This window comes from Oncorhynchus nerka, linkage group LG14 (assembly GCF_034236695.1).
Source record: "Oncorhynchus nerka isolate Pitt River linkage group LG14, Oner_Uvic_2.0, whole genome shotgun sequence".
NCBI classification, from domain to species: domain Eukaryota; kingdom Metazoa; phylum Chordata; class Actinopteri; order Salmoniformes; family Salmonidae; genus Oncorhynchus; species Oncorhynchus nerka.
Genome location: NC_088409.1, coordinates 51,945,068 through 52,071,799, shown reverse-complemented (window position 1 = coordinate 52,071,799; position 126,732 = coordinate 51,945,068). Strand labels below are relative to the sequence as shown.

The 126,732-nt window shown below is 43.7% G+C and overlaps 2 protein-coding genes across 2 annotated transcripts; both read left to right on the top strand.

The window, feature by feature from the left end:
* Positions 1 to 14,128: 14,128 nt before the first annotated feature.
* Positions 14,129 to 83,684, top strand: LOC115141433 (transcription factor HIVEP3-like). Its single transcript, XM_029680293.2, has 7 exons — positions 14,129 to 14,381; positions 59,998 to 64,713; positions 64,998 to 65,137; positions 74,575 to 74,750; positions 79,076 to 79,177; positions 80,860 to 81,530; positions 81,944 to 83,684. Exons 2-7 carry the CDS (start codon positions 60,403 to 60,405, stop codon positions 82,484 to 82,486), a joined length of 5,943 nt encoding a protein of 1,980 aa, XP_029536153.2. The 5' UTR covers positions 14,129 to 14,381; positions 59,998 to 60,402; the 3' UTR covers positions 82,487 to 83,684.
* Positions 83,685 to 115,087: 31,403 nt separating this feature from the next.
* On the top strand, positions 115,088 to 122,101 carry LOC115141432 (endothelin-2-like). The gene is made up of 4 exons (XM_029680292.2): positions 115,088 to 115,321; positions 118,179 to 118,329; positions 119,200 to 119,313; positions 120,855 to 122,101. The coding sequence occupies exons 1-4, from the start codon at positions 115,264 to 115,266 to the stop codon at positions 120,943 to 120,945; spliced, it is 414 nt and encodes a 137-aa protein (XP_029536152.1). The 5' UTR covers positions 115,088 to 115,263; the 3' UTR covers positions 120,946 to 122,101.
* Positions 122,102 to 126,732: the final 4,631 nt, after the last annotated feature.

The following is a 126,732-nucleotide window of genomic DNA, read 5'->3' as shown; positions in this document are numbered from 1 at the left end:
GGCCCGAGAGTTGAACCCTGTGGTACACCATAGAGACTGCCAGAGGTCCGGACAACAGGCCCTCCGATTTGACATACTGAACTCTGTCTGAGAAGTAGTTGGTGAACCAGGCTAGGCAGTCATTTAAGAAACCAAGGCTGTTGAGTCTGCCGATATGAATACGGTGATTGACAGAGTCGAAAGCCATGGCCAGGTCGATGAAGACGGCTGCACATCTTTTATCGATGGCGGTTATGATATTTTTTAGTACCTTGAGCATGGCTGAGGTGCACCCGTGGCTAGCTCGGAAACCGGATTGCACAGAGAAGAAGGTACGGTGGGATTCGAAATGGTCAGGGATCTGTTAATTAACTTGGCTTTCGAAGACTTTAGAAAGGCAGGTCAGGATGGATATAGGTCTATAACAGTTTGGATCTAGAGTGTCACCCCCTTTGAAGAGGGGGATGACCACGGCAACTTTCCAATCTTTATGGATCTCGGACGATACGAAAGAGAGGTTGAAAAGACTGGTAATGGGGATTGCAATAATGGAGGGGGATAACTTTAGAAAGAGAGGGTCCAGATTGTCTAGCCCAGCTGTTTTGTATGGGTCCAGGTTTTGCTCTTTCAGAACATCTGCTATCTGTATTTAGGTGAAGGAGAGGCTGGGGATGCTTGGGCAAGTAGCTGCAAGGGGTGCGGAGCTGTTGGCCGTGGTTGGGGTAGCAAGGAGGAAAGCATGGCCAGCCGTAGAGAAATGCGAATTGAAATTCTTGATTTTCGTGGATTTATCGGTGTACTTCCGGCGCCGACAGAGATGGCCGCCTCGCTTCGCGTTCCTAGGAAACTATGCAGTTTTTTGTTTTTTTACGTGTTATTTCTTACATTGGTACCCCAGGTCATCTTAGGTTTCATTACATACAGTCGAGAAGAACTACTGAACATAAGAGCAGCGTCAACTCACCATCAGTACGACCAAGAATATGACTTTCGCGAAGCGGATCCTGTGTTCTGCCTTTCACCCAGGACAATGGAATGGATCCCAGCCGGCGACCCCTAAAAACGACTTCGTAAAAGGGGAAAACGAAGCGGTCTTCTGGTCAGACTCCGGAGACGGGCACATCGTGCACCACTCCCTAGCATTCTCCTCGCCAATGTCCAGTCTCTTGACAACAAGGTTGATGAAATCCGAGCAAGGGTAGCATTCCAGAGGGACATCAGAGACTGTAACGTTCTTTGCTTCACAGAAACATGGCTCACTGGAGAGACGCTTATCGGAGTCGGTGCAGCCAGCTGGTTTCTCCACGCATCGCGCCGACAGAAACAAACATCTTTCTGGTAAAAAGAGGGGCGGGGGCGTATGCTTCATGGTTAACGTGACGTGGTGTTACCACAACAACATACAGGAACTCAAGTCCTTCTGTTCACCTGATTTAGAATTCCTCACAATCAAATGTCGACCACATTATCTACCAAGGGAATTCTCTTCTATTATAATCACAGCCGTATATATTCCCCCCCAAGCAGACACATCGATGGCTCTGAACTAACTTTATTTGACTCTTTGCAAACTGGAATCCATATATCCGGAGGCTGCATTCATTGTAGCTGGGGATTTTAACCTCTTCAACCTATGGGGGCGCTATGTCATTATTGGATAAAAAAACGTGCCCGTTTTAAGTGCAATATTTTGTCACGAAAAGATACTCGACTATGCATATAATTGGCAGCTTTGGAAAGAAAACACTCTGACGTTTTCAAAACTGCAAAGATCTGTGAGTGCCCCAGAAATGATGCTACAGGCGAAACCAAGATGTAACCTCAAACAGGAAATGAGCTGAATTTTTGAAGCTCTGTTTTACTATCGTCTCCTTATATGGCTGTGAATGTGCTGTGAACGAGCTTATGCTCTCTGCCGTTCGTCCAAGATGTCTGCAGCATTGTGACGTATTTGTAGGCATATCATTGGAAGATTGGCCATAAGAGACTACATTTGCCAGGTGTCCGCCCGGTGTCCTTTGTCTAAATTGGTGCGCAATTGTCAGTGGCACTCATTTTACCATGCGATACAGAGGGAGAAGCACACTTCCAGGAACGATACATCGTTGAAGAGATGTGTAGAAAAACACCTTGAGGATTGATTCTAAACAACGTTTGCCATGTTTCAGTCAATATTATGGAGTTATTTTTGGTAGCCAAACATGACGCAGAAAACTGACCGATTTCTCCTGCACAAATAATCTTTCAGGAAAACTGAACATTTGCTATCTAACTGAGAGTCTCCTCATTGAAAACATCCGAAGTTCTTCAAAGGTAAATGATTTATTGAATGTTTTTGCTGGTTTTTGTGAAAATGTTGCCTGGTGATGCTAACGCTAAATGCTAATGCTAAATGCTAACGCTAAATGCTAAATGCTAGTTTTGCTATGGTAGAGAAGCATATTTTTGAAAATCTGAGATGACAGTGTTGTTAACAAAAGGCTAAGCATGAGAGCTAGCATATTGATTTCATTTCATTTGCGATTTTCATGAATAGTTAACGTTGCGTTATGGTAATGGAATTGAGGCTGTAGTCATGATCCCGGATCCGGGTTGGCTCGACGCAAGAAGTTAACAAGGCTAATCTGAAAACAAGACTCCCTAAATTTGATCAGCATATCGATTGCGCAACCAGGGCTGGAAAAAACCTTGGATCATTGCTATTCCAACTTCCGCGACGCATATAAGGCCCTGCCCCGCTCTCCTTTCGGAAAAGCTGACCACGACTCCATTTTGTTGCCTACAGACAGAAACTAAAACAAGAATCTCCCGCGCTGAGGTCTGTTCAACGCTGGTCCGACCAATCTGATTCCACACTCCAAGACTGCTTCCATCACGTGGACTGGGATATGTTCCGTATTGCGTCAGACAACAACATTGACGAATACGCTGATTCGGTGAGCGAGTTCATTAGAACGTGCATTGAAGATGTCGTTCCCATAGCAACGATTAAAACATTCCCAAACCAGAAACCGTGGATTGATGGCAGCATTCGCGTGAAACTGAAAGTGTGAACCACTGCTTTTAATCAGGGCAAGGTGACTGGAAACATGACCGAATACAAACAGTGTAACTATTCCCTCCGCAAGGCAATCAAACAAGCTAAGCATCAGTATAGAGACAAAGTAGAATCTCAATTCAACGGCTCAGACAGAAGATGTATGTGGCAGGGTCTACAGTCAATCACGGATTACAAAAAGAAAACCAGCCCCGTCACAGACCAGGATGTCTTGCTCCCAGGCAGACTAAATAACTTTTTTGCCCGCTTTGAGGACAATACAGTGCCACTGACACGGCCCGCAACTAAAACATGCGGACTCTCCTTCACTGCAGCCGAAGTGAGGAAAACATTTAAACGTGTCAACCCTCGCAAGGCTGCAGGCCCAGACAGCATCCCCAGCCGCGCCCTCAGAGCATGCGCAGACCAGCTGGCCGGTGTGTTTACGGACATATTCAATCAATCCCTATCCCAGTCTGTTGTTCCCACATGCTTCAAGAGGGCCACCATTGTTCCTGTTCCCAAGAAAGCTAAGGTAACTGAGCTAAACGACTACCGCCCCGTAGCACTCACTTCCGTCATCATGAAGTGCTTTGAGAGACTAGTCAAGGACCATATCACCTTCACCCTACCTGACACCCTAGACCCACCTCAATTTGCTTACCGCCCAAATAGGTCCACAGACGATGCAATCTCAACCACACTGCACACTGCCCTAACCCATCTGGACAAGAGGAATACCTATGTGAGAATGCTGTTCATCGACTACAGCTCGGCATTTAACACCATAGTTCCCTCCAAGCTCGTCATCAAGCTCGAGACCCTGGGTCTCGACCCCGCCCTGTGCAACTGGGTACTGGACTTCCTGACGGCCTGCCCCCAGGTGGTGAGGGTAGGCAAAAACATCTCCACCCCGCTGATCCTCAACACTGGGGCCCCACAAGGGTGCGTTCTGAGCCCTCTCCTGTACTCCCTGTTCCCCACGACTGCGTGGCCACGCACGCCTCCAACTCAATCATCAAGTTTGCGGACGACATAACAGTGGTAGGCTTGATTACCAACAACGACGAGACGGCCTACAGGGAGGAGGTGAGGGCTTTCGGAGTGTGGTGTCAGGAAAATAACCTCACACTCAACGTCAACAAAAGTAAGGAGATGATTGTGGACTTCAGGAAACAGCAGAGGGAACACCCCCTATCCACATCGATGGAACAGTAGTGGAGAGGGTAGTAAGTTTTAAGTTCCTCGGCGTACACATCACAGACAAACTGAATTGGTCCACCCACACAGACAGCATCGTGAAGAAGGCGCAGCAGCGCCTCTTCAACCTCAGGAGGCTGAAAAAATTCGGATTGTAACCAAAAGCACTCAAAACTTCTACAGATGCACAATCGAGAGCATCCTGTCGGGCTGTATCACCGCCTGGTACGGCAACTGCTCCGCCCACAACCGCAAGGCTCTCCAGAGGGTAGTGAGGTCTGCACAACGCATCACCGGGGGCAAACTACCTGCCCTCCAGGACACCTACACCACCCGATGTCACAGGAAGGCCATAAAGATCATCAAGGACAACAACCACCCGAGCCACTGCCTGTTCACCCCCGCTATCATCCAGAAGGCGAGGTCAGTACAGGTGCATCAAAGCCGGGACCGAGAGACTGAAAAACAGCTTCTATCTCAAGGCCATCAGACTGTTAAACAGCCACCACTAACATTGAGTGGCTGCTGCCAACACACTGACTCAACTCCAGCCACTTTAATAATGGGAATTGATGGGAAATGATGTAAAATATATCACTAGCCACTTTAAACAATGCTACCTAATATAATGTTTACATACCCTACATTATTCATCTCATATGTATACGTATATACTGTACTCTATATCATCTACTGCATCCTTATGTAATACATGTATCACTAGCCACTTTAACTATGCCACTTTGTTTACATACTCATCTCATATGTATACTGCACTCAATACCATCTACTGTATCTTGCCTATGCCGCTCTGTACCATTACTCATTCATATATCTTTATGTACATATTCTTTATCCCCTTACACTTGTGTCTATAAGGTAGACGTTTTGGAATTGTTAGCTAGATTACTTGTTGGTTATTACTGCATTGTCGGAACTCGCATTAACATCTGCTAACCATGTGTATGTGACAAATAAAATTTGATTTGATTTCATTTGATTTGGTGACAGTGTTACCTAGCCTCAGTGCAGTGGGCAGCTGGGAGGAGGTGCTCTTATTCTACATGGACTTTACAGTGTCCCAAAACTTTTTGGAGTTAGAGCTACAGGATGCAAATTTCTGTTTGAAAAAGCTAGCCTTTGCTGTCCAAACTGACTGCGTGTATTGATTCCTGACTTTCCTGAAAAGTTGCATATCGCGGAGACTATTCAATACTAGTGCAGTACGCCACAGGATGAGGGCAGTCCAGTCTGGAGTGAGCCAAGGTGTATATCTGTTCTTTGTTCTACATTTTTTGAAAGGGGCATGCTTTTTAAAGATGGTGAGGAAATTACTTTAAAAAAATTATCAGGCATCCTCGACTGATGGAATAAGGTCAATATCGGGCCAGGTCGATTAGAAAGGCCTGCTCGCAGAAGTGTTTTAGGGAGAGTTTTGAGGGGTGGTCGTTTGACCGTGGACCCATAGCGGATGCAAGCAAAGAGGCAGTGATCGCTGAGATCCTGATTGAAAACAAGTATATTTGGAGGGCAAGTTGGTCAGGATTATATCTATGAGGGTGCCTAGGTTTACGGATTTAGGGTTGTACCTGGTGGGTTCCTTGATCATTTGTTTGAGATTGAAATCAAGCTTAGATTGTAGGACTGCCGGGGTGTTAAGCATACCCCAGTTTATGTCACCTAACAGAACAAACTCTGAAGATAGATGGAGGGCAATCAATTCACATATGGTGTCCAGGGCACAGCTGGGAGCTGAGGGGGGGTCTATAACAGGCGGCAACAGTGATAGACTTATTTCTGGAGAGATTCATCATTAATATTTGAACCTCGAACTGTTTGGGCATAGACCTGGAAAGTATGACAGAACTTTGCAGGCTAACTCCTCCCCCTTTGGCAGTTCTATCTTGACGGAAAATGTTATCGTTGGGTATAGAAATCTCAGAATTTTTGGTGGCCTTCCTAAGCCAGGATTCAGACACAGCAAGGACGTCAAGGGTTCGTGGAGTGTGCTAAAGCAGTGAGTAAAACAAACTTAGGGAGGAGGCATCTGATGTTAACATGCATGAAACCAAGGCTTTTTTGGTTACAGAAGTCAACAAATGAGAGTGCCTGGGAACACGCAGGGCCTGGGTTAACCTCCACATCACCCAAGGAACAGAGGAGGAGTAGGAAGTACGGCTAAAGGCTATCAAAACTGGTCGTCTAGTGCATTGGGGACAGAGAATAAACGGAGCAGATTTCTGGTTGTGGTAGAATAGATTCAGGGCATAATGTACAGGTGGGGGGGTGAGGGTACAGTGGAGGTAAACCCAGGCACTGACTGATGATAAAAGAGGTTGCATCTCTGGACAGGTTAGTTATGCTGTGTGAGGTCACCGCATGTGTGGGAAGTGGGACAAAGGAGGTATCTGAGGCATGTTGAGTGGGACTAGGGGCTCCCCAGTAAACTAAAACAATAATAACTATCTTAAACAACTGTGTACAAGACATTTGAGAGAGACATAAAGCGAGGCATAAAGCAATCACAGGTGTTGATTGGGAGAGCTAGCTAAGACAAGAACGGGTAAGACAACAACAGCTAATCAGCTAAGATAACGACAACAGGTAAAATGGCAATGAATGGGTAGAGAGGGTCGGTTAACTACACACAGGGCCTGAGTTCGAGGGTGGGGCCGACAGATAAACAAAAAATAAACAAAGTACCGTGATTAATGAACAGTCCAGCAGGCATCAGCTATGTAGCCAAGTGATCATACGGTCCAATGAACAGAAACAGATGGAACAGGGAAGCCGCGGGGTAGTCATTACTACGCTAGCACGCGGGAGACACAGCATTTAAAGTTAGCAGGCCGGGGTAAGAAGAAGCGTCTGCTCCGACGTCCGGCAAATGCCAGTTGAGGGTACAGCGGATAGAGTTACGTTGGCGGACCAGTCGTGGTGGTATGGCGGGTGCCGTGTCGACAAAGGGTCCGGTCCATATGGCGAAAAAAGTATTGTAGTTGTAGTAATTTAGTTTGCTAGCCGGGAGATGTGCTTGGCTCGCGGCTAACTGGTGCTAGCTTCAGGGCAGGGGCGTTAGCCACTATAGCCACTCGGTAGCAGCGATGATCCAGAGCTTATGGCAAGGATCTGTTAGAGTAGTGGATTCTAGTCGTGTTGGGGTAGAGTCCGGGATCAACGAGTGATCAAAGAGTAGGCCGGGAGGTGGGCTGACTCAGGGCTATATTGTAATATTCGCCTACCTCCTCATGCCTTTTGCACACATTGTATATAGACTCCCCTTTTTTTTCTCTACTGTGTTATTGACTTGTTAATTGTTTACTCCATGTGTAACTCTGTGTTGTCTGTTCACTCTGCTATGCTTTATCTTGGCCAGGTCGCAGTTGCAAATGAGAACCTGTTCTCAACTAGCCTACCTGGTTAAATAAAGGTGAAATAAAAATAAATAAAAAGGGCTAGCTTCGGGGCTGGGTCACTCGGTGGCAGCTAGTTGTGATGATCAGGAGTAATGGTCCAGGGTTTACGGCAGGAATCCTGCGATGTAGTGGAGAAAACAGTCCGATACTGGCAGGCTGGCAAATATTATCCAGGCAAAAAAAAAAACGTCTGGTGTCTGTGCAGAAAGTAAAGGCCGCTAGCAGTGGCTAAAAATGACTAAATAGCTAGTAGCTGTAATGCTCCGGGTGTCGTGGGTGTGGAGTCAAACGCAGGAGACAGAGTGCAATGCTGTGCTCTTTAATTGCACCAACGCACCACAGGGTGCTCACACACGTTCCTCTACTACAGAGCCGAAGGTTACAATAATTAATCCCGCACAACAAACAGGCGGGCCGGCTGTCTAAAGAAGCCCAACTAATCATCACCAACAGGTGCTACCAATAAACATACAAGGAGGGGGAGGAAAGACAATCAGTGGCAGCTAATAGGCCGGTGACGACGACCGCTGAGCGCCACCCGACCGGGAAGGGAAGCCACCCTCGGTCGGACTCGTGACAGTAGCTATTTAGCTGGTTAGCTCCTGATGGCTAGCTTCTGATGGAGGTTCTGGTTAAAGAGATTGGTTAAAGTTCTGGTTAAAGAATTTTAAATATACACAAAAAAGACGAAAAATACAAAAAGTAAACGAGAGAACAACAAAACACATCTGCACTGCTATGCCATCTTGGATTAGGACACAGTAGAGCACTGAATAATAATAATAATAAGTATGACGATGATTTAAAGTCGTGACTTTTGCTTCTCAAGTCCAACCTAATGAGAAATACGACAAAGATTTAAGAGGTGTGACTCCTACTGACAAATGATTAATTTAAAACTTGAAAGAGTCATGCACAAACCGCTCGTTCACATTGTCCTTTACCATAGTGCGCTTATTGGAGCTGTCATTTGTGACTGAGACTGGTAAAAGTGTACTTTAAACAATGTACATGATAGCTAGGCATACAAATAAAAATATTTCTTGATACATTTGAAGGAGGTCTAGTTGTGGCCGCAACCAGACTAGATTGTGAACAGCTCTTGGCGGAATGCATGGCTTGACTGCCGTGAGCGTGATTCCCCGTTTACATTGTTACGTATTTCATTTACACCAGTACTTCATCTTCAGATTCTTACCCCACTCCTGAATGGACAAGTGTACTGTTTGTAGCGTAAAATGGAGGAGAAACTGTTTCTCGTCAGTAATCACATTTATTTTGGGAAATTGCAAAATATGACCTTTTCACTCAAGATAATAAAACTTGTTTTGTTGAGTTACTTTTTCCTCACCTTGTTTCTCTAACTTTATAGAAAGTCAAGCTAGCTTGCAATTCTGAGCAGGTTGAAGAGTTATTTTATTTAACCTTTATTTAGATAACATTGTGCCTAGCGAACATTGTGGCTAGCGACCACCATCTAATAATTATCATCAAAAACAAACATCATTACCATCACAAACTTAAATGGGAGAAAACAGTCATATCATATAATTGGCTTAACAGACAATTTGTGTATTTAACATTACTATTAAAATAGTACTCACTAATAGGAACGGGTAATTGTTTACAAGTTGCTTGCTATCCCATAAGCCATCACCAAAAACCACATATTTTCATCTTCTTCTGTGGTTTGGGTGGACTGAAGACGATGCAAAGTTTGACAAATGTATGCGGCGTCCGTCTAGCAGCGGAACCTTCTCTATCAAGGGGGCGTTGTATTTCCACTCTGTTAACTTCGCCATTTGAAATGCATGACATCCAGCGCAACCTAATGGAGTGTTTATTGGTAAGATGAACAAGGCTAGATATGCAGAATATTGTTTGCAAACTGCAGCTCCCCCAAAGAATTCGTTCTCGAGTTCTACAAAGCTGTGTCCATCATAACATACAATAATCAATTAATTGCATTCATTATTGCACCATGCGATCAATTATCAATTCTAAACATGCATGTTCTTCCCTATGAACACATGATAGGCAGTAGCTGGTCGGAGCACGTCTCCGGAGCCGGAAGAGCATGTATTAATCCTGCTGTAGAAATCACACTGTGGGGGATAGGATGATGAATTTGAGCACATCAGATTGACCATGCAGCCTTTTAAATGATCGAGTCACACATAGCCACTATAGCAGCGTGAGCAACTAGTGCTATCAATTCAGTGAACAACTATCCCAAAATGGAAATATCTGACATGAATAACAAATAAACAAGTACAATCAATCTATTGAGTACCTGTTAATGAGTGAAGTTGACACTGACCACAATAACTATCCTACGGTATAGAGTCCTCCTCTGGCATATTGCCTGGTCTGCTGCTCCATCGTTATGGACATGACAGGTAAACTTGCATGCATATCATACAGGCCATGATTTTTTAAAATAGCTAAATAACCTATTTTACTGACTGTTAACAATGACTAAAAGCTAGAATAGTGGTGTTTAAATGTGAAGCTAATATTGCATTAGAGCTGCTGATGTTTTTTTCTAATGAGTAGGCATGCATTGTGATTCATTTATACAACTATCACACCCGTGCATATTATTAAATGACACTGATGTTCATGATAACTAATATTGAAAGGTGATATGATGCAATCTTAGATTGGAAGCCTACTTCATCCTAATGTAAACTACATGCAGATGAACTCGCTCACAAAACTAGCCAAGTTAGCTGCATTGTTGCTTGCATGCGTTTGGCTGTGGTCTTGCGGGTGGCACACAGCCTGGGAGACAGTGTTGCCTGTCAGGCATTGTTCAGGACCTAAATGTCCCAATAAAGCTTAATTGGCCCATGAGCTCTTAGCTCAAGGTAAGGGACATTTAGCTTGCTAACATTCTAACTTAATTGATATTAAAGCTCCAAACACAAATGAAAGCATAATGCTAGCATGGAATGTATCGTCCCTTAGTGTAGCAATCAATAAAGACGTATGCGCTGATCCACCATCCTCAGCCACACTGTCAAGCTATCATCAATACATCCACTCCTATTTACAGACTTTATCTTGTAATCTTGACAAAACCACTTTTTGTTATGTCATGATCATGAGAAAATTATTGTGATTGACAAAAAACAAATGTATGTCGTGTTCATGAGACATACATAAATTGTGATCGACATGACGAGGGAGTAATTTTTTTATTCATATGTTCTCTCTGGACTTCCATACTAAACAGCTGATAAGCAGGATAATATCGCCTGCGAGCTAGCTATCGTGTCCTACATGTCACCTAGCTAGGTTGGCAACAGCTGATCAGTTACTCAACATTTGACTTAAAAATTCATAGCCAAAGTTTTGCCTGTGCTGCAGATGGCTACATCAGTCAGCTAATAAAATACTATTAAAACTTCTTACGGCTAGGGGTTCCACTAGCGGCACCCCTCGACAACATTCCGCTGAAAAGGCAGCACGCAAAATTCAAAAATATTTTTGGGAAATATCTAACTACATTAACAAGTGCAAAACACCAAATGAAAGATAAACTTCTTGTTAATCTACCCATCGTGTCCGATTTCAAAAAGGCTTTACAGCGAAAGCACAACATATGATTATATTAGGACAGAGCCCAGAAACAAAAATACACACAGCCATTTTTCCAGCCAAAGTGAGGATTCATAAAAAGCAGAAATATAGATAAAATAAATCACTAACCTTTGATGATCTTCATCAGATGACACTCATAGGACATCATGTTACACAATACATGTATGTTTTGTTCGATAAAGTGCATATTTATATCCAAATATCTCAGTTTACATTGGCGCGTTATGTTTAGTAATGTTTTGCTTCCAAAACATCTGGGGATTTTGCAGATAGCCACATCAATTTACAGAAATACTCATAATAAACATTGATAAAAGATACAAGTGTTATTCACAGAATTAAAGATATACTTCTCCTTAATGCAACCGCTGTGTCAGATTTCAAAAACACTTTACAGAGTAAAGGATAAGCAGCCAACAAATGCTCAGCATATGTGGGAACTCCTTCAAGACTGTTGGAAAAGCACTCCAGGTGAAGTTGGTTGAGAGACTGCCAAGAGTGTGCAAAGCTGTCAATTAAAAATGATCCTTGGTATGACCTTAAAACAATTCCATGTAGCTTAGTCGAACATAGACAGGGCTTTTACTGTAATGGGTTAAGCTATATAAAACAACGATTGTTTATGTGTACGGCTGCATTTCAGATACATTTTTGTACATTTCAATGTTGCAGTAATAGGACCTAGGCCTAGCATTTGAGCGAGCAAGAGAGAACATTATTTTGATAGCCCTGATCTCAAAGACTCGAATGCCCCCGCATGGAGAGAAAGAGTGCTGCGACAGATTTGTACAGGGGTTTGAACTTGCAACCTTGCGGTCACTAGTCCAATGCTCTAACCACTAGGCTACCCTGCCACCCCATTTAGAAAACGGAAATATCACATATACATAAGTATTCAGACCCTTTACTCAGTACTTTGTTGAAGCACCTTTGGCAGCGATTACAGCCTCGAGTCTTCTTGGGTATGACGCTACAAGCTTGGCACACCTGTATTTGGGGAGTTTCTCCCATTCTTCTCCGCAGATCCTCTCAAGCTCTGTCAGGTTGGATAGAGAGCGTCACTGCACAGCTATTTTCAGGTCTATCCAGAGATGTTCGATAGGGTTTACGTCCGGACTCTGGCTGGGCAACTCAAGGACATTCAGAGACTTGTCCCGAAGCCACTTCTGCATTGTCTTGGCTGTGCGCTTAGTGTTGTTGTGCTGTTGGAAGGTGAATCTTCGCTTCAGTTTGAGGTCCTGACCACTCTGGAGCCGATTTTCATCAAGAATCTCTCTGTACTTTGCTCCGTTCATCTCTCCCTCAATCCTGACTAGTCTCCCAGTCCCTGCCGTTGAAAAACATCCCCTTAGCTTGATGCTTCACAGTAGGGATGGTGTCAGGCTTCCTCCAGATGTGATGCACAAAGAGTTCAATCTTGATTTCATCAGACCTTTCTAAAAACCTGTTTTGTCATTATGGGGTATTGTGTGTAGATTGATGAGGATTTTTAAAATATTTAATCCATTTTAGAATAATAATAACAAAAACACTTTCCAAAAGTACTGTAAATGTCATAGTTGAACTAAATGCAGTATATTAGCTTCCAAAATGTAAGTTGTTATATCTAGCTTTCCAATAACGCATTCTGATTGAATGGTTTGTCCTGCACTTTGTAAAAACCCAGATTGCATGTAGGAAAAAGATATTGGTTCCTTTCTAAACATTTGGACTTGGTACAAAAAATTGTTGACGTAAACTGGCAAAAGAGTTGAGTCCTCACTCAATGGAAAGGGCAGTGTGAATACAAAGTGAACTGAATTATTTAGCTTTTTTTTTTACAGAGGACTGAGATTGGTTCTTTTGAAGATAACTATATGTGAAAACACCCTTAAATAGCTGAGAAGTATACCAATATGTTATACCCTCTAAGTTTTTGTCTAAAGTGGTAAAAATGTCAGTTTCTAAAAGTTGAGACAAAAAGTTGTTAATGTGGTAACTTAGCTGTCTTTTTTATTGGTATCAGCTAACTTTGTTCTGATTCCTGATTTGAATAGCAGAGAAGTAGACCAATATGTCGTACCCTCTAAGTTTTTGTCTAAAGTTGTAAAAATGTAAATTGTTTGGAAATAGAGGAAGATTTCATATGCTTTAACTTTTTGTTAAAATTGATGGGAAAGGGGTCAGAGTAGCGTATCTTTGTTCAAATTTGCATTGTTCACTGTGAATGGAATGTTGGGAGTCAGAGAGTTGATGTCACAATGGGAACTTAAGAATGTTAAAGAAATTACGTGAAAGTGAATGAAGATGGACAAAAAAGGTAATAGTTTTAAAAGTATAAAAGATACAGTATCAAAAAGTTGTATGCACACACTGGTCCTGACCGCTCTGCACATTTTAAAGTTTGAATGAGGTGTCTAGCATAAAGCTGCAATATGTAACTTTTTTGGGTGATCCAATTCACATAGAAATGTGAATTATGGATATGTCATTCTCATTGAAAGCAAGTCTAAGAAGTGATATATATGTTATATGTGCGCTATTTCTATGATTCCTTGATTAAGTTTCCTTTTTGCATCTTTTACTTTTGGTTTTGTACACCAGCTCCAAACAGATAAATGCAATATTTTTAATTATGGAACATATATTTCACAGCGGTTTAGATGGTACAATGATTTTCTACAATATACATGCTTTTTTGTAACAAATTGAATTAGGTGAACTATTAGAATTTTAGCACCCAAGAAATGGTGGAGCGATTTCTGTGTAGTGCATTTTAAACGGTGTAAATGGATTCGTTTTCCAGATAGTAGTATATTTAAAATTGGGACTTTTGCGCCACAAGTTCCATCTATGTAAAATGTCCTGTTAAGCCAGGCCAATGAGAGATCACGAAAGGGGGCGGGATCCTCTTGATGTCTGGTGCGCAGGCGCGGATGTTTGTGTAGCGCGAGTTGATGTTTTTGTTGTTCTAATCTTCTGAATATGGCTTCGTAGTTCTTTTGACAAGGCGTAGGGAAAGCCCCCCCAATTTATTTCAGCTTGCCTTCAAGCATCGCTGCAAGATCTGCGCTACACACACCGTGACACAGCCGAGGAAATGCGGACTTCTAGCCCTTTCGCTACGGGTTAAATGGCTGCAGCACCCACACCGTAGCAAGCTGGTAAGTAGTGCTAAACGGTGTAACTTCACGCTATGTATTTTTAGTCGTTCGAATGACCGGGTTAGTGAATAATTTGATGGCATTATGTCCAAGCTCTAGGAACTATTAAGAAATATGGCAGTTGTAAGCTGATGATGTGAAGTGGCGGACTTTGGCACTCACTCTGTTTATTTTTTTTTTTACAATAGTTGAGGTGCTCAACATTGAAGTTGCCCAATCTCAGTATAAAGTAGACAGTATAATATTGCTACTGTAACGGTATTGAAACTGTTGTACATGCCGTGAATTGAATTGCACTTCCTGACTGCCAAATCACAGAGTTTCTAAACCCAGAGGCACAACATCGTAAGACTTTCGGGAACGCTTGCGAAACAGACCAAGCAGTCCAGGTTTGAGAAGTCAGTGGAGAGTAATTGTTACTCAGTTAATTTTCAGAAATCTAAAGGCACAGCCTTGATTCGAGCCTATGTCTTAAGTAGTTGAACACTCCAGCCTCTGGAAGATGACAAACGGACACGTTTTCATTTCATTCAGAAACAACTTCATATCGAAGGAGGGCCTTTATCTTACGGCCTGCACATGCGCAGTTTGGCTCGAGACGACCGTTTGACCCATTTAAGTGTTTCTGCGCATCAGTTTCGCAAGCTAACATTGCCATGACATCGCAAAGTGCGATAGGCAGAAACTGCTTCTTCAGTAGACATCCCCATCTTCATACTGTACTATCTTTGATCAAATTCTGAAAATGCTATGCTATTATTAAGAATTTTTAATGTGTTTTTTGACATAGGCTAAAATAAGAATATGCTATATATTTGACATACGTGCAGCTGTCTGTTTAAAATATTTTTGTTGTTGTAATATAGCCTAATATCGTGCATGTCTAGTGTCAATTGTGTGCGTAAAATAACCGTGCTTAAAATATTTGTGTGCATAAACTCCAGCCAGGCAAAAGTTTCATTTTTCATTTTTCTTGGTTACATTCTTGTGCAATGGGGAAAAGAGAGGATGGCAAAAATCGTTAGGTCTACCTGCCTTCATTCACCAACGTCAAGTCTGACCATTTATATGAATTCATGTGATAACTTGCTCAAGATATTCTTGATTGCAGTTGATCATATCATACAGTGAAATAATAGCTTAGAATAGAACTTCATAGGCCAACATCTGCCAAGATGCGATTTCTAGAAATATCATCTTGAAATGTGAAAGCAAAGCATGCATTCATCCAGTTTTGGCTTACCTATATGCCAGTCATCTGTTGATTATGAATTCTGGAGAGCGTCCACTGCCCAGAATGAAATTACGCATAGCCTAGTGATGGGTTGCTTTGTTGGGAAAGCTTGAGTCAGTGCACTGTAGTGGGTCGCCTGTCAGAAAACACACATTACAGTAATGTTGATCGTATTTGATCTCCTCCTTAATATGGTGGTATGACATTTTCTGTGCATTTGTCATAGGACATGGTCAATATTTTTATTTTTTATTGTCCGCGTTTGACGCGATGCGTTCTTGGTTCTTTTTTTACACACGTTAAAAGATACTGCCGTCAAGGGCATTTTAGGCCAATCAGTTAGACTATACCGTAGGCCTACATGACATGCCCATGATGTAAAAATATGATTTGCATGGAATCCTGAAGCATTTGCTTTGCATCTATTCCTTATTTCCTTCATATTTTCTATTACCCCATATATGAATTACTCATTAGTGTGGATAACTTTAAAATCTGCATACATTTCTTTCATTTTTTTTTATAGTGTCCTTCATTCAGAGAGAAGTAGCTTGCTCTTTTGGAAGTTTAGAAGTTTCCCTGTGCACATTCCTAATAATCTCATTCACAACCCATCACCGTTTCATTAGCAAATACATCTACTCATTTCAATCAGGTCAGTGATCGGTCCAGTGGTTTCAAAAACCTGCCCTTTTATGTCATCTCTGTTGCCTGCGTCTTTTATTATTTTCCCTGTACAAGTGTGATTACAGCTTAAGTGTAATACTAACTAGCACCACCAAGACATTTTCTGACGGAATGTGTCCAAGATGCTCTCTGATCGCCCTCTGCAATTGGTTGGTCGCTTCGTTTTGTTGTTCGATTAGATTTGTAATTTATTTCTGCCTCCTCTCCTAACGGCTAAGTAGAGAATGTCACTTCAATAATGTGTTGAAATATATTATTTTACTTACAATGTGTACTGCATTGAAACATAAACATGGTATTTTAAAACAAAAATCTTGTTCCTCTTGTAACTAAAATCAAAGAATGTCATTGGTCTCATACACTTACTATATTTAGTAGATGTTATGGCGGCGGATGTAGCGAAATGCTTGTCTTCCTAGCTCCAACAGTGCAGTAATATATATAAACAATGCACAGAAAAAAAAAGAAGTAAAATAATTGATTTTTGAAATTTTAGAAGGAGAAATGTCAGAGGCTGGAGTGCGTGTACAGTGCATTCGGAAAGTATTCAGACCCTTTGACTTTTTCCACGTTTTGTTACGTTATAGCCATGTTCTAACATTTATGAAATTATCTACACACATTACCCCATAATGACAAAGCAAAAACGGGTATTTAGACATTTTAGAAAATGTATAATCTCTTAAGGATCGGACCCCTTTTTTTTCTTCCTATTTTTGCCTAAAATGACATACCCAAATCTATATGCCTGAAGCAAGGATATGCATTTTCTTGGTACCACTTGAAAGAACACTTTGAAGTTTGGGGAAATGTGAAAGGAATGTAGGAGAATATAACACATTAGATCTGGTAAATGATAATACATTTCATCTTTGAAATGCAAGAGAAAGGCCATAATGTATTATTCCAGCCCAGGTGCAATTTAGATGTTGGCTGCTAGATGGCTAGATGTGCAAAGTTTTAGACTGATCTAATGAAAGATTGCATTTCTGTTATTTAAAAAAAATCAAGACTGCCCAAATGTGCCTCATTTGTTTATTCATAACTTTTCATGTTCAAAACTGTGCACTCTCCTCAAACAGTAGCATGGCATTCTTTCACTGTAATAGCTACTGTTAATTAGACAGTGTAGTTAGATTAAAAATAATTTAAACTTTGCCAATATTATATATGTATATGTCCTGGGAAATGTTCTTGTTACTTGCAACCTCATGCTAATAGCATTGGCCTATGTTAGCTCAACCGTCCTGCAGGGGACCCACCAATCCTGAAGATCAAATACAAAAAAAACACATCACATTTACGTAAGTATTCAGACCCTTTACTCAGTACTTTATCTTGGGTATGATGCTACAAGCTTGGCATGCCTGTATTTGGGGAGTTTCTCCCATTTGTCTCTGCAGATCCTATCAAGCTCTGTCAGGATGGATGGGGAGTGTAGCTGCACAGCTATTTTCAGGCTTCTCCACAGATGTTCGATTGGGTTCTTGTCCGTGCTCTGGCTGGGCCAGTCAAGGACATTCAGAGACTTGTCCCGAAGCCACTCCTGTCTTGGCTGTGTGCTTAGGGTCGTTGTCTTGCTGGAAGGTGAACTTTCCCCCCAGTCTGAGGCCCTGAGCTCTCTGGGTCAGGTTTTCATCAAGGATCTCTCAGTACTTTGCTCTGTTAATCTTTCCCTCAATCTTGCTGCTGAAAAACATCCCCACAGCATGATGCTGCCACCACCACGCTTCACCGTAGGAATGGTGCTAGGTTTCTGCCAGATGTGAATCTTGGCATTCAGGCCAAAGAGTTCCAATCTTGGTTTCATCAGACCAGAGAATCCTGTTTCCTTTAGGTGCCTTTTGGCAACTCCAAGTGGGCTGTCATGTGCCTTTTACTGAGGAGTGGCTTCCATCTGGGCACTCTACCATAAAGGCCTGATTGGTGGAGTACTGCATGGTTGTTCTGGAAGGTTCTTCCATCTCCACAGAGGAACTCTAGAGCTCTGTCAGAGTGATGATCGGGTTCTTGGTCACCTCCCTGACCAAGGCCCTTCTCTCCCGATTGCTCAGTTTGGCCAATCGGCCAGCTCTAGGAATAGTCTAGGTGGTTCCAAGCTTCTTCCATTTTAAGAATGATGGAGATCACTGTGTTCTTAGGGACCTTCAATGCTACAGAAATGTTTTAGTACCCTTACCCAGATCTGTGCGTCGACACAATCTTGTCTTCAAGCTCCACAGACCATTCCTTTGACCTCATGGCTTGGTTTTTGCTCTGACATGCACGGTCAACTGTGGGACCTTATATAGACAGTGGTTTTTCTTTCCAAATCATGTCCAATCATTTTATTTTATCACAGGTGACTCCAATCAAGTTGTGGAAACATCTTAAGGGTGATCAATGGAAACAGGATGCACCTGAGCTCAATTTCGAGTCTCTGAGCAAAGGGTCTGAATACATATTTAAACAAGGTATTTCTGTTAATGTTTAACCTCTTTCAGCTAGGGGGCACTATTTTTATGTTTTGAAAAATAACGTTCCCAAAGTGAACGGCCTATTTCTCAGGCCCATATGCTAGAATATGCATATAATTGACAGATTAGGATAGAAAATACTCCAAAGTTTCCAAAACTGTCAAAATATTGTCTGTGAGTATAACAGAACTGATATTGCAGGCGAAAACCTGAGGAAAATCAAACCAGGAAGTGGCTTCTATTTTGAAAACTCCATGTTCCATAGCCTCCCATTGCTCCATTTAAAGGGATATCAACCAGATTCCTTTTCCTATCACTTCCTCAAGGTGTCAACAGCCTTTAGACATAGTTTCATGCTTTTATTTGGAAAAATTAGCGAGAAAGACAACATCGCGTCATGGGTGTTTGCATGAGTTTTGCTTGCGCAACACAGTGGGGCAGCCATTGACTCTCCCTCTCCCACTGAAAAAGAGACAGTGCCGGTTGATATATTATCGATTCATATATTTTAAAAACAACCTGAGGATTGATTATAAAAAACGTTTGACATGTTTCTGTGGACATTACGGATACTATTTGGAATTTGTCTGCGTTCCTTGCCACCCATTCTGAAACGAACTGCAGCTCTTTATTAAGTGTTGCAGTCATTTCAGTCGCTGTAGTAGTTAACATGTATAGTGTTGAGTCATCTGTATACATATACACACTGGCTTTACTCATTTAAGGAAGTAAGGGGCCTAAGCACACTTTCTAGTGGGCTTAAATTGAAAATGTGGAAAATAGGAGTGGCAATATTGTCTGCTATTATCCTCAGTAGTTTTCCATCCAACTTTTCAGACCCTGGTTGCTTGTCATTGTTGCTATATAACAATATTTTTTCACCTCTTCCACACTCACATTATGGAATTCAAAATTACAATGCTTGTCTTTCATAATTTGGTCAGATATACATTACCAGTCAAAAGTTTGGACACAGCTACAAATTTTTTTCTTTATTTGTACTATTTTCTACATTTTAGAAAGTAGTGAAGCCATCAAAACCATGAAATAACACATGGAATCATGTAGTAACCAAGAAAGTGTTAAACAAATAAAAATACATTTTATATTCAAGATTCTTCAAAGTAGCCACCCTTTTGGGAGCCCCGAGTTCCTTCAATCTGCAGTCCAAACCATCTCAATTTGGTTGAGGTCGGATGATTGTGGAGGCCAGGTCATCTGATGCAGCACTTAATCACTGTCCTTCTTGGTCAAATAGCCCTTACACAGCCTGGAGGTGTGTAGGGTCATTGTCCTGTTGAAAAAGAAGAAGAAGCGCAAACCAGATGGGATGGCGTATCGCTGCAGAATGCTGTGGTAGCCCTGCTGGTTAAGTGTGCCTTGAATTCTAAATAAATCAGACAGTGTCACCAACAAAGCACCCCCATGCCATAATACCACCTCCTCCGTGCTTTATGGTGGGGAATACACATGCGGAGATCATCCGTTCACCCACATCGCGTCTCACAAAGACACAGCGGTTGGAACCAGAAATGTCCAATTTGGACTCCAGACCAATGGAGAAATTTTCACCGGTCTAATGTCCATTGCTCGTATTTCTTGGCCCATGCAAGTCTCTTCTTATTATTGGTGTCCTTTAGTAGTGGTTTCTTTGCAGAAATTCGACCATGAAGGCCTGATTCACACAGTCTCATCTGAACAGTTGATGTTGAGATGTGTCTGTTATTTGAACTCTGTGAAGCATTTATTTGTGCTGATATTTCTGAGGCTGGTAACTCGAATGAATTTATCCTCTGCAGCAGAGGTAACTCTGGGTCTTATTTTCATGTGGTGGTACTCATGAGAGCCAGTTTCTTCAGAGCGCTTGATGGTTTTTGTGACTGCAATTGAAGAAACTTTCAAAGTTCATGTCTGAGCCAATCAGTTACTTTAAAATGCATTAAGAAGGAAAGAAATTCCACAAATTAACTTTTAACAAGGCGCACCTGTTAATTGAAATGCATTCCCAGGTGACTACCTCATTAAGCAAGTTGAGAGAATGCAAAGAGTGTGCAAAGCTGTCATCAAGGCAAAGGGTGGCTATTTGAAGAATCTCAAATATAAAATAAATTTTGATTTGTTAAAAAAAAATTGGTTACTGCATGATTCCATATTTGTTATTTCATAGTTTTGATGTCTTCAGTTTTATTCTACAATGTAGAAAATAGTAAAAATAAAGAACAACCCTTGAATGAGTAGGTGTTCTAAGACTTTTAACCGGAAGTGTATGTTTCACAAGTTTGGACATCAAAGTAGAGTATAGTACCTTTATTGTGTATTCAACTCTAGTACTGTATTGCACTATACTCTACTTTTATTTTCTTTACTATACTTTAACATAGTGTGCTGTCCAAAGTTGAGAACCAAACTGTGGTTTGTGATGACTATGATTTCCCATTGATTGTAGCCAATTCTATTGACTCTTCCCTAAGTCCCGTCCCAGAATTTTTGGCAACCAATCGCAGCGCGCCAATGGATAGCAACTGTCGCCGAGTCCAACACCTCAGACAAGCACACGTTTGAAACGCACTACCAGTCAAAAGTTTAGAAATGTCCTTGTTTTTTTGTCCATTAAAATAACATCAAATTGATCAGAAATACAGTGTCAGCATTGTTAATGTTGTAAATGACTATTGTAGCTGGAAATTGCTGATTTTATAAAAAAAATTTTTTTAAATCATAAAATATCTACCTAGGCGAACAGAGGCCCATTATCAGCAACCATCACTCCTGTGTTCCAATGACACGTCGTGTTAGCTAATCCAAGTTTATCATTTTAAAAGGCTAATTGATCATTAGAAAACCCTTTTGCAATTATGTTAGCACAGCTGAAAACTGTATTGCTTCTTTAATTAGCACAACTTCTTTAGACTAGTTGAGCATCGGCATTTGTGGGTTCGATTACAGGCTCAAAATGTCCAGAAACAAAGAACTTTCTTCTGAAACTCGTCAGTCTATTCTTGTTCTGAGAAATGAAGGCTATTCCATGCAAGAAGTCGCCAAGAAATTGAAGATCTCGTACAATGCTGTGTAGTACTCCCTTCACAGAACAGTGCAAACTGTCTCAAACCAGAATAGAAAGGCACGTGCACCCTAGAAAAACAGCTTGCAGATATACCGGGTAGGCAAGTAAGTCTACATTATGAGACTATTGTGGATAAGAGCAATAATATTTTTCTGTCAAATGGCAGTTAAGCATTGATTGTCATATCACCAGAAAAGACAATCAATATTTATTGGAACGGAGCATCAAACTCATCACCATGCACTTTCACCACCCTATGAAACATAACTTATTTAATCCGTAACTTAATAAACTGCATGGTGTCTCGAGTTGTAGTGGGAGGACCACACACCATATTGTCGCGTGACATGATGGTTATGGTTTCAATATATGCGCACAAAGGAACTTCCACTGCCATTTCTCGCATAATTAAGTTTACAGACACAAAAACATCCCACCACGTCGAACAAAATAATTCTGTCTGAATTTTTTAAATTGCACCGAAACTTCCAGTTTCCATCACAGTTGTTGTTTTATACGATTTGACTTTTGTGGCTGCAAACGTGGTTATGAGTAAGACTTGGAATCTAAAGAAATAGTCAAATGCCACCAACGGATACTCCAATCCCAACCCAATAAGTATGCAGTATCAGTTCTCTATGTCTGACAAGTAGGTTGGAGCTGCAGCCTGGAGTGTTGTTTCTTTATCCAATGTAATGTATTCTCATCGAATTTGGGGATTGTTTTTTGTCCATGTTCAGAGTTGGGACATTAACCTATCATACATCCTGGTATTACCAGGTTCTGACCACTAGATGGTGGTGTTAAGGTCATAGAAGAGTTTCTCTCCCTACAGTACAACACTATTTTTGCATAATGGCATGCAGTGTACTGGCCTAGGCAGAGTGGGAACACGTGGGAGGCTTTTGTCAACTGTAAACCAACTCTGGGTCTGAATGGAGGTGTTTGTCACTGTGGGCAGAGAGTTATTACTTAGATTGGCTGGGCGGTGGTGTGGGTAAACTCCCTCCTCAGCAGGTTGCCTGCCGTGAGAGGTCTGTTTACCACTGGAAGACCCCCTGACATCCAGCAACCTGTTGCCCTTTTTTTTGAACACACTTAAACGGAGCTCCCACCTGTTGACTCTCCCTTGAGCCTGTGTTTGTGCAGGGGAGCGCCCAATGGGTTATACTTCATTAGCATAGTTTAGCATAGTCACAGAGGTTACAAATATCCGCTGAAATGCCGCCCGGTTACACTCAACGCACCAATAGTGATGGCAGCACTGGGATTCTGCTATACAGGGGAAGCTCTGTGGAGGGAATTTGAATTGGTCTTTCTCTGCCTTTCATGGTGTTGCTTCAGCTACTCAGTTCCAGATGTTTTGGATTTTAGTTGAAATTGATGGGATGTCTTTGCTCAGTTGTTGAGTCATTCCATTTTTCATACAACTCCCTCTCTCTTTTCAAATTGTCATTCACCTTATATTATAGTTACCTTAGAATGACTCTATGGGCGCTATGGGACTATAGGCTGAGTGAGAGTTTTCTCTAGACAGAGAGTGTAAGTAGAGGAGTGTGAAAGTGTAAAAATATTTGCATGCTGTCCTGAAGCCCACACAGCAGCAGCAGCGAAACGTGGGTGGAGGGAGGGGCCTCGCGTCTAAAAATGACACATCCTCTTTCTATTTTTGTCTTCGATCTTTCCCTCATGCCATTGTGCATCACATTTTTCTTTCCTTTGTGCATCTCTCTTGTCAGTTCTATGGCTCTGGGTTGGTTAAGGTTGGGTTCAGACAGCTACTTTCGCAGTTGAAAAGACTTACACCGACAGTGAGTGTTTGGTTTACTTCTGTTTGCTTTCTGTGTGGGCCTTCTTCTGACAGTTTAAAAAAATAAATATTATTTCATTTAACTAGGCAGACACAAAAAACATGTTCACAGATGGGTCGTTCCATCAATTCAGTGCCTTCTATTTTTTATTTTATTTTACTAGGCAAGTCAGTTAAGAACAAATTCTTATTTTCAATGACGGCCTAGGAACAGTGTGTTAACTGCCTGTTCAGTGGCTGAACGACAGATTTGTACCTTGTCAGCTCAGGGATTCGAACTTGCAACCTTTCAGTTACTAGTCCAACGCTCTAACCACTAGGCTACCCTGCCGCCACTTTTGACAAGTGTAACTTAAAATTTAACTGAAACTTAATTTTAACATGAAGAGCACTTCGTAAAAAAGCATGTTTTCCCAAATCAAGAGGTAAAAAAAAGTGATTATCAAGGTGCAAATAAAGTAAGAGTTGACAGTAAAGGGGTTGACGATTTCTTCTTAAATCAGACATAAATTCCCTTGTAACAGGGGGAATGGAAGCTTGTTGAGGTCACACAAGAAGTTTTGTCATGAATGTTATGTTGATGACGTAAAGAATATTTGCTGGTCTGTGGAGTGTATTGAGGAGCAACCAGACTTGACACATTTCTGAAATTGCTTATTCCAGTTACTAATAAGCATGCACCCATAAAGAATAAATGTAAATACTGTCAAATCCCCTTGGATCGATGAGGAATTGAAAATTGTGTGGTTGAGAGGGATGAGGCCAAAGGTATGGCAAATAAGTCTGGCAGCCCAACTGATTGGCAAACGTACTGCAAATCAAGAAATCATGTGACTAAACTAAATAAAAATCAACAATACTATGAAACAAAAATAAATTATATAAAGAATGATATTAAAACGCTTTAGAGTGCCTTATATGACATTTTGGGGAAAAAGCAAACTCGGCTCGATCATTCATTGAATAAGATGGCTCATTTATCATAAAACCCACTGATATTGCTACATTAATGACTTTTTCATTGGCAAGATTAGCAAATTTAGGCATGATATGCCAGCAACAAATGCTGACACTATACATCCAAGTATATCTGACAATTCTTTTTAAATGAGCATTGTATTTTTGAATTCTGTAAAGTGAGTGTGGAAGAGGTGAAAACATTATTGTTGTCTATCAACAATGACAAGCCACTGGGGTCTGACAATCTGGATTTAAAATGACTAATAGAGGATGATATTGCCACTCCTATTTGCCACATCTTCAATTTAAGCCTACTAGAAAGTGTGTACCCTCCGGCCTGGATGGAAGCAAAAGTCCGCTACCCAAGAATAGTAAATCCCCCTTTACTGGCTCAAATAGCCGACTAATCAGCCTGTTACCAACCCTTAATAAACTTCAGATTTTTTTGGGGGGGACCAGATACAATGTTATTTTACAGTAAACAAATTGACAGACTTTCAGCACGCTTATAGGGAAGGACATTCAACAAGCACAGCACTTACACAAATAACTGATGATTGGCTGAAAAAAATTGATAGGATTGTGGAGGCTGTTTTAAAAAAAACTTCAGTGCGGCTTTTGACATTAACGATCATAGTCTGCTGCTGGAAAAACGTATGTGTTATGGCTTTACACCTCCTGCTATATTGTGGATAGAGAGTTACTTGTCTAAGAGAACACAGAGGGTGTTCTTTAATGGAAGCCTCTCCAACATAATCCAGGTAGGATCAGGAATTCCACAGGGTAGCTGTTTAGGCCCCTTACATTTTTCAATCTTTACTAATGATCTTTACTAACTGGCTTTGAGTAAAGCGTATGTATGCAGATGACTAAAAGCATTGGATTTGGGACAAATATTTCACCTGAACTACATCTCGTAATGAACATTTTTGAAATTGAGCATGTTGAGGTGACTAAACTGCTTGGAGTAACCCTGGATTGTAAACTGTCATGGTCAAAACATATTGATACATCATTTACTAAGATGGGGAGAAGTCTGTCCATAATGAAGTGCTGCTTTGCCTTCTTAACAACGCTATCAACAAGGCAGGTCCTACAGGCCGTAGTTTTGTCGCACCTAGACTACTGGTCAGTTGTGTGGTCAGGTGAAAATTGCAGTTGGCTCAGAACAGGGCAGCACGGCTGGCCTTTAAAAGTACACGGAGAGCTAACACTAATGATATGCATGTCAATCTTTCATGGTTCAAAGTGGAAGAGAGATTGCCATCAACACTACTTGTTTTTGTAAGAAGTTTTGACATGCCGACTGTACCGAGCTGTCTTTTTTAAAAACTTCTTATGGCTGCAGGGGCAGTATTGAGTAGCTTGGATGAAAAGGTGCCCATTGTAAACGGCCAGCTCCTCAGTCTCAGTTGCTAATATATGCATATTATTATTAGTATTGGATAGAAAACACTCTAAAGTTTCCAAAACTGTCAAAATATTGTCTGTGAGTATATCAACTGATATTGCAGTTGAAACCCTGAGGAAAATCAAAACAGGAAGTGGCTTCTATTTTGAAAACTCCATGTTCCATAGCCTCCCTTTGCTGGATTAAAGGGATATGAACCAGATTCCTTTTCCTATCGCTTCCTCAAGGTGTCAAAAGTCTTCAGGCATAGTTTCAGGCTTTTATTTTGAAAAATGAGCCAGAACGATAACATCGCGTCAAGTGGTCACATGAGTTTTGCTTGCGCAACAGAGTTTGGGCAGTCATTGCCGTTCCCTCTCCTACTGAACAACACCGTTGCGGTTGATATATTATTGATGATATATTTTTTAAACAACCTGAGGATTGATTCTAAAAAACATTTGACATGTTTCTGTGGACATTACGGAAACTATTTGGAATTTGTCTGCGTTGTCGTGACTGCTCTTTCCTGTGGATTTCTGAACATAACGCGCCAAACAAACGGAGGTATTTTGGATATAAAAATAATCTTTATGGAACAAAAGGAACATTTATTGTGTAACTGGGAGTCTCGTGAGTGAAAACATCCGAAGATCATCAAAGGTAAACGATTAATTTGATTACTTTTCTGACTTTTCTGATCCGCTTGGAACATTATTGAAGTTTTATGTTAAAAACATCCTAAAAATTGATTCTATACATCGTTTGACATGTTTCTACGACCTGTAACGGAACTTTTCGAGTTTGTCTGGACGTTGTGCTCGCGCCTCATGAAGATGGATTACTGGGCTGAACACGCTAACAACAACTGGCTATTTGGACATAAATGAAGGACTTTATGGAACAAATCAGTCATTTATTGTCGAACTGGGATTCCTGGGAGTGCATTCTGATGGAGATCATCAAAGGTAAGTGAATATTTATAATGTTATTTCTAACTTCTGTTGACTCCATGGCGGATATTTCTTTGGCTGAATTGGGCTCTGAGCGCCGTACTCAGATTATGCTTTTTCCGTCAAGTTAAAAAAAAATCTGACACAGCAGTTGCATTAAGGAGAAGTATATCTTTAATTCTGTGAATAACACTTGTATCTTTTTATCAATGTTTTTTATGAGTATTTCTGGGTTTTGATGTGGCTATCTGCAAAATCACCGGATGTTTTGGAATCGAAACATTACTGCACGTAACGCGCCAATGTAAACTGATATTTTTGGATATAAATATGCACATTATGGAACAAAACATATATGTATTGTGTAACATGATGTCCTATGAGTGTCATCTGATGAAGATAAAATTAATTGTCTATATTTCTGCTTTTTGTGACTCCTATCTTTTGCTTGAAAAATGCCTGTGTGTTTTTGTGACTTGGCTCTGACCTAACATAATCATATGTTGTGCTTTCGCTGTAAAGCCTTTTTGAGATTGGACACGATGGGTAGATTAACAAGAAGTTTATCTTTCATTTGCTGTATTGGACTTAATGTGTGAAAGTTACATATTTCTGAAAAAAAAATGAATTTCGCGCGCTGCCTTTTAAGAGGAATGTTGTCGAGGGGTTCTGCTAGCAGAACGCCTGCGCTAGAAAGGTTAACCATTTTCAGCCGTGTAGCCAAAACTACAGTTGTATGGTCTCCGATGGCCTATAGAAATGAGCCATTCCAACATGGGAGCTCTGTCCCGGCGTTCTCTGACTTAATGTATATTTTGTAGGATGTTGTTTTATACTCTGAAAGCAGGGGCGGTTCTATGATGCCCAATGTGATGTCTGGCCTCACGGGGGTGTGGCCACTGACTAGTTAACCTTCTAAATGAGTATGGATTTTCTTATAAAGTTTAACATCACATTACATCTTTTCACAAATAGTTTCATGTTTAATTACATATGTTTCACAATATTTAGGTGTAAACCTGACAGCTGGGAAATGTACACTTTAAGAGATACAGTTGTGTGTTTCCTGTCCGTCATGGGATCACCAAATGAAATGCACTCGTCATGACTGTCCCTTAAGTGTCCACGGACCATTCTCACATTCTCAAAAATATAGTTTAGTTCTCCCATTTTGAGGATTAGGAGTTTTGAAGAAGTTGGGAGAAGTTGCTCTCAGAGGTTATGTTGGTACTATTCTTTATTCATGGCTGTGTTCTTAGGCAAAACTGAGTGAGCCCACTCCCTTGTGTGAGAAGCAACCTCACAAATGAATGGTCTCAGGATGCTTTACTGTTGACATGACACAGGACTGATGGTAGCGCTCACCTTGTCTTCTCCGGACAAGCTTTTTTCCGGATGCCCCAAACAATCGGAAAGGGGATTCATCAGAGAAAATGACTTTACCCCTGTCCTCAGCAGTCCAATTTTTTTTCCCTGATGTTTTTCCTGGAGAGAAGTGGCTTCTTTACTGCCCTTGACACCAGGCCATCCTCCAACAGTCCTCGCCTCACTGTGCGTGCAGATGCACTCACACCTGCCTGCTGCCATTCCTGAGCAAGCTCTGTACTGGTGGTGCCCTGAACATGCAGCTGAATCAACTTTAGGAGACGGTCCTGATGCTTGCTGGACTTTCTTGTGGGCGACCTGAAGCCTTCTTCACAACAATTGAACCGCTTTCCTTGAAGTTCTTGATGATCCGATAAATGGTTGATTTTAGGTGCAATCTTACTGGCAGGAATATCCTTGCCTGTGAAGCCCTTTTTGTGCAAAGCAATGATGACAGCACGTGTTTCCTTACAGGTAACCATGTTTGACAGAGGAAGAACAATGATTCCAAGCACCACCCTCCATCTGAAGCTTCCAGTCTGTTATTCGAACTCAATCAGCATGACAGAGTGATCTCCAGCCTTCTCCTCATCAACACTCACATCTGTGTTAACGAGAGAATCACTGACATGTCAGCTGGTCCTTTTGTGGCAGGGCTGAAATGCAGTGGAAACATTTTTGGGGATTCAGTTCATTTGCATGGCAAAGAAGGACTTTGCAATTAATTGCAATTCATCTGATCACTCTTCATAACATTCTGGAGTATATGCAAATTGCCATCATACAAACTGAGGCAGCAGACTTTATGAACATTTATATTTGTGTCATTCTCAAAACTTTTGGCCACGACTCTGTGAATCAAGGAGGCTTTGTTGCGAAATAGGAAGCCAATTCTAGATTTAAATTTGGATTGGAGATGTTTAATATGAGTCTGGAAGGAGAGTTTACAGTCTAGCCAGACACCTAGGTATTTGTAGTTGTCCACATATTCTACGTCAGAACCGTCCAGAGTAGTGATACTGGTCGGGGAGGCGGGTGCGGGTAGCAAACAGTTGAAAAGCATGCATTTGGTTTTACTAGCATTTAAGAGCAGATGGAGTGTTGTATGGCATTGAAGCTCATTTGGAGGTTTGTTAACAGTGTCCAAAGAAGGGCCAGATGTATACAGAATGGTGTCGTCTGCGTAGAGGTGGATCAGGGAGTCACCCGCAGCAAGAGCGACATCGTTGATATATACAGAGAAAAGAGACTGCCAGAGATCCGGACAACAGGCCCTCCGATTGGACACACTGAACTCTGTCTGAGAAGTAGTTGGTGAACCAGGCGAGGCAGTCATTTGAGAAACCAAGGCTATTGAGTCTGCCGAATAGAATACAGTGATTGACAGAGCCGATGAAGATGGCTGCACAGTACTGTTTTTTATCGATGGCAGTTATGATATCGTTTAGTACCTTGAGCTTGGCTGAGGTGCACCCGTGACCAGCTCGGAAACCGGATTGCACAGAGAAGAATTTGTGGGATTCGAAATGGTCAGTGATCTGTTTATTAACTTGGCTTTCGAAGACTTTAGAAAGGCAGGGCAGGATGGAAAAAGGTGGGTCTAGAGTTTTGGCTCAGTTTGGGTCTAGAGTGTCACCCCCTTTGAAGAGGGGGATGACCGCGGCAGCTTTCCAATCTTTAGGGATCTCAGGCAATACGAAAGAGAGGTTGAACAGACTGGTAATAGGGGTTGCAACAGTGGTGGCAGATAATCTTAGAAAGAGAGGGTCCAGATTGGCTAGCCCAGCTGATTTGTACGGGTCCAGGTTTTGCAGCTCTTTCAGAACATCTGCTATCTGGATTTGGGTGGTGGAGAAGCTGGGGAGGCTTGTGCAAGTAGCTGCGGGGGGTGCGGAGCAGCCAGGAGGAAAGCATGGCTAGCTGTAGAGAAATGCTTATTGAAATTCTTGATTATCGTGGATTTATCGGTGGTGACAGTGTTTCCTAGCCTCAGTGCAGGGGCAGCTGGGAGGAAGTGATAAACAGTAATGTGCAGTCACTTCCATCATGGAACTTTTATTCATTGTTTTATTCTGTTACAACATTCAACCCACAATTTGTAGTGCTTGTAATGTAAAAGAAAATATTTGAAACCGAAATAAGTTTAATAAAAAAAAATATGATTATTATTTATTTTTTACTGAACCAACCTCGAGCACTAATCAGCCAGCACGAATGAGTTAAAAAATATATTATTAGTCTGTTTCTCCCTATTTCTGTTTGCCATTCTGTCCTTGTTTGTCCAGTGTAGGTATCTTCTGCAGCATAGATCTGCCCCTGTGAGATGGAAAAGGAAGATGAGAGTGGGGTCCCCAGAGGGTGATAAGGGTAGCGAGAGAGGTGCAGGAGAGGGGGAGAGAGAGGCAGTGTGGTCAGTCTCAGTGTTTTACTGGATCAGATGTCAGATCTGGCTGAGAATAAGTATCGATCTGTATTAACAAAAGACTCGCATGCAGGACTCCATTAGTTGCCAGAGAGGCTAGTCGGCTTGAACCTCTCTTTCCTTCTGACTGGAGTGGAGATGTGTGTTTGAGCATTCATAGGTGTGTGTTGACCTTTTGTGCTTTCTATCTACTTAGTTAAGGACACATTTGGCCCTGTAGGCCTGTGTTACGAAAAAGCTATGGCATCCCTCAAAGGGGCAGTTCCTTGAGTGTAGTCTTTCTGCAGCAGTTGAGGTAGGCCTTCTTGTGGTATGTTTTTCACCCCCAGCCTACACAAATGCAGAAAATGGGACAGACCCACACAGTGGTCCTCTATGTAAATTTAAACAACTAGATGGGCACAATATAAATGGATCATGTTTCTATCATAACACCACAGTCTGTGCACAAAGAGGGTTGGCTTAATGTAACCGCCCACGTCTTAAATAGGCTCCCCCCGCTGCTATCTTTTGGCTCTTTTTGCGGGCTGTGTGTCCAGTTAATGGGGTATAAACAGTAACAACAGCATAAGTGATGAGTCAAACGAGTTAGTCCAGGAAGCTATTGGTTAACTATTTAACTATTTTGCAGTCTTGTGGTTTGGGTGTAGAAGCTGTTCATGGTCCTGTTGGTTCCAGACTTGGTGCATCGTTAGCAGAGGGAACAGTCTAACAACTGGAGTCTTTGATACAATGTTTTGGGGATCTGAGCCAAATCAAACCTCCTGAGAATAGGCGTTGTCCAGTGTTGGTGTAGGACTAATTCCATAGTGATGTGGACTATTTCCACTATTTTGTGGATGGGGGCATGCTCGGCCCTCTGCTTCCTGTTCAACCAGCTCCTTTCTCTTGCAGATGTTGAGGGAGTTGGCATGGCACCACACTGCTAGGTCTTTGACCTCCTACCTGTACGCTGTCTCATCATCATCAGTGATCAGGCCTACCACTGTTGTTGTCGGCAAACTTAATGATGGTAAAGGAGTTGTGTATCCGGCGCCGACAGAGATGGCCGCCTCGCTTCGCGTTCCTAGGAAACTATGCAGTTTTTTTTTTTTTTTTTATGTGTTATTTCTTACATTAGTACCCCAGGTCATCTTAGGTTTCATTACATACAGTCGAGAAGAACTACTGAATATAAGATCAGCGTCAACTCACCATCAGTACGACCAAGAATATGTTTTCCGCGACGCGGATCCTGTGTTCTGCCTTACAAACAGGACAACGGAATGGATCGCATGCAGTGACCCAAGGAAACGACTCCGATAAAGAGGGAAACGTAGCGGTCTTCTGGTCAGACTCAGGACAAGGGCACATCACGCACCACTCCCCAGCATTCTTCTTGCCAATGTCCAGTCTCTTGACAACAAGGTTGATGAAATCCGAGCAAGGGTAGCATTCCAGAGGGACATCAGAGACTGTAACGTTCTGTGCTTCACGGAAACATGGCTTACTGGGAAGACGCTATCCGATGCGGTGCAGCCAACGGGTTTCTCCACGCATCGCGCCGACAGAAACAAACATCTTTCTGGTAAGAAGAGGGGCGGGGGCGTATGCCTCATGACTAACGAGACATGGTGTGATGAAGGAAACATACAGGAACTCAAATCCTTCTGTTCACCTGATTTAGAATTCCTCACAATCAAATGTAGACCTTATCTTCCAAGAGAATTCTCTTCGATTATAATCACAGCCGTATATATCCCCCCCCAAGCAGACACATCGATGGCTCTGAACGAACTTTAATTAACTCTTTGCAAACTGGAAACCATTTATCCGGAGGCTGCATTCATTGTAGCTGGGGATTTTAACAAAGCTAATCTGAAAACAAGACTCCCTAAATTTTATCAGCATATCGATTGCGCAACCAGGGGTGGTAAAACCCTGGATCACTGTTACTCTAACTTCCGCGACGCATATAAGGCCCTGCCCCGCCCCCCTTTCGGAAAAGCTGACCACGACTCCATTTTGTTGATCCCTGCCTACAGGCAGAAACTGAAACAAGAGGCTCCCACGCTGAGGTCTGTCCAACGCTGGTCAGACCAAGCTGACTCCACACTCCAAGACTGCTTCCATCACGTGGACTGGGACATGTTTCGTATTGCGTCAGATAAAAATATTGACGAATACGCTGATTCGGTGTGCGAGTTCATTAGAACGTGCGTTGAAGATGCCGTTCCCATAGCAACGATAAAAACATTCCCTAACCAGAAACCGTGGATTGATGGCAGCATTCGCGTGAAACTGAAAGCGCGAACCACTGCTTTTAATCAGGGCAAGGTGTCTGGCAACATGACCGAATACAAACAGTGCAGCTATTCCCTCCGCAAGGCTATTAAACAAGCTAAGCGTCAGTACAGAGACAAAGTAGAATCTCAATTCAACGGCTCAGACAGAAGAGGCATGTGGCAGGGTCTACAGTCAATCACGGACTACAAGAAGAAACCCAGCCCAGTCACGGACCAGGATGTCTTGCTCCCAGGCAGACTAAATAACTTTTTTGCCCGCTTTGAGGACAATACAGTGCCACTGACACGGCCTGCAACGAAAACATGCGGTCTCTCCTTCACTGCAGCCGAGGTGAGTAAGACATTTAAACGTGTTAACCCTCGCAAGGCTGCAGGCCCAGACGGCATCCCCAGCCGCGCCCTCAGAGCATGCGCAGACCAGCTGGCCGGTGTGTTTATGGACATATTCAATCAATCCCTATACCAGTCTGCTGTCCCCACATGCTTCAAGAGGGCCACCATTGTTCCTTCCGGAGGGCAGGTAGTTTGCCCCCGGTGATGCGTTGTGCAGACCTCTCTACCCTCTGGAGAGCCTTACGGTTGTGGGCGGAGCAGTTGCTGTACCAGGCGGTGATAAGTTTGTGAGTGCTTTTGGTGACAAGCTGAATTTCTTCAGCCTCCTGAGTTTGAAGAGGCGCTGCTGCGCCTTCTTTACCACGCTGTCTGTGTGGACCAATTCAGTTTGTCCGTGATGTGTACGCCGAAGAACTTAATACTTACTACCATCTCCACTACTGTCTCGTCGATGTGGATAGGGGGTGTTCCCTCTGCTGTTTCCTTTTGAATTTTAACCTGTTTAAAGGTCTTACTAATATCGGCTACAGAGAGTGTTATCACATAGTCGTCCGGAACAGCTGGTGCTCTCATGCATGGTTCAACGTTGCTAGCCTCGAAGCGAGCATAGAAGGTATTTAGCTCATCTGGTAGGCTCACGTCACTGGACAGCTCACAGCTGGGTTTCCCTTTTGTAATCTGGGATAGATTGCAAGCCCTGCCACATCCGACTAGTGACAGAGCCGGTGTAGTACGATTCAATCTTGGTTCTGTATTGACACTTGGTCCATCGGAGGGCATAGCAGGATTTCTTATAAGCTTCCTGATTAGTGTCCCGCTTCTTGAGAGCGGTAGCTCTCTTTTGGTTGGGATATGTACGTACGGCCACTGTGAGGATGACCCCCTCGATGCACTTATTCATGAAGCCGATGACTGATGTGGTAAAATCCTGAATGCCATCAGATGAATCCCGGACATATACCAGTCTGTCTGTGCTAGCGAAATAGGGGCGAGGGAACGCTTTATATGCATCTCTGTTTGGAGTAAAGGTTTTTTCACCTCCTAGTTGCACAGGTGACATGCTGGTAGAAATTAAGTACAACAGATTTCAGTGTTCTTGCATTAAAGTCACCGGAGCGCCGCCTCTGGGTGAGCATTCTCTTGTTTGCTTATGGCCCTATACAGCTCATTGAGTGTGGTCTTAGTGCCAGCATCAGTTTGTGTTGGTAAATAGACAGATACAAAAAATATAGGCGAAAACTCTCTTGGTAAATATACTGAACAAAAATCTAAATGCAATGGAAGCAACTACTCCCCGATTGTTGACTAGAAATTACCTATAACTGGGCTAATAACTCGCTAACTAGCAAAGGATATAAACAAATGTGCACATGTGGTTACATGCAGCTCTCGCTTTGATCTCAAAACAAGCGCATCTACTCATGACCTCTCATACTGTATTCTAAACACAGTCCAGTTCTGTTGTATAGCACACTGTATTACTTATACAACTAATATAAGGACCGGACATGAGACGGGAGTAGAAATTAACGTGGGCGTTGTTTAATGCGCGTTTCACAGGACAAAACAATCCAAAAATTCTAATGTACGTAAGCAGGGCGGGTGTTACAGGTGCCCTAAAGGGACAAACTAGAATATCAATACACAAGTTCAAAGTAAATGGCACAGATCTATATATGGGAATGGCTATTTGCATATAGGCCTACTGCAACCCTGATTTGTTATGACACACCAGTCTGTGTAGAGTACAGGCCTGAGTCATGCCTGTCAATGCAATAGAATCCTACTCCAATGTGCTCTCCCTCAAGAAAATCTCTATGTTTTGCATAGTTTGTTTTGTTACGGTATGTTACATTGAAAGTGGCTAATATTTCGTAATTCGATCACAATTCCCACAGTAGAGCGCAACGTTGATAGTGTTAACTAAAGGGGAAAACTCTAGAAAGTTGAGTGATGTTCAATCTAGTGCTTCTTTGTGCTGGCTGATATTTCTGCAGTCTGCACGCCCCAGCACACACGCAGTTTAGAGGGAGCATTGGTCAGGAGACCATAAAAATGGACGCTATTCCCTCCAGCGCCGTTCTCAAACAATACTATCCAGGTCTGGTTTGCGGTCCAGTATCTCAATTTCAATCCATTTATTCAATAATTGAATTGTGCTCTTATGGAGTATTCCCATGATGTCCAATTGAACTGACAAGGATTGAAGTAATCCAAGCTCTTGTCCAGGAACTTACAACTTGAATCTATCTGATTCCTTTGTTATGTATGGAATTATTGAATTTCCTACTTGTTGTATCCTATTTTCCAGAGAGTAACTGAGCTTGCAGCCTGGTCCCCAGCCCTTCTTATCATGTCAATGTGTAGCAGCTTCTCTGTCAATCATGTCCACAGAGGCTGTATTGTCGCTACCTACCGCCCATCCACTAAGCCCCACTCCTCCCCCAGTTTGAAGAACAGAGGACAAAAGGATGACGGATGGGTGAAACTCCCTCTCTGGGGAGTACAGTATGGGAGGTGTGTGCTAGGGCTGCCATACGACGGCCACAAAGATCACATTCAACCCAAACACAATACAGTACAATACTATAGAGCCCCTTCGGCCAGGACAGGACCGGCCCCAGGCCAGCACAGCACCACAACGCCTGGCAGCTACACACAACTAAAAATAGAGAGTGGGACAGCAAAGGGGTTGAGGAAAAAGTGGATAAAAAGAGGAGAGTAAGAGAGAGGGTTGAGGAAAAAGTGGATAAAAAGAGGAGAGTAAGAGAGAGGGACCGAGATGGGTGAAGAGAAGGTGGATAAAGGAAAACTAGCTGGGGGACAAAGGATAGCAAATGATATAGAGAGAGAGAGAGGGAAAAGTTGTTTTTTGACCAAGGTTTAGAGACTGTAGAAACCCCCGTATTGACCCCCACTGTGTCTTCCACTGTATCTCATGCCTGCTGCCCAGTAAGGAGAATGGTAATTGTCCCACTGGGTAATAATTAGCAGACTGCACTCCCTCCCTTTGTCTGTATGTGTGCCGGTTGAGCTCGCTGTGTGCGACTGTTTATTTTTGAGTATGACTCACACTTCCTGTGCCCAACCAATGAGGCCTCAATGGAACAGTAGGGCCTCCTCTCATTCTCAATTCCACACAGCAATAATATTTTTCAAACTGTGCGGGGTACTTGAATGGATGAGGTGGCTCTGGAATTAATTTACTAGTGCACAGGGACTGCGGTAGATTTCTTTGGAAGGTAGATTTTTTTAAATGTAAAAAAACCGAGCACCACGACTGACATTTCGTTAGCAGGAAAAGGCCACCGTTAGACACAGTCATTGCATTCCAGTGTTTCTTGAGTGAAATCGTCTGGGAATTCATCACGCCATCATCACTACTTCTGCTTACTTAGTCAATAATGGTTGGCGATGATGACGGGTTGCTAGGTTTTTCCGCAGCATCTGTCTCCCTTCGGTGTCCTGCCTGCTCTCCGGGGGAAAGACCTGTTTGTAATGGAATCTACAGCCCACTGGGCCACTTTATTAACCTCTTGCAGCTCCCCCCCTACTTTGTGCAATTTCCACCTGAAGACATACCCAAATCTAACAGCCTGTAGCTCAGGCACAGAACCAAGGATATGCATATTCTTGGTACCATTTGAAAGAAAACACTCTGAAGTTTGTGTAAATGTGAATTGAATGTAGGAGAATAACACACAATAGATCTAGTTTAGATAAAAAATGGAAAAAAACATACATTTTTGTGTCATAATTAAAATGAACAAGATAAAACAAAAATTCAGATAGGATGATGGGGACAATTTAAGTGAAAAACATAAGAGGGCAACAGTATGATATGATAACTTCCAAAATGAGTGTTCTACATGACATTTATCATGAAGTCACCCAGGTGTCCCACACAAGTAGCCCAAATGTACCCAAGTGGCCAAATTGGTGAAGGTATACATTTATAACTATATACAAAATACTAAAATGGTATTAGAAAACACCCCCCCCCCAAAAAAAATTGAGTAAAATAAATGGGGAAAAAATGGAAAAAAATAATATTTATTGATTAGAAAATATATGAAAAAAAAAAATATATACATTTACAAAATAACATGGGTAACTATTTACACACTTTCAATATTTGGAAGACCCTCAGTCCTATCAAATCAAATCGAATCAATTTATATAGCCCCAGCCTAAAACCCCAAACCGCAAGCAATGCACGTGTAGAAGCACTGTGGCTAGGAAAAACTCCCTAAGAAAGGCAAAAACCTAGGAAGAAACCTAGAGGAACCAGGCTATGAGGGGTGGCCAGTCCTCTTCTGGCTGTGCCGGGTGGAGATCACAGTGGTTGTAGAGGGTGCAACAGGACAGCACCTCAAGAGTAAAAATGAACAGTTTAGGGTTCCATAGCCGAAGGCAGAACAGTTGAAACTGGAACAGCGGCAAGGCCAGGTGGACTGGGGACAGCAAGGAGTCATCATGCATGGTCCTAGGGCTCAGGTCCTCCGAGAGAGAGAAAGAGAGAATTAGAGAGAGCATATTTAAATTCACAGAGGACACCGGATAAGACTCTCATTCGGAGTCAGTGTCACTGTGAAAGACAATGTTCAGTTAGAATAGTTTCACATATGAGCCCTGTATCAACAGGTATAATAAACAGATATATATAGAGAGTTGAAGGTTGAATATATTAGGTTGAATTATATTATTACCTGCTAGATCTACTGTCTCTATTATATTATGACATTTCAGCTAGATCGACTGTCTCTATTATATTATGACAGACCAGCTAGATCTACTGTCTTTATTTTATTACAACAGACCAGCTGTATCAGACCAGCTGTGTCTCCATTTCAGTTTGGCCATTGATGTGGTCCTGCCCTCTCCTCAACAGCCTCAAATAGGCTATTTCATGTGGGTTGGGGTGGGGCGGCAGACACACGCATCTCACATTTCATGACATTACATGTTTTGCTTATATTGCTTCTAAATTAAATTTAAAAATCACTAATAATATTTTATATTATTAATTTCAAACAAGGGCATTAGCATGATAAGAACTTACCAGTCCAAAACGATGTCCTCTCCCGTTAAAAATATTCCTCCACAATCGCTAAATGAAGCGTCCTACAACAATCTGTCTCACCTTCCCAATCAATTTATTCTAAAATTGTGTGTACATCTGTATATTTAGACTTAGATTTAGCTTTCCCTGACTTAGTTGTGATGATTGATATATAAACAGCTGAATCTGCGCGTTCACCAAACACTGCAGTGCGTAATATGCGTAGCTTCTTCCGGTATGAAACTTCAATAGCGAATGACTCACTTTACGCTGAAGCTTACTACATGGGTTGGTCTTGCAACACATAAACATGGCGTATTGCCGTTTAGCTCAGCTCATTGGCTATCTACCCAGCTAGATTTCAAGACGATCAGTGGTCATTGGGTTAAAAGACAGTCAATCAACGAAACAACGGGCAAATCATTGGTGCACAATGATGTCATGACTTGTTGTCTTCAAATCGGTTTATTTCAGTCAATACGTCCCAATACGGCCCATCATGTTTGATTGTGTTACAAACAAACCAGTTGATTGCAGTGAAACCAAACATGACGTTCTGTGTGGGTTATTTACCTGGAATGTGTCGTCGAAAATGGAATGAGACGTAATTCACGACACAAGCGGTTCACAAAATGTTTCGTGTTAGGCTATAAAAACAGATTTTATCAAACAAAAGATCATGCATTGTGTAACAATGAGCATTGGAATTGCAAACAGACGAAGATCGTCAAAGGTAAATAATTTATTTTAATGCAGTTTGTGATTATGTTAGGCCTGTGCTGATTAAAGTTGTTTGTTTAATAATCGCATTGTATACTTTCGCAGTAAATCCTTTTAAAAAATCTGACAACGCAGTTGGATTAGCAAGATTCTAGGCTTTCGATACATGTAAGACACTTGTGTTTTCATGAATGTTTAATATGACTATTTATGTAGCGATCACCGTATGTTGTGGAATTTCAGCCCGCTAGCGGGTTCCGTGCGCAGAGTGGTTAAAGGTACACAGAGTAATTATGATGAAAAGTCTCAAAGCAAGGGGTTTTAGACCTGGTTTGAATGAGTGTGTTTTCATTCTTAGTCCTGGCACTGTGTTTATTCTGCTCTAAAGTCTGACCACAACCTTTAATATTAGGGATGCATGATATATCGGTAAGCACATCGGAATCGGCCGATATTAGCTAAAAATGCCAACACCGGCATTGGCCCGATGTCTAGTTTAACGACGATGTGCAAAAAGCTAACGTGCATACCTATATAATGTAGGTAGACAACGTAATGACGCCACGAAAAATACAGAGCTACACATGCAACACAGCAATTCCTAACCTAGCCCACAATGTCTGCTGCGTGGATCTATTTTGAAGTTTCAAAGGAAGATAACAAAATGGACATATGCAACGTTTGTGCTGCTATTGTTTCCCGAGGAGGGGAGAAGGGGAAATCATTCAATACCACAAACCTAATTACTAATTTGAAAGTGCATCACCCCCAAACGTTCAGCGACTACTTAGAACAAAAGCAGAAAAAAAGTAAGCGCACTTCTAAGAACTAAACAAGTTCAAGTCGAGGAGTCATTTGAAAGAATAAGAATATTTCAGCGAGACAACTCAAAGGCAGAATCCATTAACGCCAAGATAATGGAATTCATTGCCCTTAAAACTTCTTACGGCTGAAATCCTGTTAAAGGGATCGATTTGACAACAGCCAGTGACGGTGCATGGCGCCAAATTCAAACAACCGATATCTCATAATTAAATTCCTCAAACATCCAAGTATTATACACCATTGTAAAGATAAACTTGTTGTTAATCCCACCACAGTGTCCGATTTTCAAAAAGGCTTTACGATGAAAGCACACCATCTGATTATGTTAGGTCAGAGCCTAGTCACAGAAAAACACAGCCATTTTCCAGCCAAAGAGAGGAGTCACAAAAAGCAGAAATAGAGATAAAATTAATTACTAACCTTTGATGATCTACGTCAGATGGCACTCATAGGACTTCATGTTACACATGTATGTTTTGTTCGATAAAGTTTATATTTATATCCAAAAATCTCAGTTTACATTGGTGTGTTATATTCAGTAATGTTTTTTTCTCCAAAACATCTGGTGATTTTGCAGAGAGCCACATCAATTTACAGGAATACTCATCATAAACGTTGATTAAAAGATACCAGTATTATGCATAGAATTAAAGATATACTTCTCCTTAATGCAACCGCTGTGTCAGATTTCAAGAGCTTTATGGCAAAAGCACACTATGCGATAATCTGAGTACAGCGCTCAGCCACCATACAGATACCTGTTAGAAATTGGATATGAAGATGGGTGAGCCGGTCAAGGATCGATTCAGACAAAGTGGTAAATTTTATGACAAGTAACAGTTTATTCAGAGTGAAAATATCTAGTACAGCGTAATTACGTCTCTTCCGTTAGTTCGTGTGGAACAGCAGGCAGAGAGAGCGTAAACAGTCAGCACAGCCCTTATATACGTCACAGAAAGTAGGTTGACTCTAGGAAGATCGGATCTCCGGATTGGTTCAGCTGGTTGTAGTCTGTAGTCTTCCGCCATTGGCTCAGTTGTCTGTCCGTCATCGTAGAATCTTCTTCGGGCACACAGTGTTCGGTTAAAAGGGAGATTATGTGTGTAATGTGGGAGCTATCCTGTAGGGGACCCCACAGGCTTTACTGTGAAAATATGTTGCTATGTGTTGTCTCAGTTATAACAATGCAATAGCCATGTATTTAGCAGTAGGTTGGTCTCCTGCATAATAGCAATTCTTTACATACCCGCCATGTTGTGGAGTCAACAGAAGTCAGAAATAGCATTATAAATATTCACTTACCTTTGATCTTCATCGGAATGCACTCCCAGGAATCCCAGTTCCACAATAAATGTTTGTTTTGTTCGATATAAAGTCCATCATTTATGTACTAATACCTCCTTTTTGATTGCGCTTTTAGTCCAGTAATCCAAATGCACAACGCGCGAGCACTAAATCCAGACAAAAAGTCAAAGTTCTATTACAGTTCGTAGAAACATGTCAAACGATGTATAGAATCAATCTTTAGGATGTTTTTATCATAAATCTTCAATAATGTTTCAACCGGACAATTTCTTTGTCTTTAGAAATTAAAAGGAGCAGTGCTCGCTTTCACGGCCTCGTGCGAGACTTAACTCATTGCATTCTGCCAGACACCTGGTTCAAACAGCTCTTATTCGCTCCCCCTTCACAGTAGAAGCCTGAAACAAGGTTCTAAAGACTGTTGACATCTAGTGGAAGCCGTAGGAAGTGCAATTGAACTAAATTTACACTATCTTGGATAGGCAAAGACTTGAAAACCTACAAACTTCAGATTTCCCACTTCCTGGTTGGATGTTTTCTCAGGTTTTTGCCTGCCATATGAGTTATGTTATACTCAGACATCATTCAAACAGTTTTAGAAACTTCAGTGTTTTCTATCCAAATATACTAATAATATATCTTAGCTTCTGGGCCTGAGTAGCAGGCAGTTTACTCTGGGCACCTTATTCATCCAAGCTACTCAGTACTGCCCCACAACCATAAGAAGTTAGCAATCAACCGTTCTCTGTGGATGATGTTTGCTTTCGCCGACTGGTCGAGCACCTCGAGCCCCGGTACACACTACCAAGTAGGTGCTATTTTTTTTAGATGTTGCCCTACCGGAGTTACACAGTATTGTTGAAACGCACATCCGTGAGCTACTTGCTATGGGCATGACTGCTATTAGCTTCACGACTAACATTTGGACCAGCGATGTCAGCCCCATGAGCATGCGGAGTTTGACCGCACAGTGGGTCAACAAGGATTTAATCTGGAGGAAAGCCGTATTGCATGCTCAAGAATGTGCTGGTTCTCATACCGCTGCTGCCATGTCAATGGCATTTGAGAACATGTTTGAAACTTGGAAACATGAACACCTAGCTCCATTCGAACAACTGACTCGAGAAATGAGCTCAACTTCTGCAGCAGACGTGATACCATCTGTCATGGCATTGAAACGCCTACTCAACAAAACTGCCGACATAGACCGTAGGGTTAAAATAAAAGTACTCTACTAGAGGCTGTGAACAAGCGTTTCGGTGGGCATTCTCTCTGAGCCTCTTTACTGTGTCGCCACCATGATCAATGCTAAGTACAAGGACCGCTACTTCGATACAGACAAGAAACGTTAGACCTAGCTAGACAAGTTGGAAACGGACACAGTGACAGTGCATACTGAGGAAGAGAGGCCACAGACAGACAGAGCTGAAACTTCACTGCTTGACATGTATGATGAAATCCTGGTTGAATGAAATGACTAAACAAATGAACAACGAAATAGCACAGAAAGTAAGTGAAATAGATAGGTTTTGATTATGTTTTACTGGTAACGGGGACATACGTAAATGCCAACAAAATAACTTTTTGGGGTGTGTGTGTGTTTGAACTATTTAACTACTGGAATGCTTAAAAGGCTGTTTACATTTTTAAATATTGGTATCAGGTTTTTTGGCGAGGAAAATATTGGATATCGGTATCAGCCACAAATGTCATATTGGTGGATCTCTAGTTAATATGCTTCGATGTTACAGCGATGATGATGATGTTGATAATGTTTGTAATGATGATTGTTATTCTAAGGTGGCAACTTTGGAGGTCCCTCCTATCTCTCACTTTTTTTCCCCCATCCCTCTACTTTCCATTACAGGGCTAACACTTGTTAACGCTTTCTCTCCATCACTCTCTTTTCGCCTCACCCCCTCCCTCTCTAAGAAACACACCCTCCCAGGCACTCATCTGCTCGCTCTCTCCCCGCATGTCTCTGTGACTCTGAAGCTCCTCTGAGGGGTGAAACCAGGCTGCTCTCTCCCAGGTAAACTGTTCTCCATCCTCCCTCATTTTCTCTCTCTCTTTCTGTCCTTCATCAATCTCTCTGTCCTCATTCACTATCTCACTCTTTCGCCCACTCTCCGCTCTCCTCTCTCACAACTCTCTCTCTCTCTCATACACCCTGAGGCTAAATGGCCACTGTAATGGGATTAGTCTGTTAGATTGGGATTGATAGTCCTCATAACTGTCTGTTGTGTGATCTGCTGCTGTACCGTAGGTAGTGTTTCTATCTGTGTGTGCTTTCTCTGAATGGGTTGCCATTCCTGATTGTCTTCTTTACTCCAGTTTGCTTGAGTGTGTTATGTACTGGATGTGAGTGTAGCAGCTACCTGGATTCTAGGAGTTCTAGTTCTTTCATGGTTGAGTGCAGCTAAATGGGAGTGTTTTAAAGAGCATCGCTGAAAAGCAAAGTCGTCAATACTCTCCATTTGTTTTTGGAGGGTTAATGGTGGCTAGAGAGAGAATGACTAATCAGTGTATGTGAGTGTGTGTGGTCTACATATGCATGATTCAGTTATACAGGCATATTCCCTCCACTTCCTGGTGTGGGTGTGCTCTTTGCCTTTCTTGATATGTCGAAAAGGCAGTAAAATAAATATTGACAGCTTCTACGGGCTAATCAGCCTGGTCTTACTGGATTGGGTTGAATGAATCCCTAGACTTTGTGAAAATATGAGAACAGCACTTTGGTTAGAGCTCCTCTTCTTATAGTTTATAATGTTACCTGAATACATGATCAATGACCTTCATCCTAGCCCCTTGTTAATTTCTGTCAAATCCCTCTGGGTTCTTCTTGTGGTTCAGATTACTGTTGTGAACGTTTAAACATTTAAACGAAGTTGGGATTTTTAACATTAATTAAGAGAAATTATCACAACTCTCTCTCTCTCTCCCTTGCTCTGGCTCGCCTGCTCTTTCTCTTGGCTTATGATGAGTGTGTGTGTTCAGTCTTCGGTCTGTTGCGTGTTGAATATCCTAGCCTATTCATTGATGACAGGCCAGCTTTACTGGAGTTGCAAGACATTGCAAGCCACGAAATTCCAAGGTACAGCATTCCATTGTGATATACAGCTTTTGATTGCCGATTTAGAGTCAGGCCTAGTGCACAGTTCTGTCCTCCTGGTGGCGGACCTGCCTATACTGTGCCCCTCCCCTCTCGCTATTAAAGATGCGAGTGTTTGTGTTCTTCAAAGTATGGAAATGAATCAGTCTTCCTAATCTTGACCCTCAGAAATGGGAGTCGACATGCACGGAGTCGAGGAATAAACAATTTTGGAGTCTGCTCTCCGCCACTACGTCATCAGCAGCAAAGTCCTGTATGACAATTATTTTAAGATAAATGAGAACGAAATGCAAACTTTACGAGGTGGAATTGAGGTACAGAAATGGTAGTACAGGTGCAATGCATAACCATCTGAGAGACAAACTGTTGCTGGCAGCAGCGCAGCTGCATTGTGAATTTGCGTGGTTATTATAGTTTATCTTCTTAGGGCTGGGGGCAGTATTGAGTAGCTTGGATGAATAAGGTGCCCAGAGTAAACTGCCTGCTACTCAGGCCCAGTTTCTAATATATTCATATTATTAGTCGATTTGGATAGAAAACACTCTACAGTTTCTAAAACTGTTTGAATGATGTCTGTGATTATAACAGAACTCATATGGCAGGCAAAAACCAGAGAAAAAAATCCAACCAGGAAGTGGGAAATCTGAGGTTTGTAGTTTTTCAAGTCATTGCCTATCGAATATACAGTGTCTATGGGGCCATATAGCACTTCCTAAGGCTTCCACTAGATGCCAACAGTCTTTAGAACCTTGTTTGATGCTTCTACTGTAAAGGAGGGAGGAATGAGAGCTGATTGAGTCAGGGCTCTGCCAGAGTGGCATGAGCTGATCACGTGAGAGTTAGCTTGCGTTCCATTGCATTTCTACTGACTAAAGAATTCTCCAGTTGGAACATTATTGAAGATTTGTGATAAAAACATCCTAAAGATTGATTCTATACTTCGTTTGACATGTTTCTACGAACTGTAATATGACTTTCCGTCTGAACTTTCGCCTGGACTTTGTTGTCTTAGCGCTGTACTCAGATTATTGCATGGTGTGCTTTTTCGGTAAAGCTTTTTTGAAATCTGACACAGCGGTTGCATTCAGGAGAAGTTTATCTAAAGTTCCATGTCTAACACTTGTATTTTCATCAACATTTATGATGACTATTTCTGTAAATTGATGTGGCTCTCTGCAAAATCACCGGATGTTTTGGAGGCAAAACATTACTGAACATAACACACCAATGTAAACAGATTTTTTTATATAAATATGAACTTTATTGAACAAAACATGCATGTATTGTGTAACATGAAGTCCTATGAGTGCCATCTGATGTAGCTCATCAAAGTTTAGTGATTCATTTTATCTCTATTTCTGCTTTTTGTGACTCCTCTCTTTGGCTGGAAAAATGGCTGTATTTTTCTGTTTTTAGGTGCAGACCAAACATAATCGTTTGGTGTGCTTTCGTCGTAAAGCCTTTTTCAAATCGTACACTGTGGTGGGATTAACAATAGGTGTATCTTTAAAATGGTGTAAAATACTTGTATGTTTGAGGAATTTTAATTATGAGATTTCTGTTGTTTTGAATTTAGCGCCCTGCACTTTCACTGGCTGTTGTCATATCGATCCCGTTAGCGGGATCTAAGCCATAATTGAACATTACTGTTTTTTTCCCATTTGTCACATCCCTAGTTTAGATGTACATTTCGCTATGCCTTTGTGCTGCTTGTGTTTGATTTGGGGGGAATTGACCTTCAGGCCCAATCGGCTAGTGTTTAATCAAAGTGAGCATGGTGATCGCAGTGAACCGCCTGTCTTATCGAAGCTGTCTGAAATCCTGCTCTGCCTGTTCACGGCCTCAGAGGCAGACCTCAAAGCAGACCTCAAAGAGATGGTATGCAGTTTAAGAGAATTCCCTCTGAGTGTATACATCTCCTACTAGACACAGTGGGAGTAACCCTAGGTGGGTCTGGGGAACGTTGGTCTTAAATGCCATCTGGTTTTGAGAGCCCTCTGTCTTCTAGGTTTCGTTAATTGTAAGTTCTAGTAAAAAGAGTTATATTGTGTTTTTGCCCCTTGGTTACAATAACACCCTCAAGTCCAGGTTTGGGCATTCGATTGATCTGGTAAAAGTGCTTAAACTCTCTGAGAAAGGATACCAAGAACTGGGCGAATCCCTCCACAGGACATATGTATGACTATGGTTTGAGCTAATGTCACTTCCACAGACCTAAGTAATGAATGTAAACAAGTTTCCCCGAGACACTGATCTTACAGCAATGTTGCATTGTCACGGTCTGATGGTTATGGTGACAATTTGGTGAAGGTGAGCTGGACCTAGATCTGTAGGCTGCTTTCTACCTTCAGCGACCCTCAAGCCCAGGGGTTAGGGGCTGTTCTGCATGAGTGCAGAGGTCAGGCTGTTCCACCACTTTCTCCTGCCAGCTTGCGTCCGTGCCCAGAGAGGGGCATGCAGCCCTCCAGCTCTCTCTCCGTCTGCCGTACCTCTGAGTAGACCTGTTTCCATGGGAACCAGTGAACCAGCAGCACTAGGCTAAATCGAGGAAAGGACAGGCGGGAAAGAGGGTTTATCGGTTCTCCGGGCACAAGCTAATTTAATGTTTAGCTCATATTTTTATCCATCATTACCAGCTGTGGAAAGACCTTCCACAATGAGCACAAACTCATAACCCAGACTGCTCTTTGTTCTTGGTGTCTGTGCATATTAATATGGAGACAGTTCTGATATTGTACTGTTACAGCTTTTTACGTATTGAGTGACTGAATGGTGCTTGTAATGATGCCTCATGTTATGTGACCTCAACTTATCAAAGTTACAGTAGATCTTGATTTGTTGCTGTGTCTCAATCTTCAGATGTTAAGGTTAACATAGCAGGATTTCCAGCAGACCTGGTTGCTCAAAGAACTCTTTAACAACATTATCGCAATGTTTCTAGCTGTTATTGGCATGGTCAGGTTTCCTCTGTCTTTTACAAACATCCCACCAATGTCAGAATAATCTTGCTCCCTAAAGAAGTTAGAACATTAGACTGGAGCCTGGGTGAACATTTTGCTTAGCTACTCAGTGCTGTTCCTCATGTCGTCCACACATTACAACCACTTACAATCAACATGTTAATACCGTTTCAGCCAAGGTGCTTCAAGGTGCCATATTGATAAGGCTGATGCCCTACAAAGCTTATATCTTTTGTGTTGATGAAATCCAGGGGTAACCCCTCAAGTCTTTGTGAGGACATTTGAATGCATGACACATATCCAGAGTGAAGGGATATTTAACCTGTCCTGCATTTTTAAACATGTCTCTGCAGACTCACTGCAAGTGTTCCATGGAACAAGAAGAGCGGCATGAAGGAGAGAGACTGCTTCTTCCTGGGTACCGCCATCACTGTTTGTGTGTCTGCTGACAATGCACCGCACTCACACTCCCCCTCCTCCACCCACAACCCCCCTCCTCACTTACTGGTCTGAGCTAGGCAGGAGCTAGGCAATCCCTTTCACAGCATGATATGCACGGCTCACTCGCATGCACACAGAGACATAAAAATACACTCCGACCACACCCCAAGTCTACTTGGTACTGTTTCCAACTGATGACAGCAAAGGAATGTACTGTACAGGCAAAGGTTAAAGATAGACAGTAGAGAGGTGTGTCCCATTACAGGTTCCCATACTGAAGGACCTGATTCTGCAGAGTAAAGGATTCGCTGATACTGATATTAGCTCTGGAGTTTTGCTTGTGACAACTCCTCTCAAAGGAATGTGTCACTGTAAGAAAATGGAACACCGCTGCATCGTCGGCTTCACTAACAGTACATTTACACCCTATAGACTATAAATAGATCTTTGTGAATGAGTGAGTCAGCAACTTTTCCCCGTCTGCATTCATCCACAGTAGAATTCTAATTACTATCCTGAGATTCCAGCATTGAAGTTTTTGGACTGTCAGCCTTCAACTGCTGTGCATTTTCTGTCTCACTTCCTTCATATGGTTCCTTTCTACCTGGTTATTGTAAAGCATTAAGGTAAGGGGGTGAGTGGGAAGGAAAAGCCTTGAAACAACAGGAGGAAACATTGAGAGGAACCAGAGCCACTGGGGAATGGCAGGTCTGGTTTGCTTACCTGATCTGACTGTCAGAATGGATTTGAGACCGACAGGCTCAGAACGGTGTTCTGGGCAGTGTAACGTGTGAGAGAGTTGGTGCGTGCGTTTTCAAGAAAATAACATGACAGTCTTTGCCATATTTCCCCAACCCAAGGTGATTGCTCCCTGTGTAATACAACAATTATGAATTTGCCTATTATTTCTAAGCAGTGTAGTTCCTTATCCAATCTCAAATAATTGTGAAAGGAATACAATAATGACATTTACATTTTACATTTAAGTCATTTAGCAGACGCTCTTATCCAGAGCGACTTACAAATTGGTGCATTCACCTTATGACCTCCAGTGGAACAGTAGTGCATCTAAATCTTTTCAGGGGGAGGGGGGGTGAGAGGGATTACTTTATCCTATCCTAGGTATTCCTTAAAGAGGTGGGGTTTCAGGTGTCTCCGGAAGGTGGTGATTGACTCCGCTGTCCTGGCGTCGTGAGGGAGTTTGTTCCACCATTGGGGGCCAGAGCAGCGAACAGTTTTGACTGGGCTGAGCGGGAACTGTACTTCCTCAGTGGTAGGGAGGCGAGCAGGCCAGAGGTGGATGAACGCAGTGCCCTTGTTTGGGTGTAGGGCCTGATCAGAGCCTGGAGGTACTGAGGTGCCGTTCCCCTCACAGCTCCGTAGGCAAGCACCATGGTCTTGTAGCGGATGCGAGCTTCAACTGGAAGCCAGTGACAATGTAGCCAAGTGAAATGAACGTTATTAATACATTTAATTAATATGATGACAGTCTGTATAGGATTAAGTGTTTGATTCATGTCTCGTGTAGCAGCAAGAATCAACTCTGGAGTTCCAAGCTCTAAACAACCATATATTTGAGCCAGTTGAGATGAGTTTCCAGGTGATCCATTGTCTCTCCAAGGGTGTGCCTCCCTTCTAACTGGTAGCCATTGGCAGTATGGTTGTTGAGCTTATGCAGAATGCCTCATCACTGGACTCATCTTTTGAGTCAAAGTAAAAGTCACCAGACTCAGTCGGGCTGTGATGGCGCCGAAGAACATTATTTTGTAATATATATTTTTTTGTGTTTTGTGTAACTTTTTTTAGTGTAACATAATGTTGCTGCTACCTTCTCTTATGACAAAAACTAATTCTGGACATCAGAAAAGCGATTACTCACCGTGGACTGGAAGAAACTTTTTCCTTTAACGAATCCAACGAGAAGGATATCCTGCTTTCACTGGAACAGGCCCAGATCCACGCCTTTTGTGTGAAGAAAAGACGCCGGAAAAGGGGCCGCAGATCGGGCATTCTTCTGAGAATCCGGAGGCGAGCGAGTGAACTCCCACTGCCTTCCATTCTGCTGGCTAACGTGTAATCATTTGAAAATAAAATTGATTACCTATGATTAAGATGATCCTACCAACGGGACATTAACTTCTTGGATATAGGGGGCGCTCTTTTAATTTATGGATAAAAAAACGTTCCCGTTTTAAACAAGATATTTTGTCATGAAAAGATGCTTGACTATGCATATAATTGACAGCTTTGGAAAGAAAACACTCTGACGTTTCCAAAACTGCAAAGATATTGTCTGTGAATGCCACAGAACTAATGCTACAGGCGAAACCAAGATGAAATTTCATACAGGAAGTGCCCCAGATTTTGAATGTGCTGTGTTCCAATGTCTCCTGATATGGCTGTGTATGGGTCACGAATGAGCTTAGACTTTCTGTCGTTTCCCCAAGGTGTCGACAGCATTGTGACGTATTTGTAGGCAAATCATTGGAAGATTGACCTTAAGAGACTACATCTACCAGGTGGCCGCTTGGTGTCCTCCATTGCAATTATTGCGTAATCTCCAGCTGCGTGTATTTTTGTTTGCTTCGAGGAGAAACACAGCTGCCACGAATGATTTATCATCGAATAGATATGTGAAAAACACCTTGAGGATTGATTCTAAACAACGTTTGCCATGTTTCTGTCGATATTATGGAGTTAATTTGGTAAAAAGTTTGGCGTTGTAGAGACTGCATTTTCGGATTCTTTTCTTAGCCAAACGTGATGAACAAAACGGAGCGATTTCTCCTACACAAGTAATCTTTTTGGAAAAACTGAACATTTGCTATCTGAGTCTCCTCATTGAAAACATCCGAAGTTCTTCAAAGGTAAATTATTTTATTTGGATGCTTTTCTTGTTTTTGTGAAAATGTTGCCTGCTGAATGCTAGGCTTAACTAGTTGCTCCTACCCTCTACTTTTTTGAACATTTTGTTAAAAATCGCGCAACATTTCAGCGCCCTGCTACTCATGCCAGGAATATAGTACGTTCATATGGTTAGAATGTGTGGATAGGAAACCCTCGGACGTTTTTAAAACTGGTTAAATCACGACTGTGGCTATAACATAACGTGCGTTACATCGGAAAGCGCAGGAAAACCTGATCACAGAAAATGGAAATAAATATCCTTGCGCCACTTCCAGCAATTGTTAACAGTGAGCCGAATTAGATAAGACCGAGCATTCAACTCCCACAGCATCCCCATGTTGTCTAGAGTCTTGTGAATTGAATCATCTTTGATTCTTGGTTGAACCGAAACAGGGGCACCGCTTACCTCCGGTCTCCGCCCAGATCATTCCGGAAGAGCTCCCTCGTGAAATTTTTTCCAAGACGACAGCTAATGATTTTTACATCGCCTACGGATGATTTTTATCGCTTATTAACGTTTACTAATACCTAAAGTAGCATTACAAACGTATTTCGAAGTGTTTTGTGAAAGTTTATCGTCTACTTTTTGAATTTTAAAAAATGACGTTACGTTGTGAAATCGCTGTTTTTTTTTCGTTTATCACACAGTCTACATATAACGATATCTTGGCTTTATATGGCCCGATTTAATCGAAATAAAGACCCAATAGTGTTTATGGGACATCTAGGAGTGCCAACAAAGAAGATGGTGAAAGGTAATGACTGTTTTCTATTTTATTGTGCGGTTTGTGTAACGCCGAAATGCTAATTATTTTGTTTACGTCCCCTGCTGTGCTTTTGTGTTGTAGTGTATTGGTGCATGCTATCAGATAATAGCTTCTCATGCTGTCACCGAAAAGCGTTTTAAAAATCTGACTTGTTGCCTGGATTCACAACGAGTGTAGCTTTAATTTGATACCCTGCATGTGTATTTTAATGAACTTTTGAGTTTTAACTAATACTATTAGCATTTAGCGTAGCGCATTTGCATTTCCAGAGCTCTAGTTGGGACGCAAGCGTCCCAAGTAGAAGCAAGAGGTTAATGCTATGCTAGCTATCAATACTCTTACACAAATGCTTGTGTAGCTATGGTTGAAAAGCATATTTTGAAAATCTGAGATGACAGTGTTGTTAACAAAAGGCTAAGCTTGTGAGCCAATATATTTATTTCATTTCATTTGCGATTTTCATGAATAGTTAACGTTGCGTTATGGTAATGAGCCTGAGGCTATGATTACACTCCCGGATACGGGATTGCTCGACGCTAGAGGTTAACTGTAACATCTTATGTTTCACCGAGATGTGGCTGAACAAAGATACAGACAATATAGAGCTTGCGGAATTTTCCATGCACCGGCAGAAAAGAGACGCTACCTTTGGTAAGACGAGGGGTGGGGGTGTGTGTCTTTGTCAATAACAGCTGGTGCGCAATGTCTAATATTAAAGAAGTCTCGAGGTATTGCTCGCCTCTCTCTACCACGAGAGTTCTCATCTGTATTATTCATAGCCGTCTATTAACCACCACAAAACGAAGCTGGCACTAAGACCGCTCTCAACCAACTCTATAAGGCCATAAGCAAAGAAGAAAATGCTCATCCTGAAGCGGCGCTCCTAGTGGTACGGGACTTTAATACAGGGAAACCTAAATCAGTTTCTGCTAGAAACATGTACTCAAGGAAGCGAAAGTAAACTGCCTCAATTATTACCGCCCCGTGGCACTCACGTCAGTAGCCATGAAGTGCTTTGACCGCCCCAGCAGATCCACAGAAGATGCAATCTCAATTGCACTCCACTGCCCTTTCTCACCTGGACAAAAAACCTCAGACTTGTTCTTGATTAATGAAAATATTCTTGGGAAATGCCCAAGGGAAATTACCATGGCTGCTGGCACCAGACTTGCCCTTCAATGGATCCTTGTTAAAGGATTTAGTGTACTCATTCCAATTACAGGGCCTCGAAAGAGTCCTGTATTGTTGTTTTTTGTCACTACCTCCCCGAGTCGGGAACGGGGAATTTGCGCAACCTCCGGCCTTCCCTGGAGAACGGCCGGGGCGCGTTTCTACCCTGTGAGGTGAGAAGGTCCTGGTGCAATCAACCGCGTGCCCAGCAGGATGCCCTGCACTGTCCGTGGCCGACTCCACAGGAGCCGGGGCGCCGCTCGAGAGGTCTTTGTCAAGCTGGAGGTTTTAGTAGGAACCGCACAACCGAGCCAACACAGTTTGAGAAACACGTGTCTCTGGCGCCTGGTGCGTAGCAGGGTGGCCCCCTACCACAGGCATTGCTTCCTGGGCGTGCCACTGCCCGCATTGGAACACCAATGTAGGGCCACTGGGTCAGACAGGTCGGCTGGATCTCGCTCGGACGGGGCTCTGGCTGGAGCGTATCAGAGAAACGGGGTAAACCATCTCCGAAAGGGGCTCCACCAATAGAGGCAAATCCACGTGGGGCGGGAGGAACCATCCTGCCGACGGGGGACCTCCCAGGTGGATAACTGATGCCAATTGTTCAGAAGGAATGAAACTGGCTGGACAACAGAGCGGACCCATGCATGAACCATGCATGCAAGGTGAACGTTGGGATAGAGCAGCTGCCAAGGACAGAGCTCAATATCCTCCCGCAACCAAGCTGGGAACTGGGCTCAAGAGCAAACAACAACCAAACGGTCGCCGAAGGGAGGATCACCTTCGGAGCGTTAAAACCGTGGTCCAGAACCCTCGAAATAGCCCATTTCTACATAACCGCATGGGTCTTGAAGTTTGCCACCGTCCCCGGATCTCTAGGACATGGTTCCCAGGTTTCTGAAATCGCGCTGGTTCCTGTCTAGTCAACCTGGAGCTGAGTGAGGCTACTACCGGACAGGCCGCATTATCGACATAAGCCCTGCCACCCACAGGACTTCAGTGTTTCTCCGCCGTTAGGGGTCAAATCCCCCAACCCCTGTTTTCATCTTTAACCGTTAATAACTCAAGGTTCAAGTCCAACCAAACCGTTTTTCAATAACATTTTATAATAGAAAATCGCGTTTGAAGTTGGTGAAAAAATGTATAGGGGTCCGGGAGAGAGGCTTCCTGTGGGTCCAGTTCCGGTTTGACCACGGAACTGTAGCCCATCACCAAAGAGGGTACCAGTCAAAATGTGGGACCTCTAGCCCCTCAAAGTATTTTTAAAATAATTTATTTGATATTTGATAAATTGTCCACTTTTTTTTGTCCAGCCGTGCAACTGGTGATTGAACGGCTTACCAGGTGAACATTTTGTGATTGCTCTTAATGGCTTCAGGGGGGTGCTGGAGGTCCATGGGAGTACCCCCAACCCGGGATTGTCCACAAGGGGGCGCCACTGAGTATTTTAAGCTGTTTTTAACTACCAGCACCTGGGAACCCAGTGTAAGTCAATGACGGAGCGCTGCTGAAAAATGATTATATTCAGCTGTGGACCTGGTGATTGAACAGGTTACCAGGTGTTGATGGGGGGAAAAAATGTCCAGTAGGCCCCCCCAAAAAGGGGGACAGAGCAGCCAACCTCCACAGAGGCTGGCTGCTCTGCCCCCCTGAAGGACAGTGGAACTACGGGCCTCTGGGCCTACACTCCCTGCCCGGGTCAACAAGCCCTCTCTCTCTCTCTTTCACCCCCCCTCCGTAACCTCGCCCAACAGGCGAACCAGGGTACCCACACTTAAGCACCCCTCCTCAGACACTAAAGTATATAGCCCCACTGTCACGAACCACGTGCACCTGGTAACCTGAAACAGCATCTGTGCACCTGGTGACCCACCCGCTTTCTGCTCAGCGACTAAGTCCACACATATGGGTTACCAGGTGCTGGTGGAACTTTCAACCCGGGTCTCCTCCTTCGCTCGTCTGCTTGTCCTCTCTCTCTCTTTCCGTCCCCGACAAAAGCTTGGATCGAGGGCTGACTTTCAATAGATCACAGCGAGTGAGCTGCTCTGCAACATACGAAACCCTGACCCAGAATCAGGTAATCTACCAGTGATTTAGCACCATGTTCCCCACAAACATGTGGTGCGCATCAGGAGAGGAGCAGCAACTCATCTGGCCACACCCCAACCCCGTCACAAACGGCTCTACTCACCTGCCAAAAGAAGCAGGCTATCCCGGGCCAACTGAAGATCAACAGCGCTACGGTATCATTACTACCACAGATGGTAGCTTCACACCATTGGCTCCTCAGCCAAGCACATACACCAAATGTCTGAACCTGCGGTTCCTCTTGTACTGAGCAGGATTACTATTGCAACAACAAATCATCAGTAGGGTAGAACTAACTTGTCTCACGACTGTCTAAACCCAGCTCACGTTCCCTATTAGTGGGTGAACAATCCAAGGCTTGGTGAATTTTGCTTCACAATGATAGGAAGATCCTAAGGATCAAAAAGCGACGTCGCAATGAACACTTGGCTGCCACAAGCCTGTGGTAACTTTACTGACACCTCCTGCTTAAAACTCCAAAAATCAGAAGGATGGTCAGGCCCCGCTTTCCGGGTCTGTATTCATACTGAAAATCAAGATCAAGCGAGCTTTTGCCCTTCTGCCCACTTCGGGCATTCTCGATGCCTTGCTTTAATTACACAGTCGGATTCCCCTGGTCCGAACCAGTTCTAAATCAGCTGCTAGGCGAGCGTCGTAGCTGGGGAGATCAGCGAGAAGAGCCTGGCGCGCATCCAGAGTCGCTGCCGCCATCCACCGGACCCAATCCTTCACCGGTCCGCCTTTGGCCCACTGGCAGACACCACCCCGATGAACCCCCGCACGCAGCCCCTTGCGAGACCATGCAAGAGAGCCCCCGAGATGGGTCAAACTTCCAACGTTGGCGAGGGTGACTGAGCAACTGCTCCCCCAGCTGCGGCTCGAGATCTGACTTGCCGACATCCCTTACCTACATTGTTCTAACATGCCAGAGGCTGTTCACCTTGGAGATCCGGGGGGGGTTCGCCCATCTCTTAGGACCAACTGATCCATGTTCAACTGCTGTTCACATGAAACCCTTCTCCACTTCGGCCTTCAAAGTTCTCATTTGAATATTTGCTACTACCACCAAGATCTGCACCGGCGGAGGCTTCACCCGGGCCCGTGCCCTAGGCTTCCGTGCTCACCGCGGCAGCCCTCCTATTTGTCGCGGTGTAGCCCGGCTCCCGTGGCCGGTGACGGCCGGGTATGGGTCCGACGCTCCAGCGCCATCAATTTTCAGGGCTAGTTGTTTTGGCAGGTGAGCTGTTACAGTCCTTAGCGGATTCCGACTTCCATGGCCACAGTCCTGCTGTCTATATCGACGAACACCTTTTCTGGGGTCTGATGATCATCGGCATCTGGCTCCTTAACCCGGCATTAGGTACATCCCGCAGCGCCAGTTCTGCTTACAAAAGTGGCCCACTAAGCGGCTCACCTTCCACGGTCGGCTCCAAGCCAGCGAGCCGGGCTTCTTACCCATTTAAAGTTTGAGAATAGGTTGAGATCGTTTCGTTCCCAAAACATCTAATCAATCGCTTTCGGCCCCAAGACATCTAATCGACATCTAATCAGATAAAACTGCGAGACTTCGAGTGTCAGCTATCCTGAGGGAAACTTCGGAGGGAACCAGCTACTACATGGATTGTTTAGTCTTTCACCCCTATACCCAGGTCGGACGACCGATTTGCACGTCAGGACTGCTACGGACATCCACCAGAGTTTCCTCTGGCTTTGTCCTGCCCAGGCATAGTTCACTATCTTTACAGGTCCTATCGCACGCGCTCACGCTCCACCTCCCTGACGTAGCGGGTGAGACGGGTTCCCCACAGGGCCGGGATCCCACATCAGCCGGTGCGCACCGACCCTCACTTTCATTGCGCCACGGGGTGTGTTCAGAGAAAGCGCTCTGACTTGCGGGTTAGACTCCTTGGTCCATTTTTCAAGATTGGTCGGTGGGTTGCCGATATCGCCACTGACCCCTGGCGCCAGTTACGTGAGCCGATCCCCGTCCTGGTGACGCAATGCGGTCGGGTGCACACTGAGGACAGTCCGACCCAGTTGACAGCCGGGATCCTGGACTTCCAGACAGGCCGCCCCCAGTTGGTAAAAGTAGGCAGGAACACGTCTGCCATGCTGAGCTTTAACACTGGGGCCCCTCAGGGGTTTGTACTTTGTTTCTTCCTGTATTCCCTGTTCACCCACGACGGCGTGGCCAAACACGACTCCAACACCATTATTAAGTTTGCTGAAGACACAACAGTGGTAGGCCTGATCACCGACAACAATGAGACGACCTATAAGGAAGAGGTCAGAGAACTGGCAGTGTGGTGCCAGGACAACAACCTCTCTCTCAATGTGAGCAAGCCAAAGGAGCTGATCGTGGACCACAGGAAAAGGCGGGCCGAACAGGCCCCCATTAACATCGACTGGGCTGTAGTGGATCGGGTGGAGAGTTTCAAGTTCCTTGGCGTCCAAACGTAACAAGACAGTTGTGAAGAGGGCACCTCAACACCTTTTCCCCCTCAGGAAACTGAAAAGATTTGGCATGGATCCCCAGATCCTCAAAAGGTTCTACAGCTGCACCATCTGTGTGCGTCCTCGCACACTATTGAACTAGGTGATTGATTAGCAATGCATATGGAGCTGTCTGACAATCTACTGACAAATTTTCAAAGCTAATCAGTAGCCTACGTCAGCTAGCTGCCTAGGCAATGTTTTGTTGTTGTATAACTCCAGGATTTTTGGAGTAAACTCTGACTCTTGTGGTCAAGGAGTCGACTCCACTACTATTCATTAGTGTGTGTGTGTACACATGCTTGAGTGTGTACACATGCTTGAGTGTGTACACATGCTTGAGTGTGTACACATGCTTGAGTGTGTATATGTCTGTATGTGTGTGTGCACGTACGTACTGTATGCATACTTGTTTAAATGTGTGTGCTTGCATGAGCGATGATGATGATGTGCTTGCTCAGTCTAGCAGGCTTTCCCCTTGTCGTCCTGGCAAAGCCCTAATGTGTGTTTCCCTGCTCTGAGCTGGAGTCTAGACTACACTGCCATGCATAATTCAGACGGTGCTCTCCCCCACCCTAAAACCGTCTAATCATTCTGTTTAAAGGTTGCATCAATACTATGCCAGAGATTATTAAGCCTTACACTGTGATGGCCAACGTGTGCTCAGTTCAAACAACACAAGTAGGAAGGGGGAAGACGCTTTCCTTTCTTCTTTTTTCTTTCTCTCTCTCGATATTTCAAAATACAATATGTATCGCCCTCCTACGCACTCTGCCTTCATAGTGGGGTCTTTTTTCTCCCCATTCATCTTCCCACTCTTTACCTGTCTTTTCCTGTCTCTCCCACTCATGCCTTTTTTGTATTTCTCAGTCTCACACTCCTGTAGTATTCTCACACTCACTTTTCTTTCTTGGGAATTGTGTGTGAAGAGACCACATTGGTACATGACCTAGCTACAGTATAAAACAATCCCTTTTCTAACTATTCTAGCAAATTCCCAAGGCTTAACACCACAATGTAGCTGGACAGCTCAGAACATTTTCTTGTCTACCTCTCTTACTGTGAGGCATTTGAGTTCATTTTAATGCCGTCACACTACTGTTGATGGTACTCTGCTGTAAACAAACTTCTGTTTGGCGAAACAGACTAAATGGATGATCATATGTGGGGGGACGTGGAAATGTAGCTGATAATCTGTCAATTCACTTCCAAAAAGGAAGAGTGTTTCTGTTTTATTTTACATTGTAATGAAACCAGACTGTGCTGTGTTTTTCAGGAACATATGGAGAAAGAGAGAAACCCGGGCTCATTAAAAAAACTGTCACCGCTGCCCAAGCTGGAGTCTGTCAGACTAGTTTTCTGCTAGGCCTGTTTAGCCAGCCGCTGGAACACTGAATGACTCCACACAGCCTCTCAGAGTTATCTCTCTCTCTCGCACACTCACTCACCCTGTCAATTTGTCAGCCTCTTCCACTGCTTTTGCCTTACCCAGGGAAGGTGGGAGGAGACACTGTCTTACACACTGTCTTCTGAAATATTATTCAGACTAAATTATGATTAACTCCCGATTGATTTAAAATAAAACTTGTTGAAAAGTTGAAGTATTATATATTAAGATGTTATCATACTTTTATTGATTGTTATACTTATGCACCTGATTACCTAATAGTGTGGCCTATTATGAACACCAGAGATTATGGAGGGATATCTTTATATCCTGTTGCAGTAGGGAGGAGAACACAGTTTAAAATGCAAAGATCACTATGCAAATGAGCAGCGAGAGTAAGAGAGTAAGCTATCCTGAGAAGTGTGTGTTGATGGCTCTGCTCTGATTATGATGATGGATGTCAGTGGATGGGCCTCAGCTCGGACTGTCAGCAGTTGGCTACGGCAGCTCAGTGACATTTGCTCCCAGAATGTGTTTTGATTGGCTGCGGTACAAGATTTCTGTGTGTGGAGTTGAGACCTGGGTTTCTCCTAATGTGGGAAATATAACAGCAGATATGTGATAAAAGAGGGGAGCACTTCCTCATCTTCCTGCAGTCTTTTTTTTTCTCTCTTCAGCTACTTCACCCATTGCTGTCAACTCATTTTTACTCATTACAAGAAGATAGGGCTGAATTTCAAACGTTTGTTTAGACTTGGTGCCATGACATTGTGTCACACTTTTACCCCCTCTGTTGGCACTGCTGCCCTAGATGTTGACCTTGCTTGGCCATCTCAGAGCAGTGGTGTCTCGTGCAGACTGTGCTCTAGCCAGATGGTTTGGAGTCAGAGGTAGATTTTTCTCTCTCACTGTGTCTGATCTCTTTTTGGAACTAGGAGGTTTTATGTTGGATATTGCACAAAATGCATTGAGACCATTCGAGCACATTTCTGCATACCGAACCAATATTACAGGGTAGAGGTACACTGAAATAGACATGTTCTGTATGTGGCAGAGACCCTTCAGCATACAGGTAGGGCAAGAACAGATCAGAGCAATAACAGTATTACCGCAATTACGTCGCTAATGTGATCATTAGAACGCTTCCCCCACTCATCAGGCCAAGGAAATGTGGCCTTATTTGTCAGGGTATGATATGTGGCAGTAATATCAATGTGAGAGTCAGTGTTTGGTCACAGGGCTTTGACTAGGCCTTAACCCCATGACAAACAGTCTGTTTTTGGTGTCTGTAGGGACTGGCCACCTAGCCATTGATAGTGTCACGAGTCATAACCAATAATGATGAAACAAATGCCTAGGTGTATTTTGTCAGGTCTGCCTAAGCTCTGTGACTCACTTCTGCTTATTTCTGTTTCTGCAGATCCAGTGAGTTGCTTAGATTGACCAGTGATGGCCTAAGAGGAACAATAGAAGACCCAGAGGTTTCTACTCAGCAGAACCACAGTGTCAGAACGGTCCAGCAGTATGCTCGCAGTCCACGGTGAAGACCTGTCACAATGGCTCAGGCCGGATGGGAACAGGCTTACTCCGTGATGAGAGAGGATCTATGTTTACCTACATCCTCTATGCTGCTCTGGGGCACCTTTTAATTATGTCTTATTTGATCCTCTTGAATGACTTTTGGCCTGCTCATAAAAAAGGTACTCCATTAGATGTTCCCTTGTCCCAGGCATCTCTGCGGCACTGTGGCTAGCCTCATGAGGCTGTGTGGCACACTGCTCCCAGAGGCATTCCCTGTGTGTCTGTAAGGCCTCCTCCCCACTCTATGGAAGCGGAGCACAGCCATCCTGCTGATGGTGAGCGATCCGGAAGGAAACAGCAGCCTCTGTCTGCTGAGGCCGCTGAGTCCCCCACAGGGTCCCGTCCACCTCAGCCACAGCAGCCGCCATCCAACCCCTGCCCTGTCCACGTTGGCCAGGGACGCCTCCACCACCGCAAGCCCAAGCGTAGCGACCTGCTTCTCAGGCTTCAGCATCAGCACAAGACACAAGCAGCAGCATGGCAGCTCTCAACAGACACCCCAGGTCCTTCAGGAGGCAGCATCTCCTCCCCCTCCCCCTCCACCTCATCCCTACAATCCTCCTCTACCCAAGGCCACAAAACTCAGGGGGTCCAGTCCCAGCCCAGTCAGGAAGCCCCAGAGGACAGCCTGTCTAAAAGAGGTGAGAGGAAGCCCCAGAAACCGGGGAAGTATGTGTGCACTTACTGCGGCCGTCCATGTGCCAAACCCAGCGTTCTCCAGAAACACATCCGCTCTCACACAGGGGAGAGGCCTTACCCCTGCGTCCCCTGTGGCTTCGCCTTCAAGACCAAGAGTAACCTGTACAAGCACCGCAAGTCCCACGCCCACCGAATCAAGGCAGGCCTGGCGTCCAGCCAGGACGAGCTGAGCCTGAGCGGACCTGTGATGAGCGCCCCGGGAGAGGATCCCGAGGAGCCTACAGAGGGGGAGAGCACAGACTCTGAGGAGGAGTCGGGTCAGTACAGGAAGGAGAGGTTGAGCAAGCAGAAGAGTAGCAGCAGTTTGGCACTGTTAGAGCAAGCGGAGGGCCAGAGGTCTGACAACTCCCAGGCCGTGAAGCAGAGACTGGCCATGAGGCTGAGTGAGAGGAAGCGTGGCCCCATGGGCTCCCCAGAAGACCCTCCCTCCTCCTCCACCTCCTCCTCACTGGGCCCCAGCAGTAAAGGCAGCCAAGAGTCAGGCTACTTCTCCCTTTCGAGGAGCACTGAGATGAGCCGAGCTGACTCCCAGGTGAGCCCTCCCACCGCCAAAACGTATGCCGAGATCATCTTGGGCAAGTATGGACGGCTTGGAGGGCAGCGCGGTCCCCATCAGCAGCACGCCCACTCTTCTTCACCAGGGATGGAGGAGAAGAGCAGCATGCCCTTTAGCGTGCCCAAGACGCAGGTCATCGAGCACATCACCAAACTCATCACCATTAACGAGGCGGTAGTGGACACCAGCGAGATCGACAGCGTCAAGCCCAGGCGCTCCTCACTCTCCAGGAAGAGTAGTCTGGAGTTACCCAAGTTCTCCTGCCCCAAAGACCCCTATATGTTTGAGCCTAAGGGAGAAAGCCCAGGCCTCAGTATGGCAGGCCAATCATTCTTTCCCCATGTCCAAGACGTGGACCCATCTGGGGTCCAGAAGTCTTCCTCCTCAGTGCCTCTGCTGAGAAGCCACTCAATGCCCACCTCAGCAGGCCAGGGAAACCACTCCACCACCTCTCCCTGGGGCTTCTGTCGTCTGAGCCACTCCGTTGATGAACAGCAGGCCGTGGTGGCTGAGATGAGGGTGGGCGGGCAGCACCGTTTGCTGAGGCGCCAGCCCGCCATCGAGATGCCCGTCGGGGCTGAACTCAGCCTGGAGGAGGCTGGCCCCTCCTACACAGTAACAGAAAGTGGCCTAACCAGGAAGCATCAACAGCAGCAACGCAAATGTCCAAGGCTCTATGAGTGCAAGGCCTGCGGAGTCCGCTGTAAACAAAGAGAGAGTTACGAGGCCCACAAGGGTCTTTGCACAGGCCAGCCAATAAAGGAGCTGGAGAGAGGAAAGGTGGATGGGGCATGCCGGGATGACCGTCCCCAGATGATGCACTATAAATTCCGGGCACTGGCCATGGCAGTGAGGAAGAGGAGGAAAGAGGAGAGTCTGGAGGAGGATCCTCCTAGCCCCGGGCCTACAGCTGTTGTGACCTGCAGCCACGCATTCACCACTGCAGTGCCAAGCCTGGTGGAGCACAGTGAGGCCTTTTCAGGTGCTCTCTCACAGGCTGAGCAGCAGCAGCAAGACAGGAAGGGCATCTCTGTCATCCAGCACACCAGCTCCTTCGAGAAGCAGGAAAGTATGTCCATGGAGAGCCAGGAGTCTATGGGGCTCAGAGAGAGCCAGTCAACACTGCAAAAACAGCCACAGCCAAAATCATCACCCTCCATGTCCCGCCTGGTCCGTCAGCACAACATCCAAGTGCCAGAGATCCTAGTGACGGTGGAGCCTGACGCTGATATGGTGTCAGTGTCACCCACGGTGACGGCATCCTCGTCCAAGGAGCCAGAGAGAGTGGTGGAGGAGTTCCAGTGGCCTCAGCGTAGCCAGAGTATGGCTCAGCTCCCCGCCGAGAAGCTGCCACCAAAGAAGAAGCGTCTCCGTCTAGCCGAGGCTGCTGAACAGTCTTCCGGGGAGTCCAGCTTTGAGTCGGTATCGCTGGGGCCCCGGAGCCCCAGCCAGGAGAGCAACATTTCCCACTCACCCAGCCAATCTGCCTCCTTTGAAGACATGGGGGGAAAACCTGCTGAGCCTTTCCCCTGGGGCTCCAGCTGCACCCAGGGCTCCCACATGCTAGCCGTGCCCTCGGGCCCCCACCAACAATATCAACCCCTTAGAGAGATGCGGCGCTCAGCCTCAGAGCAGGCCCCTGCCAGCCCACAGCATACGGACAAGGTTGTGGAGACGAGGAGCAAATCCTTTGACTATGGGTCCCTATCGCCGCAGCAGTCTGCATCAGCCTGGAGGGAGAGGAGGAAGTGCCTACTGGTGAAGCATGCCACCCTGGGCGAGCCAGACCACGAGGAAGGGGCCGTGGCCAGCCACTCGGGCAGACCAGGGAGCCCCAAGCCGAGCCCGTCCTACACCAGCCACCTTGCCCTCCACCCAGCTGAAGCCAGCACCTCGAGGCTCAGCCCAGAGGCCATAGGGAAGACTGTGCAGCTGTTCCACCAGCCCCGGATACCCCCATTCCCCATGCAACCAACCGGGCATGATCGGTTCCCTCTTGGCCAGATAGCCCAGCTCCACCCTGTCACCACTGCCATCTCAGATGTCCTCTCCACCCACATCATTCACAGAACCTTCTTACACAAACACCCTTCTCCTCCAACCATACAAGTCCACCCAGGGCAGCTTCATGTGGCAGAATGCTTAGGCCTGCCCCTCCATCCTTTCTCAGCTCTGCTCTCCCTGCAGAACCCCACCGGGGCTGGCGAGACTGTGTACCTCCCTGTCTCCCCTGGGCTCACCATCCAAGTCCCCACACAGCCCCCCATACCCTCCACTGTGGTTCTCCCTTCCCCATCTCTTCAGTCCTTAGTCCCCCTACCCTGCCTCTATCCCCCGCCTGTCATCGCAACGTGCCTGGCGCAGCTGACGCCAGTCGTGTCACTGGTGGTTCCAGTGCGCCTCCAGACCCACATGACCACCTATGCCAGTGCCCTGTACACCACCCTATCCCAGATCTTGGCATCAGCCCGCTCCCAGGAGCCCATCTGCTGCATGGCCATGGTTATCATGGGCCAGCTGGAGCAGGACAAGCTGCAGAGGTCCTATCTGAAGATCCCCACCCCGGACTTCAAGAGCTACCTGCCCCTGTCTCTGCCCCTGGAGCTGGGCTCTGTGTCCAGGGAGGGCTACAGGCCACTGGGGCCTGGAGGGAGCAAACGCATGCTCTCCCCTGCAGCCAGTCTGGAGCTTAGCACAGAGGCCCAGCGCCAGCAGAAACGAGTGAAGGAGGAAGAGGAGGAGGAAGAGAAGGTGCGAGAGGAAGAGGAAAATAGGGGTACGGGGGGAGAACCTGAAGCAGGGGAGGATGAAGAGAAAGAGCCGGAGAGGGCACAGATAGGAGTAGTTACTGTGAAAGTCGAGGAGGAAGAGAAGGTACGAGACCCAGAGGGGCACAGGGAAGAGAGGGAGATGCAAGGGAAGGCTGAACCTAAGAAAGAAAAGGTGTGGGAGGAGAATGCGAGCCAGGGAGTGAGTGCTTCCTTTGTACCCCAGAGTCCAGAGCGAGCCAAAGCCCCCTCGTATACCAGCCTTCACACAACCACCTCAGTCAGCTGGTGCTACTTGAACTACGTGAAGCCCAACCCGTCTGCTCAGAGGGAGTCACAAACCTCCGTTTACACCTCCTGGAGCGTCAGCATGCACAACCCCAACCTGCCAGGCCTGTCCACCAAGCTGGCCCTGTCCCTGCTGAGCTCCAAGCAGAAGCACAGCTCAGAGACATACACCATGGCCACAGCTCTAACCCCTGCTACAGGCAAGGTGGTCTCTGCCAGCAGCAGAAAGACCTACATTTCAGAGGTAAATATAACTGCAATATTCAATATCTTGGAAAACACAGCATGGGCCAATTAGACCAAAACTACCAAAACCACTGATTTAGTTTTAGTTATGAATTATATAGTATAATGCATACCCCACAATTCCACAGCTGGAAATTACCAGACACTATGCTGTTAGATTATATACTACAACCAAAACATTAAATGTTTGACATTGTTGTTCCAATGTACTGTATATCATCATTGCCAACCACAATGTCAGGGTGCGTTGGTGAATTTGCCTGTGTCTGTCTTTGAGTGTAGGTACATGCTATCCCACCCAGCACCCCCGTCGAAGTGAAGGAGCCACCACAGCAGCCTGAGAAGAAGGGGAAGAGAGAAGAGCAAGGGCCCTCCACCTCCAAACAGAGCGAACCTCTCCGCGTCCAAATCTTCGAGGGCGGGTAAGAGAAAGAGGCCACAGGAGTACTGCATACTTCTCTGATCAGCTAATACTAGTGGATTTGTTCTATGAGCAGATAGATTTTTCTGCAAAAATCATCATGCAAATATTCAACTTTACTGACCGATAAAGGCAAAGGCAGTAGAGATGTAACAAAACAGTAGATGTGAGCCACTGTATTCAGATACGGTAGCCTTACCAGGCAGCACAGAGCTGCCACCAAATGCGGAGTCTCAAAATATAAATGCCACACTATGAAGGGAAAAAAGGCAGTGACAGTGGAGAATGTTTTACACTTCAGTCTCCCAGAATAACAGAGAAACAGGTGAGCTAGCCCCCAGGGACTTAATTTATACCGACAGCAGAGCCTTTCCCATTCACAGCTGGTAGAAAATGTAGATCTGAATGTGTTGAATGGGGTTGGTATTTGTGCAGTGCAGCAGACAAGCAGAAGGCATCCCTCCAGATTTTGTTTTGAGATTCTCATTTGCATCTGTATACCTTCCTCTCAATGACACGAGAGCAACTGAAGTTTAGCTGCTGTACTGTACATACATGTGTAGGAAAGAAGTCACTGTAAGTATCTTGAGTAAAGGCAATATTTGGGTGTGGGGATTGAACAAGGCTAATTGCTGCGAGTTGTGGGTGTCAGTCTTCCCACTGCAGTATCTGCTCTCACTGTTGCCTCTGAGCGCAGCTCACAAAGCTGTCTTTCCTGTGGCAGCTGCTACAGTCTAGCCAACAGATAGTTATCTGCCAAGAGCACAGTAAAAGACAGAGTGTGACAGAGATGGAATTGAAAGGGAAAGACAGAGGGGAAATGGTGGAGAGAGGGAAAAATAGAAGGAAGCCTTGGACATTTTTTGTTTCCTTATGACAGACAAGGACGTGTGTGAAAGAGATGGAGACAGAAATACAAACGGATAGGTGTTGATACAACGAATGACAGATGGACAACATAAGAAGTGCATGTGGGTGGGGGGGGTGATTAAGCTCACACAATGCTGTCTGTGGTCTAATTATTGACAGTATTTTAGGATATTAATAATGATTTCTCGTAAAATTGTTACTTATACATTGATTTATTATAACATTTGTGAAGAATGATAATTCCAGCTAAAATAATATACAGGAGTAGAGCTTTCCATAAATCACCATATATCATTTTCTAATTTAGAGAGCTTGCTTTGTCATAATTATCAAATCTGAAAAAGTATAATTCTATATAGTTGGCTCTGAGCACATCTACATTAATGTGGATGCTACCATGATTATGGATAATCATGAATAATGACGAGTGATAAAGTTAGAGGCAGGGTAGCCTAGTGGTTAGAGGCTACCCTACCGGGGCGGCAGGGTAGCCTAGTGGTTAGAGCATTGGACTAGTAACCGAAAGGTTGCAAGTTCAAATCCCCGAGCTGACAAGGTACAAAATCTTGAACAGGCAGTTAACCCACTGTTCCTAGGCCGTCATTGAAAATAAGAATTTGTTCTTAACTGACTTGCCTTGTAAAATAAAGGTAAAATAAAATAAAAAACATGCCACCCCCCCAAAGAAAATACTAAGAAAACACCTCCCTTGTTATTGGTAATGGTGAGAGGCTAGCATGTTTTTTACATTTACATTTAAGTCATTTAGCAGACGCTCTTATCCAGAGCGACTTACAAATTGGGTTTTTGGGGCATGATCACCGTTTTCCACTAATGGAATATAAAGGGAAGGAATCTGTTAAATATAATGAAAATAAGTTATTGTGTTTAATACATGCAGATATTATAAATCAGGGTTCCCCAACTGGCAGTTGTTTTACTTGGCTCCCCAATGAAACCTTTTTTATTTTGGGGGAGGGGGGGTGAAAGAATGTAAATCACAAGGAAGTCAGCTCCAGGTGATTTTAATTTTGGTAATCTGTTCCCTAGTATTCCCACGCATAATGGACGGGTAGGCTGTTTGGTTGGATTTAGGACCGTGTGGACACCACAAAGCGGCAAACAGGCTGTGTGAAGGCAAAGCTTCTGGAAGGCTGGCTGGACCAGCACAGGAGAGTTGAACATAGTGGTGCACGACTCCAGGTTTTTTGGAGTCGACTTCGACTCCTGTGATTGGAGTCGTAGGAGTCGACTCTTGCTCAACTCCCAAAACACGCTGAAACGGATGCGCACACACATAACACCTCATTGTTTCAGAGTCCTACTAGGAAGACTACATTTGCATTCTAGAGGACTGACATGAGCATGTTGCTGCCCATTTGCCAATGAAAAGGTTATTCTGTTTGAATATAAAAGGTGATGTGTAGGAACTCGAATATTTCAGTGATATTTCTGCTGTGTGCCTCCTTGACCGATCCCATGGGATGATGCGGTGCACTTTATGCTGATAAGGCTATTCTTTGCCATGTTCTAGCCCTATTTCGGACAGCTATTACTAGATATGTTGGTTTTGTAATTATTGTCCTAGCATGTGCCTTATTCCAGAGGAATTCACACAGGATTCGTTTTTCAAAACTGCCCCATGTAATTCTTAATTTTTCGAATTGAATCGACTCTTATGACGGAAGCCTGCAGATATTTCAACGTCATGTCCAGACGTTAGGCTACACATAGGCTACACTGATACCTCGTGCTTGGCTTCCAAATGTGTAGGTCTCCCCATAATATTTAAATGAATGAGTTGTGATCATAATCATTATTTTAGCAATCCATCCATGGTAGACGTCCTTCCTAATAGCAATCCCCCCATCCTGCTGATTTCAGCTGTTGAACCATATTTGCACTTGACCGTGTTATGGATGAGAAAGTGAACTTGCTATTTCCAAAAGGTTTAGCGGGGATCCTGCTTTGTGATCTATTTCCTAGGACAGGGCTCTCCAACCCTGTTCGTGACATCAACAGCCAGCCAGGGTTTCATTCCTATAGCCTACATATTTTGATTACCTGCACGCTTCTGACTGTCTGCCTGGTGGCCGACATGCCTAACTATGCCTGGCTGTGCCAATTCTCTCTCTCTCTCTCTCGCTCTCGCTCTCTTTTTCTTCTGTGAAAGATGCAAGAGTTTGTTCTCGAAGTAGACTACAAAAAATGGTGTCCTTCCTTGCAGAAATACTGAATCTTCTGAGTCTTTTCCTAGCGGAATCTAAGCTTGAAACCCAGAAATGGGAGTCGATGGACAAGGAGTCGTCTCCCCACCACTAGCTGAACATTGGCAGCTGCTGTCGGTGTGTACAGTGCCTTCGGAAAGTATTCAGACACTTTTTCCACATTTTTGTTAGGTTACATCCTTATTCTTAAAGAAATTCCCCCTCATCAATCTACAGACAATACCCCATAATGACTAAGCCAAAACAGGTTTTTATAAATGTTAGCTCATTTATAAAAAATTCAAAAACTAAATATCACATTTACATAAGTATTCAGACACTTTACTCAGTACTTTGTTGAAGCACCTTTGGCAGCAATTACAGCCTTGAGTCTTCTTGGGTATGACGCTAAAAAATTGGCACACCTGTATTTGTTTCTCCCATTCTTCTCTGCAGATCCTCTCAAGCTCTCTGGTTGGATGGGGAGCATTGCTTCACAGATATTTTCAGGTCTATCCAGAGATGTTAGATCGGGTTCAAGTTCGGGCTCTAGCTGGGCCATGCAGGGACATTGAGACTTGTCCCAAAGCCACTCCTGCATTGGCTTGGCTGTGTGCTTAGGGTTGTTTTCCTGTTGGAAGGTGAACTTTCAACCCAGTCTGAGGTCCTGAGCGCTCTGGAGCAGGTTTTCATCAAGGATATATCTGTACTTTGCTCCATTCATCTTTGCCTCGATCCTGACTAGTCTCCCAGTCCCTGCCTCTGAAAACACCCCCACAGCATGATGCTGTCACTACCAATCTTCACCGTAGAGATGTGCCAGGTTTCGCTTGGCATTCAGGCCAAAATGTTCAATATTGGTTTCATCAGACCAGAGAATCTTGTTTCTCATTATCTGAGAGTTTTAGGTGCCTTTTGGCAAACTCCAAGCAGGCTGTCGTGTTCCTTTTACTGAGGAGTAGCTTCCCTCTGGCCACTCTACCATGAAGGCCTGATTTGGTGGGGTGCTGCAGAGATGGTTGTCCTTCTGGAAGGTTCTCCCATCTCCACAGAGGAACTCTAGACCTATGTCAGACTGACCATTGGGTTCTTGGTCACCTCCCTGACCAAGGTGCTTCTCCCCTGATTGCTCAGTTTAGCCGGGCAGTCGGCTCTAGGAAGATTCTTTTTGGTTCTAAACTTTTTCCATTTAAGAAAGATGGAGGCCACTGTGTTCTTGTACCTTCAATGCTGCAGACCATTTTTGGTACCCTTCCCAAGATCTGTGCCTCGATGCAATCCTGTCTCAGAGCTCTACGGACAATTCCTTCGACCTCATGGCATGGTTTTTGTTCTGACATGCACTGTCAACTCTGGGACCTTATATAGACAGGTGTGTGCCTTTCCAAATCATGTCCAATCGATTTAATTTACCACAGGTGGACTCCAATCAAGTTGTAGAAACTTCTCAAGGATGATCAATGGAAACAGGATGCTCCTGAGCTCAATTTTGAGTCTCAAAGCAAAGGGTCTGAATACTTATAAGGTATTTCTCTTTTTTATATCTTATAAGTTTGCACCAAAAAAATCAACATGTTTTGCTTTGTCATTATGGGGTATTATGTGTAGATTGCTGAGGATTTTTGGTAATTTAATCAATTTTAGAATAATGTTGTAATGTAGCAAAATGTGGAAAAGGTCAAGGGATCTCAATACTTTCCGAAGGCACTGTATGTGGTGTTCTCTTTTCTCCGAATTGTAAAAGCAAGCAGAGCAGAAACAGGCTAATATTTTGTTGACTAATGTAGCTGCCAAGGTAACTTTTGTTTAATTTAACAGAAAAAATACTACATTTGTGAATATTCCCAGTGCTAAGCTAGTAGCGCTAGTGTAACTGATATATATAACGTTAGCTAATGTTTCATCACCCATCAACTGAGGTGAATTAATTAAATCTCTAGTAGCTAGCTACCACAGCCAGTTCAGCCCTAGAGTCTAGCCATCTATCAGATAGCAATATGAGGTGGCTATTATTACTATATTTCTAACAGCTGTTGTGGTTTGTGTGGAAAGGTTTTGTAGTCTTTGTTTTGTCTCGTTTCAACAGAAGTACATGAACAGGGCTAGCTTTCGCCAGTTGGTGTACCATTAGAGCGAGAGCTGGTCAAAAGTTGGTTAATGTTAGCTATTATTTTTTGCCTCAATCACGCTAGACCTGGATCAAACGATGAAACCATGATTCTATTCTTGGATAATATCATTTATAAGCGTACACCAAGGTATTTCTTCGTCATGCCTCATCCTACGAGAATCAGATTGTGACAGGGGTCTCAGCAGGGTCAGGCAGCCAGGGAAGACCCAGTCTGTGACAGAGCTGAGATACATTTTTAGAGATGCAAGACTTCTTTATTCTCTCTGTGCAGCAACCACTGGACAAGCCAGATACTTCAAAGATTGAAACTATTTTAAGGCAGTCTGAAAAACCTCAAGTTTATTTCCAAACTATACCAAGGGTTGATAGAGGCTTTTCCCAATGACACAAAACATGTCAAACAAAAATATTAGGAAGACCTAGTGGAAGCTATTGATGATGATTCATGGATTCAGATATGTTTAAATGCCCAGTCATGTTCATATAATCTCAGACATAAATTACTGCAGTTTTAAGACAGTCCATAGTACTATATGCCAGTGAAACTTAATTACATGCCCTCAGAAGTGTAATTCCTCTGCTGGAGGTGTAAAACTCAAAAGGGGACATATTTGCATAAGTTATGGTCTTGTGAAGGCTGGCTGAATTCTGGCAAAGAGTATGTTATTTTACCTCAGCATGTCTACAGATTCCCTTCTCCCTGTTTTTGATTGCTTGGAAATGTTGATACTGGAGACTTATCCGAAGAAACTGTTTAACCAAGTATTTATAGGCATTGCCATTAATTGGAAGGTTGGTTATCCTCCCTCAATGTCACAATGGATGGCAGAAATATCAAGTTATGTATCACCAGAATTTATTTATTAAGGGTATACAGGGCCATTTCATAAGGTCTGGATGCCTTATATGTAATGTAGTACTACAAAAGGAGTCTATTGAAAACATGCCCAAGTCAGGGGAGATGCCTTTTTTGTCAATCCCTAGCTGCTGGACAGCTCAAACCTGGCCCTAGGGGTCTTCCATCTTGTGGGTTGTCACTCTGGCCTTGGCCTAACACACCCAAAACCGATCATTTATGTTTCTCTACGATCCTAAAGCTGATTGGGGTGTGTTGGGTTGGGGCGCTGCAGGGTGTTGGACCCCTAGGAACAAGATGGGGTTGACCCAGCTATTTTGTGTGCATGTAAAAGGAGCTCTACAGTACTATTAGGCCTATGAGATTAATTATATGGAGGATTTGCTGTTTCTATGTGTTAATGTATATTGTGTTGAGAAAAAGTTTCGTTATGTACTAGACTGGTGGTGGTCGGGGTTGCAGGCGGCTCGGGCTGGCTGGGCAGTCTGGCGGAAATGTTATATAGATGATGTCTTAATAAAGACAATCAAGTCTTTGTATTTTTGTTCATTTGTTATGTTATTGGTTAAAGGTGCAACATTGATTATTGCATTTCCTTTGATCTAGTTCAGTCTTATCAATGACTTAAACATATTTAATAATGATCTCTTACCAAGCTTGAAGACTGGGGGCATTTTTGTTTACTTTTTGTTGTTCTAAATAGAGATGGCATATTGGATTGTGTAGAAATGCAGGAAATTAGCTATAGATGGACCACCGACAGGTTATGTCCCCCCACATCTATAACTATCATCAGTGGTTGCTAACAGGGGTTTACAATTTACAAGCCATAAAGTTTTGACCTTAAATGGATAGTTTAGTGATTTTACATATGTAAATATTTGTTTAAATTGAAAGTAGTCTATGGAAAAGGAGTAACTGCAATCCACACTTTGGCTTTCTGAAACTAGCCATTGCAAAGATTTGGCAACATTAGCATTTTGGGAGACCTTTTTTTCCATGCCCAAATCTAAAAAATATATATATATAATTCATTGAGTAACGCTATCAATTTAAAAGGTGATTTTAGCATGAAATGTGACACATGCTAAACAGGGAAGATTGACTTGGGGAATGGGGAACAGCTGCTGCTCATCAGGAAACAACACAATGACCTAAACAGAATTTAGATATCTGGGAGATTTTTCTAGAAGCACTGTGCTCAAATCCAATTTCCAGGTTGCACAGCAAAAAATACAATATGCTACAGCTGACTTCTCTCTCGGTTCCCTAGCGAACAGATTAACCTAACATAGCGGGCGTAAAATAAACGCCTGAATCTAGATCCCTTACAATGGCCTACATACTGGTCTTGAGGAGAAGGGGAAAAAACTGTTGGGAGGTGCTCTTCTGCACTGTTCAACCAGTCCAGTAAATGTGGAGGAAGAGTTAAGATGGAGCAGAAGTCCAATCACAGGCTCTCTTTCCATTTTCCCTGAAAACTGGAACTACCGTTTGTTGGGGACTCGGCAGAGGTACTTGACATGCGTTTCTACGGGTTAGTGCTGCTGTTCGTACGGGTGTCCCCTCTTAACACATCTCAGACTACAGCAAAAATATCAAACATGTCTGAACATTTTTGTGATGTCCCAGTCTTAATCTGGAGAATTTAACATCCATCAGGGCTCGTTGACCATCTCGCACTATGAGCAGAAGAATGCGCAAATTAGTTTCTCGTGCGTGCATATTTCACTCTTCTCTTTAAAACTTGTCTGGGACACTTAAATCTTGCAAATATTGGGGAGCACACAAACACACACACAATGCATGTAGCACTCCAGAAGCAGTGTGCCATTCATTCTACCTCTCTTCTCTGTGTTCTCAACCACGACTGCTGTCATCAGAACACAACACACATCACTACTTTCTATAAATACACGGCATGCAGGCAGCTCAGCTCTGTTTTTGTGGTTTTAATGACCTGTATGTTTCCATCCTGATCCAATTAAGTCACGTCTGTGAGAGAGGAGGGACTGACGGGGGGCTCTCTGGAGCACATTAACATTATTCAGTTGGAGAAACAGATGCTGTAACATGGCAGGCTTTTTCCTCGCTGTCGCTTTTCTCATAAACTAAAGGAGCCGTGGGCGTCCTCTGTGACAGCAGAACATTGGATTTAATCTCCTTAATCTGCATTTAGTGCAGCTGCAACTGTCTAGTTGCTCACAGCCACACACATTTTTATGGAGTAAATACATTGTCACATTTTCTCATTGGCTTGGTGACATAGTCAGCTTTGGCTCATTCTACTGTTATCCTATGAGGTCATGATCAGTGTGTTTATCATATTGTATTGTATGAAGTTCAACAGGATGCAGGCTTTACCATAATTCACAGTCACATTCATGACAACCAGAAACAGATTGAAATTGTCCGTTATAAGGTCATTTTTCACTTATTTTGTCCTGTTTCTCCTGCTGGGTGTATGCCGTTTGCCTGCACTCACAGTAGTGACTGAAAACACTGTTGCATTCCATCAATGGCATTATCACCATCCGTTGTTGCTGCTTTGAAATTCACAGTCCCCATCTAAAAGAGCTATAGGAAGAGTTGTGCTTCGTCACATCTGTTTACTCTATCAGTTATGCCATTGTACAACTGGGAATGATTTGTCAGCTTCCTTGCAGGAACACCGTGAGTGCCCCCGATTGAAAGGCAGATGTGTGCAGCTTGAGTCTCACTCTGCTGGAAATGTGAGGCAATATTTTTAGCCATGCCACGAAATGTGTCAGTGTGCAGACACAGGCTGTACTGAGTGAATGCAATAGAATGGCACTCTGGAGACTGTTTCTCAGTTGAGTAATAATGTGTTCAAAGTACTGTTGTTGCCTCATTGGAAAGCTCAATGCGAATACTGATCTTTATTCATGTTGATCTAGTATACTGTATGACAAATTCTCTATTTAAAGATGTGTACATCGAGTTGGGTACTGCATAGTATTTCCGTAAGCATTAAAAACAACATAAAAACTAGTCTTTTATAGAGTAGGGCTAAATGTAGAGTTGGATTTTGTAAGTATTGTAGTTTTGGGGCAGTTGGCTAAAGCCAGGCTTCCCTCTGTATAGCTGCTGCTGTTGTTGGCCGAGCCAACAAAACTGAGGAAAAAGGTTGGGTTCTCTGTCTACCTGCCTGCCTGCCTGCTATGGGCGTAGACAGGCTGGAGAGAGCGAACTATACAGGGGGACTTAGTGGGGCTAACCCGTTCTGATGTGAAGAGTGCCTTGTGTAGAGTAGGCCCAGGGAGCTATCTTTACCTGCTTTTAACTTACTATGTATTTTGTTTTAATTTCTCACTCTCTCTCCCCCCACTTCCTCCCCCCCTCTTTCCCATCAGGTATAAGTCTAATGAGGAGTATGTGTATGTGCGGGGTCGCGGAAGAGGAAAGTACGTGTGCGGAGAGTGTGGGATCCGCTGTAAGAAGCCCAGCATGCTAAGGAAGCACATTCGGACACACACGGATCTCCGGCCCTACATCTGCAAACACTGCAACTTCGCCTTCAAAACCAAAGGTGAGAAAGAGACGGTGTGACCTTTCTACAAACAAATTACCGACCATTTCGAATCCCACCGCACCTTCTCTGCTATGCAATCTGGTTTTAGAGCTGGTCATGGGTGCACCTCAGCCACGCTCAAGGTCCATAACGATATCTTAACCGCCATCGATAAGAAACAATACTGTGCAGCCGTATTCATTGACCTGGCCAAGGCTTTCGACTCTGTCAATCACCACAACCTCATCAGCAGACTCGATAGCCTTGGTTTCTCAAATGATTGCCTCGCCTGGTTCACAAACTACTTCTCTGATAGAGTTCAGTGTGTCAAATCGGAGGGCCTGTTGTCCGGGCCTCTGGCAGTCTCTATGGGGGTGCCACAAGGTTCAATTCTTGGGCCGACTCTCATCTCTGTATACATCAATGATGTCGCTCTTGCTGCTGGTGAGTCTCTGTTCCACCTCTACGCAGACGACACCATTCTGTATACTTCTGGCCCTTCGTTGGACACTGTTAACAACCCTCCAGACGAGCTTCAATGCCATACAACTCTCCTTCCGTGGCCTCCAACTGCTCTTAAATACAAGTAAAACTAAATGCATGCTTTTCAAACGATCGCTGCCTGCACCTGCCCGCCTGTCCAGCATCACTACTCTGGATGGTTCTGACTTAGAATATGTGGACAACTACAAATACCTAGGTGTCTGGTTAGACTGTAAACTCTCCTTCCAGACTCACATCAAACATCTCCAATCCAAAGTTAAATCTAGAATTGGCTTCCTATTTCGCAACAAAGCATCCTTCACTCATGCTGCCACATACCCTCGTAAAACTGACCATCCTACCGATCCTCGAGTTTGGCGAGGTCATTTACAAAATAGCCTCCAATACCCTACTCAATAAAGTGGATGCAGTCTATCACAGTGCCATCCGTTTTGTCACCAAAGCCCCATATACTACCCACCGCTGCGACCTGTACGCTCTCGTTGGCTGGCCCTCGCTTCATACTCGTCGCCAAACCCACTGGCTCCAGGTCATCTACAAGACCCTGCTAGGTAAAGTCCCCCCTTATCTCAGCTCGCTGGTCACCATAGCAGCACTCACCTGTAGCACGCGCTCCAGCAGGTATATCTCTCTGGTCACCCCCAAAACCAATTCCTCCTTTGGCTGCCTCTCCTTCCAGTTCTCTGCTGCCAATGACTGGAACGAACTACAAAAATCTCTGAAATTGGAAACACTTATCTCCCTTCTAGCTTAAAGCACCAGCTGTCAGAGCAGCTCACAGATTACGGCACCTGTACATAGCCCATCTATAATTTAGCCCAAGCAACTACCTCTTCCCCTACTGTATTTATTTATTTAGCTCCTTTGCACCCCATTATTTCTATTTCTACTTTGCACATTCTTCCACTGCAAATCTACCATTCCAGTGTTTTACTTGCTATATTGTATTTACTTTGCCACCATGGCCTTTTTTGCCTTTACCTCCCTTATCTCACCTCATTTGCTCACATTGTATATAGACTTATTTTTCTTTATCTTGGCCAGGTCGCAATTGTAAATGAGAACTTGTTCTCAACTTGCCTTCCTGGTTAAATAAAGGTGAAATAAAAAATAAATTTAAAAAAACTGCTGTGTTGTTCTATGAACATATAACCAGGTAAAAACAACATAAGGAAATAGAGCCTGCGAGAAGAGCCATGTGGCTTCAGGCTATTCGACATGGAAAATATGGGATCCGGTTCCCAAGTAGGCTACACGTAAAGTGCATTCAGAAAGTATTTGACTTTTTACACATTTTGTTACATTAGTCTTATTCTAAAATTATTTCTAAAATGGATCAAAAAAAATTAAAAAATCCCCTCAATCTACACACAATACCCCATTATGACAAAGCAAAAACAGGTTTTTAGAAATTGTTGCGAATTAATAAAATAAAAATAAAAACGGACATCACATTTACATACGTATTCAGACCCTTTACTCAGTACTTGGTACTCGCACCTTTGGCAGCGATAATAGCCTTAAGTCTTCTTTGGTATGACGCTACAAACTTGGCACACTTGTATTTGTGTAGGCCCTACACCCAAACAAGGGCACTGCGTTCATCCACCTCTGGCCTGCTCGCCTCCCTACCACTGAGGAAGTACAGTTCCCGCGCAGCCCAGTCAAAACTGTTCGCTGCTCTGGCCCCCCAATGGTGGAACAAACTCCCTCACGACGCCAGGACAGCGGAGTCAATCACCACCTTCCGGAGACACCTGAAACCCCACCTCTTTCAGGAATACCTAGGATAGGATAAAGTAATCCTTCTCACCCCCCCCCCCCTTAAAAGATTTAGATGCACTATTGTAAAGTGGCTGTTCCACTGGATGTCTTAAGGTGAACGCACCAATTTGTAAGTCGCTCTGGATAAGAGCGTCTGCTAAATGACTTAAATGTAAATGTATTTGGGGAGTTTCTCCCATTCTTCTCTGCAGATCCTCTCAAGCTCTGTCAGGTTGGATGGGGAGCATCGCTGCACAGCAATTTTCAGGTCTCTCCAGAGATGTTCGATTGGGTTCAAGTCCGGGCTTTGGCTGGGCCACTCAAGGACATTCAAAGACTTGTCTGAAATCTACTCCTGCGTTGTCTGCTGAACAACATCCCCACAGCATGATGCTGCCACCACCATACTTTACTGTAGGGATGGTGTCAGGTTTCCTCCAGATGTGACACTTGGCATTCAGGCTAAATAGTTCATTATTGGTTTCATCAGCCCAGAGAATCTTGTTTCTCATGGTCTGAGAGTCTTTAGGTGCCTTTTGACTAACTCCAAGCGGGCTGTAATGTGCCTTTTACTGAGGAGTGTCTTCTGTCTGGCCACTCTTATCATTAAGGCCTGATTGGTGGAGTGCTGCATGGTTGTCCTTCTGGAAGATTCTCCCATCTCAACAGAGGAACTCAGGAGCTCTGTCAGAGTGACCATCGGGTTTTTGGTCACCTCCCTGACCAAAGCCCTTCTCTCCCGATTGCTCAGTTTGGCTGGGTGGCCAGCTCTAGAAAGAGTCTTGGTGGTTCCAAACTTCTTCCATTTAAGAATGGAGGCCACTGTGTTCTTGGAGATCTTCAATGCTGCAGAAATGTTTTTGTACCCTTCCCCAGATCTGTGCCTCGAAACAATCCTGTCTCGGAGCTCTACGGACAATTCGTTCGACCTTCGTGGCTTGGTTTTTCTCTGACATGCACTGTCAACTGTAGGACCTTATATAGACAGTTGTGTGCCTTTCAAAACCATGTCCAATCAATTGAATTAGTTCAAGTTGTAGAAACATCTCAAGGATGATGAACGTAAACAGAATGCACCTGAGCTCAGTTTCAAGTCTCGTAGCTAATGGTCTTTAACTGACTTGCCTAGTTAAAAAAAAAAAAAAAAAAAAATGATGGTGCTAGCAGCCACGTGAGTGCTAGCTACCTAACGACTGGAACATTAGCCAAAACCAACAACATAAACAAACAGACTATACCAGTAGTGAGTGGAGTTATAAACGGTCTACACTAAACATGTTAAATGTCTTACCTGTGATGAAAAGTTTAACACACACATAGCTACAGTGCATTCGGAAACTATTCAGACTCTTTGCCTTTTTCCACATTTTATTACATTACAGCCATATTCTAAAATGGTTTGTTTTTATTTTTATCCCTCATCAATCTACACACAATACCCAATAATGACAAAGCGAAAATAGTTTTTTTGTTTGTTGCAAATGTATAAAAACATATGAACCTTATTGAAGAACAAATTCTTATTTACAATGATGGCCTACCAGAAGACAGAAGGCCTCATGCGTCATGAAAAGGGGCATGAGGGAAGCCCTACAATATTACTTTTAGTAATGAGAATGTTGAAAAGTAATCTTTAGACATGTTGTACTTAAGTGTAATTTTGTAGTTGACTAAAACAAGCAGACAAGAAAATTCAGTTTTAAAAAGGTCACGTTTTTGCTGTGAGCCAATGGGGTAACCTAGATAACAAGAGGTGGTTTTCCTCACGGGATCTAAAAATTACTGGGAAATGGCTTAGGGTTGCAAAATTCAGGGAACTTTCAATGAATTCCCTGGTATTACAGAAATTTTGGTTGGAGGTTTCTGGATTCTCTCCTGATTCCAGGAATCTTCCAACTGGGATTCTGGAAAAAACAGGAAATTTATTGAAAGTTCCCAGAATTTTGCAAACCTAGCTATGCTCGACTATTTGGTTGTACTCTGGTCTCTCCCCGCACCATCAATTATTCCTCATCTACCCTGCTCCGGTTCAGTCTAATGTGGCTTTGCTGTACTTGTTTTCCTTGTCTTGATAGGGAACCTTACCAAGCACATGAAGTCCAAGGCTCATGGGAAGAAGTGCCAGTCAATGGAAACGTCTGGGTCTTCACTGGACGAGCCAGAGACCGAGGAAGCAGGTACAATAACATAGGGAGGAAACTTCACCCATCAAACATCTTTCCTCAAACCTGACTCGATAGCTAGCCTTGTAGCTATATCTGCTCCTCTAAAGAAACTGGAACTGGGCATGACATGTATGTTGGATATGTAAGGCAATATGTTGCTATTCTCGTTCCTCTGTCGTGCTAAAGAGAAATTAAAAATATTAAATTAATACATAAAAAATACATGGCCAAATACATTCCATAGAGTCTGTTTCTGGTGCAGGATGGGAGAGATGTACAGTGTTGTTTTCAAGACTGCAGTCCTTTAAAGAACAGCATTCCAGACATTCACATCCACCCCCTCTCTGTGCAGGCTCAATGCCACCCATCCCTCTCTCAATCCCTCCCGGTAGCAGACTGCAGTCAACACTGAGCCGAGGACAGCCCATTCAAATAACCCTTCCATTCAAAAGCCAGCTGTTAGACTTCATGAATGGAAACGGCAGCACGATTCCATTAAATCAAACCTTGTCCGCCTGCTTGCTATTTATAACATCAGGTTGATAGAATGTTATGTTGGATAGGAAGCCAGCCTGTCCTGCTCCTTGTGCCCATTTCATGTGTTTGTGTGTATGAATGTGTGTTTATATACAGTGAGCTCCAAGTATTGTGGTAGTGCCCAATTGTTTTTATGTTTTGGTTCTGCACTCCACCAATTTGGGTTTGAAATGATATAATGACTATGAGGTTAAAGTGCAGACTGTCAGCTTTAATTTGAGGGTAATTTCATCCAAATCTGGGGAACCGTTTAGAAATTACAGCACATTTTGTACGTAGTCCCCTCATTTTCAGGGACCAAAAGTATTGGGACACATTTAGTTATGTGTTTTAAAGTAGTCAAAGTTTTAGAATTTGGTCCCATATTCCTAGCATGCAATGATTACATCACTCTACAAACTTGTTGAATGCATTTTAAGTTTTTGATTGTGTTAAGAAATGTTTTTGCCCAATAGTAATGAATGGTAAATAATGTATTGTCATTTTGATGTCACTTTTATTGTAAATAAGAATATAATTTTCTAAACACTTCTACGTAAATGTGGATTCTACCATGATTATGGATATTCCTGAATGAATCGTGAATAATGATGAGTGCGAAAGTTAGACACAAGAATTATGCCCCCAAGACATGCTAACCTCTCACCATTACAATAGAAGGGGAGGTTAGCGTATTTGTGCGTCTAACTTTCTCACTCATCATTTTTCACGATTCATTCAGTACTATCTGTAATCATGGTAGCGTCCACATTAATGTAGAAGAGTTTAGAAACATTCTATTTTTATTGAAGCTCATAGTCAAATCCAAAGTGCTGGAGTACAGAGCCAAAACAACAACAAATGTCAGTGTCCCAATACTTTTAGAGCTCACTGTAAGTCCAGAGTGACTTAGATGAACTCCGCATCTGGAGAGCTGAATTGTCTGCTGGTTTTCAGTCTTGCCATTCAATCTGGAACTAGTTTAGACCAAGTGTTTCGTATTGGACAAGTGTTTCGTATTGGACAAGTTCTGATAGTACCTTCCCGTTTCACTCTGTTTCTGACTGCTTTCTTCCATTTCGTGACTACTGAACACAACTATGTTAATTTAGGTGTAGCCTAGAGGACTGAAGTTTGGAGAATTGGGCTTTGTGTAAGTTTCCCCCTCTTCTCATCAGGAGGTATTGAAGAGCATTTGTCTGGCTCCGAGGACCAGGATGAGCACCAGTTCTCTGACGTGGATGATTCAGAGGAGGACGATGATGAGGAAGAAGAAGAGTCCTCATCTCACGATGAGCCGCCCTCAACCTGCTCCTCCAACTGCAGTCTGTCTGCAAGTGGGCACTCCAGCAGCAAAAGACAGTCCCAGCAGGGCACGCCTGACCCCTCAGCCCCAGAACCCCAGCCAGATTCCAGCCCCTGTCCCAGCCAGGAGCTCTCTCCCACCCGCAGACTGTGGCCCAGCGGGCATGCTTCCTCTCCAAAAAGCCGGAGAGCACTGTTCTCCCGCCGGGGCTGGGATGCCTCCCTCAGGGCTTTCTCCCCTAGCAGTGAAAGCTGCTCTCCCATCCGAAGCCTTTCCCCCAGACGGGAGCTGGCCTCCCACAACCGACACCTCTCGCCTTCCCCCAAGAGAGGACCATCCCCCATCAGAGCTCTATCCCCCCTGAACCCTATGCGGCCTCAGTCCCCTCTCCGGCCAATGTCCCCTAGCCAGTATCGGGTGTTGTGGGCCCGGGCCTCTCCCTCGCCCCTGGGGCTTCAGCATAGACCTCGATGCTCACCCAGTCGTTTGCCATGGGACATCCCCAGTATGATGGCCAGCGATCGCAGACAGGTGGGTTCAATGGTAAGTTATGTATTTAATTCACTTTCTGATCCTGTAGTTTTTCATGTTATTTTAATCCACAGTTATTCTTGTTAGTTACAAAATGAGATGTAATTAGCCATCCCTCCACATAACTACATTGTCAGTAATGGTCAGTAGTAAACGTAAATCTTATTGCAGACTAATTTCCCTTTTGGTACTAAGCTAACACTCACTATATGAAAATAGCAGAGGCCTAAATACATAACTATGCTATACTTTGTACTTTTGATGGCTGATGGTGTTTAATGCCTGTGGTTGCGTCTTGTTGCTTCCCTCCCCTGCATTTTAAAACCTGCATTGGAAGCCCAGTTTAGCCAAAGGCAATGTGAAAACAAGTTCAGTGTTTTGTTCTACTGTGTGAAGTAATGATGTGGTCCTTGCTCCCCCAACAGGAGAGGATAGGAACACCAAGTGAAGGGCAGATTGGTCCAGAGCCCTGCCTGTCATTCCCCCCAGCTTTCCGTCTGTCCCCCAGTGACAGCCCTAAAGCCCGGTCCATGGACCGCATCTTCAGCCACCTGCCACTGCACTCACAGCAGGCCAGGGTGCCCTACCTGATGATCCCCATTGGGGGCATTCAGATGGTGCAGGCTCGTCCCCGCTCCCACCCCACTACCCCCACCTCGGCCTCCTCTCCCCCGATGGAGGGGCTTCTACTGGGCCGGACCCCCAGTACTCAAGGGCTCAGAACTCCTGAGGACCACTGGTCAGACAGCCAGGAAGTAGTAGGAGCCAGCCAATCAGGGCTGTGCATTCCCAGTTTAACCCCACCCATACGTTCCAAACCCTCCACCTCGCAGCAAGGTAGGATGGACCCAAGGATGATAAACACAAAGCAATATGACAGCTCACACAGCTCCTCCCACTCACACAGGTCTGAGGCAGAGACCAGAGAACGATGGCCCTCACATGGCCAGGCAGGACCATCCCCCTAGTCAGCCAGTCCCCCTCCCACACACAGGATTGGACAGCTGTTTGAGAGGCAGGAGCCACCAGGGTTGGGGTCCAGAGCGACTGGTTCAGAATTGGTAGAGGGAGGAGCTAAAGGCGGAGACTCAACCAATCAAGGCCAGAGCACTTAGTCTCCACCCTTTGATACGTCATGCGTCCTTTACGCTTTTTGTTGCTACTCTTGTTTTTGGGTTTTGTATTGCTTTGTTTTTATACAGTTTTCAATACAATTGTTAACTTAAATGTTAGTTCTGCAATATTCAGGTTTGGTATAAAATGCACTTTTTACTTTTTGACGATTTCTTTAAATCTCTCGATCTTACCTTCTGTATCTCTATTGATACTGCTATCTTAATATATATTTGAATATATGTAAAATAAATATGAATACATTTGTAAATGACCAAAATCTTTAATCAACAATAAATGCACATGTTGTTTTGTCTCTTTGTCCAGTATTACTCAAACTGTAGTTACTTGTGCCTTTTCTGTCTGGGTTTGTGTCTTGAGATGACGACAAAGATAAAAGGCTGTGATATGCACTCTGTGTTTCCAGGAAGGGTGTTCCTGTGTGGCGTGATGACTGTTTGTATCCTTATTAAAGGGATAGTTAAGGGTTAGAGGTAGTTTCGCGAGCCAATGCTAACTAGCTGTACCCGAAGACTTCCAGTCTTTGCACTAAGCTAGTTAGCATTGGCTTGCGAAACTACAGCACCTCTACCTTCATTCATACTGGATGCAGAGACATGAAAATGAATTGCCAAAACCCCAAACTATCCCTTTAAGGCCATTGCATTGATGTCAGGGTATTTTAAAATATGGTATACGGGGTGGTATATAGAAGGAACAGTGAGCGCTTTGCAAAGAAAATGCACTGAAGTCATCATATTTTTTTATAAAACAAGATTTGTCAATGTAATGCCTATGAACAGAGAAGTGCTCCATATTTATTATTTTGTTTAACTATGAAAGTGATCCTTGTTTAAGTTCTTTTACTTTGTAATTTTGGAGGGAAAAAAACATGTCTGTCTTTTTCATGTTCTCACAACTTGAAATGGAGATGGACAGGAAGGTCTCTTTAAGATTGGATATGGTACAAGGAGGAACAAGTGCCCTAAAGATTTTCACACACAGCAAATGTTTTGTCTCTGAACCAATAAAAAGTGCACCATACTTCTTTGAGGCTGTTTTACTGGTTCTTGTTTTTGAAAAATGTTTTTTTTTAAATAGATAAACTAATATAACAATTGATTAATACATATAGAATGCTTCTGTTTGAATTCTACAAAATAACAATTGGAGTTAAAATCAACAAAAACAAATACATTTGTTACTTGCTTTGTAAACTAACAGTGAAATGCTTAGTTAACAATGCAGAGAACAACAATCCCAACAATGCAGAGAAAATGTTTAAAATAATATAATAAAATTCTAACACAAGGAATAAATACACAATGAGTAACGATTACTTGATTACAGTGCCTTGCAGAAGTATTCATTACCCTTGGCGTTTTTCCTATTTTGTTGCGTTACAACCTGTAATATAAATATATTTTTATTTGGGTTTCTTGTAATGGACATACACAAAATAGTCAATTGGTGAAGTGAAATGAAAAAAATTACTTGTTTCAAAAAATAAATACAAAATTGAAAAGTGGTGCATGCATATGTATTCACCCCTTTTGCTAGGAAGCCCCTAAATCAGATCTGGTGCAAACAATTACCTTCGGAAGTCACACAATTAGTTAAATAAAGTCCACCTGTGTGCAAGTGTCACATGAACATGACCTCAGTATATATACACCTGTTCTGAATTTGTTTTTTTGTTGTTTTTTTCACCTTTATTTAACCAGGTAGGCTAGTTGAGAACAAGTTCTCATTTGCAACTGCAACTGCGACCTGGCCAAGATAAAGCATAGCAGTGTGAACACAGAGTTACACATGGAGTAAACAATTAACAAGTCAATAACACAGTAGAAAAAAAAGGGGAATCCATATACATTGTGTGCAAAAGGCATGAGGCATGAGGAGGTAGGCGAATAATTACAATTTTGCAGATTAACACTGGAGTGATAAATGATCAGATGGTCATGTACAGTTAGAGATATTGGTGTGCAAAAGAGCAGAAAAGTAAATAAATAAAAACAGTATGGGGATGAGGTAGGTAAAAATGGGTGGGCTATTTACCGATCGACTATGTACAGCTGCAGCGATCGGTTAGCTGCTCAGGTAGCAGATGTTTGAAGTTGGTGAGGGAGATAAAAGTCTCCAACTTTAGCGATTTTTGCAATTCGTTCCAGTCACAGGCAGCAGAGAACTGGAATGAAAGGCGGCCAAAACTCAGGGACCAGGCAAGGAGGGCATTAAAGCATGTGGGAGACTCCCCCAAACATATGGTAGAAGGTACTCTGGTCAGATGAGACTAAAATTGAGTGTTTTGGCCATCAAGGAAAACACTGTCTGGCGCAAACCCAACACCTCACATCACCCCGAGAATTACCATGGGGATGTTTTTCTGTGGGGATGTTTTTCATCGGCAGGGACTGAGATACTGGTCAGAATTGAAGGAATGTTGGATGGTGCTAAATACAAGGATATTCTTGAGGGAAACCTGTTTGTCTTCCAGAGATTTGAGACTGGGACGTAGGTTCACCTTCCAGCAGGACAATGACTCTAAGCATACTGCTAAAGAAACACTTGAGTGGTTTAAAGAGGAAAAAAAATGTCTTGGAATGGCCTAAATCAAAGCCCAGACCTCAATTCAATTGAGAATCTGTGGTATGACTTAGATTGCTGTACACCAGTGGAACCCATCCAACTTGAAGGAGCTGGAGCAGTTTTGCCTTGAAGAATAGGCAAAAATCCCAGTGGCTACCTGTGCAAAGTGTATAGAGACATACCCAAAGAGACTTGCAGCTATAATTGCTGCAAAAGGTGGCTCTACAAAGTATTGACTTTGGGGGGGGGGGGTTTATTTCTTGTTACACAAGAGAAAATATTTCTTCAATGTGGTAGGTATGTTGTGTAAATCAAATGATACTAACCCCCCCAAAAAATTATTTCAGGTTGCAATGCAACAAAATTGGAAAAAATGCGAAGGAGGGTGAATACTTTCGCAAGCACTGTATATACACGGGGTACCAATACTGAGTCAATGTACCTAATAAACAGAGGCCAGTTTATTAGGTACACCACCCTGTTCACAAATGGGGAGTCACGTGACTGTGGCTTGCTATATAAAGCAGGCAGACAGGCATTGAGGTATTCAGTTACTGTTCGGTTGAACATTAGAATGGGCAAAATGAGCTTTTCATGCACGACAGTGTCTAGGGTTCACCAAGAATGGCGCGACAAACAAAAGTCTGTGGGCGCTAACAGCTCGTTGATGAGAGGTCAGAGGAAAATGGCAAGAATCTTGCAAGCTAACAGATTGAAACAAATAGGGAAATAACGGCGCAGTCCAACTGCAGTGTGCAGAACGCCATTTTGGAATGCGCAACTCGTCGGCCCTTGTCACGTATGTATGGGCTATTGCAGCAGATGACCACACCTGGTTCCACTCCTATCAGCTAAAAACAAGAATAATTAGTCTCCAGTAGGTTGCGCGATTACGCCGGCTCCATTCTCCGGTATCCCTCTTCGCACTGCTCAATTGAATCCCAGACAGGCTCTGGCACTCTCCCTGAATCGACCGACCACCTCTCTACCTCCTCCCAGGTTGTCTCATACTCCTCCTTGGGACGGTGATGTTCCCCAGCCTGCCTCCAGGGTCCTTTACCGTCCAGGATTTCCTCCCCAGTCCATGAGTCCCCCTTACCACGCTGCTTGGTCCTTTGGTGGTGGGTAGTTCTGTCACGGCCGTCGAATGAAGAGGACCAAGGTTCAGCGTGGTGAGTGTACATATTCCTTTATTTATATGATGCCGACAAAAACAATAAACAATCCAAAACAAGCTAAAGGCTATAGTGCCAACAAACAAAGTTAACTACCCACAATCACAGATGGGGAAAAAGGGCTGCCTAAGTATGGTTCCCAATCAAAGACATCAATAGGCAGCTGTCCCAGATTGAGAACCATACCTGGCCAAAACATAGAAATACAAAGTCATAGAAAAACAAAACATAGAATGCCCACCCCACATCACACCCTGACCTAACCAAATAGAGAAATAAAATGGCTCTCTTAAGGTCAGGGCGTGACACTCGGTGTCTAATTTGATTTTAGCTCCTGGTGATGGGCAGGAGGTATGTTTTGCAAATTAATTTGATTAAGCTATTAAGCCTATTCATTCCTTCTTGATGAAGAAATGTGAACAATGTTTTGTTTCTCTATAAAACGAGTCACCTAGCAATTTTATAAAGTTGGCTTTTAGGTATCCAGCTAGATAAATTCCCAATCAATCAACCTCATGACTAGCAAGTCATTTCAGGCTATCAATCAAGTTAGAGTAGCTTGTCTAACTATCATAGCTGCCAAGCCTGCTGGCAATGTTGCTAGACTTTAGAAAAGCAGGCAATAACTACATGTTTTGAATAAGACTTGCATTCCTTTAAATCTTTTACCCAGATTTTAGCAGAGAAACACCATTTACTTTATAAAAAAACACTGGTCAGGAGGGTACAGACATCTCAAGCAGTATGATCGATATGCAGAAAAGCTGTTTCAGGTGCTTGCCATTCTTAAGTTTTGTTTTTATTTTCGGTTTTGTGCACTAGTTTACAACAGCTGAAAAATACAATATTTTTGCATATTAAAAATATACACTGCTCAAAAAAATAAAGTGAACACTAAAATAACACATCCTAGATCTGAATGAATGAAATATTCTTATTAAATACTTTTTTCTTTACATAGTTGAATGTGCTGACAACAAAATCACACAAAATTATCAATGGAAATCAAATGTATCAACCCATGGAGGTCTGGATTTGGAGTCACACTCAAAATAAAAGTGGAAAACTACACTACAGGCTGATCCAACTTTGATGTAATGTCCTTAACCTCTAGTGACACCCCATCCCATGAACGGGACCGTTATCATCATCTGACACTAATTAGCATAACGCAACGGACATAAATCTTCCTAGAAAATATTCCTATTCAAGAAAATCACAAGTGAAATATATTGGAACACAGCTAGTCATCTCAGATTTTCATAATATGCTTTACAGCCAAAGCTACACAAGCATTTGTGTAAGTTTATCGATAGCCTAGCATAGCATTATGCCTTGCTAGCAGCAGGCAACCTTGTCACAAATCAGAAAAGCAATCAAATTAGATTGTTTACCTTTGATGAACTTCAGATGTTTTCACTCACGAGACTCCCAGGTAGATAGCCAAAGTTCCTTTTTTCCCAAAATATTATTTTTGTAGGCAAAATAGCTCCGTTTGTTCTTCACGTTTGGCTGAGAAATCGACCGGAAATTGCGGTCACGACAGCTCCAAAAAATATTCAAAATTAGCTCCATAATATCGACAGAAACATGGCAAACGTTGTTTATAATCAATCCTCAATGTGTTTTTCAAATATCTATTCGATAATATATCAACCGGGACAATTGGTTTCTCAGTAGAAGCGATTGGAATAATGGCTATCTCTGTATTTTACCCGAGAATTTCAGGTGACAACTTGCACAATGAAGCCGCCTACGGGTATTCTTCAACATAAATGCGTAAAACTACGTCACAATGCTGTAGACACCTTGGGGAATATGTAGAAAGCGTAATCTGGTTGATAGGGCATTCACAGCTCAATAGGGATGCATCGGAACGCAGGGCTTTCAAAAGATTAGTTTTCTCAGGCTTTCGCCTGTAACATCAGTTCTGTTATACTCACAGACAATATTTTTACAGTTTTGGAAACTTTAGATTGTTTTCTATCCTAAGCTGCCAATTATATGCATATTCTAGCATCTTGTCCTGACACAATATCCCGTTTAATTTGGGAACGTTATTTTTCCAAAAATGAAAATACTGCCCCCTAGTACCAACAGGTTTTAAAAGTCCAAATGAGGCTCAGTAGTGTGTGTGGCCTCCATGTGCCTGTATGACCTCCCTACAACGCCTGGGCATGCTCCTGATGAGGTGGCGGATGGTCTCCTGAGGGATCTCCTCCCAGACCTGGACTAAAGCATCCGCCAACTCCTGGACAGTCTGTGGTGCAAATTGATGGATGGAGCGAGACATGATGTCCCAGATGTGCTCAATTGGATTCAGGTCTGGCGAATGGGCGGGCCAGTCTATAGCATCAATGCCTTCCTCTTGCAGGAACTGCTGACACACTCCAGCCACATGAGGTCTAGCATTGTCTTGCATTAGGAGGAACCCAGGGCCAACCGCACCAGCATATGGTCTCACAAGGGTTCTGAGGATCTCATCTCGGTACCTAATGGCAGTCAGGCTACCTCTGGCGAGCACATGGAGGGCTGTGCGGCCCCCCCGAAGAAATGCCACCCCACACCATGACTGACCCACCGCCAAACCGGTCATGCTGGAGGATGTTGCAGACAGCAGAACGTTCTCCACAGCGTCTCCAGACTGTCACGTCTGTCACGTGCTCAGTGTGAACCTGCTTTCATCTATGAAGAGCACAGGGCGCCAGTGGCGAATTTGCCAATCTTGGTGTTCTCTGGCAAATGCCAAACGTCCTGCACGGTGTTGGACTGTAAGCACAACCCCCAACTGTGGACGTCGGGCCCTCATACCACCCTCATGGAGTCTGTTTCTGACCGTTTGAGCAGACACGTGCATATTTGTGGCCTGCTGGAGGTTATTTTGCAGGGCTCTGACAGTGCTCCTCCTTGCACAAAGGCGGAGGTAGCGGTCCTGCTGCTGGGTTGTTGCCCTCCTACGGCCTCCTCCACGTCTCCTGATGTACTGGCCTGTCTCCTGGTAGCGCCTCCACATCTCGCATTGATGTGCCATCCTGGATGAGCTGCACTACCTGAGCCAGTTGTGTGGGTTGTAGACTCCGTCTCATGCTACCACTAGAGTGAAAGCACAGCCAGCATTCAAAAGTGACCAAAACATCAGCCAGGAAGCATAGGAACTGAGAAGTGGTCTGTGGTCCCCACCTGCAGAACCACTCCTTTATTGGGGGTGTTTTGCTAAATGCCTGTAATTTCCACCTGTTGTCTATTCCATTTGCACAACAGTATGTGAAATGTATTGTGAATCAGTGTTGCTTCCTAAGTGGACAGTTTGATTTCACAGAAGTGTGATTGACTTGGAGATACATTGTGTTGTTTAAGTGTTCCCTTTATTTTTTTGAGCAGCGTATTTCACATTGGTTTAGATAGTACAATGATTATCTACACTTGTTGCTTGTTTTGTCACACACTGAAATTAGGCGAACTATTCGAATTTTAGCAACCAGGAAATGGCGACGCGATTTCTTCATATAGCACCTTCAATATTAATATTATACTCCCCTACTTCTTACTACATTTTAACACCACATTATTTTCTTACGTCTGGAGTGACTGCTTGTTCTTTGATAGAGCAGTACCACTAGATGTCACTACTGATTCACAAAGAGATAAGGGATGTTTGCACTTCTCATTTCTAGCTGCCTTGCTTGCAGTTTGTACTTCAGCATGGGTCTGTTCCCCTGCTCCTGCCTGTTTCTTGCTCCTGTTTTTCTAGTCCTTCTCGGTTTTGACCGTTCTGCCTGCCCTGAGACTGCCTGCCGTTCTGGACCCTTTGCACCCTCACTGGATTATTGACCCCTGCCTGCCCTGACCCTGAGACTGCCTACCGTTCTGGACCCTTTGCAGCCTCACTGGATTATTGACCCCTGCCTGCCCTGACCCTGAGACTGCCTACCGTTCTGGACCCTTTGCACCCTCACTGGATTATTGACCCCTGCCTGCCCTGACCCTGAGACTGCCTACCGTTCTGGACCCTTTGCACCCTCACTGGATTATTGACCCCTGCCTGCCCTGACCCTGAGACTGCCTACCGTTCTGGACCCTTTGCACCCTCACTGGATTATTGACCCCTGCCTGCCCTGACCCTGAGACTGCCTACCGTTATGGACCCTTTGCACCCTCACTGGATTATTGACCCCTGCCTGCCCTGACCCTGAGACTGCCTACCGTTCTGGACCCTTTGCACCCTCACTGGATTATTGGCCCCTGCCTGCCCTGACCCTGAGACTGCCTGCCGTTCTGGACCCTTTGCACCCTCTCTGGATTATTGACCCCTGCCTGCCCTGACCCTGAGACTGCCTGCCGTTCTGGACCCTTTGCACCCTCACTGGATTATTGACCCCTGCCTGCCCTGACCCTGAGACTGCCTACCGTTCTGGACCCTTTGCACCCTCACTGGATTATTGACCCCTGCCTGCCCTGACCCTGAGACTGCCTACCGTTCTGGACCCTTTGCACCCTCTCTGGATTATTGACCCCTGCCTGCCCTGACCCTGAGACTGCCTGCCGTTCTGGACCCTTTGCACCCTCACTGGATTATTGACCCCTGCCTGCCCTGACCCTGAGACTGCCTACCGTTCTGGACCCTTTGCACCCTCACTGGATTATTGACCCCTGCCTGCCCTGACCCTGAGACTGCCTACCGTTCTGGACCCTTTGCACCCTCTCTGGATTATTGACCCCTTCCTGCCTTTGACCTGTCGTTTGCCTGCCCCTGTATTAGAAATAAACCTTTGTTTCCTTGACACTGTCTGCACCTGGGTCATACCTGAAACGTGACCGTATCTTTGTTAGAGATAATTTAGTACTGGTGTATTGTACAGCTGTGCTGTGCTCAGGGCACATTTGAAAATGGGTTTCCCCTGACTAAATAAAAGTTAAATAAAAAATACATCCGAATTAATACAAAAATCTCATGATATTATATCATAAAGTATTTTTGGGCATATTCAAACATACCTCTTGAGCTGTCTGTATCCTCCTGACTGGTGGTTCTTTTTAGCAGCTCTGCTAAAATCTGGGTAAAAGATTGAAAATAATTTTAATCTTATTCAGTACATTTAGTAATTTCTTGGTTTTCTAGCAACCTTACCAGTAGGCATGCTAGCTAAGATCGTTAGACAATCTACTTTAACTTAATTGATTGTGCTGTTGTCTGTGGCCAGTAATGTTTGTACCATGTTTTGTGCTGCTGCCATATTGTGTTGCTACTATGCTGTGTTTTCATGTGTTCCTGCCATGCTATGTTGTCTTAGGCCTCTCTTTATGTAGTGTCTCTCTTGTCGTGATGTGTTTTGTCCTGTATTTTTATTTGATTTTTAATCCCAGCCCCCGTCCCCCCAGGAGGCCTTTTGGTAGGCCATCATTGTAAATAAGAATTTGTTCTTAACTGACTTGTCTAGTTAAAGGTTCAATAAAAACTCAAATAGCCTGAAATGGCATGAAGTCTAATCAGATCCAATTGTATGCGCCGAATACAACAGGTATAGATAGACCTTATAGTGAAATGCTTACTTACAAGCCATTAACCTACAATGCAGTTTTAAGAAAAAAAGAAATAGAAATATATCACAGAATTAGTAGCAACAATAAAATAACAGTAGTGAGGCCATATACAGGGGGTTCCGGTACAGAGTCAATGTGCGGGAGCACCGGTTAGTCGAGGTAATATGTACTGCACATGTAGGTAGAGGGAAAGTGACTATGCCTGGATAATAAACAGAGAGTAGCAGCAGTGTAAAAATGGGGGGTGGGGACAATACAAATAGTCAGGGTAGCCATTTGATTAACTGTTCAAGAGTCTCATGGCTTGAGGGTAGAAGCTCTTAAGAAGCCTTTTGGACCCAGACTTGGCCCTCCGGTACCACTTGCCATGCGGTGGCAGAGAGAACAGTCTATGACTAGTGTGGCTGGAGTCTTTGGCAACTTTTTGGGGCCTTCATCTGATTTTGCCTGGTATAGCGGTCCTGGATCGCAGGAAGCTTGGCCCCAATGATGTACTGGGCCGTACGCACTACCCTCTGTAGTGCCTTGCGGTCGGAGGCCAAGCAGATGCCATACCAGGCGGTGATGCAACCTGTCAGGATGCTCTAGATAGTTCAGCTCTAGAACTTTTAGAGGATCTGAGGACCCATGCCAAATCTTTTCTGTCTCCTGAGGGGGAATAGGCATCGTCGTGCCCTCTTCACGACTATCTTGGTGTGTTTGGACCATGATAGTTTGTTGGTGATGTGGACACAAAGGAACTTGAAGCTCTCACCCTGCTACACTACTGCCCCGTCTATGAGAATGGGGGTGTGCTCGGTCATCCCTTTCCTTTGTCCACAATCATCTCCTTTGTCTTGATCACGTTGCGGCAGAGGTTGTAGCTAGTGATAAGTTTGGGAAATAGGGAACCTAAAGTCAACTTCATAAAATGGCTAGGTGGCCAGTATGACAGAGAAACAACAGAACATTTTCGTCCAGCCCATCACCGGCAGCTAAAATCAAATCAAACGATGTGTGTTTGTTCCTTTGTGCACCTTGGAAGGATCCACTTACTATGGAGAAGAGGGGATGGGTCCGCTGCCTGGTCCAGTCAGTGTGCCCCCTCCGCAAAATACAGCTGACAGATATTTTATATAAATAATTATGATAAAGCGTGGCCTTAAGTTGAGTAATTGAAGTAATGAGTTTAAAATGAAAAATCTGAGGGGGCATGATGCCTCTGCAGACAGAGGTTATGAGTTCATCCCATAAGGCGCACAACCATTCTCAGTCTCTTCAGCAGCAACACACCACAACACATCAAAAAAAGCCGGCAGCTGCCGACTTCAAATCAATAACAATGGAGTGTCTGCAAGTCAGGGAAAAGCAAGATAAGCAGTTTATACACTTAGCCCTCTGCTCTACCTTCTAGACAGAAGGGGGTGAGTCTGAATAGTCTTCAGTCCTTGCTGTTGGTATTTTGTCTTTAATTAGCTACCACACCCCCATGCACAATTACTCATCTTTAATAAACTCCCCAGCCCAACATCCCCTGCTTCCCTATCGGTCTCTGAACTTTGACCTCCTCTGCACAGTGCCGTGGAGGAGGTAGCGGGTAATTCATAATCACTTCTTCCCTTCTATTTGGGACATGAAACCTACAAAATAGGGTGTCTCCAGATGTTTTGTGTGCAAGTCACTAAAGTATTCCCCTTTTTTCCCCTTTGATGTGCTCTGTCTGTCCGCAGTCTGTTTGAAGTGTAGATAATCCTACTGAAGTCTCTATGTAGATTTGTGAACGACCAAGAGTGGATGGTTACAGTTGGGGACAACAGGGGTTGGGTGGGCAAGCAGTGGTGTAAAGTACTTAAGTAAAAACACTTTCAAGTACTACTTAAGAAGTTTTTTGGGGTATCTGTACTTTACTTTGCTATTTTATATTTTTGACATCTTTTACTTCACTACATTCCTAAAGAAAATGTATGTACTTTTTTACTCCATATATTTTGCCTTGACACGCAATAGTACTCGTTAGATTTTGAATACTTAGCAGAACAGGAAAATTGTCTAATTCACACACTTATCTCTAGTCATCCCTACTGCCTCTGTTCTGGTGGAATCACAAACATGCTTTGTTTGTAAATTATGTCTGAGTATTGGCTTGAGCCTCTGACTGTCTGTAAATAAATAAAAACTAGAGAATGTGGCCATCTGCTTTGCTTAATATAAGGAATGAAAAGTTATTGTTTACTTGTACTTTTACTTTTGATACTTAAGAATATTTAAAACCAAATACTTTTAGACTTTTACTCAAGTAGTATTTTACTGGGTGACTTAATTTTACTTGAGTCAATTTCTATGAAGGTATCTTTACTCAAGTAGGACTATTGGGTACTTTTTCCACCACTGTTGGCAAATCAGTCCAGTCACTGCATTTAGAAATGTATTTATAAATGATTGTCATATCAGATAATTGCTACAGTGATGGATGTGTTAATTTTTTACAGAGTGATAAAGTATGATGCAGTATGAATGTGTTGACATAATAAAAACATAACTGGAGATGGCACCCAGCTCTTTACCCATAAACTAACAGAGATACTGAGATTTATTATTCTGTTCCTTAAATCTTGAAGGCTCTTTATGGCTCTGGGATGACAAGCATAATCTCCTTCTGACAAGGCAGATGAGGAGCACTAGTGACCTCTGCTCTACTGTGCCTCTGCACTTAGAAGACAAGCCATGAGGTTTCTCTTCTCGAAGTCAAACAGCCAAGCTCAGACAGACACTTGCCGCTGTACAAATTGCAAACAAGGCAGCTAGGAATGTGAAGTGCACACATCCTGTATCTCTGTGTGAATCAGTAGGGACAACTTGTGGTACTGCTCTATCCGAGAACAAGCAGTCACCCAGAGGTTGTAGGTAAATGAAGTGTTCAAATGTATTAAGAAGTAGGGGAGCCGAATAATAATAATTCAGATAAAATATTAACATACCCTACCTCTAAACATAAACTGGCCGCATGCACAGATGATGGTTAGAAAATAGGAGCAGGGTTTATTGGGAGCGTGACTGTGTCTCTAACCAGAGCCAAACGAGACACCATGGACTGGTGAAGTTATGTAATCCCTTTACCACCGACAATGCTTCTGTTTAGTGAGCTTGTATGGCAGTACTGATATTGAGACTGTGTTATTGGTTCAAATCACATGGTAAGCCTATCAGTGCTTATAGGACCAGTACCACATCCTCTTCATGCACAACTTAATGAACCTCCAGATGAGCTTCAATGCCATACAACTCTCCTTCCGTGGCCTCTCAACTGCTCTTAAATGCAAGTAAAACTAAACGCATGCTCGTCAACCGATCGCTGCTCACACCTGCCCGCCCGTCCATCATCACTACTCTGGACGGTTCGGACTTAGAATATGTGGACAACTACAAATACCTAGGTGTCTGGTTAGACTGTAAACTCTCCTTCCAGAATCACATTAAACATCTCCAATCCAAAATTAAATCTAGAATTGGCTTCCTATTTCGCAACAAAGCATCCTTCACTCATGCTGCCAAACATACCCTCGTAAAACTGACCATCCTACCGATCCTCGACTTTGGCGATGTCATAAAATAGCCTCCAACACTCTACTCAACAAATATGATGCAGTCTATCACAGTGCCATCCATTTTGTCACCAAAGCCCCATATACTACCCACCACTGCGACCTGTATGCTCTCGTTGGCTGGCCCTCACTTCATACTCGTCGCCAAACCCACTGGCCAATGACTGGAACGAACTGCAAAAATCACTAAAGTTGGAGACTCTTACCTCCTTCACTAGCTTTAAGCACCAGCTGTCGGAGCAGCTCACAGATCACTGCACCTGTACATAGCTCATCTGTAAATAGCTCCTTTGCACCCCTGTATCTCTACTTGCACATTCATCTACTGCACCTTTTACCATTCTAGTGTTTAATTTTTATTTTGTAATTACTTCGCCACCATGGCCTATTTATTGCCTTTACCTCTCTTATCCTACCTCATTTGCACATGCTGTATATAGATTTTTCTACTGTATTATTGATTGTATGTTTGTGTATTCTATGTGTAACTCTGTGTTGTTGTGTCAAACTGCTTTGCTTTATCTTGGCCAGGTCGCAGTTGCAAATGAGAACTTGTTCTCAACTGGCCTACCTGGTTAAATAAAGGTGAAATAAATAAAACATAAAAAATTTAACAGAGGCGTGGCCCTAGGACCAAGTTTGGGAAACCCTGCACTAGAGTATCTCATGTCCTGTCTAGTCATCTCTGGTAACACTTTACTTGACACCCAGTGTCATAACACGTTAACACTGCATAACCATGTCATAATATGTAATAACAGCTGACATAAAACTGTCATGATCCATATATTTACTCCTGTTGTTATTTTATGGCTGGTTATGAGGCCCACATAAGAGTGTCAAAACCCACATTTATTTATATTAGTTTTTTCCCTGCCAAGAAGTTTCCTTTTGTTTGAAAGTGTGTTTCTTAAATCATTTGTTGTTGTAATGAATTCTTCACTGTCCTGTTTTTTTTCATCATATTTTAAATACCTTTTAGAAAATACACTTCATGACACAGTCAAGAAGCATTATGACCATCCTGTTTCACTTTACTTTGACTAAGAAAATACAAGTTTAGTAAAAGATGTAACAAATCTAGGATCATGTGACCCTTGAACGAGATGGCCGCATGAACTAAGAGCTTCGCACAAGTAGTTTCCAATTCTTAATCTTACCTCCAATTCAAGTTAACTCATTTAGCTTTAGTCAAAAAGTCATGGCGGCTACAAAAGGCGACCATTACAGGTGACATTTTTACCCGGACTGAAGCATTAGCCGCGGAAAAAGCCTCTAAGAAATAGCTAGCTTCAGAAAAAGCTAGCACCAGGAGCAAGAGGACCCGTCCCCCAAAAAATGTCAACCTCTAACTCTGTTGAAGACATCCTTTCTGAGCTGAGATCCCAACGTACAGAACTCACATCAAATTAGATGACATTAACTCTCTGCTCAGTGCAATAGGGGGCAAGGTGACAAACCTGGAATCCTATCCATGGAATACTCACTGACAGACGCCATGGAAACAATAGCTATGCTAAAAAGAAATAGAGCATCTTGAAGAGAAAAGAGAGGACCTGGAAAACAGGGGGCGAAGGAATAATTGTGTTCTATTAAATCTGGGCGAAAAATAAGAGGGGAACATGCCATTGTTCCGCTACCTGCAAGACAAACTTCCCGAGTGGCTCCACCTGTAACGCTCGTCGTTGCATGAAGAAGGAGTGGACCAAAGCGCAGCGTGGTACGTGTTCATGATTATTTATTTAAACTGAACACTGAGACAAAATCCTGGTCACTGAGAAATGGACCAATGACTAAAAGCGGTTACTGTTATTACTAATGGAGTAAAACAACATAAAGCCGCCATAAAAAGACACACCCGCCCCGCTAAATGTCGTTATAGCCAATCGATTAGCCCTACGTCCTTTGGGGGAGGTATGTGTAGGCTGGGCTATTGATTTTATTTAATATATATACAGTATATCATTTAAAAAAAATTATTGTTAGTTTTATTGTTTATTGTTTTATTGTATTTATAGTTTTATTATTTATTTATTTTATTATTGTTTTGTTGGTTGATTGAAAAACAAGAAAACTTAATAAAACTTTAAGTTGAATTGTTTTTCTTTTACAATTCTGAGGGGGCGTGTGACTTGGTGCCCCCTATGGGCATGACACCACGGTCTGTCTGATCCAGGAATGTGTGTAGGAATCTGAGCTATAGTGCAGCAGTATGGGAATTTCATCACCGTGTCAAACATTCCACTTATCTGTTGGTGGGGGAAATGGAGGAGGAAGTGTTTTTTTAACTTCTTTCCTCTGGTAGATATGGCAGATTAGCTCTGACAGTTGATACTATGAGATCCTGATAGATAAATCTGTTAATCTCTCATTCCCAACAGTCTAGCATTTGGATCCCATGATTCACCCCATGATTCTCCCATGATTGTAAACTCTACATTTTGAATAGTACCAAATATTGTTTGTCTCATTAATGTTATTGTCATAATTGATTTATGTGTGTTTAGTTTACCCAGGAAATGTTGTCTGTTGTGGTGTAATCCATGTTGTGGCGTACAGCAGGTGAGCCACCACGGGGAGACTCGTCATGGTCTGGTGACAGACGGAGTATATATCACGAGGCGATGGCTCCATATGCTGGACGTGCCAGGTCTAGACCGGCTCTCCGCCCAGGACTAATTGGGGCTGATTGGGGAGTTGGTGAGTAATCAAGGGCTGATTGCTCACCAGCTGTACAAGCCCCATACAACTGCCAGAAGGGCAGCACACAGGAGAGGACTGGGGGAAGAAAGGTGACTTCTGTGTAGTTGAAGACGGTGCCCGAGCTAAGACGTTTGTGTGGAGAATGCGGGCCTTCTGATAACGTGGTCAGATCAGGGTTGACGTGTATGCAGCATCAGCATGGACGAGTTGATAGCTCAGTTCGTCCAGGCCCAACAAGCACAACAGGCGGTTCAGGAACGAACGCTGGAGGAACAGCGATTACAAAACGCCCACCTCATTGAGGAAATCAGGAAGCTGCAAGGAGGAGCGTCTCCTAAATCACATCCCAACCAGTTTTTACTCAAACTCACGGAAGACGATGACATCGAAACCTACCTCTGTATGTTTGAACGGACAGCTCTACGGGAAGGATGGCCAAGGCCGAATTGGGCCAGTCTGCTGGCCCCGTTCCTCTTTGGAAATGCCCAAAAGGCATATTGGGACCTGAACGACGAACAGGTGGCTAATTACGACGGACTCAAATGGGAGATACTCAGCCGCTACGGGTACAGCCTGGCCCATCAGGCTCAACGGTTCCATGACTGGAGGTTCGTAGCCGACGCATAACCCCGAGCACAGATGAGCGACCTACTGTGCGTCACCAGGGCATGGCTCCTAACCGACGTATCCATCCTCAACAAAGTGGTCCTGGATCGCTTCTTACGGGCGCTACCCTACGACATGAAGAGGGCAGCGAGTCTATGCGCACCCCGGACCTTGGAGGGCCTCCTGGAAGCAGTGGAGACGCATCATAACACGCAGGCCCTGCTGAGTGGGAGCCGGGATGAGTCGGCGACCCGTCCGAGGGGACGGAAGGACAGCCCCACCACGGTGTACCCCGTCTGGGGTAGGGCCGACCCATCCCTACGACCCCAGGTAGATGGAGACCAAAGGAGGTGTTTTGAGTGTGGCGCCCGGAGGCACATTGCCTGGAATTGTCAGGCTCGGGAGGAGTCGATGCCATCAGCTAGCCCTGGTGGCGAGGTGGGTCACGCTGTGAACTATGTCACCTCCTGTTGGACGCACTCCGAATCAACTGCACCCATGGTCCTGGTGAAGGTTGACGGGACACAACACGGAAGCGCTATTGGACTCCGGAAGTATGGTTATGCTCGTAACCACGAGCCTGCTTAACCAGGACAACGAAAGGGGTAGGGAGATGTCCATTTCCTGGCTTCACGGTGACATAAAGCGGTATCCAACAGTATGGACCACCATCGTGACGCCACAAGGGAGCTGCCAGATGGTGGTGGGTGCCGTGCCAGAGTTGTCGGTACCTCTCCTAGTGGGACGCGATTGTTCGCTGTTCACGGCCCTATGGGGGCACGAGTTGAGGAAGAAGGTACGAGCCGGCCGAAGAAGAGAGCGGGGACGACCAATAGCCTGTCCGGCCCGGAAGCAACCAGTTAACCAGCATGGGTCTATGGCTCTAGAGTCGGAGGGAGCGCCGGAACCCGAACCCCCTGGGGAACCCCTGAAGGAGGAGCCCATCCTCCCCCTCCTCGATTTTGAGGGGCCAGTCGAGACCCCCGCTGAGGGCCAACTGAAGGGACAATTTGGGACGGCCCAGTGGGAGGTTCCGAACTTGAAAGCCGCCACAGCCCAAGTGATAGCGGTGGATGGACAGCTACTTCCGGGGGTGAGTGACTGGCGATACCCCCATTTCCAAATCAAGAATAACCTTTTGTGTCAGGTGTCATGCCAACAGGGGGAACTTCGAGAGGTATTGTTGCTGCCCCGACGGTACGTGAGAACCGTTCTTCAGCTGGCCCACACCCACCTGTTGGGGGAGCACCTGGGAATGGAGAAGACCCAGGAACGGATCGCCGCCCGGTTCCACTGGCCCGGGATGAGGATGGCTGTGGAAGACTACTGTCGCAGCTGCCGGGAGTGTCAACTCACGGCCCCGAAAGCCCACTTCCGAAGCCCATTGGTCCCCCTACCAATCATCGGGGTGCCCTTTGAATGCATCGCCATGGACCCCTGGTAGTGGGACCCCTGGTAAAAACAGCACGAGGACACCTGTACATCCTGGTGATAGTAGATTATGCCACCCGGTATCCCGAGGCCAATCCACTACTTACGGCGGTATCCAAGGGTATCGCCCGGGAGCTGTTCCACCTATTTAGCTTGGTGGGCATCCCAAACGAGATCTTGACAGACCAAGGTACGGAGTTTATGTCCCGCCTCATGAAAGAGTTGTGTGCCCTCCTGCAGATCAAGCAGATCCGTACCTCCGTTTTTCACCAGCAGACGGATGGGCTCATCGAGCTTTAATAAAACGCTCAAACAGATGCTGCGGAAGGTCATCAAGCAGGACAGGAAGAACTGGGACCAGCTACTACCCCACCTAATGTTCTCAATCTGAGAAGTAACCCATTCCTCCACTGGGTTTTCCCCGTTCGAACTCCTCTATGGGAGGAGGTAAAGCGGCCTACTGGACCTCGCAAAGGAGGTGTGGTAAGCCCAACCGACCCGATTACGCAGCGTGGTAGAGCACGTGGAGACGATAAGGGAGCGGATGACAGCCATATAGCCCTTCATGAGGGAACATATGGAGAAGGCCCAAGGCGCCCTAGCCCAGGTCTACAATCGGGAAGCCCAGCCCCGAGAATTCCAGATGCGAGACAGGGTGCTGGTCTTAATCCCCACGGCCGAAAGTAAGTTCCTGGCAACATGGCACGGACCATACGAGGTCGTCGAGAAGATGGGGCCTGTCAATTATCGCGAACGCCAACCAGGAAGATGGAAACCTCAACAGATTTAACACGTGAACCTGTTGAAGAAGTGGCACGAGAGGACAGCCTTGGCTGTGTTATGGTCGGGATCCAGGACGCCAACCGGACCAGTGGTGGTCCCAAGCAATGAGGACCTCGACCCGGCCCAGAAGCAAGAGCTCAGGGAGCTTGTCGATCGGAACACGGCGGTGTTCTCCGAGAAGCTGGGCTGCGCGACCTTCATTGAACACCACATCCATGCCCGGCCCGGCGAAACGGTAAGAAAGAGGCCATATCGGATTCCGGAGGCCCGAAGGAAGGCCGTGAAGCAGGAAGTGGAGGCTATGCTGAGGATGGGGGTTGTTGAAGAGTCCCACAGTGCATGGTGCAGCCCCATCATATTGGTGCCCAAACTGGACAGTAGCCTCCGCTTCTGTAACGATTTCCAGAAGGTGAACGGTATCAGCTTGTTCAGCGCATCGACCGAGGAAAAGGCCCAGTACATCAGCACCCTTGACCTGACCAAAGGATATTGGCAGGTACCGTTGGCAGCCTCCTCCCGGGAGAAGACAGCGTTTTCGACACCAGACGGGTTGTATCAGTACCGGGTGCTCCCGTTCGGTATCCACGGAGCTCCGCCCACATTCCAACGGCTGATGAACGAAGTACTTCGACCCCACCAGCAGTACGCAGCGGCCTATTTGGATGACATCATCATCCACAGCCAAGGTTGGGAAGAGCACTTGAAGCGCATCCAGGCGGGGCTGGACACGCTCAGACAAGCCGGGTTGAACGCGAACCCCAAGAAGTGCAAACTAGGTTTCGACGAGGTGGAGTACCTGAGGTATTTGATCTGACGGGGGAACGTCAAGCCCCAGGAGAGGAAGGTTCATGCGGTTCGTGACTGACCCGTTCCACCCACCAAGACACAGGTCAAGTCCTTCCTGGGACTGGGAGTATACTGTAGCAGATTTATCCCCAACTTTGCGGCTATAGCTTCCCCCCTCACCGATCTAACCAGGGCCCGCCTCCCAAAAACAGTGAAATGGATGAACGAGACAGAAGCGGCATTCAGCCGTCTGAAGGAAGCGCTGTGCTCCCAAGGGTGAAGCATGGAAACGCGGATGCCCTATCGAGAAGGGAGACGTACGTCACACTGACGACTGTACCCTCCCCGACAGAGCTCTGGAGGGGAGGGGAGGGGTGGGTGGGTGTACAGCAGGTCACCATGTTGGTCTACAATGTCGTCATGGACAATTAGTCTAATACAAAAGATTTGTGTAGGAAAAGTACCAGTTTAAAGAACTTGTACTCTGTTAGATTCCATTTTAAGGTGTAAAGTCTCACAGAAGTAATTTCCCAGCAGGCACACACCAATTTCTCCAAAATATAGTACATGTAGTACTCACAGAGTTGCCATCCCTTTGACTCAGGGAACAAATCAAGGAATATTTGCACAAATATTAATAGAGGCAGAGGGTTGCGGGTTCAACACTCTGTGCTATACTGGGGCTGACCATGTGCTCATGTGTGTCTGTGTGTGTGTCTGTGTGTGTGTGTGTGTTATATTTGTCAACAGACTGCATACTAGATGCAGTACTGGTAAAGAATAGACTAGTTCGTTAGAACTAGAGCGAGTTCATTAGAACTTGCGTTGAAGATGTTGTTCCCATAGCAACGATTAAAACATTCCCAAACCAGAAACCGTGGATTGATGGCAGCATTCGCGTGAAACTGAAAGCGGGAACCACTGCTTTTAATCAGGGCAAGGTGACCGGAAACATGACCGAATACAAACAGTGTAGCTATTCCCTCCAAGGCAATCAAACAAGCTAAGCGTCAGTATAGAGACAAAGTAGAATCTCAATTCAACGGCTCAGACACAAGAGGTATGTGGCAGGGTCTACAGTCAATCACGGATTACAAAAAGAAAACCAGAGCCATCACGGACCAGGATGTCTTGCTCCCAGGCAGACTAAATAACTTTTTTGCCCGCTTTGAGGACAATACAGTGCCACTGACACGGCCTGCAACCAAAGCATGCGGACTCTCCTTCACTGCAGCAGACGTGAGGAAAACATTTAAACGTGTTAACCCTCGCAAGGCTGCAGACCCAGACGGCATCCCCAGCCGCGCCCCTTAGAGCATGCATAGACCAGCTGGTTGGTGTGTTTACGGATATATTGAATCAATCCCTATCCCAGTCTGTTGTTCCCACATGCTTCAAGAGGGCCACCATTGTTCCTGTTCCCAAGAAAGCTAAGGTAACTGAGCTAAACGACTACCGCCCCGTAGCACTCACTTCCGTCATCATGAAGTGCTTTGAGAGACTAGTCAAGGACCATATCACCTCCACCCTACCTGACACCCTAGACCCACTCCAATTTGCTTACCGCCCAAATAGGTCCACAGACGATGCAATCTCGTGTTTCAAATATTTTTATTAAACACACACAAGAATGGTGTATAGGTATACATGACAGGTATACAATTCTTATCTAAACATAAAAGAGCATACAGGAACAACAAGACCCAGAGTTCTGGGTGCAGAACAAATAATACAAAACATGACATACAAAACAAGGACACGTAGAAAGAAAGAGGGAAGATGTCCACCCTACCCCCCCCCCCCCATCCCCTATTCCCCCCCCCCCCCCCCCCTCCCAACTGCTCGGGTGGTAGGGCCAGCACACGCTGCCCAAAGGTAGATTAAAATATTGCAATTGAGAGTGCGTTAATAAGTACAAATTCACAGCGCCGACTCGTCCAAGTAGGAGAGGAAAGGCTGCCAGATTTGATCAAAAGTTGATAATTTATTGTTCAGAATATATCTAATTCTTTCTAAGTGTACAGTGTTTGCCAATTCACTGAGCCATAATTTGGTAGAGGGCGCTTCCATCCTTTTCTAAAACAACAAGATTAGTTTTTTTGCCGAGATGAGACCATACGAGATTAGTTGTTTTTGGGGGTTGGTTAATCCGTTTAGGGACTCAGATACTCCCAGGATTATCAGAAGCGGGTCTGGATCTATTGAAGTCTCCAAAACTTCAGAGAGGATCCTAAAAATTCCACACCAATAACCATGCAAGCTAGAGCATAGGGCAAAGCAGTGGAGTAGTGTACCCTGCGTAGCCTGACATTTATCACATGTAGGGGATGTATCAGGATATATCCTATGCAGTTTAGTTTTGGAATAGTGTAATCTGTGTAATACCTTGAATTGTATGAGACGATGTCTGGAATTAATGGAGCATGTGTGGATATACTCCAAGCTCTCTTCCCAGTCTGCCACTGAGATGTCAGTCCCTAGTTCTTCCTCCCATTTTGCCTTGATGGCATCAGTAGAAGGTGTGCTAACAGATTGAAAAGCATCATATAGACGCGATATCAGTTTATCTGAAGTGGGGCATATTTTTATGCATCCGTCAAACAAGGTTTAGCATTCCCAAATGTTGGGAGGTGTTTTCTAACGTAGTCTCTAATTTGTAGGTATCTGAAAAAATTACTTCTGGGAAGATTATAAGTTTCCCTCAGCAGCTCAAAGGAAGCAAAGGTCCCTTCTATGTATAAATCCCCTATGGTACTTATCCCCAACTCTCCCCATCGCTCAAAGGTGTTATCAAGGTTAGAAGGGGCAAAGGAGGGATTCCTGGCGACAGGGAGCATGAATGACATTGGTCTGAGCTCATAGTGGACTTTAATTTGCTTCCAGATTCGGACTGTGCTATGTATTATAGGATTGTTACAATAAAGTGACATCTCCAGATTGACAGGCGACAAAATCACAGCGCCAATAGAGAAGGGGTGACACTCCTCACGCTCCATACTAAGCCAGCTGGGTGCCGGGAGTACGTCATCCAACAGAAACGTAACAATGCGGAGGTTAGCGGCCCAGTAATAAAATATAAAATTTGGGAGAGACAATCCTCCTTCCATCTTGGATTTACAGAGGTGTTTTTTACCTATCCTGTGTGTTTTATAATCCCAGATGAAAGGATTGATAATTGAGTCTAGTTGTTTATGAAAGGATTTAGGTATGAATACTGGGATGTTCTGATATAGGTAGAGCAGTTGTGGGAGGAAGACCATTTTAATGGCATTAATTCTTCCGAGCAGAGAAATTGGGAGAGTTCTCCAAAATAGTATGTTTGCTTTGAGTTTTTGTATCAGAGAGGGGAAATTCTCTTTAAATAGTAAGGAGTATTGTTTGGCAACTACAATTCCTAGGTAGGTAAATTTTTCTGAAGATGTTCTAGCCAGGAGGTATTTTGCGACCGTATGGGCATTAATTCACTCTTGTTCCAATTTATTCTGTATCCCGAGAAGGTACCAAACAAATTGATCACATCAAGAATAGCTGGGATACTAGCCTGGGGTTCTGTTACATAGAGGAGGATGTCATCTGCGTATAGGGAGATCTTATTTAGAGTATCTTTAGTATTATAGCCGTGTATTGCTGCATGAGATCTAATCGTCTGAGCGAGCGGTTCGATAATTAGGGCGAAGAGCATAGGCGATAGCGCACAACCCTGCCTTGTCCCCCTGTTGAGGTTAAATCGGGGCGACAATGATTGGTTAGTGAGTATTCTGGCACAGGTGTTCCTATATAAAAGCTGGATCCAATTTATGAACCTATCTCCAATATTACATTTCTGTAGGACCTTGAATAGATAGGGCCACTCAACTTGGTCAAAGGCCTTTTCGGCGTCAAGAGATATGACGGCAGGGTCCACGTTGGGTAACCTCTGAGAATACATAATATTGAAGAGGCGCCTGAGATTGAAGAATGAGTTTCTGTTAGGGATAAAGCCGGTCTGATCCGAATGGACCAATTTGCCAATTAAAGTGCTAAGCCTGTTAGCCAGAGTTTTTGCTCAAATCTTTTGGTCTGTATTAAGGATAGATATTGGTCTGTATGACCCTACCTCTTCTGGATCTTTACCCTTCTTATGTATAACTGTAATGAACGCTTCGTCCAAAGTAGAAGGGAGAGCTCCATCCTCATTGGCCTGAATCAACATTTTGTGCAGATAGGGGGAGAGCATGTTGCTGAATGTTTTATAGAATTCACCAGGGTATCCATCTGGGCCCGGGGTCTTGCCACTCTTTAGAGATTTAATTGTTTCTCGGATTTCATCAAGAGATATTTCCTTATTCAGGAAGTTAGAATCTTCCTGGTTCAGGGCAGGAAGATTACAGTCCTCCAAAAATGTTTGCATAATTAAGGGGTTAGGATCCGCTTTAGATGTATATAGAGTCTCATAAAACTGCCGGAATCTGTCATTGATGTCTTTGGGGGAAGAGAGTAATTCCCCAGATGCAGATTTAACCCTGTGAATCATTCGGTCACTCACATTTTTTCGAAGTTGTCTGGCGAGTAATTTGTGTGGTTTGTCACCAAACTCAAAATATTTTTGCTTGGCATAGAGAAAAGATTTAGCAATTTTAGCTGAGAGAATCTGATTATATTCCAATATTAAAGAGGTAATTTTTTATGTTTCTCCATAGATGGGTGGCTAGCATTCTCCCTATCCAGTAAGTGAATTTGTCCCTCTAGTTCTTCCAGTTTTCCTCTGTTTTGCCTACTCCTGGCAGCCTGAAAGGAGATGATACAGCCTCTCAGATAAGCCTTCAGTGTTTCCCACAATAATGCTGGGGAGGTCTCTGTGTTGTCGTTGGTATCAAAGAAAAATTTAATATGGTCTTTAAGATATTCACAGAGTGTTGGTTCTGTGAGGAGCTGAGGATTCAACCTCCAGACCCTCTCGTTTGGTACAATGTCACCCAATCTCAGGGAGAAGGTGAGTGGATTGTGGTCCGAGATTATAATATCATGATACCTCACATTACAGGTATAGGGGAGTAGTCTAGCATCCAACAAAAAGTTGTCAATTCGAGTGTAAACCTTGTGAACATGAGAGTAAAAGGAATATTCCCTACCCGTAGGGTTAGCGATCCTCCATATATCAAATAAGTTTTAATTTTTATGTAGGTATTCAAGAATTCGCTTGAATAGGAGGTACGGGTTCGCCGGGTAGAGGATCTATCCAAATATTGGTCTAGCACACAGTTAAGGTCCCCTCCAATGACCAGGTTAGTATGGGAGATATCTGGAATCAGGGCAAGGACTCTTTTGAAAAAAGAGGGGTTGTCAATGTTTGGCCCATAGATATTTAGTAGAGTTACTGAGGTAGAGTGGATTTCTCCTATTGCGATCACATACCGACCCTCTTTATCCGCAATAGTGGTTTTATGTAGAAAGGGAATTCCTTTCCGTACCAGAATCGCTGTGCCTCTCGTTTTGGCAGAGAAGTTAGAGTGATAAACTTGCCCCACCCACCTACACTTAAGTCTGCTATGAGAGTTATTCTTCAGATGGGTTTCTTGCAAAAATATAATATCAGACGAGAGTGCTTTCAAGTGGGCTAGGACCTTGCCCCTCTTAATTGGTTCATTTAAACCCTTGACATTCCAGGAAGTGAATGTAAGCCCCGCCCTCCTCTCGTTTGTAGTTCCTATGGTGGCCTGCATACCATGTAACTTGATAAAAAGGTAAGAAAGCGCACCAAACCATCACGATCAGCATATGTAGCACCTACACCCGAGCAGTATCCAACCCACCCCTCCCCCCCTGCAAGCACCTTTACTTCCCACCCTGTTCCCCTAATTTCCCCAACACTTACACCCCCCATCAACCCACATTTAACAGGCATGTACAAACAGGAGAGAAAAAAAAGGAAAAATAAAAATAATAAACACATTGTCTGGCCGATGCCAAAAAAGCACGGCGCGACCTCGAACAAGAGGTAAAACAAAAATAAAATCCCAACTATACGTTCACCTCTCACTATCCTAGAACTTCTACTAACATATGAACTGAGGAGGCTCCCGCGAGTTAAGTGTTCAGTTAGCATCTAATAAACCTAAACCGAATAAGTTGCAACTTAAACATATTGCGCATTTAAGCGTCATCCTGGGTCAATCCCAGAGATAAGCAAGATATAGCCTCAAGATAATATTGCTAAGCACTGCCGGTCAAAAAATAAACCATCCGCAACCGACCTAGTCAGCCGTACCTTTACATACTGTGGGTCAGGAGATCGGAACAAGGATTTGTTAAATTAAACGTTCCCCCCATAAAAAAAAAATATGTTTAATAAAAAATAAGTAAAAATATATACCTTATATATATATATATACATACACATACATACACATACACATATATATATATATATATACATACACATACATACATACATACACATACACACATATATATATATATATATATATACACATACATACACACATACATACACACACATATATATATATATATATATACACATACATACACACATACATACACACACACACATATATATACATACATACACACACATACACATACCTATATATACATATGTATACATACCCACACAAAAAAATCATATATAAAAATATATATTTAAAGAATATGTATATACATCCATATGCACACATACACATACAAACATTCATACCCCAGAATAACAATCTACACTGATTTAAAATATACACATACATAATACTAAAATGCTAAGAGAAAATAGTAATAAAGTACAAATAGAAAATATACGTACGCACACCTACACAGACACAAGCACTACAGAGGGCTGGTGGGAATCTAGTCGGGAGAGCGGCCCACGGCTAGACAAAGGCAGAACGGCACAAAACATCAACTTGCTAACCAGGCGTCTGCCCCCTCCCAACCATCACCCCCAGTCCCCTGCAAGCAATAAATAAATGGTATGGTAGTAAGAGTAATGTAAGGATTGTAAAATAAATAACGAAACAAAACAAAAGTGGGGGAATATAAGTATATCCGTCCGAAGGTGTCAGTGATCAAACCTGGAAGTAAAAAATATGCATCGCTGAGCACAGCCGGGATGAAAGTGAATTTAACGTTAAATGAGAGCTCTGACCGCCATCCATTGGTCTGCTCAGCGTCTTACATGCTCGGTAGCCCTTGTTGAGCCCGTTTAATACGTTTTCACCCAATATGGTATAGTATGGATTCGAGTCCATGAGCAGACCCTAACACGCACTAACAAGGCACTCTAACAAGGCACTCTAACCTGTACGGGGGATTGGTGTATATCCCCGGATAAACTTCTCTGCGTCCAAAACCGAGGAGAGCCAAATCTTCTCACCGGAAGGCGGGGTAATTCTTAGTCTTGCAGGGAAGAGTAAGGCTGGGCGAAGATGGAGTTTGTAGAGTTTGGTCATGACATCTCTGTAGTCGGCGCGATGCTTTGCCACATCGGGCGCATAATCCTCATAGACACGGAATGGATGCCCTTTATGTGACAGGTTGCCCCTCATTCGAGCTTCACGCAGGATAAGATCCTTGGTCTTGAAACTGTGACAACAGATTATTACTGGGCGAGGACGTTGGCCCGGTCCAGGCACTGGGACAAGGGAGCGATGTGCGCGGTCCAGCTGGGGATCCGAATCCAAAACATCCGATCCCATTGCATCCTTCAATAGCTTGGCGAAGAAGTGGGTAGGGCGAGAGCCCGCCTCTATCCCCTCTGCCAGACCAACAACGCGAAGGTTATTACGTCTGGATCGGCCCTCCAGGTCCACCACTTTCACAGAAAGCCTCTGCACAGTATCCTGCAATGACGAGCATAGCTTCTCTAACTCGTCGATCCTACCAGCATTGAATTCAGAAGCTTTCTCAAGGTCCACAATACTCTGGCCATAAACCGTTCGAATGACGCTCTCGATTTTGGTGTCCAGCTCAGCAATAGTGGCCTTAAGATCCTCAGCTATAGCAACACGTAGCTCCCCCAAAGCACGGGTAAGTTCTGTAAGTGTCACGTTGTTGCATGTGCCTCCCGCCATGTCTGTCTCGTTGTTTAGTGGGGAGTAGGCCTCCGCTGTGGATTTATTGTCCTTTGGTCGCTTATTACTCGGCATTTTCATATAAAAAGTTACAATCTTGTATTAGAAAGAAAGGTTTGTTGTAAAAATTGCCATAAAGTAGGTTAAATGAGATTATTTCGCAAAAAAGTTGCAGGAGCCTCTCACGCACAGCCGTTCACTCCAACATGCTAGCTCCGCCCTCCAGACGATGCAATCTCAACCACACTGCACACTGCCCTAACCCATCTGGACAAGAGGAATACCTATGTGAGAATGCTGTTCATCGACTACAGCTCGGCATTTAACACCATAGTGCCCTCCAAGCTCGTCATCAAGCTCGATACCCTGGGTCTTGACCCCGCCCTGTGCAACTGGGTACTGGACTTCCTGACGGACCGCCCCCAGGTGGTGAGGGTAGGCAACAACATCTCCACCCCGCTGATCCTCAACACTGGGGCCCCACAAGGGTGCGTTCTGAGCCCTCTCCTGTACTCCCTGTTCACCCACGACTGCGTGGCCACGCACGCCTCCAACTCAATCATCAAGTTTGCGGACGACACAACAGTGGTAGGCTTGATTACCAACAACGACGAGACGGCCAACAGGGAGGAGGTGAGGGCCCTCGGAGTGTGGTGTCAGGAAAATAACCTCACACTCAACGTCAACAAAACTAAGGAGATGATTGTGGTCTTCAGGAAAGAGCAGAGGGAACACCCCCCTATCCACATCGATGGAACAGTAGTGGAGAGGGTAGTAAGTTTTAAGTTCCTCGGCGTACACATCACAGACAAACTGAATTGGTCCACCCACACAGACAGCATCGTGAAGAAGGCGCAACAGCGCCTCTTCAACCTCAGGAGGCTGAAGAAATTTGGCTTGTCACCAAAAGCACTCAAACTTCTACAGATGCACAATCGAGAGCATCCTGGCGGGCTGTATCACCGCCTGGTACGGCAACTGCTCCGCCCACAACCGTAAGGCTCTCCAGAGGGTAGTGAGGTCTGCACAACGCATCACCGGGGGCAAACTACCTGCCCTCCAGGACACCTACACCACCCGATGTTACAGGAAGGCCATAAAGATCATCAAGGACAACAACCACCCGAGCCACCGCCTGTTCACCCCGCTATCATCCAGAAGGCGAGGTCAGTACAGGTGCATCAAAGCTGGGACCGAGAGACTGAAAAACAGCTTCTATCTCAAGGCCATCAGACTGTTAAACAGCCACCACTAACATTGAGTGGCTGCTGCCAACACACTGACTCAACTCCAGCCACTTTAATAATGGGAATAGATGGGAAATGATGTAAAATATATCACAAGCCACTTTAAACAATGCTACCTAATATAATGTTTACATACCCTACATTATTCATCTCATATGTATACGTATATACTGTACTCTATATCATCTACTGCATCTTTATGTAATACATGTATCACTAGCCACTTTAACTATGCCACTTTGTTTACATACTCATCTCATATGTATATACTGTACTCAATACCATCTACTGTATCTTGCCTATGCCGCTCTGTACCATCACTCATTCATATATCTTTATTTACATATTCTTTGTCCCCTTACACTTGTGTCTATAAGGTAGTAGTTTTGGAATTGTTAGCTAGATTACTTGTTGGTTATTACTGCATTGTCGGAACTAGAAGCACAAGCATTTCGCTACACTCGCATTAACATCTGCTAACCATCTGTATGTGACAAATAAAATTTGATTTGATTTGACTATTTGAAAAAGATAACACATTTTTTCACATCCACAAGAACCATAGTATAAGTATATTATAATCCTATAATATAGGGCGCCGAGACTCCTATGGTCATAAAATGCACATGTAAAACTGATTCAGATTTACACACTCAACTCTTTTTCACTTTCATCATACTCTAGATGTGTTTGTGTGTGTGTGTGTTGTCAAAACACGTGGACCCCAGTATCTAAGTCTGACAGAGCTCATCACAGCCCACGCTGATGTTGATGACTGACAGCTGTATCCACGCAGCATTTCCATACACATTTGCCATATTTCCCTATCAGATAATTGACCATCCACTCATCGGCCATGCCCCGGTGGCTTTAACCAACACCTAAGCCACTTTATGGCATTTGTGATAAAATCCCTCTTGATTAACCTGACTAATCTGAGTGTGTGCGGAATTAATGCCGCAGTTCATTTGCATGAGTGAGTGCTCCCATTTGCCTATCTGCATAGCAGTGGTAAGGTTCCCCCCTTGGCTCCTGGGCCAGTCACTCACTGGGCACTGTGTGGGTGGCACAATGCACTGGGAGCACCAGTACCCTCAGGCAGGGAAGAGAGCTGTCGGTTTATCTGTGCATGGGCTAGTGCCAGCCATCACGGAACAAGAGTATTTGGTCAAATGTAATTCCAGAAACAGTTTAGCAACTTCTTTGACAGTGCAGTTGTCCAAACAATCATAACGTAATAGCTGGCAATGGTAGTAGAGATATTGCTGTTGGTCTGTAGCCTTCATTTTCAAAATACTGCTTCTGTATTGCATAAGATGTTTTGTATTGTACGTTGCTGACTTTGAGGTAGTGTGTCATAAGGGTTGGCTCGTGATTTACTGTGAGTATTGTACCTTGGCCTTAGCCTCACATCTATTGTCTGACTCTCTTCAACCCAATAACCATTTTTAGATGAAGTGTTCATCACTACCACATCCTTTAGATTAATTGATATAATTGATTGGATAATTAAAAGTAGTAGGCTGCTCTAGCTGGAGACAAAATTCAATACATCAAAAAACCACAAAGCCCAGGGCCTTATTTCCATTCTGTTCTTCAATTTCCATTGTACCCCATTTATCTTGTTCAATGACTAATCAGATGAACGTAATACTCTCAGACTTCAATAACACATCATGTTCTCAAAACACATATTGCCTGACTCATTTATTGTACAGTGCCTTTGGAAAGTATTCAGACCCCTTGACTTATTCCATATTTTGTTATGTTACAGCATTATTCTACAGTGGATTAAATACAACATTTTCCTCAGCAATCTACACACAATACCCCATAATGACAAAGTTAAAACAAGTTTTTAGCAATTAAAAAACAAATACCTTATTTACATAAGTATTCAGACCCTTTGCTGTGAGACTCCAAATTGAGCGCAGGTGCATCCTGTTTCCATTGATTATACTTGATGTTTCTACAACTTTAATCGACTCCACCTGTGGTAAATTAAATTGATTGGACATGATTTGGAAAGGCACATACCTGCCTATATAAGGTCCCACAGTTGAAAGTGCATGTCAGAGCAAAAACCATGCCATGAGGTTGAAGGAATTGTTCGCAGAGCTCCGAGACAGGACTGTGTAGAGGCCAGATCTGTGGAAGGGTACCAAAACATTTCTGCAGCATTGAAGATCCTCAAGAACACAGTGGCCTCCATTCTTAAATGGAAGAAGTTTGGAACAACAACTCTTTCTAGAGCTGGCCCCCCAGCCAAACTGAGCAATCGGGAGAGAAGGGCCTTGGTCAGGGAGGTGACCAAGAACCCGATGGTCACTTTGACAGAGCTCTAGAGTTCCTCTGTTGAGATGGGAGAACCTTCCAGAAGGACAACCATCTCTGCAGCACTCCACCAATCAGGCATTTATGGTAGAGTGGCCAGATGGAAGCCACTCCTCAGTAAAAGGCACATGGCAGCCTGCTTGGAGGCACCTAAAGACTCTCAGACCATGATAAACAAGATTCTCTGGTCTGATGAAACCAAGATTGAACGCCTTTGCCTGAATGCCAAGCGTCACGTCTGGAGTAAACCTGGCACCATCCCTACGGTGAAGCATGGTGGTGGCAGCATCATGCTGTGGGGATGTTTTTCAGCGGCAGGAACTAGTAGAATAGTCAGGTTCAAGGAAATTGAATGGAGCAAAGTACAGAGAGATCCTTGATGAAAACCTGCACCAGAGTGCTCAGGAAAGGTTTACCTTCCAACAGGACAATGAACCTAAGCACACAGCCAAAACAACGCAGGAGTGGCTTCGGGACAAGTCTCTGAATGTCCTTGAGTGGCCCAGCCAGAGACAGGACTTGAACCAAATCGAACATCTCTGGAGAGACATAAATTGCTGTGCAGCAACACTCCCCATTCAACCTGACAGAGTTTAAGAGGATCTTCAGAGAAGAAAGGGAGAAACTCCCCAAATACAGGTGTGCCAAGCTTGTAGCGTCATACCCAAAACGACATAATGCTGTAATCACTGCCAAATGTGCTTCAACAAAGTACTGAGTAAAGGCTCTGAATACTTATGTAAATGCAATCTTTTTTTTCTATATATAAATTAGCAAACATTTCTTAACTGTTTTTGCTTTGTCATTATGGGTATTGTGTGAAAGCTTGATGAGGGGAAAAAAACTATTTAATAATTTTAGAATAAGACTGTAATGTAACAAAATGTGGAAAAAGTAGGCACTGTAGACCCACAACTGTGTATGAATGACATACTCTGTGGCGCCCGTGTGGCCTAATGGTAAACACTCCCAGCAGTATTCAAACAGTACATGTTACAACTGCAATCTTCGGCAATGTCTATACTATAAATAGAGCTTGAGAAAAGAAGTATCGTAAGGATGGTGGAATTCCATTCGTCTTTAAAAGAGAAAACAAATTAAATAATATTGTTCGGTCAACACACCATGGGGAATTAATTTGTTCTGTCAATCAATCCCGAATTGAGTCATTTGTCACCCAATGCACATCTGCTCCACCACCACAATCTGCCAACCCCCCTGTATTGGATAATGTTCCCCCTGATCATTGTTTCCACAGCACCCTGGCCTTCCCTTGCAGACTCCATGCAAAGCAGGCAATCAGGAGCCATCTCTCTCCTTTTCCACATGGTCTTCCACTCCCTCCCTCTCCTTCCCTCCTACCCTCCCCCCTCAGGCTCTCGCCATATGTCAAACATCACTCAAAATATGACAGCAAAAGTACATGTCACACAACCAAATTGCATGTGGAAAGTGAATGCAACATGCTACAGGTGATAAGTACAGATGTTGTCTGCCCATTGACCTGCAGGCTGGAGGGTTGGTGAGTTGTGGTGGGGTGGAGTGAATATAGATTCCTATGATAATAGGAATCTCAAACCCTCTGAAGGAGTTGTGTAACATTGTAGCAGCAAGGGGCAGGACTTCCAGTGTGACATTATGGGGAAAGAGGACTATAAATTGAGGGCCACCTCTCAGGCACCTGCAAACAAACAAGCAAGCAGCAAAGCAGAAGACGGCTGGGATAATTTGGCAAAGTGCATTTAAGGATATTCTACTTCACAGTGAGCTCTAGAAACAGACCAACAGCAACCATGTCAGCACACACCAGCCTGCTCCTTCTCATCACTGTGTGTGTGTCCATGCAGGAAGGTGAGTACTACAGCGCTATTACTATAATAAATTATCTTAGGAATTGTTTTGTCTTCCATAAGCAAAAATAGACTTACTCATGTCATTGAAGTATTGAAAACTAAATATAAAAATATCATAAAAATATTACTTTGGAATGACACACTATATAAAAAATTATGTAATTGTATTGAGGTTCTGCATCAACAAAACACTGGCTGACTTTCTATTTAAACTAATTAATATCCCTATACAATGATGACATGGTGCAGCATTGACTACATGTTTTTATTGTCCAGAGCAATGTAAAGACTTACTCATTAGCACACTCATTATATTCAGTGACAAGATATACAAAGCAACAAAGAGACACGTTTCACCAAGCCCCGTTCAAACTGTTCCATCATCAATGAAGATTTATCGTTAAACACATTAGGACCCGTGTTACATCTCACTTCAACCTTGCTGACTAGCTCAGGGGTACACATTCTCAAATGTTGATTCTCTGGAGAACCTCTTCATCTCACACAGCAAATGGATTATCTTGTGTTTGAGTGATCTTGTTTGTGAAAAGCACCTTAAACTTGAACTTGTGAAAGCATTACAATGTTTGTTTGCTGATTGTAGACATCATTGTACAGTCAGAAAATACCAGAGGCTGTGTTTCTCCATATTCTGGTCATCTCTGTATCGGGACAAATGAGATGTACTGACTCCACTGAAACACTAGTACACATTCCCTTCTTATCGAGGGACCCACTTACTTACTTATAATGGTCAATAAAGAGGTGAAGTCTCCTCCAGATGTCTGTTTGCCCTTCACTATTGGCATTGGCACTCCCTTCAGAATGTTTGAACAGATTACTAGCTTTCCACAGAAAGGATTGATTAGACTGGTGTGATCGATCAAGGCAAATAGCGGAGTACCGGTAATAATACATTTGTCTAGTGTCCATTTATGCTGGTGACAGGGTTGGGGAGTAAGGGATTACAAAAAACTGTAATCCGTTACATTACCAGCAAAAATATTGTAATCAGATTACAGATACTTTTGAAAAACTAGATGATTACTTTGAGAACTACTTTTAAATTCAGAATGGATGTTTGCGGAAAACAAATCTTTGACACTTCTCTGTTTTCTCAATGACATTCAAATCAGCATTGAAAAAAGGCACACGTTTAAGTTTGTTCCATCTGAGCGAGTCTGAACACAAGTCAAAGACCACTATGATGACACACCGAATGTGTTTGATGGATCGCGGGAAAAGAGCAGGATCAGGCTTTTGTAGGCTACAATCTAAGCTATGCTTTCCAATGGTGCGACTGCTGTCGGCATCCAAAGATTATCCAACTTGAACGCTTGGAGGTAAGGATGACAGCAGTGGGTTAGTCTACAGTGATACAGATATCACGTATTATTGATATCTGCATTCACAGTTCTGCTCTCTCATTTAGTTTTTTGCGTGTTATGGATTGTGGTTGTTGTGGATGGCTGTTCACAAATCTAAAATGTGTATTTGAACCCAATAATGGTTGAATTCAAGAAGTTTAAGCTGCCTATCAATCATTGTTTTTGAAACCAGTGAAAAATGCGCTCTTGCAACAGCTGCATAGCGCGGACCCCAGCCTATGGAATAAAAGTGGGGCTTTTATTGCTCAATCTAATTCAGGCTGATTAAAAAATAAATAAAATCCATAGGCCTAATGGACACATGCTCAAACTCGCACACTTTTGATAGACTTAAAGGGACAATCTGTAGTTGCTACATCCATTTTTGGACATATAAATGATATATATCTATCCATCTATTATTGAGGAATATAACTTATAAATGCCCCATGAGCTTAGTTCAAATGTCACACTCCATGAGAAACCAAAATATAAGCTTGTTTTTCTCCAATGTTTGTAAACATTGTAAATGTAATCAAACACTGTATAGCCTCATAACATGGTTAAAACAATACTCTTGATATCATGGATGGTCAGTCCTTGCATCCACAGCTCTGTCTGTTAATCTGAGAGTGATTACATTTCTCCAGGCCCATCCCTCAGCTTTTTACCAAAATAGAACGTGACCGTTTTGTTATTGTTTCATCTGTGGATTTGCCCTTTAAACAGCTGCATATTATCAAGTGTCACCAACAAAAAGGTCAACAATAGAAAATAGAAAATGCAGCATATTGCATTAATTTTTCACATGTAAATAGCACTTTTCAGTAGCGCTCAAAACATGCCATGTAATGAGGGCAGCATTTACTTTTCAACTCGAATCAATGAGCCCAATCAGTACTCCATGACAACAAAATCATAAACAACAGAGTAGGCCTGGCTAATACATCCTTAGTTTTGGGGTTATGCTCAGGTAAAACAATTTGGCTAATCAATACTTACCATGTTTCCAAGTCCAATTCTTGAAGATCAAGGGGTATAACATTTATTGGAATAACTGGAATTCTGAATGACTTTGGTTTTTAATGTAAAGACATAATTTAATCGTATTATTATTTGTAGCTGAAAGCAGAAGCCTACATAACGAACCCATGAAGTAAAATGTTACATCCATATATGGCCAGCTATGTAAACTTTAACATTGATTTATCCTGCAATAGATGTCGTTCAATTGGTAACATACATTTTTGTCTTCTTCTAATGCCTCTTAAGGGGAAAGTAATCTAAATGTAATGGAATGTAATCAGAATGCGTTACTGAGTTTGGGTAATCCAAAAGTTATGTTACTGTTAACAATTTTGGGCAGGTAACTAGTAACTGTAAAGGATTGTGTTTAGAATGTAACCTACCCAACCCTGGCTGGTGGATTGTACGGTCTTGATGCACCAGGATTGCTTTCTTAGCTATATCCTTCTGTCTGTCATGTAGGATTTGGACTTCCACTGTCAGAGAGGCCTAAATCCAGTGATCTGGCTCCACCTCACAGAGTGCGGACCAAACGCTGTGCCTGCAACAACCAGCTGGACTCTGAATGCCACTACTTTTGCCATCTCGACATCATCTGGGTCAACACACCAAGGTGGGCAAACACACCTCACAGAAATATATGCATTCACAGAGAGAAACAACATGCTCATACACTTACTTACACTAACACACCATCAAAGACGAAAACAAATACCTACTCAGCTTTGCAGACATATACTTGAGCAATTCACTTATGTGGGTCAATTACGTCACAGTGTGATGATGTCAACATTAATATTTGCACCGTTTTTTTTATTTTAGCTGTGTATCATTGGTATCAATATGACATTATTCTGGCAATCATCCCTGTCTTGCAACACTGCATTTTATTAATGCCAAGGAACAAAGTCTATAAACATTGTGGTTATATCTTTTTTTATTTGATTATTATTATTATTTTTTAAATTTTACCCCTTTTTCTCCCCAATTTCGTGGTATCCAATTGTTGTAGTAGCTACTATCTTGTCTCATCGCTACAACTCCCATACGGGCTCGGGAGAGACGAAGGTTGAAAGTCATGCGTCCTCCGATACACAACCCAACCAACACAGCGCGCATCCAACCCGGAAGCCAGCCGCACCAATGTGTAGGAGGAAACACCGTGCACCTGGCCACCTTGGTTAGCGCACACTGTGCCCGGCCCGCCACAGGAGTCGCTGGTGAGCGATGAGACAAGGACACCCCTACCGACCAAGCCCTCCCTAACCCGGACGACGCTAAGCCAATTGTGCGTCACCCCACGGACCTCCCGGTCGCGGCCGGTTACGACAGAGCCTGGGCGCGAACCCAGGGACTGATGGCACAGCTGGCGCTGCAGTACAGCGCCCTTAACCACTGCGCCACCCGGGAGGCCCCCTTGTGGTTATATCTTGAGAGTGACTGAGCAAACTGATATTCCCTTTCTCTCTTTCCCTTTCTGTAGTAAGACCACTGTTTACGGCTTGGGCAGCCCTCTGTCACGTCGCCGTAGGTCTGCCGGTCGCTGTGTGTGTGCCGACTCTGACGACCACACCTGCACCAGCTTCTGTCAGGACAGGTGAGTTGGGGTCAAAATAATGGCCAAGACACTATCACATACACCACCACCGCAGACAGACAGACAGACGGACAGACAGATACTCAGAGACTGTGGAATGTTCTAGTTGTATTATTTAGCCATTTGAGTACACAGAACAAGAGGGACTCTCTGTTGAAGCTCTTCAAGGTGTGGTCTGAGAGCATAGCTCACTTCTCTGGGATTCTATTATTAGCTTGAGGGAGTGTTGTTGTGTGTGTCACACAGGCGTTCCCTCTCGTGGTGGAATGAATCTGCACCACAATGTTACGGAGTGCCCGAAGGGGCAGTGTAATCCCAGGCTGTGTAATCCCCACTGCATGTTTTGATTGGCTCAAAAGGGACAGGGGAGTGAAGTGTCTAGGAGTCTCAAGAATTGAAGGCTGAATTTGGGATTAATGGTTCCTAAGGATGATAGAGAAACAAATACTGGCACCTGGAGACACCCAGAGACTCAATGCAACTCATTGTTCCTCATTTCTAGCGTGCAATCTGTAACGCTACACGCTTGGACCGAGACGTTAGACATTATATTGTAAAGACATTATTGTTTGGTCTATGACCTTGATGTCAGTAAAACTTTTAGTGTACAATAAAGTTGTCTTCAGATTGCCAAATTGGCAAAAAAAAGAGGCAACAGTTCTTTACACACCTGATTCTTTGATCAAAGGTATTGTGAGAATTCACTGATCTGAGTTTGTTTGAAGGGTATCTGCAGTGCCTTCAGAAAGTATTCATACCCCTTGACTTTTCTACTTTTTGTTGTGTTACAGCCTGAATTCAAAATGGATTAAAAATAAATAAAATCACACATCTACACACATTACGCCATAATGACAAAGGAAAAACATGTTTTTAGAGAATTGTGCAAATTTATTGAAAATGAAATACAGAAATATATAATTTACATAAGTATTCACACCCCTGAGTCAATACTTTGTAGAAGCACCTTTGGCAGCGATTACACCTCTGAGTCTTTCTGGGTAAGTCTCTAAGAGCTTTCCACACCTGGATTGTGCAACATTTGTCCAGTATTATTGTCAAAATTCTTCAAACTCTGTCAAATTGGTAATTGATCATTGCTAGACAACCATTTTCAGGTCTTGCCATAGATTTTCAAGTAGATTTAAGTCTAAACGGTAACTTGGCCACATTCCCTGTCTTCTTAGTATCCAACTCCAGTGTAGAAATGGCCTTGTGTTTTCGGTTATTCTCCTGCTGAAAGGTGAATTAATCTCCCAGTGTCTGGTGGAAAGCAGACTGAACTAGGATTTCCTCTAAGATATTGCATGCGCTTAGCTCTGTAGGCCAGTCTGCCCACATCTCTCTCTCTTCTTGTGTGCAGCTCAGATAACTCTTCACCCAGAGCTCAATTAAGAGCTCCCCAACCTTTTGACTTTCCTTAATGAGCTTGAAACAGCTGTTTGCTATTCTGGTTTTCAAATGAAGCATAATTATTTCATATTGTACCACAAGATGACCGTTGTTATTATGTTGCTGACCAGTGTCTCTTTCCTCCAAAGATCTATGGTCAGAGCCTCTGAGAGAGCCAGGGGATGGGCCTTTCCACCCAGGAAGGAAGCAGCCAGGGCCCCTGGTCATAATGAGCGCTAAACGACATTGTGTGGCAGACAGTGAGGAGTGGAGAGCGAGTACCAGAACAAATGACACTCTAACATTGAGAGGAGCAGAACAAAGGGCTGCTGATAGAGAGATGTGTCACATGCAGGAAGGCCACAGACCGGTGGGACTGCCTGTCTGTTTGTTGGTTTGCACCCATAAGAAGAGGTTGGAAAGCAAAATGGGACAGAGGCCTGAAGACAGAGAATAGACACTAGATCCAAACCTTGAGGGATGGATCAGGCATGATACATACAGGGTATTTGTGTAGCAAAATGTTTGTTAGGGCCAGGAGGGACAAGGATGGTCCATGCTACTGGCAAATTCTGGCCAGGTAGCCATAGAGGAAAGAACACTTGATGTGTTTATGCTGGTTGTCTGTGTTCAAAACAGTGGCAGACCATTGCTGTCAAGATGGAAAGAATGTAACAGGGAGAATATGACTGATACGATCATCAAAATTAGCCACTGTGTTTTTCTCATTATTTTGCCAAACATATTTAATCTCTCCTTTATTTGATTTGTATAATAACAACATATTATGATTGCCATGCAGGTTATTCATCAAGGAAAATGACTGAGGTCATTTAAAGGTGCAATGTTTAGGATTATACACTGAGTGTACAAAACATTAAGAATACCTTCCTAATATTGAGTTGTAAAGTTGACTGGATGTCCTTTGGGTGGTGGATCAACTGTTGAGTGTGAAAATCCCAGCAGCGTTACAGTTCTTGACACAAACCGGTGAGCCTAGCACCTTTTACCATACCCTGTCCAAAGGCACTCTGATTGGCACACACACAATCCATGTCTCAGATGTGTCGAGGCCTAAAAATCCTTATTTAACCTGTCTCCTCCCCTTCATCTACACTGATTGAAGTGAATTTAACAAGTGACATCAATAAGGGATCATAGCTTTCACCTTGATTCACCTGGTCAGTTTATGCAATGGAAAGAGCAGGTGTCCTTAATGTTTTGTGCACTCAGTGTATATGTGTGTATGGTTGGGTGGGTCAGGTGGGTGGGAGTAAAAAATACATAACATTGAAACATATGGTACATTGTTGTATTAAATTGATTTCGACCACTTCTGTATTGAGTGACTGTGTGAAGCAGTGTGTAATAATAAACAAATGAATAGTTGAATTATACAAAATATTTGCCAGACTCTCCTTATTTGACTGCGTTGACTAGATGATGAACTCTACGTTTACCTACAACACAGTGTAATAGTTCCATTATAAATATTCTGATGGGTGAAGGAGTGCAGGCGGAATGGAGTTGTCAGTCTTCTTTGGTTTATAACCCTGCAACAGAACATATTATAAACGAAATGTGAAGGGACGAGGAATTGCACCCAAGTCATGTGGCCGATTCTCCTGTGTTATTGTTTTATGGTGGTTTTTTAAATTTTAATTTTACCTTTATTTTACTAGGCAAGTCAGTTAACTTCTTGCGTCGAGCCATCCCGGATCCAGGATCGTGAATACAGCCTCAAGCTCATTACCATAACGCAACGTTAACTATTCATGAAAATCGCAAATGAAATGAAATTAATCTATTTGCTCTCAAGCTTAGCCTTTTGTTAACAACAATGTCATCTCAGATTTTCAAAATATGCTTCTCAACCATTGCAAAACAAGCATTTGTGTAACAGTATTGATGGCTAACGTAGCATTTAGCGTTAGCATTCAGCATGCAACATTTTCCACAAAAAACAGAAAAGCATTCAAATAAAATCATTTACCTTTGAAGAACTTCAGATGTTTTCAATGAGGAGACTCTCAGATAGCAAATGTTCAGTTTTTCCTGAAAGATTATTTGTTTAGGACAAATCACTCCGTTTTCTGCGTCACGTTTAGCTACGAAAAAAAACCTGTATCCAGGATTGTGTAAATATATCCCCAAGTTCATTAGCATAACACAACGTTAACTATTCATGAAAATCGCAAATTAAATGAAGTTAATCTATTTGCTCTCAAGCTTAGCCTTTTGTTAACAACACTGTCATCTCAGATTTTCAAAATATGCTTCTCAACCATTGCAAAACAAGCATTTGTGTAACAGTATTGATGGCTAACGTACCATTTAGCGTTAGCATTCAGCATGCAACATTTTCCACAAAAACCAGAAAATAATTCAAATAAAATAATTTACCTTTGAAGAACTTCAGGTGTTTTCAATGAGGAGACTCTGTTAGATTGCAAATGTTCCGTTTTTACAAAAAATATTATTTGTGTCGACTAATCGCTCCGTTTTGTTCATCACATTTGGGGAGGGGAAAAAAAAATATATATATATTAAGTCATTTAAAAACGCGAACATTTTTCCAAATTAACTCCATAATATCGACAGAAACATGGCAAACCGATGTTTAGAATCAATCCTCAAGGTGTTTTTCACATATCTATCGACGATAAAATCCATTGTGGCATTTTACTTTCTCTTCTGAAGAAATGGAACGCGCATGGACCTACAGATTACGCACACAGGACACCGGGCGGGACACCAGGTAAATGTAGTCTCTTATGGTCAATCTTCCAATGATATGCCTACAAACACGTCACAATGCTGCAGACACCTCAGGGAATAGACAGAAACCGCAGGCTCATTCCTGGCGCATTCACAGCCATATAAGGAGACATTGGAACACAGCGCCTTCAGAATCTGGGGCATTTCCTGTATGAAACTTCATCTTGGTTTCGCCTGTTGCATTAGTTCTGGGGCACTCACAGATAATATCTTTGCAGTTTTTGAGACGTCAGAGTTTTGTCTTTCCAAGGCTGTCAATTCCATGCATAGTCGAGCATCTTTTCGTGACAAAATATTGTGCTTAAAACGGGTACGTCTTTTTATCCAATAATGACATAGCGCCCCCCATAGGTTGAACAGGTTAAGAACAAATTCTTATTTTCAATGACGGCCTAGGAACAGTGGGTTAACTGCCTGTTCAACGCTCTAACCACTAGGCTACCCTGCCGCCCCAGATACAGAACACGTCTAGCCCATGGGATAAGAGACAGGAAGCATATTCAGTCAAACAAGTTGCCTGTTTTTTTTCCCCCTGGTGTATACTTAGATCAATAACTGGGACAGAAAGGGAAAAACCTAATAAGCAATGACTGAGCACTTTGAATTTACGGAATCATATAAATCATTATCACTCCACATCATACTGTATGTATTGTTAATTCATGAGGTATGTGTGGAAAAGTAAAAGGTAACTTTAGAGTTGTGTGAAGAGTGAACTTTATTATGAGAACTCCCTGCACTGCATGCAGGAATATGTGAGATTACATAGTTTAGAAATGGCCTATTCAATGTACAGTATATGACTGTTCATTTGGCAGGGGTGTAGAACAACATTTTGAACTGACACCAAGCCACTGAATCTCACCAGAATGTGAAACGTTGAAAGGATACTGTAGAAATTAGCTTATGATGTAACACGTCTGTAGTGAGAAAGAAAATGCTGTAATATTGAATTGTTACGTAAATATGGTACATTTTAGCTCTCTAATAGACCTATACAATTAGGATTTTCCATTCACTTTACTAGGAAGCAAACTAATAACAATAACTGTTTTGAAAAATACCCTCACATGCTGATGTATGCCACATGGAGCAAATGATCGAGAAATATGATTTTTCTGTTTGTGTATAGTATTTTCAACTTCTCCCAGTCTCTCAAGCCAATGCAAACACTGCTCTTAGTTCAAACGGAGGCCCAAGGTAGATAAATGTCCAAGGAATTCAAAACCTCAAATTAATAAAAATAAAAAAGATTTTCCCTTCAAAAGCAGGCCAGTTTCTGTTGTCATAAGGATTTCTTGGCACATTTCCTATGACCAAATGTGTCATTGCGGTAGTGTCCTGCACCCCCCATTCTTAGTTACCATGACCCCTCGCTGACCTGTAGGACATAGGCCTATTGCTGAGACGATGAGTAACACTGGGAATCGTCTTACTGGGGTTTTTAATGAGATGACTTTCAAGTAATATATCTCCCCTTTGGCAGTGTGATGCAATCAGCCCCATTCCTGTCATACTTGTTGTCATACATCTACTGCAGAGTACCCCTGCGGCCAGGCTCTCCAGACAGGCCCCAACATAGTCTTCCTTCCATCAAGAGCAGGGCCGGGTGCCATTTCCTCATGTCACCACAACGACAATAGATCAGAGGGCAAGAAGATCACACCATGTCCCATAATATACTCTTATACTGTACATTGTTGTAAATATTTGTCACCCTATTGGGAGAATTCTAATAAGTCGTAAAATAGCCAATTTCTTAGTAATGTTACAATTAGTCTGGATTCATTGTACGACTTGTGTGAATGTAACATGTATATTTCTCCATTGTTGATCCACCTACAGTTCTGCAACTGAAATCTATCCTCTGCCAAAACCCTGCTCCATTTAAAGTAACCTGCTATGCTCAAACCTGTTCTACTGCAACAAGGGTCACAAAACTCAGATAATTTTAATTCCTGTAATTCTGAAAGTGACGCAGGAAGTGTTTAAAATGTACCCTGGATATTTACCAGTGCTACTCATCGGCTGGGTAAACCTTCCGGTTTGCAATGTAATGGTGTTGGATTATGAGAATATGAAATATACTTATTCATGTCACTGAGGGAGAGAGGGAACTGTATAACGTTTACTTTCTGTCCAGATATGTTATTGTTAGCCATCAGGGATCCTATGGAAGGAGAAAAGACATAGTCTGGTACGAGTCAACATGACAGCCGTGAGTTGGGGAGGTGTGAGCACTTTGGGGCAGAGGTCAGGTCAGATGAAGTGAGGAAGAACAGGTATCACTAAGGTTCTGTCTAGCAACAGAGATGCATTGGCTGTTCAGATGTGTAGGAGGAGACTCAGAGTAGGAGAAGGGTTAAATATGAGTGCTTGTGTGAATATGTATTTTGTCTTATGCAGCTGCATCGATTCAATTGGTGAATAAACTTGGTTTGTGCTTTATTAAGCGTCCGTGAGTTTTAATAGGTTCATTAGAACCTAACAATGGTCATATTGGTTCTACACAGAAAAACAGGATGCTTTCTCCCATTCCTTTTCATCCAAAGTTGAGGGAGAAATTACAGGAAGTAGCAGGCTAGTTGTTGGTCAATGAGAGGAAGTGATATGAAGTAGCGGAGGGTTGATAATGAGGTGAGTAATGTTTTCTCCCCATTTGGCTGTTGCCAAGGTGCACTTTTGTCATACCCCAATACGATCTGTAAGCAAAAGTACCCAACAATATTTATATATGAAAACAGCATGCCACTTATGTTAAACCCACTTCTACATTCTATTCATTAGTAACAATGAACAGCTATACTGTGACCTTGTGAAGTGATTTCCTATGAGAACCTGCATCGTGGATTTTAAATCAGCTGGCAGCAGAATCTTGCATCTGTCTGTGCCTCTACTGGGCTGGCTAAACTTTATCCATGGTGCTGTAAGTCTCTAAAGGGCCTACTGTATAAGCCAGACTTCAAACTGCAGACGCTCACATCACTTTCATCCTTCCTGTGTTCAGTTAGCCTAAACTGACAAGAGGAGATAATGCATTGATTGAAGACTATTCTAAGATATTGCGTTCTGAGAGAAGTAAATTACTAGCTTACCTCAAAAGTTACTGAGCTGACATTATTTCCAACATTTCGGTTTGAGGAGATATGTTGGTATAGTTGGTTCATGCTCTTTTGTTCACTTGATTTATTATTGCCACTAATATCAATGTGTCACTCTTACATTCTACAACCTAATGTACCATCAAAC

Coding starts and splice junctions, on each gene's coding strand:
- LOC115141432 (XM_029680292.2), top strand. CDS start 115,264: ATGTCAGCACACACCAGCCTGCTCCTTCTCATCACTGTGTGTGTGTCC. Junction 115,322..118,178: donor GTGTGTGTCCATGCAGGAAG/GTGAGTACTACA, acceptor TCTGTCATGTAG/GATTTGGACTTCCACTGTCA. Junction 119,314..120,854: donor ACCAGCTTCTGTCAGGACAG/GTGAGTTGGGGT, acceptor TTTCCTCCAAAG/ATCTATGGTCAGAGCCTCTG.
- LOC115141433 (XM_029680293.2), top strand. CDS start 60,403: ATGGAAGCGGAGCACAGCCATCCTGCTGATGGTGAGCGATCCGGAAGG. Junction 64,714..64,997: donor GAAAGACCTACATTTCAGAG/GTAAATATAACT, acceptor CTTTGAGTGTAG/GTACATGCTATCCCACCCAG. Junction 81,531..81,943: donor GCAGACAGGTGGGTTCAATG/GTAAGTTATGTA, acceptor CTCCCCCAACAG/GAGAGGATAGGAACACCAAG.